The sequence below is a fragment of the Coregonus lavaretus genome (assembly GCF_964263955.1).
Source record: "Coregonus lavaretus genome assembly, chromosome: 8".
In the NCBI taxonomy this organism is placed as follows: Eukaryota; Metazoa; Chordata; class Actinopteri; order Salmoniformes; family Salmonidae; genus Coregonus; species Coregonus lavaretus.
This window is the reverse complement of record NC_139995.1, coordinates 38,919,759-39,063,937: the sequence shown is the minus strand read 5'-3', so window position 1 is coordinate 39,063,937 and position 144,179 is coordinate 38,919,759. Positions and strand designations below refer to the sequence as shown.

General features: G+C 42.7%; 5 protein-coding genes across 5 annotated transcripts; 2 read left to right on the top strand and 3 right to left on the bottom strand.

Moving 5' to 3' along the window:
• Positions 1-10,135: 10,135 nt before the first annotated feature.
• Positions 10,136-17,367, bottom strand: LOC311133150 (kelch repeat and BTB domain-containing protein 12-like; the record flags this gene model as incomplete). The annotated part of the gene is made up of 5 exons (XM_084166591.1): positions 10,136-10,305; positions 10,745-10,942; positions 11,233-11,383; positions 11,712-11,982; positions 16,289-17,367. The coding sequence occupies 5 exons, from the start codon at positions 17,365-17,367 to the stop codon at positions 10,136-10,138; spliced, it is 1,869 nt and encodes a 622-aa protein (XP_084022717.1).
• A 10,635-nt stretch (positions 17,368-28,002) lies between these two features.
• LOC311133679 (transmembrane prolyl 4-hydroxylase-like) lies at positions 28,003-36,781 on the bottom strand (the record flags this gene model as incomplete). Its single annotated transcript, XM_084167212.1, has 9 exons — positions 28,003-28,232; positions 28,539-28,662; positions 32,421-32,511; positions 32,835-33,020; positions 34,149-34,311; positions 34,669-34,765; positions 35,197-35,387; positions 35,579-35,660; positions 36,410-36,781. The coding sequence occupies 9 exons, from the start codon at positions 36,779-36,781 to the stop codon at positions 28,003-28,005; spliced, it is 1,536 nt and encodes a 511-aa protein (XP_084023338.1).
• A 9,601-nt stretch (positions 36,782-46,382) lies between these two features.
• Positions 46,383-58,124, bottom strand: LOC311134047 (myosin heavy chain, fast skeletal muscle-like; the record flags this gene model as incomplete). The annotated part of the gene is made up of 37 exons (XM_084167652.1): positions 46,383-46,403; positions 46,525-46,659; positions 46,876-46,971; positions 47,058-47,162; positions 47,279-47,449; positions 47,550-47,879; positions 47,962-48,270; positions 48,384-48,508; positions 48,669-48,834; positions 48,918-49,101; positions 49,190-49,386; positions 49,495-49,613; positions 49,703-49,829; positions 49,914-50,303; positions 50,408-50,498; positions 50,596-50,741; positions 51,048-51,224; positions 51,309-51,551; positions 51,664-51,919; positions 52,030-52,166; positions 52,564-52,687; positions 52,814-52,931; positions 53,477-53,564; positions 53,782-53,852; positions 53,982-54,294; positions 54,385-54,555; positions 54,642-54,910; positions 55,060-55,198; positions 55,704-55,807; positions 55,909-56,007; positions 56,096-56,159; positions 56,244-56,336; positions 57,053-57,173; positions 57,296-57,323; positions 57,434-57,590; positions 57,681-57,824; positions 57,924-58,124. 37 exons carry the CDS (start codon positions 58,122-58,124, stop codon positions 46,383-46,385), a joined length of 5,829 nt encoding a protein of 1,942 aa, XP_084023778.1.
• A 22,627-nt stretch (positions 58,125-80,751) lies between these two features.
• Positions 80,752-92,292, top strand: LOC311134045 (myosin heavy chain, fast skeletal muscle-like; the record flags this gene model as incomplete). Its single annotated transcript, XM_084167650.1, has 39 exons — positions 80,752-80,955; positions 81,088-81,231; positions 81,311-81,467; positions 81,562-81,589; positions 81,766-81,886; positions 81,997-82,089; positions 82,176-82,239; positions 82,327-82,425; positions 82,548-82,651; positions 82,962-83,100; positions 83,326-83,444; positions 83,531-83,680; positions 83,859-84,029; positions 84,118-84,430; positions 84,740-84,810; positions 85,091-85,178; positions 85,319-85,436; positions 85,566-85,689; positions 85,808-85,944; positions 86,235-86,490; positions 86,590-86,832; positions 86,927-87,103; positions 87,231-87,376; positions 87,467-87,557; positions 87,668-88,057; positions 88,147-88,273; positions 88,358-88,476; positions 88,583-88,779; positions 88,870-89,053; positions 89,143-89,308; positions 89,425-89,549; positions 89,657-89,965; positions 90,053-90,256; positions 90,349-90,474; positions 90,673-90,843; positions 90,938-91,042; positions 91,137-91,232; positions 92,022-92,156; positions 92,272-92,292. 39 exons carry the CDS (start codon positions 80,752-80,754, stop codon positions 92,290-92,292), a joined length of 5,832 nt encoding a protein of 1,943 aa, XP_084023776.1.
• A 13,193-nt stretch (positions 92,293-105,485) lies between these two features.
• Positions 105,486-136,372, top strand: LOC311133529 (protein hinderin-like). Its single transcript, XM_084167036.1, has 11 exons — positions 105,486-105,566; positions 107,209-107,244; positions 107,358-107,629; positions 109,640-109,740; positions 113,204-113,319; positions 124,830-124,969; positions 125,817-126,457; positions 126,555-126,641; positions 126,737-126,852; positions 126,975-127,095; positions 135,934-136,372. The coding sequence occupies exons 1-11, from the start codon at positions 105,512-105,514 to the stop codon at positions 136,136-136,138; spliced, it is 1,890 nt and encodes a 629-aa protein (XP_084023162.1). The 5' UTR covers positions 105,486-105,511; the 3' UTR covers positions 136,139-136,372.
• The last annotated feature ends 7,807 nt before the right edge of the window (positions 136,373-144,179 follow it).

The following is a 144,179-nucleotide window of genomic DNA, read 5'->3' as shown; positions in this document are numbered from 1 at the left end:
GCAGGGAAGACTGCAAACTAGCTGGATTTCGTTTGGTTTTACCTGTTTTCTATTGATATTTCTTTGTATACAGTGCATTCGGAAAGTATTCAGACCCCTTGACTTTTTCCACATTTTGTTACATTATAGACTTATTCTAAAATTGATTAAATTGTTTCCCCCCCCCTCATCAATCTACACACAATACCTCATAATGGCAAGGCAAAAACAGGTTTTAGAAAGTTTAGCAAATGTATAAAAAATGAATAAACTGAAATATCACATTTACATAAGTATTCAGACCCTTTACTCAGTACTTTTTTGAAGCAACTTTGGCAGCGATTACAGCCTCGATTCTTCTTGGGTATGACGCTACAAACTTGGCACAACTGTATTTGGGGAGTTTCTTCTCTGCAGATCCTCTCAAGCTCTGTCAGGTAGGATGGGGGCGTCGCTGCACAGCTATTTTCAGATCTCTCCAGAGATGTTCGATCGGGTTCAAGTCCGGGCTTTGGCTGGGCCACTCAAGGACATTCAGAGACTTGTCCCGAAGCCAATCCTGCGTTGTCTTGGCTGTGTGCTTAGGGTCGTTGTCCTGTTGGAAGGTGAACCTTCGCCCCAGTCTGAGGTCCTGAGCACTCTGGAGCAGGTTTTGATCAAGGATCTCTCTGTACTCTCTGTTCATATTTGCCTCGATCCTGACTAGTCTCCTAGTCTCTGCCGCTGAAAAACATCCCCACAGCATGATGCTGCCATCACTATGCTTCACCGTAGGGATGGTGCCAGGTTTCCTCCAGACGTGACTCTTGGCATTCAGGCCAAAGAGTTCAGTCTTGGTTTCATCAGACCAGAGAATCTTCTTTCTCATGGTCTGAGAGTCTTTAGGTGCCTTTTGGCAAACTCCAAGCGGGCTGTCTTGTGCCTTATACTGAGGAGTGGCTTCCGTCTGGCCACTCTACCATAAAGGCCTGATTGGTGGAGTGCTGCAGAGATGGTTGTCCTTCTCGAAGGTTCTCCCATCTACACAGAGGAACTCTGGAGCTCTGTCAGAGTGACCATCAGGTTCTTGGTCACCTCCCTGACCAAGGCCCTTCTCCCCCGATTGCTCAGTTTGGCCGGGCGGCCAGCTCTAGGAAGAGTCTTGGTGGTTCCAAACTTCTTCCACTGTGTTCTTGGGGACCTTCAATGCTGCAGACATTTTTTTGGTACCATTCCACCAGATCTGTGCCTCTGCACAATCCTGTCTCTGAGCTCTACGGACAATTCCTTTGACCTCATGGCTTGGTTTTTGCTCTGACATGCACTGTCAACTGTGGGGCCTTATATAGACAGGAGTGTGCCTTTCCAAATCATGTCCAATCAATTGAATTTACCACAGGTGGACTCCAATCAAGTTGTAGAAACATCTCAAGGATGATCAATGGAAACAGGATGCACCTGAGCTCAATTTCGAGTCTCATAGCAAAGGGTCTGAATACTTATGTAAATAAGGTATTTCTGTTTTTTGTTTTTTTTACATTTGCAAGCATTTCTAAAAACCGGTTTTCACTTTCTCATTAGGGGTATTGTGTGTAGATTGATGAGGAAAATGTTTAATGAATCAATTTTAGAAAAAGGCTGTAACGTAACAAAATGTGGAAAAGGTCAAGGGGTCTGAACACTTTCCGAATGCACTGTATATCCATACAAATGATGCTGATTCATGATTTCGACTGGCTGCGCAGTCAGATGGAACAGAATAAATATGCATTCTAACGTCATAGATCTAGCCTTGGTAATTTATGGAATAGACACCGTCTGGAATGCGGTTTTAACCAATCAGCATTCAGGATTAGACCCACCTGATTAGACCCAAACATTAGCTGGCCGGCACACACAATATTTGGTTCTGAGCGCTGAGAATACTATTTGACATACTTAAGATAATAATTTCATGTAAGTTATGTACATTTGATTCTGTTGTGTTTGCTTTGAGTTATTATGGGTACAAACAAACGTTGTTGTCCTCTATTCTGTCCTAGACTACAGCACATGCAGGGCCTGCAGCAGAAGCTGGAGGTCCTGAGACGTGAGCAGAGCCGAGATCAAAGCATGCTAGGAGAAGCCCTGTCTCTTCTAGGCACCTTGGTTTCCCAGCACTGGTCCGAACCCCACCCCACCCGTCAGGGTGACAGACAGCACGGTCCAGACATCCCCAGGACTTGTAGAGGTTCTGCCTGGTGAGTGAGGAGAAGAGGTACTTCGAAGGTGTACGTGTCTGCGGTGCGACAGTGGCCACAACGCCTTGTATAGCAGTGGCATCGTGTGGTGTAGGGGAGACGGAAAGAGGGGCGGCTGCACCCTGCAGAGAGAGGACCCAGAGAAGGACCCTCAGAGACATGTGACCAGGGCCAGGCCGTGGCCCCAGAGCCCTGTACCTTCCTCCTGTGATGATGGGGGAGGAGGATCAGCTGGAGCGGTATAGCCAGATCAAATCAAATTGTATTTGTCACATGCGCCGAATACAACAGGTGTAGACCTTACACCATGATGGTGCTGGATAAGCCGGCTAAGACCTCCTGGCAAGGGGTGTTCCCATACCGCACACGCTGTACCGCTGTGACTTACGGACCAGGGACAGGCACAGGACACGCTGCAACTACAGCCCTACAGTACCCCATGCAGGGCTTTCAGGACCCCAGCAGGGCCTATGCGCTGCTACAGGATGTGAGGAGCACCCGCACCATCATGAACCCAAACTGCGACCCAGAGCAGAGCAGCCAGCCCGACCACAGTGAGCTTGCAGCGGTACCCTCAGAGAGCCCCAAGGGCAGGAGCACCATGGCTGTATGTAGGTTCACCCAGAGAGGCCAGAGACAGAGGAAACAGCCCTTCAGGAGCAGGAGGAGGGCACTGATGCCATCACAAACCAGGAGTAATGGTGGAGTAGTGTGCAGGGGTCAGGACGAGAACCGACAGCCCCTCAAAACCAAAGGATGCAGGGAGCTGGATCGACTAGCAAAGAGCAGCATGATCCCAACAGAATGGAATGGACATTCTCAAACCAGAACCTCCGAAACGACAGCAGGACATGGAGAAAAGGTCTAACAGAGAGAAACAGAGGCTTATGGCAGCTGTTTGACATGAACTGTGATTCTGATTTATGTCTGATGGGGAATCAGGATGTCAGTGTATGGAGGGAATGAGGAGGGAGTTGTTTGACAAGCTGTTGTATTTGGTTAAACTCACTGTAAAAACAAAAGTTCACTGTAAAAAAGCACTTTGTGTTTGAGTGTTTTCAAAACCCTTGAAACTGACAGTAAAATTAAACCTTTTATAGAAAATTATGAGATACACTAATATTTGTGTTTTGTTGATTAATTGTGTGATGAATGGTCAGAGATGAATATCTGGCCACAAAGAAAAGGAGGGGATGTCAGGGCGTGTGTAGGTGTAGTGTAGGAAATCAAATGCAGGACGCCGACGGTAGGTTCCAAATGCTGTATTTCTGGCCCAACACAGGCAACAGGACAACTAAGCCCAACAGCTAAACTACGCACAAGGCGAAAAGGCAAATGCGCACAAACAGGTGCGACAAACGAAGTGGTGCACGAACAAGTGCAACTGTGCTCCAGCGCAGTGGAGAAAATATGCTCAACCGAGCAAAACACAACACTGACGAAAAACAATCATACACAACACATGACAAAAACAACGAGAAACTTATAGGACACTAATTACGTAAAACAGAAACAGGTGTGACACAAACAGACAAAAGCAAACGAACATGAAACATCTATCGGTGGCAGCTAGAATTCCGGAGACGACGAGCGCCGAAGCCTGCCCGAACAAGGAGGAGAGGCAGCCTCGGCCGAAACCGTGACAGTACCCCCCCCTTGACGCGCGGCTCCAGACGCGCGCCGACTCCGGCCTCGGGGACGGCCAGGGGGACGCGGCGCAGGGCGCGTCGGATGCCTCCGATGGAACTCCGTCAGGAGCGACGGGTCCAACACGTCTCTCCTCGGCACCCAGCACCGCTCCTCCGGACCGTACCCCTCCCACTCCACTAGATACTGGAGACCCCCCATCCGACGTCTCGAATCCAAGATGGATCTCACGGAGTACGCCGGTGCCCCCTCGATGTCCAACGGGGGCGGAGGAGTCTCCAAGATCTCATCTTCTTGGAGTGGGCCCGCTACCACCGGCCTGAGAAGGGACACATGGAACGAGGGGTTAATACACTTATACTCCACAGGAAGCTGTAATCTATAACAAACCTCGTTCAACCTCCTCAGGACTTTAAATGGCCCTACAAACCGCCGACCCAGTTTCCGACAGGGCAGGCGGAGGGGCAGGTTTCTGGTAGAGAGCCAGACTCGATCACCAGGTGCGTACACCGGTGCCTCACTGCGGTGGAGATCAGCGCTCGCCTTCTGACGTCGGAGGGCCCGCTGCAGGTGGACGTGTGCAGCGTTCCAAGTCTCCTCCGAGCGCCGCGCCCACTCATCCACCGCAGGAGCCTCGATCTGGCTCTGCTGCCAGGGTGCCAGAACCGGCTGGTAACCTAACACACATTGAAATGGGGTTAGGTTCGTGGAGGAATGGCGTAGGGAATTCTGGGCCATCTCGGCCCAGGGAACGTACCTTGACCACTCCTCCGGCCGGTCCTGGCAGTATGTTCTGAGAAACCTACCCACATCCTGGTTTACGCGTTCCACCTGCCCATTGCTCTCCGGGTGGTAGCCCGAGGTGAGGCTCACCGAGACCCCCAACCGCTCCATAAACGCTCTCCAGACCCTGGAGGTGAATTGGGGACCCCGATCAGCCACAATGTCCTCGGGCACCCCGTAGTGCCGGAACACATGGGTAAACAGTGCCTCGGCAGTTTGCAGGGCCGTAGGAAGACCCGGCATGGGGAGCAAACGACAGGCCTTAGAGAACCGGTCCACAACGACCAGGATGGTGGTATTCCCTTGGGAGAGGGGAAGGTCTGTTATAAAGTCCACTGAGAGGTGGGACCATGGCCGTTGTGGAACGGGCAGGGGTAGCAACTTACCCCTAGGTAAATGTCTAGGCGCCTTACACTGGGCGCACACCGAGCAGGAGGAAACATAAACCCTCACATCCCTAGCCAACGTGGGCCACCAGTACTTGGCACTAAGACAGTGCACTGTCCGGCCGATACCCGGATGTCCAGAGGAGGGTGACGTGTGAGCCCAATAGATCAATCGATCCCGAACCTCGAGCGGAACGTACTTCCGACCCTCCGGGCACTGTGATGGACTAGGGTCGGTGCGTAACGCCCGCTCGAGTTCAGCATCGACCTCCCACACTACCGGCGCCACCAGACACGACGCAGGCAGTATGGGAGTGGGCTCCACGGACCTCTCCTCCGCGTCATACCGCCGAGACAGCGCATCTGCCTTGCCATTCTGTGACCCAGGGATGTACGTGATCTTAAACGTAAACCTGGTCAAGAACATACTCCATCTTGCCTGGCGAGGGTTCAGCCTCCTCGCCGCCCGGATGTACTCCAGGTTACGGTGGTCCGTCAAAATGAGGAAAGGGTGTTGAGCCCCCTCAAGCCAGTGCCTCCACACCTTTAGAGCCTGTACCACGGCTAACAGCTCCCTGTCCCCTACGTCATAGTTCCGCTCCGCCGGACTGAGCTTCTTAGAGTAAAAAGCACAGGGGCGGAGTTTAGGTGGCGCGCCAGATCGTTGTGAAAGCACGGCTCCTAAACCGGCCTCCGACGCGTCCACCTCTACTTGGAACGGCAAAGAGGGATCCGGGTGCGCCAGCACCGGGGCCGAGGTAAACAGGTCCTTCAGCCTCCCAAACGCCCTGTCCGCCTCGGCCGACCACTGCAGACGCACCGGACCCCCCTTCAACAGAGACGTGATGGGAGCTGCCACCTGTCCAAAACCCCGGATAAACCTCCTGTATTAATTTGCAAACCCCAAAAACTGCTGCACCTCCTTCACAGTGGTTGGTGTTTGCCAATTACGCACGGCCGACACTCGATCTACCTCCATCCTCACCCCTGACGCAGACAACTGATAACCCAAAAAGGAGACCGACTCCTGGAAAAACAGACACTTCTCTGCCTTCACATACAGGTCGTGCTCCACCAGCCTCCGCAACACCTTGCGCACCAGGGCTACATGCTCGACACGGGTAGGTGAGTACACGAGAATGTCATCAATGTACACCACCACCCCCTGCCCCTGCATGTCCCTGAAGATCTCATCCACCAATGATTGGAAAACTGATGGAGCGTTCATCAACCCGTATGGCATGACCAGATACTCGTAATGGCCCGAGGTGGTACTAAAGGCTGTTTTCCATTCATCGTTCTCCCTGATGCGCACCAAGTTGTACGCGCTCCTGAGATCTAGTTTCGTGAAGAAACGCGCCCCATGCAACGACTCAGTCATGGTCGCAATCAGCGGGAGTGGATAACTATACTTCACCGTAATCTGATTGAGACCACGGTAATCGATGCATGGACGCAAACCACCATCCTTTTTCTTCACGAAAAAGAAACTCGAGGACGCGGGGGAAGTGGACGGCCGTATGTATCCTTGTCTCAGTGATTCGTCTATGTAAATCTCCATAGCTTTCTTCTCCTCCTGAGACAGAGGATACACATGGCTCCGTGGGAGCGCAGCTCCTGCCTGGAGGTTTATCGCACAATCCCCCTGCCTATGGGGTGGCAACCGCGTCGCCCTCGCCTTACTAAACGCAATAGCCAAATCCCCATACTCAGGTGGAATGTGCAATGCGGGCACCTGGTTTGGACTCTCCACCGAGGTAGCCCCTACGGAAACGCCCAAACATCTACCCACACACTGAGCAGACCACTCCATCAGAGCCCTCTCCTGCCACGAAATCACTGGGTTATGGGTACTCAACCAGGGCATGCCCAGCACCACCGGATACGCAGGAGAGTCAATCAGGAACAGCTGAATCATCTCCTGATGATCCCCCTGCGCACACATCCTAAGTGGCGCCGTGACCTCCCTGATCAAGCCCGTACCCAACGGACGACTATCTAGGGCGTGAACGGGAAAAGGAACATCAACAGGAATGAGGGGAATCCCTAACGCTAAACAAAACTTTTTATCAATAAAATTCCCAGCTGCGCCTGAATCTACCAGCGCCTTATGCTGGGCATGAGGTGCTACCTGTGGAAAACATACAGGCATACAAAAATGGGCAACAGAGAGCTCTGGGTGAGTGGGGCGCCTACTCACCTGGAAGGAATCCCCAGTGCGGGGCCTGTCGTCATCTCCCCTAGGAGGCCATCCCCAGCACCTAGCCGCGGTGTGTCCTCCCCGACCACAGTTGGTGCAGTGGATGGACCCCCTAGCCTGCCGACTCCTCCTCTCTCTAGCGCCAGCGCCCCCGAGCTCCATGGGACAAGGCTCGGAGGCGCTGGAGGGTGGAATGGACGGACCCTCCGCAAGACGTCCGCGGGTAGCCAGCAGGGTATCCAGCCTGATGGACATATCCACCAGCTGGTCGAAAGTGAGGCTGGTGTCCCTGCACGCCAGCTCCCGACGGACGTCCTCACGTAGGCTGCATCGGTATAGATCGATGAGGGCCCGATCATTCCACCCTGCATCTGCCGCCAGAGTACGGAATTCGAGCGCGAATTCCTGGGCACTTCTCCTCCCCTGTCGGAGGAAGACCAGACGCTCCCCCGCCGCTTTCCCCTCCGGGGGATGGTCAAACACCGCCCTGAAGCGGCGGGAGAACTCGGTGTACGTGATGGTCGTGGCGTCGATCTTCCTCCACTCCGCGTTGGCCCACTCCAACGCTTTCCCGGCCAGGCAGGAGATCAGGGCGGACACGCTCTCATGCCCTGAAGGTGCCGGGTGCACGGTGGCCAGGTATAGCTCTACCTGGAGCAGGAATCCCTGACACCCAGCCGCTGTCCCGTCGTAAGCCCTCGGGAGAGATAGTCGGACTCCTCGAGGTTCCGGCGCTGGAATGGGCGGGCTGGCCGATGGTGCTGGCAGGGCGGGCGGTGGTGGAGGCGAACCCCAGCCTCGGAGTGTGGTAATCACCTCCTGCAGGGCGTTCCCCATCTGCAGGAGTTGCTCTTGCTGGTCCCGAACCTGGGCTTCCAGTCTCGTCTGGGCTGCTTCGGCTCCTGCTGATTCCATGACTGGTGTATGATTCTGTCAGGGCGTGTGTAGGTGTAGTGTAGGAAATCAAATGCAGGACGCCGACGGTAGGTTCCAAATGCTGTATTTCTGGCCCAACACAGGCAACAGGACAACTAAGCCCAACAGCTAAACTACGCACAAGGCGAAAAGGCAAATGCGCACAAACAGGTGCGACAAACGAAGTGGTGCACGAACAAGTGCAACTGTGCTCCAGCGCAGTGGAGAAAATATGCTCAACCGAGCAAAACACAACACTGACGAAAAACAATCATACACAACACATGACAAACACAACGAGAAACTTATAGGACACTAATTACGTAAAACAGAAACAGGTGTGACACAAACAGACAAAAGCAAACGAACATGAAACATCTATCGGTGGCAGCTAGAATTCCGGAGACGACGAGCGCCGAAGCCTGCCCGAACAAGGAGGAGAGGCAGCCTCGGCCGAAACCGTGACAGGGGATCAAATGAGGGAAGCAGTGGGATGAATAGTTGAAAGGTAGTTGTTTTGTAGATCATTTTTCCAATCCTTACTCACTGAGTGAATTATTGCCAAACAAAACAGACCAGATAAATGAAAGTAAAAGTCTTATGGTGTCATAGTCAACCACGAGGGCACATGCATTACATGCTTGACAAATAGCACAAATGGATGACATGACAATATCAACTGTGATTTTGGAGCCTTTTATAGCTTTCAAGGGCCAATTCATCTCCCATCATAAAGGAGAATGGCAACGCATAACTAGGCCAACACATGGTCAGAGCCCCCTTACGTGTCACGTGTAGGACCCTCTCTTGTCACCTGTTTTTGCAATTCTACACTGTGTGTACAAAACATTAGGAACATCTTCATATTATTTTGTTGCACTCCCTTTTGCACTCAGAACAATTAGTCGGGGCATGGACTCTACAAGGTGTCGAAAACATTCCACAGGGATGCTGGCCCATGTTGACTCCAATGCTTCGCACAGTTATGTCAAGTTGTCTGGATGTCCTTTGGGTGGTGGACCATTCTTGATACACATGGGAAACTGTTGAGCGTGAAAAACCCATCAGCATTACAGTTCTTGACACACTTAAACTGGTGCGCCTGGCACCTACTACCATACCCCGTTCAAAGGCACTTAAATATTTTGTTTTACCATCAATGGCACACATACACAATCCATGTCTCAATTGTCTCAAGGCTTAAAAATCCTTCTTTAACCTGTCTCCTCCCCTTTGTCTACACTGATTGAAGTGAACTTAACAATTGACATCAATGAGGGATCATGGCTTTCATCTGGATTCACCTGGTCAGTCTGTCATGGAAAGAGCAGGTGTTCCTAATGTTTTGTATACTCAGTGTATAGTACTGTACAGGGTTGGAGAACGAGGTAGTGGCAGTGTTCCTTCCCCTTTGAAGTATTTCCACAAATACATGTTTAAGCCTGAGCAAAGACTCAATTTTATTTAAGCTTTATTTGCATGACAAAAATATAATCTTGAACACAGATGTAAAGAGTAAAAAGCGGTGGATGATTGATATACAATAACTAGATTGTGAAGGACCTGTCTATGGTTTACTTTCCATTATTCTAGAGATAGCCAGATGCATTTTACAACGACATACAAAATCGCAACAATTATATTTACAAGCTGTGCCATAAAACCCACTAAGGTATGATATTCATTGAAGATAAATACAATGTTTACTTCTAAATGTGCAACTCAGTAGGTCATATACAGTTCAAGACAAGTGCAGAGTTGTATTTTGTGTAGTGCCCCACTCAGGTCAGGGCTTCAAACACTAACTGTGTAATGTCACAAGAGATCAAATGCGTCTCAGTAAACCAACAAGCACCACCAGGATCAGCCAGCACTACTGAATTTTGACTCCTGGCCCACAGGAGGTCTTCCTCAATATTATCCGCTCTCAGTTTTCATAAAAAAATATTATTGCCCAAGCTGCTCTTAGATAAGAACAGGTCCTTAGACCTTAGGGTGGGTGGGTGTCACTGAGTTACTAGGTCTGCTGGGGGAGACATGAGCTCCCGGGGATTGAGGCTTGCCACCAAGCAGACGTCGTAGGCATCATGCATCAGAACATGGCGGGCCACCACGGTCCAGCAGTTCTCCCATGGGTCTAGTTCCAGGATGTCCTTGATTATGTCCTCATGACGATCTGAGGGAAACAAGGATCGGGATAGGCCAGGAATATAATTTTTGTCACTATTAGAATCAGGCATTTTAAAGAGTGGTGCGGCAATCAAATTAAACAGCATTCAGCTACAGTCAACTTGTTAAGTTCTTAAAAGGACAGGTCATCTTTTACTCAAACAAGTCCCACATGATGTCACAGTTTTATGAACAGTGGAAAGTCGAAAAGGCACTTGCTGCAGGTGCATGGGAATAATGCGATAACTTCAAAGAAAATAGAAACCCGCACACTGCTCTTGCTAGTATCACTTAATTTTATTGAAGCTTACGTTTTGGCCTTCAAAGCTCTGACGAAGGCCTAGAGGCCGACACGTAAGCTTCAATAAAATTAAGTGATACTAGCGAGAGCAGTGTGCGGGTTTCTATTTTTTATGAACAGTGGAAAGGAAAGTGGGTTTAGTTACCAGCTCCCTTGTAGTATCCGCACACATATAGCTTGCCCCCCACCACTCCGGCGTTGGAGGCATTGCTGCGTAGCGATAGCTGCGGAGAGGGCATAGTGGGCCCATCTCTCCAGAAGTCTCCATCAGGGTTGTAGATCTCCACAGCATCAAGGCAACGACGGGACTGCCCACGATCTACCCCCTCACAGCCGATGCCCCCTGTTAGAACACAACTGGGTTGTTTTCGTGTACTGGGACATTTACTTCCTGTGTTGTCAAGTACTACTTTCAAAAACTCTTGAAATCTAATCTGTCCAAACATACTGTTTATGTTGAGGGGGGTTGAGGGGTTTCTCTAGTAGAAATCAGACACTGAACATCAAATTATGAGGAATAATCACTGGTTGCTGACACAAAGTGACCATCATCGTCATGACCATCATGAAACGAATGAAAGCAATGTGCTAAAAACCAAACGGCGTATGTGTTATTTATCTTTTAAATCTCACCCATCACGTAGATTTCCCCATTGAGCACCACAGCATTACAGCGGTACTTGGAGTGCTTCATGGGACCCAGCTCTGTCCACTTATTTGTCTCAGGGTCATACTCCAACAGACGGTTACTCAAGCGGTCTGGCTCGTCGTCCATCCGCCAGGACTGCCAGGGGGATTGACAGGACAGGACAGGACAGGTGCAGAGTTTAGAGAAGGAGGAGGGGATAGAGAGCGGGCTCACAGTCACACACTGACACAGATAGTGTTTCTCTCTGCTCACAAGGCCTCACAGCCTCAAGCATAGTGTGTACATGAGTGAGAATGAGGGACTCTAAAAATACATGGATGTTGTGAGACTGAATTAAACAAATGTGAAATGCCTCCTGGCCACGCACGCACACACACACGCACACACACACAGCTAATACAGAGCAGCATTGACTGACTATTCATCTTATTGTATATCAAACCCCTTCTCTTTAGACCATTACCTGTGGAGTTCGACCCCCGAGCACGTAGAGGCGGTCCTTCAGACGGACCACACTATGATAAGCCAGTGGCATGGGTAGCGGGGCGGCACTACGCCAAGGCCCACCCTGCAGGGACCAGCGCTCCACACAGTTGGTGATGAGGTACTGGTTCTTCAGCTTCATCTGGCCTCCCAGTAGGTAAATAGTATCACCCAGTGCCCCCAGCGCGTATGAGTCTCGGTATTCAGCTGAGCTCAGGTGCTCCCAGGTCCCCTGGGCCTCCACCCTGTACCTGAGGAGGCCAACACAGACAAGAGTCAGGGACAGGGGTTTTAGTCCGACTCTAGCATGCTAAAATGAACACAGGAGTGCTGACCATCATTCTCACCTGGCCACACACTCTACCTGTCTACACGTAGCAGTCTGAAGTGTCGCCACTTGCGCCAGCGAATAGCTAGCTTTTCGCGTGGTGCCGATTGGTAAGACGCTTCAAGAGGGAGGTGTCATGACTTGCCCTCATGGGTTGAGGATCATTCCTGCTAGGCAAAGGTTTGAACACCCCCTTTCCTGGGGGCCAGTTTTATGACTTAACAGCCAGTCATAAATAGTTTGCAGAAAATGACTCCTTTTGGTCTCTAGTATGGGAAGAAAGAATTTCCCTGTGAGACAAAGGAAGTCTTCCCGCCAAGACTCCAACATCCAAAAGTGGATGATGAAACAATATTCCTACTTAAAAGAATGTGGAAAATGGTCAGTGGGGATCTAAAGAATAATAATGTCATATTGTTTATTATTTTGTGATGTCATTAAGGATGGTATCAAGTAATAACTGTAACTCAGAAAGTGTACATATTCTATCTATCAAGTTTACATCTAAATGTTGTATAAAATATATTATTAAGTATGAGAGTATTTTGGTGAAGATAGGAATGTGATTTTAGTCTTCTTCTAAAGATAATAGTTTTTCATATAAACTATGCACAGTGACTAGCCACGCCCCGAGTGACATCAGAGATCGTGTAAACATGATGGAACGCCCCTTTTACCCCGAGTGCATAAAAAGCCTTGAAAAACAAATCAACCTTTAGACCTGCAGACGTGAAGCGTGAAGCTACACGTTACAAAATGGTTAGACTAGAAAGACCAGCAGACGTGAAGCATGAGCCAAACGTTGCAAATGGTTGAATTTCTACAAGACCAGTAAGCCCCACGGCTTAAAATGGTTGACACTCTACAAGACCAAGAAGCGTGAAGCTGAAGCTAAACGTTACAAAATGGTTAGACTAGAAAGAACAGAAAACGTGAGACGTTAGTCCACACGTTTGAAATGGAAAAACTCTCAACCTCTCAACCTCTACACGAGGTGAAGAAGAAGACAATGCACTAGACCTTATCATTTCAGTCTGCAGCTGGCATGTACAGTTGAAGTCGGAAGTTTACATACACCTTAGCCAAACACATTTAAACTCAGTTTTTCACAATTCCTGACATTTAATCCTAATAAAAATTCCCTGTCTTAGGTCAGTTAGGATCACCACTTTATTTTAAGAATGTGAAATGTCAGAATAATAGTAGAGAGAAGGATTTATTTCAGCTTTTATTTCTTTCATCACATTCCCAGTGGGTCAGAAGTTTACATACACTCAATTAGTATTTGGTAGCATTGCCTTTAAATTGTTTAACTTGGGTCAAACGTTTCGGGTAGCCTTCCACAAGCTTCCCACAATAAATTGGGTGAATTTTGGCCCATTCTTCCTGACAGAGCTGGTGTAACTGAGTCAGGTTTGTAGGCCTCCTTGCTCGCACACGCTTTTTCAGTTCTGCCCACAAATGTTCTATAGGATTGAGGTCATGGCTTTGCGATGGCCACTTCAATACGTTTACTTAGTTGTCCTTAAGCCATTTTGCCACAACTTTGGAAGTATGCTTGGGGTCATTGTCCATTTGGAAGACCCATTTGCGACCAAGCTTTAACTTCCTGACTGATGTCTTGAGATGTTACTTCAATATATCCACATAATTTCCCTTCCTCATGATGCCATAAATTTTCTGAAGTGCACCAGTCCCTCCTGCAGCAAAGCACCCCCACAGCATGATGCTGCCACCCCCGTGCTTCACGGTTGGGATGGTGTTCTTCGGCTTGCAAGAATCCCCCTTTTTCTTCCAAACATAACGATGGTCATTATGGCCAAACAGTTCTATTTTTGTTTCAATAGACCAGAGGACATTTCTCCAAAAAGTACGATCTTTGTCCCCATGTGCAGTTGCAAACCGTAGTCTGGCTTTTTTTATGGCAGTTTTGGAGCAGTGGCTTCTTCCTTGCTGAGCGGCCTTTCAGGTGATGTCGATATAGGACTCGTTTTACTGTGGATATAGATACTTTTGTCCCTGTTTCCTCCAGCATCTTCACAAGGTCTTTTGCTGTTGTTCTGGGATTGATTTGCACTTTTCACACCAAAGTACGTTCATCTCTAGGAGACAGAATGCGTCTCCTTCCTGAGCGGTATGACGGCTGCGTGGTCCCATGGTGTTTATACTTGCGTACTATTGTTTGTACAGATGAACATGGTACCTTCAGGCGTTGGGAAATTGCTCCCAAGGATGAACCAGACTTGTGGAGGTCTACAATGTTTTTTTCTGAGGTCTTGGCTGATTTCTTTTGATTTTCCCATGATGTCAACCAAAGAGGCACAGAGTTTGAAGGTAGGCCTTGAAATACATCCACAGGTACACCTCCAATTGACTCAAATTATGTCAATTAGCCTACCAGAAGCTTCTAAAGCCATGACATAATTTTCTGGAATTTTCCAAGCTGTTTAAAGGCACAGTCAACTTAGTGTATGTAAACTTCTGACCCACTGGAATTGTGATACAGTGAATTATAAGTGAAATAATCTGTCTGTAAACAATTGTTGGAAAAATTACTTGTGTCATGCACAAAGTCGACGTCCTAACCGACTTGCCAAAACTATAGTTTGTTAACAAGAAATGTGTGTAGTGGTTGAAAAACGGGTTTTAATGACTCCAACCTAAGTGTATGTAAACTTCTGACTTCAACTGTATAGTCGTCTAGATAACTTTCACTAAAGACACGAGATAGAGGACAATCCCTCTCAGACAACCGCTGGTACATCTGAAGTATATCCATTCTAACCACCACTACGACCAGAAACTCTACCAAGGACATTGAGATCTCTGGTGGGCAAACCAGAGTCCTACATCATCAACTCAACTATCGAGGACAGCAACACGTAAATACATGTTGCATTTCTAATCCAAATGAGCGTTATTAGGGTGCATAAGTATTATGATTACTGTGAGCGTAGTCTCCAATGTAACTACGATAGTTTGAATCTCTGTCTCTCCCTTCCATTCTGACCCCTCCACTACCCAAGCATTCATGCTAATATTAGTCCAGTCCACTAGGGACCTGTTTTCATTGTATTACGTTAGTAATCAATAACCTGTGTGTGTTTGTATTGTGTTATTATTTAGTTAATTAGTAAATAAATAATTATGTCAATTTGTGTATTGCTGATTCATCAATAAGGCTAGGGTTTTTGCAGGTTCAAGGATTATGTGACGTTCAGAATGAGACTGATAAGAGGTAATTATTTAATAAGTGACTGTTATCGATATATATAACATACATATCTTCTAAGAGTTTAATTCGGGAGATGGTAACTCATTAAACAACTTCTTCCGTGGTGCCCCAAATTCCTAATGAGTTAATTGTTACAAGATTAATTTAATCGAGTGACAATTAAACATAGTTAGGTGATTCGATAAATAACAGTCATACATTAAAGTAAGTCACGTCACGACAGCGGTCACGTGTGCTAGCAAGGAAGAGGCCCTGGGTTCAAGCCTCAGTGTGAGCCAAATAAGGAGGAAGCGGTACTCGCTAAGCAAGCAGAGTTTACATACGCACTCTACCTGGCCACACACTCTACCTGGGTACGCACTCTACCTGGCCACACACTCCACCTGGGTACACACTCCACCTGGGTACACACTCCACCTGGGTACACACTCCACCTGGCCACACACTCTACCTGGCCACGCACTCCACCTGGGTACGCACTCTACCTGGCCACACACTCCACCTGGGTACGCACTCCACCTGGCCACGCACTCCACCTGGGTACGCACTCTACCTGGCCACACACTCCACCTGGCCACACACTCCACCTGGGTACACACTCCACCTGGGTACACACTCCACCTGGGTACACACTCCACCTGGCCACACACTCCACCTGGCCACACACTCCACCTGACCACACACTCCACCTGGCCACACACTCCACCTGGGTACACACTCCACCTGGGTACACACTCCACCTGGCCACACACTCCACCTGGCCACACACTCCACCTGGCCACACACTCCACCTGGCTACACACTCCACCTGGGTACACACTCCACCTGGGTACACACTCCACCTGGCCACACACTCCACCTGGCCACACACTCCACCTGGCCACACACTCCACCTGGCCACAGCACATAAACAGTATGCCACTGACTGTCACTCTCATCACTGACCAATAGGTTTATTACTGCTGATGATTTCATTCAAAACACACATTCCTACCTGAATATCTCCACATTCCTGTCCGTCTGCCTGGCCATTTTCCTCACTCCTGCCTCCCCAGCCACCACAATCTCGTTGCCCTCGGTGACGACCCCGGCACACACGAATCCCAGAACATCTCCATAGCGTGGGGACGTGATGTAGTAGGTGCGGCCCGTGGAGGGGGCATAGCAGAAGCTGCGTTCTGAATAATTTCCATACCGCGATCGGATCCCTCCGCCCTCGTTGCCGATGCAGAGCAGCAGATCTGTGGTCTCCATCCCATAGCGGAGCTTCAGTTTCCGGGGAGCAGCTGCAGGATGCATCCCAGTGGCCTCCAGAGCCTCCTCCATCATCTCCAGACACTCTGCATCTGCCAGAAGGGACATATTCCTCTTCATGGCCTCCTTCAGGTAGTCAGGGGCCACCAGGGGGAGGCGCACCTTCCTCAGGAGCTCAGCCAGGTGTCTACTCCGCCCGTCCTCCACCCAGTCTCCCAGAGTGTCCTGCCTGACCCAGCGCAGCACCACGTCCAGGATGGTCTCCTCCCGTGACACGTTGAGGTCGTCAGAGCTCAGCAGCGCCCCAAGCTGATGGGCCTCTAGTTCTAGAATCTCCTCGCTCATACACACCTGAACGAAGTGTGTCCGTAGGTATCTCTGGGCATGGTCGGCCAGCTCCTCGGCTCCCAGGTCACGGGCGTAGTAGTACACCCCGAGGCAGTTGGAAGCGTCCATGTTCTCCCTCATGTGGCTCTGGCAGCGGTTGAACACCTCGTCCATCTGTAGAAGGAAGGCAGCGACGGACACCCCCTGTACATTTGCGTTGTTGAGTGGGAGCTCAGAACAGTACATGTAGTTCAACAATAGACTCAGGCTATCGGCTGGGGTGTCACGCAGAAATACTTCCCTAGTATTGCACTCCCGCAGGCCACAGGTGAACATGACCCGGAAGTAAGGGCTGAAGGCTGAGAGGACCACGCGGTGGCAGGGGAAGCTGATGCCCTCAGCCACAAGCACCACATCTGTCAGCTTTTCTGTCTCCCTCATCTTCCTCAGCTGGTCCAGAAGACCCAGACTGTGTTTAGCTCTCAGATCCATTTGGATCTAATGTCTATTCAACAGTAATAACTTAACTCAGAATTTTTTTTGAAAAACAGAAATAGATTTAAATAAATATAAAAACAAGGAGGTTCTTTATCTGAAAAGTAGAGAAAGAAAGAAACAGAAGTTCAATGTTGATCTGATCAAGCCCCCAGTACATTGTTTACATTTATGTTGAGTAGAGTTTTGTAATCGGTCATTTTGTGAATATTTTATAGTTAAAAAGACATTCATTATCTTCAAATTTGTAGTTCTGACCTTGTCAATATAAATCAGTACGTGTGAAGAGCCTTTCTTACTGGAATTCCCATTTCCCACATTGACACTTAGACCACAGCATAACAGTACAGCAACTAAAGCATGGCCATGCCCTGCTGCCGCTGCGAAACCAGGGATCCATGTTAAACACTAATTAGTATCATCTCCCACTATGCATTGTGTTACTAAAGTCTTACGCCCTTTAGTCTTATTAGAGAGTATTTTGCCCTTTGATCAGTCAAGCCTATTTCATCCTGTCCTACCAGTCAGTGGGAATCCTCTTATTCCAGTAGACCATCAGGTTCCTCAGCCAGCCAGGCTGCAGGCGTTGTTGTTAATGTAGCTGAATGCACCTGGAAGAGGGGTCAGAGAGTGACAGGGGGCCTAGCTATCCTCTCTGAAACACTGTTTACCTACCCCTTCCCTCGCTGCCTGCCTGAATGCCCTGGCCCTCTGAGCTGAGCAACACACCTTAAAATAGACTGATATGGGCAATGGAACAGCAACTAGGTCATAGAGGCAGCAGGCATATAGCGGTGAGGGGCACACTTTGTTTTTACACAGAATAATGTCAGGAGACTCACATATGATAATGTTGTGTAATGTTGAGCAATGCTCTTGTCGAATTTCACAAGTATAATATAACCCAATTGCTATTCTTTGCTATTGCTATATTTTGGGGGGAAAGGGGGGGTGGGGGTGGGTTCTCGATCACGTGTAGGCTTATGTATCTGTGGAATGGCACATAGAACCAGCTTCTGGGTTGGATTCGAATTTCACGACATCACTCTCTTAAAGTGACTACAGTCATTTTGAATGATAATAATCACAATATTCAAAATAATCATAATAATAAACTTGCGATGATGCAGCTGATACTTTGTTCATACCACTCAACAGATTGATGTTAAAATATTAACCTGAGGTGGTGTGAACCATAGAATTAGGAATTAGTCATTTCATAGGATCTCTATGGTGTGAACATCCTGAACAAAGCAATGAATGACCCTTCTGACCCCTACAGGTATTGCAAGAAACAACAACTGTGATATCCTGTGTAGTCCGTAAATCAGAAATCAGTCAGTAATCTATAATTTTCTTGATGTTGCTTTTTCCATATCTGTCTGTCCACTGTCCTCTAAACCACAGCTGTCTGTAATAGATGACAGGACTAGTATGTCATCAGCTACTGGCTGCCTGGTGTTTTCATGGTTCATTAGCAACACTTTTGCAGTGTAAGGAATCTGGTGGTGGAACACCTCCTTCCTATGACCAGAGTGCAGTCCGGACACCCCAGATTTCCTGAAATGAGGCTCTTCAAGACTTTGAATGACCAAATATGAGGAGGAAAAATGTCTCCTAGTTAGCCATCCCTTACACGCGATGAACCCCCCCCCCCCCCCCCCCCTCCATTGTGGTGACAGTACTCTCATCTCTGATAGTGATACAGAACCTCAGTCAATGGAAATGCCCATGCGCTTTAGGTGAAAAAGTTTACTTTTTAGTAAACCTGTTTTATTCGGTGTTACCTGTCATATTGTATAAAAGAGGGACTGACAGGCACTTCAAGCGACTTACACAGGGAGGAAGAAATAGCCCAACCTGGTACCACAAGGTGGTATGGGTGCAGGCGGAGGGCTAGGGGGTACGGAGTGGAGTGTGTGAATATGTGTGTGAGTTTCTGATTTATTGCAAATAGATGTGAGTCCTGTGGCTCATGCTCATTGCTGCCTGTTGGCTGGAAGCATATACTGTACTGTAGATTAACCTGTCTTCCTAGAAAAATACTTCAAAGCACTACTTAAGTAGTTTTTTGGGGTATCTGTACTTTACTATTTATATTTTTGACAACTTTTACTTTTACTTCACTACATTCCTAAAGAAAATAATGTACTTTTTACTCCATACATTTTCCCTGACACCCAAAAGTTACATTTCGAATGCTTAGCAGGACAGGAAAATGGTCCAATTCACGCACTCATCAAGATAACATCCCTGGTCCTCCCTACTGCCTCTGATCTGGCGGACTCACTAAACACATATTCTTCGTTTGTAAATGATGTCTGAGTGTTGGAGTGTGCCCCTGGCTAAACGTAAAAATAAATAAACATACTTTACTTTTGATACTTAAGAATATTTAAAACCAAATACTTTTACTCAAGTAGTATTTTACTTGGTGACTTTCACTTTTACTTGAGTCATTTTCTATTAAGGTAGCTTTACTTTTACTCAAGTATGACAATTGGGTACTTTTTCCACCACTGACGCTAACCCTAACTCTAGGTTTATGTTCAGATCCCGTTTCAACCCTAACCCTAATTTCATGTCCACATCTCGGTTCAACCCTTACCTAGCCTGAACCCTGACCCTATCCTTGTTAAGTATGTCTGTCTTTGGTCTACTTCTTCTTCGGGACGTCCAGACATATTTCCATAGGCAAGTGGACAGAAATATGTATCGGTAGTATGTGAATGGTTGATAAGGACTAAGATTAACACTCCCAGTCAGCCCAACTCTTTTTGTTCATACAAATGTATACAAATGTACATACACAGGTGTTGTTATGTTGTGTTTGTGTGCAGGTACGATTGCAGTGCTCAGTAACATGGTTGGAAGTGTGACAGAGAAGTTGTCTCCAGACAAAAACTTCCTGGTCATGATGAATAGGACTAACCTGACTGAGGTGAACATCATTGCCAGGGACAGGCATTACTGGAACCATGTCGTCCAAAAAGTTATACTTTTGAATCATCTGTCCATAGAACGTTCTTGAACACTGCATATTTCTAACCTCATCTCTCAGGGCCTGTGTTTTGCACAAACAAATCAAAAAGCGCAGCATCAGCAGGTGCCAGGTGGCAATTCATTCTTGGCACTTTAAAACAGGTTTTTCAGGCCAAAGTCAGTGATTGATTAAAAAAGTGGGAGCCAAAAAACATTTGATTAAAAAGTCAGAACAAAAGACAGCATCTATTTAATGATTGCACAGTAGCTCTGACTGAGAACTGGAGTGCTCTGGTGGTGACCCAACTCTGCCTTCCTCTCTTTCAGCCCGAGATACTCTGTTCTGGGACACGTTCCAGGGACAGAGCTCTACTTGGACATTGAGACCCACAGAGAGGTGAAACAGCAGACCTGGGGAAGCAGCAGGAAAAGTGGTTATCTGGGGAAGCAGCAGGAAAATAGGTTACATGGGGAAGCAGCAGGAAAATAGGTTACCTGGGGAAGCAGCAGGAAAAGAGGTTACCTGGGGAAGCAGCAGGAAAAGAGGTTACCTGGGGAAGCAGCAGGAAAAGAGGTTACCTGGGGAAGCAGCAGGAAAAGAGGTTACCTGGGGAAGCAGCAGGAAAAGAGGTTACATGGGGAAGCAGCAGGAAAAGAGGTTACCTGGGGAAGCAGCAGGAAGAGAGGTAGTGGTGGCAGTCAGTAGGTGATAATGTGAAGGGGAGAGTAAACCATAATAACCTTGTTGTTTGTTTGTGTGAGAGAAGTCCCTGGCATCACTATCTTCCACTCCTCTGCCACCATGTACTTTGCCAACGCTGGTCTCTATCTTGAGGCTCTGAAAGACAAGGTGGCCTTTTTTATACAACTGACAGTGATACTAATTTGCACTTCATGTGATACTTATTTGCACTTCCCGGTTGCGTCCTAAATGGTACACTATTCCCTAGATAGTGCACTACTTTTGACCAGAGCCCTATGAAAGTTGGACACTACTTAGGGAATAGGGTGCAATTTGAGACGCATACCCTTGTGTTTCATGACTGCAGGCCTACCTTTGGAACATGTGTTTGATGTGATGACAGATTGAGTATCTGTCTTTAAAGTGGGCTTGACATCAGCAAGATGATAATCTACAAGAGAAGACAAGGCCAAGCAGAGACACAGAGAGAAGAGAGTTGAGAGGAGAGCTAGGAGGGAGGCCAGGAGACAGGTGAGACACTGTGGGAACCGCCATTCATATACATTTGAATAACATTTTCAAAACTATTCTGGAATTCATCTGGACATACACTTGTCCTGTATAAATCTATACAGTGCCTTCAGAAAGTATTCACAACCATTGACTTTTTCCACATTTTGTTGTGTTACAGCCTGAATTTAAATGGATAAAATTGAGATTCTGTGTCACTGGCCTACACACAATACCCCACAATGTCAAAGTGGAATTATGTTTTGAGAAAATTTTACAAATTAATTAAAAAGGAAAAGCTGAAATGTCTTGCGTCAATAAGTATTCAACCCTTTTGTTATGGCAAGCCTAAATAAGTTCAGGAGTACAAATTTCTCATAATAATATGCATGGACTCACTCTGTGTGCAATAATTAAGCAATAAAGCACAAGAGGCAGTGCTGTATCATGAATACAGTCACAGGTAAATGGCGTTGTGCGGCCCGACGCAATATTTTATAAAACTGTTACCAACATATAAAAATAACAATGAATTACATATTTTCATTAAAACGTTATTTTGATAAGTCAATTCATACAATTTCATTCTTCCACCAGAAGTTATAGACCAGAAACAAATCTGGTTGTTAGTTCTTTTGGTCATGTTGCTATGCAAAAGGACTGGTCGTCCATTTTAAACAAAATATAATGTTCTTGTCACTTGCTAGCTAACTTCAGCTAACTCAGTCATGCCAAACATTGAACCTGGAATGACAGTAGCTGCATTTTCGTTTGTTTGAGCATTTTTTATATTGGCATTTGCTTGGATATGTCCATTGATAATGACATTTCGACTGGCTCACAAAAAGTGGTCTCGTCTCGTCTGGGCACCATTCACTCCATGTATAGTACTGAGATCGAAATTCAAAAGTGAAACAATTATAATTATTATAATTATTTAATTACAACAATAATACCAATATTACACATCAATACAGGGACATTCGAGGTCAGACAGGCAGACAGCGAGGCTTATATTAACCCCCGCTATACTAAACAAAATGCTAGGCTGGAAGCAAGGGGAAATAATGTGCGAGTTGAGATAAATACAAGAAATGGTTCGGACAGCAACATGAACATGATATTCTTATGGAGGCGCGGAGTTCATTTTCAGATGGAACTGTCAGCACGCATAGGTGTGTCTGTGACTGCCAATACATCACGGCTTGGAACGCTGCTCGTCCAATCATCATCCAGGATCCAAACAACCAGTTTCATAATAGTGTTTAACATGATTTTTTAATGACTACCTCATCTCTGTAACCCACTCATACAATTATCTGTAAGGTCCTTAAGTCGAGCAGTGAATTTCAAACACAGATTGAACCACAAAGACCAGGGAGGTTTTCCAATGCCTTGCAAAGAAGGGCACCTATTGGTAAATCGGTTTTTAAAAAAGCAGACACTGAATATCCCTTTGAGCATGGTGAAGTAATTCATTACACTTTGGATGGTGTATCAATACACCCAGTCACTACAAAGATACAGGCTTCCTTCCTAACTCAGTTGCCGGAGAGGAAGGAAACCACTCAGGGATTTCACCATGAGGCCAATGGTGACTTTAAAACAGTTACCGAGTTTAATGGCTGTGATAGGAGAAAACTGAGGATGGATCAACAACATTGAAGTTACTCCACAATATTAACCTAATTGACAGTGTGAAAAGAAGGAAGCCTGTACAGAATTAAAATATTCTAAAACATGCATCCTCTTTTCAATAAGGCACTAAAGTAAAACTGCAAAAAAAATGTGGCGAAGAAATTAACTTTGTGTCCTGAATACAAAGCGTTACGTTTAAGGAAAATCCAATGACACATCACTGAGTACCACTCTTCATATTTTCAAGCATAGAGGTGGCTGTATCATGTTATGGGTATGCTTGTCATACATGGGAGTTTTTTTTTATATACAAATAATTGGGATGCACAGGCAAAATCCAGGTGGAAAACCTGTTTCAGTCTGCTTTCCAACAGACACTGGGAGACAAATGTACCTTTCAGCAGGACAATAACCTAAAACACAAGGACAAATATACACTGGAGTTGCTTACCAAGACGACATTGAATTTTCCTGAGTGCCCTAGTTACAGTTTTGACTTAAATTGGCTTGAAAATCTATGGCAAGACCTGAAAATGGCTGTCTAACAATGAACAACAACCAACTTGACAGAGCTTGAAGAATTTTAAAAAGAATAATGTGCAAATATTGTACAATACAGGTGTGTAAAGCTCTTAGAGACTTACCCAGAAAGACTCACAGCTGTAACCGCTGCCAAAGGTTATTCTAACAGGTATTGTCTCAGGGGTGTGAATACTTATGTAAATGCGATATTTCTCTATTTCATTTTCAATACATTTGCAAAAATCTCTAAAAACATGTTTTCACTTTGTCATTATGGGGTATTGTGTGTAGGTTGGTGATTTTGAATTCAGGCTGTAACACAACAAAATATGTAATAAGTCAAGGGGTATGAATACTTTCTGAAGGCACTGTATAACCTCGTTAAAACAAACCTGTTGTTTATGTGTGGACTGTGCAGAGGCGGGCTCTGAAAGCCGAGGAGCAGCAGAGGACAGGAGTGTTCTCTGTAGAGGAGGAGGCGGGGCAATGGAGAGAGCCGGGGGGCAGAGATGAAGACAGAGACAGGGAGGAGTCACTGGGTGACAACCAACCAGGTTGGTGCGGCTGCGAGAATGTCACCGTGTTCGTCATGCCAACAATGCCTCACACGCCCAATGACCACTAGTACCTGAAGGGCGGTTGAGACCCAGACAGTGCCACCCTGGTGACAGAGTCGGAACTGCAAGACGGGGACACCACCACTCTGGGCTTCAGTAATGAGGATACCCTGAGCCGGGAACTGGATAAGGTCTCCCTGGGATCGCTGGGCAAGTGGACCTGGGACATCCACTCCATCATCCTAGACCCGTCCACGGCTAACTTCATCGATACCGTGGCTATTAAGACCATGAGACATGTGAGCGGGTGATGATGAGGGGAGGGAAATTATGAGATAGGAGAGATGGCCTTGTATTGAAGAGAACAACATCATAAATGACGGTGCCTCAATAAAAGGTATAGGGGGAGAAAATGATTAGGATGACAATTGTTTGGTCGGTTGAGATAAGAGTTTAGGATGTTAAAAGCAGAGTGCTTAATCCTCCAGTCCAGTTTTGACAGATATTCCACGACTTTTGTGAGATTGATGTTACTGTCTACATGGCTGAGTTTCAATGTACAGTGAGGGAAAAAAAAGTATTTGATCCCCTGCTGATTTTGCATTTTAATGAGGGAAATAAGTATTTGACCCCCTCTCAATCAGAAAGATTTCTGCCTCCCAGGTGTCTTTTATACAGGTAGCGAGCTGAGATTAGGAGCACACTCTTAAAGGGAGTGCTCCTAATCTCAGCTTGTTACCTGTATAAAAGACACCTGTCCACAGAAGCAATCAATCAATCAGATTCCAAACTCTCCACCATGGCCAAGACCAAAGAGCTCTCCAAGGATGTCAGGGACAAGATTGTAGACCTACACAAGGCTGGAATGGGCTACAAGACCATCGCCAAGCAGCTTGGTGAGAAGGTGACAACTGTTGGTGCGATTATTCGCAAATGGAAGAAACACAAAATAACTGTCAATCTCCCTCGGCCTGGGGCTCCATGCAAGATCTCACCTCGTGGAGTTGCAATGATCATGAGAACGGTGAGGAATCAGCCCAGAACTACACGGGTGGATCTTGTCAATGATCTCAAGGCAGCTGGGACCATAGTCACCAAGAAAACAATTGGTAACACACTACGCCGTGAAGGACTGAAATCCTGCAGCGCCCGCAAGGTCCCCCTGCTCAAGAAAGCACATATACAGGGCCGTCTGAAGTTTGCCAATGAACATCTGGATGATTCAGAGGAGAACTGGGTGAAAGTGTTGTGGTCAGATGAGACCAAAATGGAGCTCTTTGGCATCAACTCAACTCGCCATGTTTGGAGGAGGAGGAATGCTGCCTATGACCCCAAGAACACCATCCCCACCGTCAAACATGGAGGTGGAAACATTATGCTTTGGGGGTGTTTTTCTGCTAAGGGGACAGGACAACTTCACCGCATCAAAGGGACGATGGACGGGGCCACGTACCGTCAAATCTTGGGTGAGAACCTCCTTCCCTCAGCCAGGGCATTGGAAATGGGTCGTGGATGGGTATTCCAGCATGACAATGACCCAAAACACACAGTCAAGGCAACAAAGGAGTGGCTCAAGAAGTAGCACATTAAGGTCCTGGAGTGGCCTAGCCAGTCTCCAGACCTTAATCCCATAGAAAATCTGTGGAGGGAGCTGAAGATTCGAGTTGCCAAACGTCAGCCTCGAAACCTTAATGACTTGGAGAAGATCTGCAAAGAGGAGTGGGACAAAATCCCTCCTGAGATGTGTGCAAACCTGGTGCCCAACTACAAGAAACGTCTGTCCTCTGTGATTGCCAACAAGGGTTTTGCCACCAAGTACTAAGTCATGTTTTGCAGAGGGGTCAAATACTTATTTCCCTCATTAAAAAGCTAATCAATTTATAACATTTTTTACATGCATTTTTTTTCCGATTTTTTTGTTGTTATTCTGTCTCTCACTGTTCAAATAAACCTACCATTAAAATTATAGACTGATCATTTCTTTGTTAGTGGGCAAACGTACAAAATCAGCAGGGGATCAAATACTTTTTTCCCTCACTGTAAGTGAGACCTGTATCTGTAGCTAATAAATTAATAACTCATTACTTTGAATATGACATGTAAATAACTCTTTACTTTTCCTATCCAGTGTCTGTGGTGGAGCAGTTAGAGCTGGGAGGGTTCTTCTCGGAGTCCATCACTAAAGGACGTCTGTTTGCTACTGTCCATTAAGCTGTGCTCCACTGCCTTGGCCACCAGGGAACATCAATGCCCAGCTATGAGTATTCACTGGTGAAACGTGTACATCTGCATGCAAAAACACATACAATACAATCATTCAATACAGTTAAATGGAAGATACAATATGGAAGACTCTCTGTAAATATTAACCATGTCTGTAAATATGTTATTGCAGGAGAGCACCAAACTCTGAGGAGCCTTACTGAAGTCTGATGTCGCTGCATATTTGTTATATACATAAAACCTTGAAATGTATCAAACCTTACAATGTATCAACATTTCAATAAAATGCTTAGTAATTAAATAAATGCCTACAAAAAGTGGAAGGTACAGTAAACCCCTACAACATCCAAATAATATCCTCCCCCGAACTAGAAGAGCAACAGAGCAGGGGGACTAGTTGCCAGATATGGGTCTGCGTCTGCCAGTGTTCTGTCACAGCTTTGGCAATGGTCCTTACTCCCTCCTCTGTGACTCCACTGAAATGAAAGAAATGACTCTCTATTATTCCAAATCTAAAGTCAACTTTATTTGGAGCAGAGGAAAGTGATTCAGTGCATTTGGAAACAAACGCCAAACAAGGTGAACAACACAACGTGGAACAAAGTGAACAATATGGAATAAATAAATAATACTTTTAAAATAAATATAAATCCAATACCTGAAGTAGATTGAGAAGTATTGGATGCAAGTGACATATATTTACAATTATTTTCCCCAATACATTAAAAATAGATAAATAAAGTAACAAATAAATAAAGTAACAATCTGTGCAACGTTTAAATAACAGTAAACATGCTTCATCACATCTGAAGATGGGGGGTCTTTGGGTGATGACAGACATCGTCAAGCTAGAATACTGAGGATCAGAGCAGAGACTATCTAAAGTCATCTCTCTAGTCTAGTGGCTGGAGTCTATGGCTATCTTTAACATGACACAGTAAAAGCCTGTACAAAGCCTAACGTAACAGCTCATACGAACACACGTACATGCAAATAGTAGCATGGTCGACCCCCCTCTGCAATGTATGTATCAGCGTGACAGTCTCACTCACTGAAGATCTAACATGAATGTTTTGTGACACACAGAAGGGAGGTAAAATTGTGCATACGTATATAATGTAAACGTTTGGAATTATGCATAAATTCAACGAACAGTGAAATCGGAACATTAGATTTTTCCCCCTCTCACAGTTGCATAAATCCAAAGTGACCACAGTCCCTGAATATCAAATATCTATCTTCGTACTGGCCACAGAGGTGTCGTCATGGAAGATTGTGCACAGCAGGACAGAGTCAAGTTAGGTTGGGGCATGTGGTGGGTGGTGGTAGGGTAGCTTTCTGGTAGCTTTGGGCTGAAGAAGAGGGGTGGGCGAGGTTTAGGCCCACAAACTACACTGTCTGGACAAATGTTCGAACCACCCATACCTCTTTGGGACCAGCTTTCGAAGTTGGAACTAGTGTAATTAGTGGACCTAAGGGGAGGTTATTGTTTTTGGTTTCTAGGCTACAGCAGTACAGCTACAGTTCCTGATGGGAGTCAGCAGTGTGCAGTTGTTCAGGGCTGGTCTGAGACTGCTCCCCCTCGTCCTCTGCGTCCTCCTCCCCCTGCTGTGACACCAGCTGCTGGTAGCGAGCCTGGCGCTGGTAATCCGGGTCGATGTTGATCCAGTTATTGGCCACCCACTTAGTCCCGCGGGTGACCACACAGCCGCCGTGCAGAGAGTACTCATCCTGCTCCCCCACCCAGCCTGTTGGGAACAGAGAACAGTTAGTATGTGTAATCAAAAGCAGCTCTGATAACAGCAGAACTGATAACTACCATGTGGACTAATAGGAATATTATCTTTCAATTAATTTCTACAACAGTGGACATAACTTTTATCAAAACTATACATGCTTCAGTTTTTAAATAAGGACCTGAACAGCAGTGATTGAATAAAATGGGATAAATTGCTATGTGTGTATAATAAGTTGTGTGTCCTGTCTGAGGGGCAGTAATGAAGCTGTAGTAGTGTGTATATAGAAGGGTCATGCTATGTCTGTACAGTCTGTACCTTGTCCGTCAGAGAGGTAATTGTACCAGAACACAGCTGTCCCTTTAATAGGCTTCACCCTCAGGTTGCTCTTATCACAGTTCTTCCTCGTGTCCATAAGATCCACATCGTTCTGAATCAGAGACTGAAAACAAAAACATACACACCAGGGCTTGACATTAACTTTGTCACTTGTCCCAAAATAATATATGGTCTAACACCATTTTTACATCATTGTATGATGCAAGGAACCACTTTATAAAAACAAAAGCATTACTATCTATTTTACCATAGAGAATCAGACAAAGATTTGGGCTACACTCTGCCTATTGGCTTCTTTGCATATTCAAGCCTGTCTCAAAATACAACACTACCCTTTTAAGGCTCTCCTGGAGGATGGTTGGCCACCCTTGGTAGCCTATAAAATATTGGGTAACACTTTACTTGACACCCAGTGTCATAACACGTTATGACACGTTCATAACTATGTCATAATATGTCATAACAGCTGACATAACTTGTCATAACCTGTCATAATATGGTCATAACACAATCAGGAGCCATATATTTACACCTGTTGCGTTATTTTATGGCTGGTTATAACACCTACATAAGAGTGTCAAAACCCACATTTAATCAAATGAGTTTATTCAAAAAAACATTTATTTAAATAAACATAACAACAACAAAGGATTTAAGAAACAAACTTGACAGGGAAAAAATTAATTGGAATAAATGTGGGTTTTGACACTCTTATGTACAGTCGTGGTCAAAAGTTTTGAGAATGACACAAATCCTAATTTTCACAAAGTCTGCTGCCTCAGTTTTGATGATGGCAATTTGCATATACTCCAGAATGTCATGAAGAGTGATCAGATGAATTGCAATTAATTGCAAATTCCCTCTTTGCCATGAAGCTGAACTTAATCCCCAAAAAACATTTCCACTGCATTTCAGCCCTACCACAAAAGGACCAGCTGACATCATGTCAGTGATTCTCTCGTTAACACAGGTGAGAGTGTTGACGAGGACAAGGCTGGAGATCACTCTGTCATGCTGATTGAGTTAGAATAACAGACTGGAAGCTTTAAAAGGAGGGTGGTGCTTGAAATCCTTGTTCTTCCTCTGTTATCCATGGTTACCTGCAAGGAAACACGTGCCGTCATCATTGCTTTGCACAAAAAGGGCTTCACAGGCAAGGATATTGCTGCTAGTAAGATTGCACCTAAATCAACCATTTATCGGATCATGAAGAACTTCAAGGAGAGAGGTTCAACTGTTGTGAAGAAGGCGTCAGGGCGCCCAAGAAAGTCCAGCAAGCGCCAGGACCGTCTCCTAAAGTTGATTCAGCTGCGGGATCAGGGCACCACCAGTGCAGAGCTTGCTCAGGAATGGCAGCAGGCAGGTGTGAGTGCATCTGCACACACAGTGAGGCGAATACTTTTGGAGGATGGCCTGGTGTCAAGAAGGGCAGCAAAGAAGCCACTTCTCTCCAGGAAAAACATCAGGGACAGACTGATTTTCTGCAAAAGGTACAGGGATTGGACTGCTGAGGACTGGGGTAAAGTCATTTTCTCTGATGAATTCCCTTTGCGATTGTTTGGAGCATCCGGAAAACACCTTGTCCAGAGGAGACAAGGTGAGCGCTACCATCAGTCCTGTGTCATGCCAACAGTAAAGCATCCTGAGACCATTCATGTGTGGGGTTGCTTCTCAGCCAAGGGAGTGGGCTCACTCACAATTTTGCCTAAGAACACAGCCATGAATAAAGAATGATACCAACACATCCTCCGAGAGCAACTTCTCCCAACCATCCAAGAACAGTTTGGTGACGACCAATGCCTTTTCCAGCATGATGGAGCACCTTGCCATAAGGCAAAAGTGATAACTAAGTGGCTCGGGGAACAAAACATCGACATTTTGTGTCCATGGCCAGGAAACTCCCCAGACCTTAATCCCATTGAGAACTTGTGGTCGATCCTCAAGAGGTGGGTGGACAAACAAAAACCAACAGATTCTGACGAACTCCAAGCATTGATTATGCAAGAATGGGCTGCCATCAGTCAGGATGTGGCCCAGAAGTTAATTGACAGCATGCCAGGGCGGATTGCAGAGGTCTAAAAAAAGAAGGGTCAACACTGCAAATATTGACTCTTTGCATAAACTTTATGTAATTGTTAATAAAAGCCTTTGACACTTATGGAATGCTTGTAATTATACTTCAGTATACCATAGTAACATCTGACAAAAATATCTCATAACACTGAAGCAGCGAACTTTGTGAAGACCAATACTTGTGCCATTCTCAAAACTTTTGACCACGACTGTAGTTGTCATAAGAAGCCATAAAATAATGCAATATATGTCACAACAGGTGTAAATATATGGGTCATGAAATTGTTATAACCATATTATGACAAGTTATGTCAGCAGTTACGACATATTATGACATGGTTATGACCGTGTCATAACGTATTATGACACTGGGTGTAAAGTAAAGTGTTACCAAATATTGCAACAATACAATTACAACCAAATACTTTTTATGTCTTTATAAAATAATTCCCTCCGGGGCTCGAAATTAAGGGCGTCCCATCGTCCCTGTGACAATAAAAAAAGATGTCTACAATTCAAAACAGACCACTGCACATAAAAAAATAAAAATAGCAATGAGGCTGATGCATCAGACCGTTTAGCTTAAAATGTTGATAACGTTTTATTTCTTCATATTATAAACTCAACAATGCACACATGGCTGTAAACTTTGCGTGAATGTTCCAAAATGCAATTACATTTGACATTTTAGTCATTTAGCAGACGCTCTTATCCAGAGCAACTTACAGTTAGTGAGTGCATACATTTTTCATACTGGCCCCCCGTGGGAAACGAACCCACAACCCTGGCGTTGCAAGCGAGGGAAACACCTTTCTCAAAAGCGCACCACATGCGCGAGCGGTTTAATTTGACAGAGATTAAAATATCCGTTAGAAATTAAGAAAGGGGAGATCTAAAGATGCATCAACTAGCATGGGTTACTAATATGACTAGGATTATGGTTTTGGCTGCTGGACAATAAAATAAAGTTGATTTGAAATCGAATAGAACGTGAGAAGAATGCTGGTTTCAATGGTATATTAAGTGTTAATAAAATAATTCCCTCAACATTTCTATGGTCGTAAAATGACATAAAACGTCTAGGTTTTAAACAATTAAGTTTATGGTTAAATAGTTTCAAAATGCTCTTCAGCTCAGATTCAAGATGAGTGGTGTGCGGTGCACAACAGGCACTGTCCTTCAGTCTCCGGTCTTTTTACCATTTGATCTGAACGAACCGAGCCTCGAGTTTGTCGACAGAATCAAGTCTTTAAACGTTAATGTTAATTATCCTTCATTAGCCTATATTTGTCAAACATGACTGGAGCTTAGCCTATATTTATGTAATTAAAAGTCTTATTAAAGTTTGGATACATTTTCTGGCGCCTCCCTCATGTCAGCATCGGGTTGGACATGAGGCTGTAGCCAATATGCATATCACCTACATTTTGACATGTAGAGTTTTTTATTTATGTACATGAAAAATAGATTTGAATATTATTCCAATGTTGGCCTCTCTGATCTAATTCTGATCGGAGTAATTGTTTGATATTGTGATTTGTATTACTTTCAGACTTTCAAACTTAAATCTATATTCTTCTTGTCCGACTAGTTCTTTTAATTGTCCCGGACAACAGGACAAGCGTTAATGTCAAGCCCTGCACACATAATCACTCATTAATCCCATTGACAAAAACATACAGATACACATACAGCTGTACCTATATACAGACAAATACGCAAATGGTAATATAGATTGATATAAACATACAAGAACGCACACACAGCCACACAGAGTAAATAACGCACCACTTCCTCATATGTCCTGTTGTCTGCCACAGGGAACGCGGTCTCCCCACCCCCCTCAACAGAGTTTAGGTAGAAGAGAACTGTGATGTACCTGGGTGTGCAACACACACATTTAATACACACACATACTGGAACACACCTACACACGCAGACCAACAACACTATGGATATGTAAGCCTAAGTCACAAACAAACGGATATATTTATATGCGCTAAGTTAAACAAAGCCATAAAACACATAGTTTACCACAAACACATCCACCTAACGTACACAGATGTTACAGTACATTATCACACAATAACTCAATCTAATCATCTTAATCTAAAGGACATCTAATCAGAATTATAAATATATAGTATTATTAAAACAAGGCCAAGAACAAGGCTTGGCTGACTCAACACAGCTCTCTCTCACCTGCAGGAGGTCTCGAAGGGTGTGGAGGTGTTGGCAGCGAGGCGTGTGTGTGTACAGGCTGTCTCAGGGTAGACAGGGCCGCTGTCGTGGTGGGCGTGGTAGTGACCCCCCTGCTCATAACGCACCACCTGGAGGGGCTCACTCAGATCCACCAACGTAGAGGGCAGCCGGGTCAGACGGGTCACCCTAGGGAGGAGAGAGAGAGAGAGAAGAGAGAGAGCGAGGGAGGGACAAAAATCCTTAACATCAGATTCCAATAACCTTGGCCATGGTGTTTATTCTAACCGTATTTATTCATGCATTCGAACATATACTGAACACAAATATAAACGCAACATGTAAAGTATTGGTCCCGTTTTTCATGATCTGAAATAAAAGATCCCAGAAACAAAAAGCTTATTTCTCTCAAATGTTGTGCACAAATGTGTTTATATCCCTGTTAGTGAGAATTTCTCCTTTGCCAAGATAATCCATCCATCTGACAGGTGTGGCATATCAAGAAGCTGATTAAACAGCATGATCATTACACAGGTGCACCTTGTGCTGGGGACAATAAAAGGCCACTCTTAAATGTGTAGTTTTGTCACAACACAATGCCACAGAGGTCTCAATTTTGAGGGAGCGCACAATTGGCATGCTGACTGCAGGAATGTCCACCAGAGCTGTTGCCAGAGAATTGAATGTTCATTTGTCTACCATAAGCCACCTCCAATGTTGTTTTAGGGAATTTGGCAGTACGTCCAACCGTCCTCACAACCACAGACCACGTGTAACCACGCCAGCCCAGGACCTCCACATCCGGCTTCTTCACCTGTGGGATCTTCTGAGACCAGCCACCCAGACAGCTGATGAAACTGAGGAGTATTTCTGTCTGTAATAAAGCCCTTTTGTGGGGAAAAACTCATTATGATTGGCTGGGCCAATCCCCAGTGGGTGGACCTGGGGGCTGCACCCCTGCCCAGTCATGTGAAATCCATATATTAGGGCCTAATGAATGTATTTCAATTGACTGATTTTCTTATCTGAACTGTAACTCAGTAAAATCATTTAAATTGTTGCATTTATATTTTTGTTCAGTATACTTGGCTTTAAAAAAAAAATATCCTCTATGCCAGTGTTTTTATCTATACACATGCGATTCGAACAATATCAGTAAAATCCCACCACTCTTTTCATACAAAACTAGATGTCATTAAAACATTTGGAATAGTAACGTAACAGAGGGAATAGAGGATAGAGAGGAGAGATAGAGAGGCCAGTGCAGAGGCGAGACTTCGAGGCCAGGACAACATTTGACAGTGATGCTCTCCTCACCTCTTCTTGAGGTCTCGGAGGACCTGGTGTGCCCCCTTTCCCTGGTACAGCCAGGTGTGTCTGCTGTTCCTGACCAGCTGGCTGCTCTTCACCCCGCGCTGCTGCAAGAACCGCTGGAACGCATCACTGCCCAGACTCCTGAACTCCTCCAGGCTCAGCAGGCCTAATGCAGACACACACAGACAGATTGACAGGGGTCACAGACACACAGGGGTCAGATAGATCTCACAAAGACACACAGACAGGGGTCACTTAGCTACAGGTATATCTATATGAGGAGCCTGACAAAAATAAGCTTGTGGAGATGTTGTTGCTGTGGATGATCATTGTCCCTGTGCAAAGAATACAACTTTTTATTTTCATGCTTGTTCCCTGGAACTGGCTGTCAATTTGACTTGGTGTCACAGACATATTATAGTGGTTGTGTTCTGTTGGTGTTATGGATTAGTTAGCTCTGTATGCATAGAGATAGAGGGGCCTAACTATCAGAGAGGCCTTGCTGAGAATAACAGTCTCTTACCGTTACCGTCAGGGTCAGCCTTCAGTCCAGCATAGATCTCTCTCAGATCCTCAGGTGTCAGCCAGATCCCATCCCTCACTCGTGAATGTGTCAATATCTGTAGAAGGCCCAGGAAACACATACATAAAGCACACATTACACACACATATAGAAGATAATACAATACATCTTTATTGATCCATTATAAAGGAACATAATAAATTGATATTTTGCTGCCACAGTACCCAGCCCCACCACTCAGTGGCCTTGTGGTTAGAGTGTCCGCCCTGAGATTGGAAGGACTGTAAAAATGTGAGTCTCTGCTTGGCACTCAGCATTAAGGAGATAGATTGGGGGTGAGGCCTTGTTATAGACTATTGTTCTGTCCAGTGGGTGTACTTGTACATCAAGCTGCCTCATGCTAGAGAAACAGGAGATAGGATCCTGCTACTATGATCTGTTCCGACTCGCATAAACCAAGGCTTGTGCAAGGTTACTTACTTCACTTCGCTCACAGACACACACATGCCTGTTTGCCCAGCCACCCACCTCCTGGAGTTGTAGCTGTCCATCCTGGTTGAGGTCCAGCAGGTTGAAAATCTCCTCAGGGCTGAGGTTGAGCTGCTCCGTCAGCTCCTCCTGTCCTTCAGGCACCATCACCTGGCTCTCCATCAGGCCCTTCAGCTGGGCCAGCTGGACCACCACACGACACTCCTCCTCAGACAGGAACCCTGGTATCTCTGGAGAGACAGATACACACACACAGCACACACACGCGTAGGTGTTCACACACATGCAGATGCACACACACAAACATTAGGCTTCATACACAATGTAAACACAGAACCTTGGAGAGCAATGACAGCATCAGACACTAACTCCGTGCAGAGGGCTGCAATGCAGAGCAGAAGTTTAGTAGCAGAGCTCTCACCAAACAGCAGGGGCTTCAGGCTCAGGGTCCGCATTTCATGCACTTTGTCTGGCACCAGTGACACCTTCTGGACATGGCCCACCTGAGAGACAAAACACTGTGACTATAACTTCACGCCTTCAAGATTACATGGAACCCGCCATTCATATGGAAGTAGAATAGCACAACTGACACTAGCCCAGCGCTGAGGCTTATTATACAACTACTGTCTGTAAGCTCCCTGCCTGTGCCATTAAACCCCTACAACTTATCCAGAACGCTGCAGCCCGTCTGGTGTTCAACCTTCCCAAGTTCTCTCATGTCACCCCGCTCCTCCGCACACTCCACTGGCTTCCAGTTGAAGCTCGCATCTACTACAAAACCATGGTGCTTGCGAGGGGAACGGCACCTCATTACCTTCAGGCTTTGATCAGACCCTACACCCAAAGAGGGCACTACGTTCATCCACCTCTGGCCTGCTAGACCCCCTACCTCTACGGAAGCACAGATCCCGCTCAGCCCAGTCAAAGCTATTCGCTGCTCTGGCACCCCAATGGTGGAACAAGCTCCCCCACGATGCCAGGACAGCGGAGTCACTGACCACCTTCTGGAGACACTTGAAACCCTACCTCTTTAAGGAATACCTGGAATAGTATAAGAGTAATCCTTCTACCCCTCCTCCCCTCCCCCTCATAAAAAAAAAGGGTGGTTGTCCCACTGGCTATCCTAAATTGAATGCACCAATTTGTAAGTCGCTCTGGATAAGAGCGTCTGCTAAATGACTTAAATGCACATGTAAGGTTGAGCTCTGGGCTAAACAGACACATAATTACAAGTGCATCCTTATCTCACCCGTATGCCCTCTAGGCGTAGAAGGTACATGTCCCGATGAAAGGCAGAATCTGACTGTTGCTGATGGGACTCGGGCGGTTTGTGATGATTGCTTCCCCTGCTTGCCTCATCCCTGTTCGGGGTGGCCAGTACGTCTCCTGGGCCGTTGTTGTAGTGCACATATAGGAGTAGCACAATGACATTGATGATGTATACATGGAAAAAGACCATCACCACCATGAAGTAAGAGCGGGAGCATATGCTGCTCTTCTGCAACGAGACCCGCTCTCGTGGCATAGGGGGTAGGGTCGGTAATGGCAGGGTTTCATGTTCATCACCGTCGTCGCAATCCTGTGGTTCAATCATCGTTGACCTGATATGATGATGGACCATAAGCTTATCACTGGTTTGTTGTTCTGATTACCTGTAGCTAGATGTCTTTCAGTTGACGTTGTAAATAATGTGGTCAGTTATCTATCCATACACAATCCATACTGTCCCGACTCAATCATCATATCTAGCCAGTCATAATCCCCATTCTCTGATACGGTACCTGTCAACTAGCTAGTTTATGTCATTATTTTCTCTCAAATTAATCAATATAGAGACGAAACATGTGAAGCTTGGTGGTACTTTAGGTTGAATTCACAGCAACGTTAGTTCCATATCACACTCCCAGCACTGCAGAGGACTTCATCCAGCGTCTTATTTACGTTGCAGTTTCAGCAGTCCGTGTTGCGTACCTCTAAAAATAGAGGGAAAAGAGCCATTTCAAAAGGAGCGATTTATCCATTCGAAGGTCATTCGTGCAGTGATCATCTATTATTATTGAAAAACAAACAAATATACGGCCGACCCCGACCTCTCATATCTGCCACAAATTCCTCTGTGGCGTTTGTTTTCCGGCTGATAACCCGCCACCATTGCCCTGACAACTACTGCAGCATCTCATCTCGTCGCTACTTCAAACTATCGCGCTGACAGCGAGCAGGGAGCAAAAGGACAGTAGTGCCCCTGATGGCTCGAGCCGACACTGCATGCTGATTCCCTTGCCAAAGACAGTGATTGACAGTGCATTTCCACGTAACACGTTCCCTCTAAACAGAAGAAATGCCATAACGCAGAAGAAATGCCATGCCCCATTAGTTTGCAATATATAGATCAACGTTTTTCTGTTGTCGAATCAACATTATATCAGCCCCTTTTCAATGCAACAAAACACATCAAACTTTGCAAGATTAAGTCTGTGATTTTGTGTAGGCAGAGCCAGAGCACAACGGAGTAGAATTCAATTGGGGTGGGGTGAGGTAGCCCGGTCTTTCAATCACCTACTGGTAAATACGCTTTTCAGATCAGAGCGCATATCCGCGGTTTGCACATTTGTTGATATTCTTTGCTAGTTAGAAAGTTGCACAAAACGTGTAGGTTACATTTCAAGCTGTCTTTGAAAAGCCAGTCAGGTAAAAAGCTTACGTCTTAATTAAAGGGGCAATGTTGTATTTTGAGACACGCTTAAATATGCAAATAAGCCAATAGGCAAAGCAGTAGTCTACATTGTCTAATTCTCTGTATGGTAATAATAATTAATTGTATTTTGTAAAGTGGTTTCTTGCATCATACAACACAATATAATTTACAGTTACCTATTTGGCCCATGGTGTTGCAGACCAAGTAAAACATTCATGAATTCATGTCAAGCCTTTCATAATGTAAAAACATTTTTAAACGTCTCATGCAATGTAGTCCTGCATTGAACACCACATATAGGCTACTGTAGGCTATATCATAGAATTTAAAAGCAATTTCCATGTGAAAATGTTATGGGATTTGCTCCATTGGTTTCGTTGGTAGGCATACATTATGCTCAAATAGCCACAATAGCCTATTGGCTACTGTCTAAAACTGTAAGGGTACAGCCTCAGTGTTCACTGTAAACGTGTGCCGGAAGTTGCACAACATTCTCCACTCACAAGACCAAAAATTTGCTCAGTGCCCCAAATAATTAGAGGGAACATGGTTGGGGTTGATGAAACAACGGTGCCCATTCATTTTAAAGAGAACCTGCTCCTAAAAATCAACTAATCCCTTTGAAAACGGCCTACGTGGCATCGATATGAGTCAGAAACAATTATTCTAGAATCAAGATTGACTGCGAAGTGTAAATAGGATAATTTTGGTCATAAAGTCAGTCTCGTCTAAAACGGAGTTTGGAACCTCACCCACCTAGCAAAATGTCATTGAAAATAGTTGAAAAGACGATTATGCCCGACGTTCAATCTACTTTAGGTTTTGGTTGAAAGTGAAAGTTGAAAATACTTGTTTTTCATGTTGTTGAAAATACGTATTTTTTATGTCGTTGAAACAACTTATTTTTATGTCGTTGAAAAGATGACTATACAAAGATGTCCATCTACCGTTCGGTTTTGATTGAAAGTGAAAGTTGAAAATACTTATTTTTCAGGTCGTTGTTTCAAGGACTTGAAAACAACGTAATTTCAACGTACTTACATGCACATGGGCACAGTATAACAAATTGGTCTATGAACAATTTTATTAACAATAATACATCACACATTATTTATTTACAACATTCAAGTGGTATGGTCACTGTGTACAAAATGTTATGGACACCTGCTCTTTCCAGCTATGATCCCTTATTGATGTCACTTCAATCAGTGTAGATGAAGGGGAGGAGACAGTTTAAATAAATATTTTTAAGTCTTGAGACATGGATTATGTATGTGTGCCATTCAGAGGGTGAATGGGCAAGACAAAATATTTAAGTGCCTTTGAACGGGGTATGATAGTAGGTGTCAGGTGCATCGGTTTGTGTCAAGAACTGCAACCCTGCTGGGTTTTTCACACAACAGTTTCCCGTGTGTATCAAAACTGGTCCACCACCCAAAGGACATCCAGCCAACTTGATAATTGTGGGAGAGTGCAGTGACGGCTTCGGAGCCTTAACGGTCGCCATATGATTGTGCAGGCCAAAAGGAAAGATGGCGGAAGAGGACGATAAAGTGGATTCTGAATCCAATGGCAGTAGAATCAAGGAGAATTTGAGTATTGTCCAAAAGAATGGAAAACGAAGCAAAGTAGTGTACAGAGATGAGAATGTCCCTTCGTATCTTGTAGGAGTACGGTTTGTTGATGAGGAGCAGCTGAGCAGATACCAATATTGAACAAACCATTTGAGATATCTAAACTGGTGGCGAGAGTGCTGGGTAAAGTGAAGTCTGTGAGGATTTTTTGTGCTTCTGCGGATCAGAAGGAACGTGCGTTGCATCTCACCCGATTTGATAAGTTTGAAGTGTCGTGTGTGTCTCTTCGGAGCAGGGCACCCCTCAAGGGGGTTATATCTGGTGTCTCGTGGGAAGTCGATTTTGAAGTGATTAAAAATATTCCTGGCGTGATTAATGCACGTCGGATGACGTGTGGTGAATGGTGAAAAAGTGAAGTGTCTATCTGTTCTTTTGTTTTTTGATATGGAGTCTCTCCCTACTAAAGTGCAGTTGGGTTATATAAACTACAGAGTCAGAGCATTTATCCCAAGACCAATGCAGTGTGATCATTGTAAAGCTTTTGGTCATGTTTCAAGTGTTTGCAAAAGGGAGAAGCCGAGATGTCCAAGTTGTGGAAAAGATCATATCATGTGTTATAAAAGTGAGGAGAATGTGACATGTTGCAATTGTGGTGGGAACCATGAAGCTACATCTTTCGTTTGCCCGACAAGGGTGAAAGAGAATGAGGTGGCCAAAGTCAGGGCTGTCCAGAGCATTTCATATGCAGCAGCTGTTAAAAGGGTTGAGGGTTTGAATGGTGCTCCTGAAGAGTCCATGGTGGTGGATAGGCCTTCACTGCAGGCTGCAGGGGTTGCCTTTCACCAACAGGACCCTGACATTTAAAAAGTTAAGAAGGTGGACTTTGTGGCCTTTATAGCTATGGAGATTAATGGCACTGCCAAGGTGGAGAGAAGGTCCTGGAAGATAGATATCATTGTGGATGCGGCAGAGCGGTTCCTGGGACTGAAAGATTTCTCGGCGGAGGAGTTACATTGTCACAAGCCGTACCACCCTCTCAGGCCCTAGAGCCTGAGAAGAGAGAAATTGAGATTTGAAAGAAGGCAGAAGTGTGAGTTTTGTTTTGATTTTGTCAATGTAAAATGTTTATTTAGGTGGATTAAGTTAGTTTCCCTATCACACATGGATTTTCTTTTTACATTGTTTTGGTTTTCAACCTGTCCAGTTGGTAGCGGCAATACACCTTTTTGGGTTGTAGTCCGCCATAAAACCCATAGAAGAAGAAGAAGAAGACAACTGTGGGAAGCATACCTTGTAGAGTCCATGCCCCGACAAATTGAGGCTGTTCTGAGGGCAAAAGGGGGTGCAACTCAGTGCGTCACAACGAGTAAATGAAGGTTGGGTTTGGATTACAATTATGTCAACAAATTATACCCCCTTTTGCTTAGCTCCATGTGCAAATCGCCCCTCCGCCCACTTCGCTTTCCTTCATTAAATGGGTCTTGCTTGTTTCATCGCCCCCAACACTTTCAAAGGATCACGGGCCATATTTGGATTGACCATGCCTCCACATCCAAAGTTCTATGGTTTGCATGACCTGCCGAAGGACCCTAGTATGCAGTTGGAATAGGTGCTTGGAGTTCGTTGGTCCCCAAATCTGCACCAGTAACGCTAGCATGGTGTGCAACGACCGGTGGTGGTGAGTATAACCAGAGATACTTAAGCAATAAGGCCAGAGGGAGTGTGGTATATGGCCAATATACCACGGCTTAGGGCTTTTCTTAGCACAACGCAACGCGGAGTGCCTGGATACAGCCCTTAGCCGTGGTATATTGGCCATATATCACAAACCCCCAATTTGCCTTATTTGCTATTATAAACTGGTTACCAAAGTAATTAGAGCAGTAACATTTTTTATATATACCACGGCTGTCAGCCAACCAGCATTCAGGGCTTAAACCATGCAGTTTATAATGGTATATAACGACCACTCTGGTATAACTTAGTTACTAGATAACGTTATTGCTGGTTATGTGGGTAAGCGATGCAGGCTAGCTAACGTTAGCATAGCTAGCTAGATAAATAGCTAGCTAGTTACCTCATTACAATGTACATAGCTCTTACAAGTTTATTGTGTATTGTCTAGATACTACTGGTTATGTAACGTTATCATTTGATAACACTAGCTAACATTAGCCTACAAGTTGGATTTGCAAATTAGTTCATAGCTCATACAAGTGTATTCTGTATTGTCTAGGGCAAAACTAAAAAATGGATGCAGCTATGGTGGTAACTAACTCATGGCTGAGTCTGATTTATACAGTGAACTAGGAGCAACAAACCGAAACGGCGTCACCGGCCTGAATCTAATCCAATCTGGAGCTACTAGTTTCCACTAGTTACCACATCCACAAAGTCAGAATATATCATACAAATATTGCATTTTGGTCTTAATTTAAGATAGGGTTAGGCATAAGGTTAGCAGTGTGGTTAGGTTTAAAATCACATTTTAAGAAGAGAAAAGGTAGAAATAGGCGGCCTTTATGACTGTGGCTGTGATGACCTAGAATTACTTTATGACTGTGGCTGTGATGACCTAGAATTACTTTATGACTGTGGCTGTGATGACCTAGAATTACTTTATGACTGTGGCGGTGATGACCTAGAATTACTTTATGACTGTGGCTGTGATGACCTAGAATTACTTTATGACTGTGGCTGTGATGACCTAGAATTACTTTATGACTGTGGCTGTGATGACCTAGAATTACTTTATGACTGTGGCTGTGATGACCTAGAATTACTTTATGACTGTGGCTGTGATGACCTAGAATTACTTTATGACTGTGGCTGTGATGACCTAGAATTACTTTATGACTGTGGCTGTGATGACCTAGAATTACTTTATGACTGTGGCTGTGATGACCTAGAATTACTTTATGACTGTGGCTGTGATGACCTAGAATTACTTTTACCCGAGTCACTGCCCTGATGACACAGACTGCTTCAACAACGGTAATGTGTGTTATGCGAAAAGTTATATAAAAAAAGACTTAGTTTGATAAACTAGTAGGTTAATTACCCAGCCAATCAGATATAAGTAGTAGAGTTATTTTGGTTGTGACGTGCATTATCAAAAAGCTTTGTCCTTTCTTTATAACAAAATGCAATTTACCACTTGGCTGTCTATTTTATCACCCTGTCACAGGCTCTCCCAGTCAACCTAACCTCTTAAGATTGAGCAAGTACATTGTTTGAGGATTGCCTGCTGCAGTTGTTCGAGAGATGTCCAGTTTGCAGCCGAACATGGAACATACAGAAGACCAGCAAGGGGACCCTAAGCCTCATGCAGACATGCCCTCACTGTAAGCATTCCTATAAATGGAACAGGGAGGACACTTGAAACAGGTTGGTGACATTTGACTTGGTCAAAGGTCAAAACAGTTTCAAGTTTTCTCCCAATTCACCTTCATAACCTAGCCTGGTGGAACCAGCCTGATTGCTGTGTTTACCATTCTATTTCACTTACCCATATCATGATATCTGAAGTGAAATTGAAAGGTGAATGCAGCGACACGGTTGGCTCCATCATGCTAATAATAACCACCATTGATCATGTAATCAGTGCTCTGTGTGTGTGTTTGTGTGTGACCGACCAGTATCTTTGATGAGGGGCCAGGAGTTGATCTACACTGCCATGCCTATCAATGGGGCACTGGCAAAGATCTCACATCCAGCCTCACCTCTTGGCTGCTCACCAACGGTTGTCGATGAGGATACCAGAATTAGGTAGGTTTAGTCTGACATGTTCAAACTTCAACATAGCATATGTTTGTTTGTCAGATATCACTTATCCTAACTGCCATTGGCAATAGAACAGTGACTGTGTATGTGTTCACAGATGCATCTATGTAGCCAGCACTTGGAGACTTGCAAGATTATGTGATGGAGTCCTAACAGACAGGCTTGATACTGACGTCTCTGAATGGAGAGAGACCTGGCGGCAATCAAAACATCCACAATGTTGGACTGAAGGTGATTACTAATAATACAGTTCAGCAGAAATTTCCAGTATTTGCAACACCCTTTTCATTCCATGTGTCACTGATGAACTCTGCCTCAACTCTGCCTATTTCTACAGATGGAGAGGACTGTAGATGCTTTTGCCAGACGCCAGCCTCAGTCATTTGATGGGGAGACCATAATTGGGTAGGTTTTATCTGATCAGTTCAAACTTCAACATAGTACCTGTTTGTTTATCAGATATTACCTATCCTAACTGCCATTAGTAATAGAACAGTTACTATGTGTTCACATGTATGGAGCCATCACATGGAGACTTGCAAGATGATGTGATGAAGTCCAGACTGAAAGACAGGCTTGATACTGATATCTCTAAATGGAAAGAGACCTGGCACTCAGCATAAACATTTTACTAGACACTTTTACTTGTATTGTATTTTATTATTATTGAATTGAATGGTATCAGTCAATATGGGGAGGGAAAACCCAGTGTATTCTGCACCAGGATCAGGGGAATTCCTGTTGTATACGGGACACCACACAGGAAGGTATGACCACTCTGACATGTTAGCCAAGGTAGCCTCATTACCACCAGACAAAATGCCGATAGGCACAGTATCTGTATCGGCTGGGAATGACAATGAAAGGTGAAAGGTGCAGATTGTTATATTAGCAGAACACTGCTTCTATGGTATTATGTAAAGGGTTGTTTATACTACATGGACCTGTTCAAATCAAATGTTATTTGTCACATGCACCGAATATAACAAGTGTAGACTTTACTGTGAAGTGTGTACTTGCGAGCCCTTTCCCAACAATGCAGTTAAAAAGTAAGAAAATTAACAAATAGATAAAAATATACAAATAGATAAAAATAAAAAAGCTTACTACATTTGAATCTTATTAAAACACTTAGCTTCAAATATCTACATAAATTCAGCAATTGCATTCTTCTCTTATTACTCTGTAAGCTACTGAACTATGCAAAGCTTCCTCCGGCATCTCGCCATACATCTGCCTGTAGTTATTGAACTCAACATGTTTGCTTGTTTTGATTGAGTGGGGGGAAACAGCTGTGGGCAAGGTTCTGACAGATAGGTGTGTCTTGGTGGTGGCAAGGACACACCCAAGAAACACCCATATCAAACCACACCCCCAAACCAACTCACGTTTGACTTCTGTCATGGTCACCAGCATTCTTTGAGCAGCAAGCCAAAAAACGAGGCAATATCAGCGAGTGCAGTTCCCCTAAAGGTCTAAGCTGTTGGAGGGGGGAGGTTCTACTAAGCTAACATGGAATTGTTTTAAGATGATAATTTATCTATTTCATTTTGAATTTTAGGACCCATTTAGGTATAAAAAAAATACTGAATTTGGCCTTGCCCGCTGCCACTATAGCCCATAGAAACGCATTGGATAACACTTAAATGGCAAAAAAGACACTTGTGGGGGTTGTAGAGCAAAACTGCGAACACCATCGTGTTTGTGAGAGTCTCCCCTTTCCAAAAAGTAGCGTTTGGACGCTACAGACGTTTTCGTGGTCTGACAAACACCTCTGTAGCTCTGCCACCTTCCACAGCAGATACGGAAGGCTGACATAGGTAGATGTGGTGGATTGAGACGCAGCTCATGCAAAAAAAGATATCTCAAGCTTAAACTGACAGATTTGGATGGGGATTTTTTTATTATGTTACTTAGATTGACGCATGGGTGCTTCAATATTAATGGAGGGAAGTGAAGTGGGCGGGGAACCGTTGGGCGACATGGGCGAGGGAGCGTGAACAGGGCGGGACCAAAGTTAGGGAAAGCTGAACTTTATGCAAATACTCCACAATATCGCGACGCTATTGGATTGGCTGTTGATACCTAGCACTACCTAGCCTGCTTGCTAGCACCCATATGAGAGCGAAGCTAGAGTGGGCTATCTGACTTAACGCGTTATGTGGAAATCCCCTCTGAGAATTCGAGATAGCATGCATACTTGCTCAGTTTCGCCAAGTTCTACAAAGTGCAAACCTAGATCGATTGTTCAAGTTATGATTTACTGTAACATAGTAGAAGATGAAGACCACTTTGTCAAACTTGTCAGGAGGACACGCCACCATGAGAAGATCCTTCATTCAGGCCTTGAAAAGAACTTGACTTATACCAGAGGCGTCAATTGGGTATACCCTAGCTCAACACCAACAATTGAAAATAGGCTACTAAAATCATTCCAATCCCGATTAAAAGGCAAATGTAGTTTAGCGGTATATCCAGGTGACTTTAGGACCATGCAGGGAGCGGGAGGGAAGGCTGATTGTATGGCTGGCTGGCTGTATGGAGAGTGCATTGATGCAGCTGCAGGGAACAGTGCAGAGGTAAATATGGCTGTAGCCGATGGCTTTGGCTAGGTAACTGCTGTTTGACTTGACATTAAACTAAACTAGAGTTTTAATCCCAGTGCTGAGCTAGTGCGTAGCAGCTAATTCTTGTATGACATGTTTGTAGAATGTTTAGTCCCCTATTGACTGAGGTGAATGCAACAAGATGGTAAATGTTGCTTGTTTTTGCTGTTCTCCAAATTGCATTTTGGAGTTTTTTAATTGTGTAGAAATGCAGTAAATTAGCTTTATTTTATTTTTATTTTTTTGCTGATGGGGCAGAATGTTTCTGGCTGCAGAATGTGAGGTGCATGTACAACAGTGCAAAAGCAAAATGTTTCTCTGCTAGGTTTGTGTAGTGTACTCTTAATTGGTTCCAGGTAAGTCTGATGTAGCATATGACTTGTAACTGAGAAAGAAACATACAGGAGTGATGATAACAAGCTATTTTTATTGACTGCTGTTCACAGCCTATATGTCATGGTTCACACCTACGGTAGGCCTACTAGTTAGGTAGACATTTCACAAGACATTCATATTGTATGGTTGCTTGTGATTGTCTCGTTTCCTCCATCACTCCTATGCTGATCACTCCATTGCATCCTTGGGCTACAAAAAAACATTTAGGGCACAGTAATTAGTAATTAATCACATTTCTAATCTCAGCCATATTTGTTGATCTGCAACTAAATTGCCTATTAAGAAATGATAAAGGGTGAAATTAGCATACCTTGCCGCCAATTTCACGGCTCTTGGCTCTAAGCTTGTTGACCTGGGACTCAGCGATGTCAGCACGCTCCTGAGCTTCCTCCAGCTCATGCTGCACCTTCCTGTACCTGGACAGGTGAGTGTTGGCCTGCTCTTCCTGTAAGACAAACCAGCTTGTGGTCAAATGTAATGTATATACTGTAAGCCTAATTATAAAACATCATAATGGCTCATACCTGCTTATAACAAGTTATAAAGCATTATACCTGCAGGCCGTAGGTAAAGTGTATTAAATGTTTCCAAAGTAACATCTAGAATGCATAATTGAAATTATGTATTTTTATGCCATTACTAAATCATAAATTTTACTTACAGCCTCCTCAGCTTGTCTCTTGTAGGCCTTCACTTTGAGCTGCAGCTTGTCCACCAGATCCTGGAGCCTGTTCACATTCTTCTTATCCTCCTCAGTCTATAGAAAGTAAAGGAAGATTATGGTTTATGGGTCAGGATTACTCTTTACAGAGTTCTGCTCTTCTCATCAGATGTTGAAAGTACCTGGTAAGTGAGCTCCTTGACTCTCCTCTCATATTTGCGAACACCTTTAATAGCATCAGCTGAAAGTCTCTGTTCAGCATCAACTTCACCCTCCAGTTCACGGACCTTGAATTAAATAATTTGATATAACCAAGTTACTACAGTGCATTTCCATTGTCATCGGTGGAGACATTAGTAGTCAGTGTGATAGTTTTCATTAAGATGATGTAGTTAGAGTTTACCCTAGATTCCAGTTTCTGGAGTTGTTTCTTTCCGCCCTTCATGGCCAGGTTCTCAGCCTCATCCAGACGGTGCGCCAGGTCCTTGACTGTGACCTCCAGGTTCTTCTTCATTCTCTCCAGGTGACTGCTGGTGTCCTGCTCCTTCTTCAGCTCCTCTGCCATCATGGCAGCCTGCCACCATGGCATTTCAAGTAGAAAAGGATATAGATGTTACTAATCGGCAAGTACATTTTGCTGTAAGAGTTTACACATATAGGCTATAAGGACTCACATCAGTAATAGCCTTCTTGGCCTTCTCCTCTGCATTTCTTGCTTCCTGGACCGTGTCTTCCATTTCACCTTGGATCTGTGTAAGGTCAACCTCCAGCTTCTTCTTGGTGTTTATAAGGCTGGTATTCTGAGAATGCAGCAGTCCAACACGCTCACTGGCATCAACCAGCTCCTGCTCGGCCACTTTGCGGCCTCTCTCTGTTTGCTCCAGGGCAGCTCTCAGTTCTTCAATCTCAGCCAGCATCAGGTTATTCCTGCGCTCCACCATCGCTACTTGCTCCTTCATATCATCTGCAGCACGGACAGCATCATCAAGGTGCAGTTGGGCATCCTGAGATCAAAGGAAGAAGATTCAATTATATCATATTTGTTTCACAGCCTTCCTGAGTCAAGTAGATGTTAAACATCCATACCTTGAGTGCTCCCTGGACGTTCCTTAGCTGTTTCTGGCTTTCAGCAGCCTGGCGGTTGGCATGGCTCAGCTGAATCTCCATCTCATTGAGGTCTCCCTCCATCTTCTTTTTGATTCTCAGGGCATCATTCCTGCTCCTGATCTCAGTGTCCAAAGTGCTCTGCATGGTGTCCATCACCCTCTGGCTGTTCCTCTTGATCTGCTCCATCTCCTCATCCTTCTCTGCCAGCTTCCTGTCAATTTCACTTTTAACCTGTGTTAGCTCCAGCTGAACACGGAGAATCTTGGATTCCTCATGCTCCAGTGTAGCCTTATAATAGAATAGAGTAATAGACAAGTTACAATAAAACTTGAAACATAAGGAATACAGTGGAATGTATTGTACCTACTTCAAATAGGCATTTTATCTATATTCTCTTTTACCTCTGCTTCTTCCAGGGCAGTCTGGAATTCTGACTTCTCAATCTCCACTGTCTTCTTTCCCTTCTCCAGCTCATGGATGGTCTTTCCAGACTCACCAATATGTTCAGTCAGGTCAGCGATTTCCTCTTTGAGAAACATGGCAATAGTGGTTATCACACAAGATGGTAAATTAGATTGTTTAAATAATATTCACTCTTAGGAATATTTCAAGAAACTGTTAGAAACAGCCTGTATTGGTTTATTGAATGTAGACATTAAGTTTGTTGCAGAATGTTTGGAACATACGTTGCAGGTTCTTGTTCTCCCTTTTCAGTGTCTCCAGGTGGTCCAAACATTCTTCATAGGAGTTCTTCATCTTGAACAGCTCAGTGCTGAGAGAGCGAGCCTCTTTCAGAGACCCATCTAGCTCTGCCTGGCCCTCCTCGTACTTCTGCTTCCACTCTGCCAGAACCTGGAAGTGTCATAAACAAGTTAATAAAAAAATGAGAGATGGATTTCATTCATTTTTCCTTGTTATCTTGTCTTTCATGTTACCTTGTCAAAGTTCCTTTGTTTCTTGTCAAGCTGGGCAGCCATAGCATTAGCTCTCTCTACATCAATCATGAGATCCTCCACTTCACCCAGCAGTCTCTGCTTGGTCTTCTCCAGAGAAGCACATTTGGAGTTTGTTGCCTCAATTGTCTCTTGTGCATCTTGCAGACGCTGGGCAAGCTTTTTCCTGTAAAGGTAAAGAACATTTTTCTTCTCAGATGTTTCCCATTGTAGGTATTTTGGTCGTTATGAAAATGTAGAACGTGTTTAATTACTTGGCATCCTCAAGCTCCTCAGTGCGCTGAATGGCATCAGTCTCATATTTGGTTCTCCACTGAGCGACCTCGCTGTTGGCCTTGGACAAGGCACGCTGCAGCTCAGCCTTGGCCTCCTGCTCTTCCTCAAACTGCTCCCGGAGCAGATCACAGTCATGGCGGGCTGACTGCACACCATGGGCTAGGGCATTTTTGGCCTTTCAGTAGATTTGTAGAGAAAGAATCCTTTCTTTAGAATTTGTTCAAAAACTATTTGTACACATTTTATCTATTTCTTTGCAAACCTAACAAGTGATTTATCCTACTTTCACTTCTTCCTCGATGTGCCTCTTGAGTTCCTCAACCTGCTGTGTGAAAGCTTGCTTGCCCCTAGTCAGCTGGGAAACCAGAGCTTCTTTTTCCTCCAGCTGACGCCCGTATTCACCTGATTAAAGATGCAATGTATGAAATATGTTTCTAGCAGATATATTGATGATGTTTGTGTGGGTAAGTAGTGTTTATTTGCACACTCACCATTCTCTGTCTGCAGTCTTGCCCTTAGCACACCTATGTCATTCAATTGGCACACATGTTCATCGTTCTTGCATTTGAGCTCACTCATTTGATCCTCAAGAGAGCGGCACATTTTCTCATAGTTTCCCTGAAACAAGTACAGTTTTAGATGTCTTGAAGTTATTTGATCATGACTTGTTTTTAGACTTCAATATAAATATTTTATTTTTACCTTTGATTTGGAAACAGACTCCAGGTTGCTGGAGAGGTCATCAATCTCCATTTTGAATTCACTCTTTTCCTTCTCCAACTTCTGCTTGACACGCTGGAGGTTGTCTATTTGCTCTCCCAGTTCTGCCACAGTGTCGGCCTGCTTCTTACGGAGAGCAGCAGCGGTGGCCTCATGCTGCAGGGTGGACTCTTCAAGATCACGACGCAGCTTCTGGAACTCAGCCTCACGCTTCTTGTTCATCTCAATCTGGGCAGATGTTGCACCTCCAGCTTCTTCAAGCCTCTCACTGATCTCCTCAAGTTCCCTGGAGAGATCAGACCTCTGCTTCTCAACCTTTGCCCGAGCAGCACGTTCAGCCTCAATCTCCTCCTCCAGCTCTTCAACCCGAGCCTGAAATACGTGGTCGTATACATTTAGCTGTTGCAAAGCCAACTTGAAAATATTTTTTCGTATAGAATTCAATCAGTTTTGTTAAGTGCTTTGTCTGAATCAACCTGGAGTTCCTTGATCTTCTTCTGGAGCTGAAGCCCAAGTGCCTGTTCATCCTCAACCTTGTTAAGAAACTGGCTTATCTCAAAGTCCTTCCTATGTACCGTTGAACACAAGAACAGGGAATGGAGATGAAATGGAAGTACTTTTGGTAAAATATAATAACTTGCTTTATTATTGACCAGCAACTTACTTCTTAATCTTCTCCTCTGACTGCTGCCTGTCATTTTCCAGATCCATAATGGATTCCTGGGACAGTTTCAGATCTCCTTCAAGCTTTCTCTTGGCTCTCTCAAGGTCCATGCGGAGTTTCTTCTCTTGCTCCAGAGATCCTTCTAGCTGTTGTAACAGAGAGCAGGCATTATTGTACTCTGTGTGGTTCCACCTAAATGTGTATACACTCTTAGAAAAAAGGGTTCCAAAAGGTTTTTTTCTGCTGTCGCCACAGGAGAACCCTTTTGAGTTCCATGTAGAACCCTCTGTGGAAAGGACCAAAAAGGGTTGTTCAAAGGGTTCTCCTATGGGGACAGCTGAAGAACCCTTTTAGATTCTAGATTGCACCTATTTTTCTAAGAGTGTACAGATAATGCACTTCTAGTTATGACCTATTTTCACTCCCTCAATTCAGTTAGTTTTTTTGCTCACATCATCCACTTGCTGTTCAAGCTTGGTCTTGGCTTTGGTCAGAGTGTTGACTTTGTCTTCCTCTGCCTGGAGATCATCAAGGGTCTGCTGATGCGCCTCTTGGAGGGCTTTCTTTTCCTTGGTCAACTTGGCAATTATTTCATCTTGGGAGGCCATCTCCTCTACCAGGTTTTTAACCTAAGTAGAATCACGTAATGTTTAATTAACATGGTTGCCTGTATCTATAGAAATGCACAATGGTTGTATTGAAAAATACATAACCTTGTTTTCGGTGGCATGTTTCTCCTTCTCCACTTTGGCCAAGGTGAGCTCCAAGTCATCAATGTCTTTCTTCAGCTCAGAGCATTCATCCTCCAGCTTCCTCTTCTTGGCAGTCAGTTCAGCATTAATCTCCTCCTCATCCTCCAGCCTCTCAGTTATCTCTTTGAGTTTGGCTTCAAGCTGGATCTTACTCTTAATGAGCCCTTCACACCTTTCCTCAGCATCAGTGAGGTTCTCACTTTCCTAGAGTTATGATGAAATTATATTTAATTAATTGTTTCACAATTATACTCTTAAATATAAACAAGGATATACACTTTACATTTTACTAATCCACTCCTTCAGCTCTACTTACGGATGCTACTTGTAATGCCAGGGCATTTTTTTCATTCAATAGAGCAACCATCTTCTCCTCAAGCTCTTTCTTCTTGGACAATGCCTTTGACAGATCCTCCTTTGTTTTTTCAAAGGTCTCCTTCATTTGGGCCATCTCCTTCTCAGTTTCAGCACTCTTTAGAAGAGGCTTGATCTTGAAGTACAGCTTCATCCATGGCCAGGTTTTGACGTTCATGAATGAGCGGATGTTGTATTGGATGGCGAAAGTAGACTCTCTGTCAAAAGCAAGCAAAGAAAACAATAGTTGGATCAAGTACATTTTAAATGTAACAACTGTGAAAACCTATCACGATAGATAGACAATTCCTTCCAGCAAAGCCTTTACCTCCTCTCGATCATCTTCATATACTCCCTCCTCATGAGGAAGCCTCTGCAGAGAGCCTGAGTCATGGTCACCAGAGAAGCCAGTTTCTCATCTCGCATCTCCTCCAGCGTACCCAGAAGACCAGCTTTGAAGAACACCTGCAATTCAGGTTTTATTAGAAAAATATTCTAATAGAGGTTCAAAGTGCGGTTTAGCACCCTTAAATGAGTAATCTAAGAAACCCAGAACTAAGATATTGCGAAACAGTGTCAGATGCTCGATTAGGTTCTGGGGGGAGATGTATCTGAAAAGATACTAATGAGACTAGCGAAGTGTCCCCCCACCCTTTCTGAAAACGTTCCGCTTCATTGCTTGAAAACCCCGCCTCCAGTTTAAGCACCACCTTCACCCAATCCTGATACGTCCAGACAACCAGTGATGTAAAACAACTGTTGTTTGTTAGTTGTCGCATCCCAGTCTTTTGACAGACGTAACAATACCATTTTTTGTTTACATAGTCTGTCCACGAGAGATTATTAAGGAGTAATGTTTTACCTTGGTGTGCCCAAACTTGTACTGAGTGTGGTCCACATCAATGGACCCCAAGAGCTTCTCTGAAGCCTTCTTGTTGTCCATGAATGTTCCTTCTGGGATGACCTTGGCATTCAATACTTTGTATCTGAAAGAAAAGATAGTTCAACTTCATCAATCAATCCTTCGCAGTATCCACAAACAGCTGTGTTTGATTTCACAATGTCTGTGACCACTGACGATGGCTGACCTTTCAAGCATATTGTGTATTTACCTCTGCTTAAAGTCACCATATTGGATTCTGCTAGGGAAGCCCTTTCTGCAGATTCTGATACCTTCCAGCACACCATTACATCTCAGCTGGTGGATGACCAGGAAGTTCTCCATCAGACCTTGGAGACAAATGTAATGTTTTACTCATTAAGTTCCATAAAAATTAAAACAAGGTTCTGCTTCACAGGGTTTAAAACAATTTCACCCAAATTACAAAATGACACGTTGGTTTCCTTACCCTGTAAGCAGTCTATCGAGAAGGTATGACAGCAATCCATGCTTTGGTTTAGTTTCCCTGGCACTATTTCCACATGCTAACATTTGAGCATTTGTCGCACAAATCCCATTCAAGTCATGGGACTGATATTAGCATTCTTTGCGCATCATGTCCAAATAATCCGAAAGTATCTAAAAATTGATTGTGAAGCTCAACAAAGTCACTTATAGATGATTTTAACATGATGAGTGAAAAATGCATATATCGGTTGCATGACTTGAATGGGATTTGTGCACAAATTCTAAAACGTTAGCATGTGGAAAAAGTGCCAGGAAAACTAAACCAAAGCATGGATTGCTGTTATACCTATTCGATAGACTACGTACAGGGTAAGGAAACCAATGTGTCATTATGTAATTTGGGTGAACTATCCCTTTAAGCACTTACCTGGTGTCTTTGATTCGTTGGGAATCAAACAGCGCACAAAGTGTGGATGAGTGCTCCTCAAATTGGTCATCAGCTTGCCCAAGTTTTCCTGAGAGTTTGTAGGTTTAAACACACTTAAATCGACAATAAGCATTTTCCTTGCAAACTCCAAACTCAATTGTAGAATATCAAATGTTCCAGGGTTTAGAACAAAAGCAATTTCAGATCCATGCACACATTAAACATATTATAATAGGAATACAATTATAATATTTAAACTCTTCAATTATAATGTAATATCCTCTCCATTTTTTATGAACACATACCCTGAATAGAGCAGACACTGTCTGGAAGGAGCCACCCTTCTTCTTGGCGCCACCTTTCTTGCTTGCAGCCTCTTCGTATATTCAAAAGATAGATTGTACTATTACAGGTATGCAAAATGTGTTAGTATTTACAGAATGTACTAATGCCATAACTAGGTTTTATGTAAATGTACAAAATCTGTGTGAACAGTGAACACTACCATCAGCTGCAGGTGCTACATAGAGATAAGCCAACAGTTTGACTGAGGACTTCTGGTAGAGCTGCACAACAGAGTCGTTCAGGGGGTCCTTGTTCTTGTCCAGCCAGCCTGTGATACTGTATTCCACAGTGCCAGCATAGTGCACCAGGGCAAAGTGGGCCTCCTTTCCTGCCTCCTTTCCTTTGGCAGGCTTTGGCTTTTGGAAGGCGGCAGTTTTGCCAAGATGCTGTTCATTCAGCTTGGTCTTGAAGGTAGTGTCTGAAGCCTTCGGGAACATGCACTCCTCTTCAAGGATGGAGAAGATGCCCATTGGCTGTTGAGAACAGAATAATTTTAATAGATACCAGGCTTTTTTTAAATAGTAAAATATTGGTCTGATTAAAGGAATTGTTATTATACGTACCTTCTCAATAAGCTCAATGCAGGCAGCCAAGTCCATACCAAAGTCAATGAACTCCCATTCAATTCCCTCTTTCTTGTACTCCTCTTGCTCCAGTACAAACATGTGGTGGTTGAAAAACTGTTGCAGTTTCTCATTGGTGAAGTTGATACAAAGCTGCTCCAAGCTGTTGTACTGAAGTAAATAAAAAAAATTCAGTAGTGCATTAAGTCATGCAGTTAGTGTAAATTGGAAGAAAAATAAATGTGTTTTCCACTCACATCAAAGATTTCAAATCCAGCTATGTCCAGCACACCAATGAAGAATTGTCTGGCCTGCTTTGTGTCCAACATCTCATTGATACGGACAACCATCCACAAGAACATTTTCTCATAGACAGATTTACAGAGGGCCATGACCGAGTTGCCGACCTGTGGCACAGTCTGCCCCTTGGTCACCATCTCATTCCCGACCTTCACTCTGGGGTAGCACAGAGCTTTGAGCAAGTCAGCGGAGTTCAGGCCCATGAGGTAGGATATTTTATCAGCCACTAAGATGGAAGGTAAAATGGTCAGACAATTTCAATCACCATCTTCAGTAAATAGTACTGCTTGATTCTGATTCCATGCATGTAATGTATACCAGTTTGACAACGCCAGAGATTCCCGGTCGCTGTGTATTAATTGTTTTTCTATTTACCCTCAGTGCCATCAGGCTCTGCCTGCTCCTCGCGCTGCTTCTGCTTGAACTTCATTGCCCCATGATGCATCACAGAACCAGTCAGCTTGAAGATGCCTATCTTCTCATCAGCAGTGAAGCCCAAAATGTCAATAGCCTCCTGTGATTTAAAGCAGAGGTGAGCTAAGATTACACAAAATGGACTTCCTTGGAAAGCAATCTACTTTCCATCTTATCCTGGAAGAACATTATACATCACTTTTTTAAAGTATGCTTCCAGAAAGAAAGGGATGATTGTATGCAACAAATACACTGAACAAAAATATAAACGCAACATGTAAAGTGTTGGTCCCATGTTTCATGAGCTGAAATAAAAGATCCCAGAAATGTTCCGTACACACAAAAAACTTTTTTTTTTTTAAGGAAGGTATCTTTGACCAACAGATGCATATCTGTATTCCCATTCATGTGAAATCCATCGATTAGGGCCTAATGAATTTATTTCAATTCACTGATTTCCTTATATGAACTGTAACTCAGTAAAATGTTTGAAATTGTTGCATGTTGCGTTTATATTTTTGTTCAGTATATATGACATAGATATGATTCATAATGGTAAGCACAAACAATTATGACATTAAATAAAATATGTAAATGTGGCTTACGTCAGTTGCAATGAACTCGTCCACATCACAGATACTCTTGACGGTGACTTCACCTTGACTGAGCATGGGATAGTCATAGGGGTTGGTGGTGATCAGAAGTGCATCTGGAATATGAACACATGTTTAGCAGTGACATTATTAAGGTCTTTTTGTAGCCCTGTTGGCCCTATGCATTCCATGTCAGATTTCTATATTTGTCTCTCACCCAGCAATTGTGGCTGGTGTCCAGTCATGAGCTGATAGAAGATGTGGTAGCTTCTCTCAGCAGACAGCTGGAATGTCACTCTGGACTTCTCCAGCAGATCTGCAATTCAAGTATAGCATGGTTGAGAGTGTGTTGTATAACAACATTTTTAGACATAAATAAAAAGTAAGTAAAAAACTATACTTACAAGTTTCAATATCGGCTGAAGCCAGCTTTCCGGTAGTTCCAAAATGGATTCTGATGAATTTACCCTGAAGAGTCGCGACATTGTTAGTATCTCTTCAAGATTTTAACTAGCAGCAAGTAATGTGAAGCTGCATTTTAACATTACTTACAAAACGGGAGGAGTTGTCATTCCTCACGGTCTTGGCATTACCATAGGCCTCCAGTAGAGGGTTAGCTGCAATGATTTGATCCTCCAGCGACCCCTAGAGATGACATGATATAGCAAACTTTATACATCTACTTACATAGACTTCCTTAACAGGGGTGTCATGGGCCCAATCCCAAATGGAACCTTAGATCCTGTGCCCTATGCACTTATGTATATCTGAGATGATTTGATTGGTATAAGTGATATGGTGAAACTTCCACCTAGCCTATCAGAGGGCAAGATGGAGCTATTACCATATTGATTGCACCTGTCAAATCCTCTCAGATCTGAACAAGTGCATAGGGCGTAGAGTCTAGGGGTCCATTTGGGATTGGATCATACCATTGAAACTGAGGGGCATTGTGTACAGCTGTGATTGAGTGGTAACACTCCCAGACAAATGTCACATGTACAAAGACCAGGGTTCAATCCCTGCATCCATCCTTCCCACTATTTTTCCCACATGCCTGTATCCCCTTTTCGATTCATAATTGCCTAAAACATCAAAATACCCTTAACATATACTGTATATATAAAATATATACTTTTTTTACATTTTATTTTTTTCAATAAAGAACTACTTTCAGTTTTATGCATTTGTACAAAACAAATATAGGCCTAAACAATTAAATTTATTTTATGCATAATTAATTTAAAGATATTAAATTTGGTCATCAGTACGCCCACAAAAAAATAAGCAATGGCATGATGCCTTGGCCTAAAATCAACATACTTTAATCTCAACATAAATGTATATACAAAATGTCTCACCTTGATTTTGCCAGCAGTAGCTGCTGCTGCTTGTTCTTTCTTGCCTCCAGCCACTGCGATTGTCGCAAAGTACTGGATGACACGCTTGGTGTTCACAGTCTTTCCTGCACCGGATTCTCCGCTGGGGAAAGGAAACTCTCAAAATTAACACATTACACAGTTGTTTTCTGTTAAAAATGATTGAAGACTAAAGACTTAATGAAGTTGATGCATTTAATATGGTACACAGACACAGGTGCTTACGTAATGAGGATTGACTGGTTTTCACGATCTGCAGTAGGGAAAAATATAAAAGATTAGCCTGTGTTGATGAGGTAATAATAAAGAGGCCATCTCTTTTCAGTTAATTTAACCTGTCCCACTACCAAAAAGTGAGCATACCAGTGAGCATGAACTGATAGGCATTATCAGAGATTGAGAAGATGTGGGGTGGGGCCTCAATTCTCTTTTTCCCTCTGTATGCGTTCACAACCGACTGGTCGTACACTGGGAGCCACTTGTAGGGGTTCACCGTGACGCAGAACAGCCCAGAGTAGGTCTGTAGTAGAGGAGAATAATGTTTGTTAACATTTCAACTCTCCAATAATTTGTGTATTGACTGATAGATAATATTTGACTTTAAACTCACGTAGATCATCCATGCTGCATAACGCTCTTTGAGGTTATACAGAACAGTGGCCTCATTGAGGTGGGTCATCATGGCCATGTCCTCGATTTTATCATACTTTGGAGGGTTCATGGGGTGGATATCATCTTCTTTTACAGTGATAGTCTGTGCAAAAAAAAGAAACATAAAATAATTGTACTTACCTTGTATGTACTAATAACTTTTTATCAGAGTGATGTGACAGAGATAAATTATATAACTTACTTGCCCACATAGAGTTTTGACAGTGGCTTTGCCACCCTCTCTACCCTGGAGAACCCCTTTAAGGTACATCTCTTTGGGCTCAACCACAAAGAAAGCTGATTTTGCATCAAAGGGAGCGGTCTGGGCCATAATCCTCTCCTTTTCCGGCTTGCGGAGGAAAATGGCCGCCTCGCCAAAGCACTGCATGTCTGAATCCCCCATGGTGGCTCTTTACTGCTAGAACGTAATGTATTGTTGTTTACAAAGACTCAGATACCAACAAAATATAAACAATGGAGAAATAATGTACGACCTTAGATTTTGCCTTATGATAGGGTAAGTCAGTTGTACTAAGCTCATGAGTTATAGGTTATAGGCCATTCATCGAGAATCAGTGGGTACATTAGTTGAAATGATAATTGAACAATATGTTACAGATGGGGCCTTTAAGAGTTGGAATCTTTCACATCATTAACGTCTGAAAAGGACAAGGTAACCCCACTGTAAAGTATTGACTTCACTCAAACTAACGGGAATCATTGAACAGAACTTTAGTGGTGGTCGGACACATTGACAGCATACACCATTGTATCTCATGTATGTATTCTCCTCAGCTGGTATTCCACCACTAGGTGCCCGTAATAGGCTACACTACAACACCGTACATTAAGTTGCCCTTATGGTATGTACTATGGTAACTGCAGATACACAAACTGAAGGTAACTAAAGGTACACAAGACAATTATTGAATTGTAATGGAAGGACCTTAGCAAAATTAGTTACTATTAATTAACAGGCTTAGTATATGTGATAACACAAAAATATAACATTTTATAACTACATGTTATATTCACAAAGTAAAGTGTTTTTACCTTAATGGACACCTACAGTGCAGGAATGTCTCTGGCAGCCTACTTAAAAAGAAAGTCTCTGGCAGAATACTTCAAAAGAAAAAGCATTTACTTAGTATTTCGTAGGTTCCTCTATATGTTTAAATGTATAATATTAGATCACATAATGCAATATAGAGTAACTATCAATGAAGATAGTGGTTACGAATTTAGTTAAAAAAGTTATAATCAAAGTAATAAAAAAAAACGAATTTAAATGTGCTTGTTATCTATGAGCAAGGCAAGATTAAACTGAAGTAGCATCTTAGTTGGTGCATGACTCACCTTAGCTGGGTCCCTGTCTGTCCTTGGAGGAGAAGTGTCGCTTCTTATATAGAGGGACAAGTGCTCTCAGGAGATTACTACTTGATCTCGATTTGGTCATGTATTTTTGCTTTGTTTGGCAGTAACCTCTAGACCTTTAGTTGATGTGTGACTGCATGATGACATATCCCATGATTTATCTCACGTATAATCATGTGCATTTGTGGCTATTGTTTTGAATTATTCATTTAATTGATGTTGACCTTAAATATTATAATATAGATATTATTATATATTATATAGATATTATTTTGTATGTGTTCTCTTTTTTTTAGTGGTGTGCAGTAAAAACACTGACTCGACCCATGGTGAAATTTCTACAAAATCTCAAGTGAAGTGTGAGAGGTTTTTGTCACTCAACAGGGGAGAATAGAACTGGAGGAGAACCTGATTCAAGGTCAGGTCAATCTATGGTTCTAAATTGTGTGTAATACATCTTTTTTTAATGCTTATTGGCACAAAATAATATCCTAATTTAGCTGTGACATCTTGAAATGTCATTGGTATACTGTTGCAGTAGCCTTGCATGTCTTAAATTGTTATAAACAAAGGAAATGGGTATAGTAATGCCAATGAGCTTGAAGGAAAGGGGGGTGAAGGGTGCCAAGAGATTATTGTTCCACACCACAGGGCCAACAGCTGTTGCTCATCACATGAAGGAGGATGAGACAACCTCCCAATGTGGGCCCATCTTAAGTCATTGAGTGTTTAAAATCGTTGCGTTTCTGCTCCCTCGAGATTTACAGGTTTTCCCTTTGCATGTAAAGTCACATTACACATTGCGTGTTTGTTTTATTTTTGTATGTGTTAAATCTTTCACCAAATAGCATTACTTTGAGACAGGGCCAGCTGTTTTGTAGTAGAAAATTGACCCTGTAAAATTGATCCTGTATCTTGAATAGGTATTACAATAAATATTAAACTATTAGTAGGGTTAACATTCAAGTTACATGCATGTTTGTGTTGAGAACCATTATTATGCTAAGAACACACAGCTCAGATTGTAGGTCCCGTATAGCTCAGTTGGTAGAGCATGGCGCTTGCAACGCCAGGGTTGTGGGTTCGATTCCCACGGGGGGCCAGTATAAAAAAAACATGTATGCACTCACTAACTGTAAGTTGCTCTGGATAAGAGCGTCTGCTAAATGACTAAAAATGCAAAAATTGAGAACATTTAACTAAAATTAGATCTGAATCTGAAGATGTACTGTAGAGATTGACAGTTGTTTAAGAAAGCATCAGGGTGACCTTTCTCCCACTGTTTTGCCAAGAATGTGCCATGCAGTCGCCAAGGAATCTAATAGTGCGATTTAAAACCAAGAGAAGGTTGCCAGAAGAATACTTTTGATTTCCATTGGAAAGGTGATCTGATCTGAGCAGTGGATAGGAGGGTTAAGAAATTCTCAAGTGGTTACCCACGGGGTATAATGGTCTCCTGTATTCAATAAAAATGTGATACTTGATATCTCCTTTGAAACACTTGCTTTCTTATTAGAACATATTTCAAATATTGCAAGCGGCTTGGTTGTGTTCTGCAAATGTCAACATGCTTAGAAGGCTTATTGTGTTTTCAGCACAGGAGGTTGGTGGCACCTTAATTGAGGAGGACTGGCTCGGCATGGTTTCCATGTGTTTGATGCCATTCCATTTGCTCCGTTCCAGCCATTATTATGAGCCGTCCTCCCCTCAGCAGCCTCCACTGGTTTTCAGGGACCTTGATGTCCTACTGTGAAATTCGACAACTTGAGCTTCCACATTTGTCAAGCAGCAGCAACTGTGCACAGGGTAGTAGACCGTGAGTGTCAAGTAAGTAACAACAGTAGTATTTTGTACTATTATTTAGGGTTTGTTTTATTAATTTATTGTTTTGAATGATTTTATTATACCTGCTTATTAACATGTGCAATTTGAAAGTTTGAAAAGGATGTATATGACTGAGTCCAGGGATGAGAAATACTCACAAACAAATCAACATACACCGAAGAAAAATGTATACATTTTTTTAAATAATCAGTTTAATTATTAACAGTTTATATTGAATTATATTTGTTTGTTTTTCATATTGGAGATGTTGGAAAATTAAGTTTCTCTTTCATCCCCTCCTTTTAAATATTTGCTTTTCATGGTAAAGAACTAGACTGAACAAAAATATAAACACAACATGTAAAGTGTTGGTCCCATGCTTCATGAGTTGAAATAAAAGATCCCAGAAATGTTCCATACACACAAAAAAAAAAAAAAAAAAAACCTATGCAGGATGCTACAAGACTACCTTCTTTAGGTCAAGATATCTGTCTAGTCTCCTCCACTGTAACACTGCCTTTATTGTGCAACTGCTTCCTTACAACTGTTTGATGTTGATTAGGTGAGGCAGATGAAGAGATGTGGCGCAATGGCAAAAGGAGTCGATCCCTGACTGTCTTGGGTGCACAGTGAGTCTTGCCGACAGGCCAGTCCACATGGACATTTCGTTGAGCTGGTGATATCCCCTTGATTTTGAATGGTTTCCCTGTTAGTGGATGGTTGAAGTTGTGGCATTTTATGTTTAATTTACATATTGCTCTCCATCCAGAGACCTGTTTATTAATGTTCCACTTAAAGTGGCAATCTTCAAATGCTATATACATTTTTTGACTTTTAAATGAATTATATATATCCATTGATTCTTGAAGAATATAACTTATTAATGCTTCATGAGCTTAGGTCAAATGTCTAACCCTAAAATATGAGCTTGTTTTACTACATTTTTTGTAAACAATGTAATTGTAAACAAACACGTTATAGCTTTGTCGTTGAAATTCTTACACAGGGACACTCAAGGTCAATCTTAAATGAATCATTGTTTATTGTCAGCGCGCTGGAGAGGTTCCAACAAACTTAATGCACCATAGTGAACGTCTGTCAGAAGCTCTAACGGGGCAGTTGCATGATTAAGTTGCATGATTTAGCTTATTCATAATTAATCATTGCTTCATTCATGTGACCGACCATTACTGGGTCATGCATGTGACAGACCAATACCTCACAAGGCTTCTTCTCTCTAAGCTGAGACCTTGAAACTGAGATATCCTTTCTCTAAACAAGGTTCTGGGCATACTGCCAAATTGCAGATACTGATAGTGAGGATTTGTTCAATCAGTCACTTGCATGAACACAGAAAATGGTTTATAGAAAAGCACAAACATAGAACATAGAAATTGGTAAATAGAAAAGCACAAATATAAACATGTCCATCACAGCTTCAAAACATGGTTAAAACTATCATTTTGATCTCATGGATAGTCAGTCCTTGCATCCATAGCCCCGTATATGAATTTGAAAGTGCTTACATTTCTCCAGCTCCATCCCTTAGTTCAGTGTTTCCCAACCCTGGTCCTCGAGTACCCCCAACAGTAAACATTTTTATTGTAACCCGGGACAAGCACACCTGATTCAACTTGTCAACTAATCATCAAGCCCTCAATGAGTTGAATGAGGTGTGTTTGTCCAGGGCTACAGCGAAAATGTGTACTGTTGGGAGTACTCGAGGACTGGAGTTGGGAAACCCTGCCTTAGGCTGTGTTTACACAGGCAGCCCAATTCTGATCTTTTGACCAATTATTGGCAAAATATCAGAATTGGGCTGCCTGTGTAAACACAGCCTTAGCTGTTTACACAAAGAGGTGGTGGGGTGACTGTTTTGTTAATGTTTGAACTGCAGATTGCCCCTTTAAAGAAGTTCTAAATTGATTTGTATGACCGAGTCCAGGGACAACTTGATATATAAATATGCGGTGTGTATTGTATTGTAAGTCCACAAATCAACCACTGGATGGTGTTCCAGATCTACCTACAGTGCATTCGGAAAGTATTCAGACCCCTTCTCGTAACATTTTGTTACTTTACAGCCTTATTCTAAAATTGATTAAATAAATGTTTTCCCTCATCAATCTACACACAATACCACATAATGACAAAGCAAAAACATGTTTTTTGAAATGTTTGCACATTCATTAAAATGAAAATCAGAAATACCTTATTTACAGAAGTATTCAGACCCTTTGCTATGAGACTCAAAATTGAGCTCAGGTGCATCCTGTTTCCATTGATCATCCTTGAGATGTTTCTACAACTTGATTGGAGAAACAAGATTCTCTGGTCTGATGAAACCAAGATTAAACTCTTTGGCCTGAATGCCAAGCGTCACGTCTGGAGGAAACCTGGCACCATCCCTACGGTGAAGCATGGTGTTGGCAGCATCATGCTGTGGGGATGTTTTTCAGTGGCAGGGACTGGGAGACTAGTCAGGATCGAGAGAAAGATGAACGGCGCAAAGTACAGAGAGATCCTTGATGAAAACCTGCTCCAGAGTGCTCAGGACCTCAGACTGGGGTCGAAGGTTCACCTTCGAACAGGACAATGACCCGAAGCACACAGCCAAGACAATGCAGGAGTGACTTCGGGACAATTCTCTGAATGTCCTTGAGTGGCTCAGCCAGAGCCTGGACTTGAACCCGATTGAGAGACCTCAAAATAGCTGTGCAGCAACGCCCCCCATTCAACCTGACAGAGCTTGAGAGGATCTGCAGAGAAGAATGGGAGAAGCTCCCCAAATACAGTTGTGCCAAGCTTGTAGCGTCATACCCAAGAAGACCTGATTAAAGGTTCTGAATTCTTAATGTGATATTTCCGTTTTTTATTTTTAATACATTTGTTTTTTGCTTAGTCATTATGGGGTATTGTGTGTAAATTGATGAGGGGAAAAAAACAATTTAATCCATTTTAGAATAAGGCTGAAACGTAACTGTCACGATCGTCGAAGGAGGAGGACCAAGGCGCAGCGTTGAACGCAAACATACTTCTTTATTAGTGAATAACCGAACAAAACAACAAACGATAACGTGACGTCCACGGTCTAACACAAACCACACTGGAACAAGATCCCACAACCACTGTGGGAAAACAGCCTGTCTAAATATGGTTCCCAATCAGAGACAACCAGCAACAGCTGACACTCGTTGCCTCTGATTGGGAACCACTCTGGCCAACATAGAAATACAACTACTAGAAAACCAAATGGAAACTCACACCCTGGCTCAACATACAAGTGTCCCCAGAGCCAGGGCGTGACAGTAACAAAATGTGGAAAAAGTAAAGGAGCTTTAGTCTCTACCGACTGGGCACAAATTGGTTAAATCATCTTTGTTTCAAAGTAATTTGTCAACATATTATGACGTGGAATCTACGTGGAAAATACATTGGATTTGAAAAAAGTAATCAAATCTGTTGTTTTGAGGGTAAAATTTCAGCAACAGGATTTATGTCATCATGGTAACCAATTTTCAACATAGACAAACCTTATATAAAACATGTTGAATTTGTACCTTTGAAACACAGTCAGATCTTCAACGTAATATCCACTATAAGAAAAAAACTATAGGTTGGACAACACTTCCTACGGTAGAGTTGTCCTTTGCTCTCCCATCCAGAGTTTAAAAAATCCTTAAGAGCACGCGTGTGTCAATCTAAGTAACATAATAAAAAATGTCCCATTAAAATCTGTCAGTTTAAGCTACATATATCTGTATGGGCTGCATCTCAATCCACTGCATCCGCCTATGTTTTTTCCTCACCCATCTACGCACAATACCCCATAATGACAAAGTGAAAACATGTTTTTAGAGATTTTTGCAAATGTATTGAAAATGAAATACAGAAGTATCTCCTTTACAGAAGTATTCACACCCCTGAGTCAATACATGTTAGAATCACCTTTGGCAGCGGTTACAGCTGTGAGTATTTCTGGGTAAGTCTCTAAGAGCTTTACACACCTGTATTGTGCAATATTAGCCCATTATTATTTTCATAATTCTTCAAGCTCTGTCAAGCTGTTCGGGATCATGGCTAGACAGCCATTTTCAAGTCTTGCCATAGATTAACTTGGCCTACAGTGGGGGAAAAAAGTATTTAGTCAGCCACCAATTGTGCAAGTTCTCCCACTTAAAAAGATGAGAGAGGCCTGTAATTTTCATCATAGGTACACGTCAACTATGACAGACAAAATGAGAAAAATAATCCAGAAAATCACATTGTAGGATTTTTTATGAATTTATTTGCAAATTATGGTGGAAAATAAGTATTTGGTCAATAACAAAAGTTTCTCAATACTTTGTTATATACCCTTTGTTGGCAATGACACAGGTCAAACGTTTTCTGTAAGTCTTCAGAAGGTTTTCACACACTGTTGCTGGTATTTTGGCCCATTCCTCCATGCAGATCTCCTCTAGAGCAGTGATGTTTTGGGGCTGTCGCTGGGCAACACGGACTTTCAACTCCCTCCAAAGATTTTCTATGGGGTTGAGATCTGGAGACTGGCTAGGCCACTCAAGGACCTTGAAATGCTTCAAACCAAGCTGCTTACCTATTGCATATTCAGTCTTCCCAGCCTGGTGCAGGTCTACAATTTTGTTTCTGGTGTCCTTTGACAGCTCTTTGGTCTTGGCCATAGTGGAGTTTGGAGTGTGACTGTTTGAGGTTGTGGACAGGTGTCTTTTATACTGATAACAAGTTCAAACAGGTGCCATTAATACAGGTAACGAGTGGAGGACAGAGGAGCCTCTTAAAGAATAAGTTACAGGTCTGTGAGAGCCAGAAATCTTGCTTGTTTGTAGGTGACCAAATACTTATTTTCCACCATAATTTGCAAATAAATTCATTAAAAATCCTACAATGTGATTTTCTGGATTTTTTTTCTCAATTTGTCTGTCATAGTTGACGTGTACCTATGATGAAAATTACAGGCCTCTCTCATCTTTTTAAGTGGGAGAACTTGCACAATTGGTGGCTGACTACATACTTTTTTTCCCCACTGTAACTCGGCCACTCAGGAACATTCACCGTCTTCTTCGTAAGCAACTCCAGTGTAGCCTTGTGTTTTAGGTTATTGTCCTGCTGAAAGGTGATTTCCTCTCCCAGTGTCTGGTGTAAAGCAGACTGAAGCAGGTTTTCATCTAGGATTTGGCCTGTGATTAGCTCCTTCCCTTTTCTTTTTATCCTGAATAACTCCCCAGTATTTGCCGATGTCAAGCATACCCTACCATGATGCAGCCACCACCATGCTTAAAAATAAGGAGGCAGTTACTCAGTGATGTGTTGTGTTGGACATAAGGCTTTGCATTTGGGCCAAAAAATCTATTCCTTTGCTGTGTTTTTTTTTCTTCAGTATTACTGATGCATGCGTACAAGATGCATGTTTTGGAATATTTGTATTCTGTATATTTGTATTCTTCTTTTCACTCTGTCATTTAAGTCATTATTGTGGAGTCACTACAATGTTGCTGATCCATCCTCAGTTTTCTCCCATCAGTCATTTTAAAATCACCAATGGCCTCATGGTAACATTCCTGAGCAGTTTCATTCCTGTCCTGCAGCTCGGTTTAGAAGGATGACTGTATATTTGATGTGTCTGGGTGGTTTAATACATAATCCACAGCATAATTATGAACTTGATCATGCTTAAAGAGATATTCAATGTCTGATTTGTTATTGTTACCCATCCACCAATCACTGCCCTTCTTTATGAGGCTTTCGAAAAACTCCCTGGTCTTTGTAGTTGAATCTGTGCTTGAAATTCAATACTTGACTGAGCATATGTTGTATGGACAGAGGAAGATATGTAATTTTTATTAATCAATTTTTTTTTACATGAATTTATCTTAAGAGTATTTTGAGTAGATTGTTGACAAAAAGTTAGAATTAAATCAATTTTAATCCCACTTTGTAACACAATAAAATGTGATGAAATCCAAGGGGAATGAATACTTTTGCAAGGCACTGTATAACACATTTCTATTTTCATTCCATCTTAAAGGGCAACTCCGCCACTTTTTACATTTGGTTTGTTATTATGACATGTATATTGATGTCCTACACAGTTTTAGTGTAATTGTATGATTTAATGTATACTGACTGATTAATGATGAGCAAAACCAGAAATTGCTTCTCTGTGACGTTTTCAAGTAGGATCCCTGAGAAGACTAATAAAATAAATTATGGACAGTCATTTTCCGCTATCTATATGACTCGCCTCTAGTTTTCTGATCATATTGGAACTCCCTGCTATATGTTGCTCTGGTTTTCTTAGTCTAATGACATCTGTAAATATTTTAAATAGATGCTGAAAAACCTATAGAATATTTTTCTATTGTTCAAGGCTCAAACTCCCATGATTGAATTGGGCAAAACCCAGTGTTGCCAATTTAATGCTATATTTAGAGAGTTTTCAGACCCCTCCAGCGACTTTTGATGGTAAAAGAGGCTAGCGACAAATTCAGCTACTTTTCAGGCTGCCTTTGGGGAATTTGACCACAGAGAGCTTCTATGGTTTTGATAGCATTTAGCGACTTTTCCCACTAAATCCTGTCCCAAACAAGAGTGGGAGAAGCTGTCTGTGCAATAGAAGTCACAGCAATGGTGCACACACAGGCAGAGAAACACAAGGGGAGGGGGTGTGAGGCGGGAGAGGGGGCGAAAATGCTATGTCAGGGACTGCAGCTGTGCCTGCAACTGTGATGCAGGCAAATTGGGGCTGCGACGGTGTCGCGGCAATGGCAAAACGTCATCTATTGACAAATCAAGGAGCCAATAGCCATTCTCACTGAAAAATAGTTGGCAACACTGGCAAAACCACTACCACAATCACCAATGAAATTGCAGCTCCGGCGGCCATTGCACACTTTCCAAATAGCCTATATTTTCGTAGTGAATTACTTGTAAACTTCATACTTTTTATTAGTTCCAATAGGCCTACAGGGTTGTTGGATGGTTTCTTGCACAGTCGCTAAGGCTGTATTTGGCTTTTATTGTTGAAACACACTATTTCAGATGCAGCATGGCTAATGTTACCACTAAAGATACAGGCTTCAATCATGAGACAGGATTCCGTAGTGATTTGCTTGTACATTTCATAATACATGTTGTGTTCTAACAGGCCTACATGTTGTTTGGACTGTTGTTAAACGCTGTTATTGTTGCAAACATTATTTCAGATGTAGTAGTCGGGCTAGCTAGCATGCTAGCTAACCATCAGATACAGTAACTTATGGTTAGCATTCGTTAGCATCTAAATTCAAATTATTTTTGAGTGTAATGCAGTTGATTGGTGACAATGAAATGAACATATATTCAGCATGATATTCATGCAAGCATTATAATATGATAACAACCCAAAACTAATGTGAAATGCACTCATAACTTATGACATACACTTCGCCTGGGCTTGCTAGCCAGCGAAACTAACTGCAGACTGGGTGGAGCATTGCATCCTGGGAGGTGAAATGCACCCTGGGAATTGTAGTATACTGTAGACAAGGGCAATGCTTCAAACATGACTAAAACAAGGAATCGTGCAGTATGATTAACAAAAAAGATAAAACATCAAAATGTGTATCAAATCTAATAGTAGTGCATATATGCTAACAGCATAATAACTGATTACAAAGTGGTTGAATTGTCCTTTAAGCTCTAATAAGTTATTTGTGGAAAGGAGCTGTGACTTTTCAGAGGAAGATAATCATTCTCAAGTGCAGAGCTGAAGCGTAATCTAAGATGCCATTGTCGGCTGCTTTGTGTGTTTGATGACAAGCACTACTGTAGGTATTTCTTGATAAGGTGCTAAATACCTGAAAATGTCAGCTTCATCCATCACTGGCATACTTTAGGCATCTGTCCTGTACTGTCCTTATGACTTACCAATCCCTGGCATGAACATTATTTTAATGTTAGGTGACAATTCCTGTCTGCCGTGCATTATGGGACATGTTATGATTGTTTCTGGTTATGAAAAGTGATGGTCATTACGGTTGTTTCTCAGTGATTTTAAACACTGTATGGGCTGTTTATCAGATTTAAAAAATCACCTGCTATAAGACAAAGTCCACCCATGCAAAACCTGCTGAAAATAAGGTCCCGTAGATTGTATTTCCAGCCAGCAACTATCATGAAATTGTGACGCTGATCACACTTTCACACTTTTAGTTTCATCAGCTAATGTACAAAAACAATATAAAAAACAGGAAAAATATGATTTTTATTTAATTTTATTATATATATTTTTTGTACTTTTAACCCTTTTTTCTCCCCAATTTCGTGATATCCATTTGGTAGTTACAGTCTTGTCCCATCGCTGCAACTCCCCTACGAACTCGGGAGAGGCGAAGGTCGAGGGCCATGCGTCCTCCGAAACAGGACCCTGCCAAACTGCACTGCTTCTTGACACACTGCTCGCTTAACCCGAAAGCCAGCCGCACCAATGTGTCGGATGAAACACCGTCTAGGCACCTGCCCCCCCCCCCCCCGGCCTTTGATGTAGCCCATTGATTAAATAATCTGTTTCTGGATTCCCCCTCACCTCCCTCCTTCCTCTTTTAGGATCCTCTGTCCCACACCATTGGATCCAAACAGGCTATTTACAGGCTACTCTGGAGACTATTATGACAGATCTAAGGCAGTCATAGGGATTGAATGACACACAGGGTTTAGATGATAGATAGATATGGGATCCTGACACTTCACATACAACACAGACTGGATTCCACTTTAAATACACTCCTTGTCTTCACATGTAGCTAAAATAATAGATTATTCTCTGTGGAATTCTCAAAGATGGATTAGATCAGCTGTTGTGTACAGTATTACGTCAAGATAAATGTAACAGTTTCTATTCATAAAAATGGATGCAGGATCATCTTGGATCTTTTCTTGAAGTCAACTTGGAATTCTTTGCCACCAGTGATTACTCAGGCAAACAGCAAGATAACTTATTTATTTATTTATTTATTGAAAATGTCACACCGGCTCTCCTCTAAATATGTATGTATGAATAGTCTGTAAACCACCAATAGTAACAGCAATCCTCTGAGGGGGAGTGACTATATTTATAGTAAAACAAGATTCAAGGAACATCATGCGTTACATTTTTATTGACTATCATCCAAACATATCACATGATGTAACCATTGCAAAACCATCCCTGTGATTCTAGTGGAGAAAGACTGCTTGAATATGATCCTTCGTTGGCATCATATCAAAATACTTGGACAGTCCATGCTAAGACCAGTGGAAGATGGAAGAAATGTCCAAACTCACTATTGCCACACTTACTGTGCAGCTAGCCAGTCCTTTTCTGCATTCAACAATGCACTCATCATTGTCCTGTCAAACAATGCAACACATTGGTTAAAGCAAAAACAGACTGGCATTCATGCTCCTGGAACAGAAGAGTGGACTGTATCAACAATAAACAAACAAACAATAAGACATTCATCAAAATGTGTGTTTATTTATTGACAAGCATCACAGCATGACATCACAACATACACTTTAAAACATTTATAATATATCCTTCCAATTGTAACGTTCGATCTAAATTGCTTTTTTTCATCAGTGAACTTACAGTTACTGTAAGACCCTTACAACCAATACACTGGATTCATGTATTAGTAGCTCATAGTTTACTCTTGGACAGTAGAAAGTTGAAATTTGTGAGATCCTATTAATGCAACCATACACTCTATACCATGCATGCAATTGAGGAGTGACTACAGTCTGTTCATCATTGGGTATACTCTAGGGGTGTAAAGGTTCACCAAACTGAAGGTTCGGTATGTATTGCGGTTTTGGGGTCAAAGTTCGGTTCGGTTTCGGTACAGCGGAAAATGAAATGTCAACAGTTACAGTAGTTAATTTTTGTTTTGGCAATTTTTTTTAAACTAACCCAGAAATAGATCATGAACCATATAATATACGGCCCTATAAAATCGGTTTAATTTTTTTGCCTAATTCCGCTTTATCCATTAGTTTTTCCAGGTTTCCGATTTGTCCCTGTTTTTTTATGTTTTAATTCTCAAAATCACACTTTTTTCAATAAAAAACAACAAAATTGGAGGTTATAAGTCCACAACAATGCTTGAACCACATCAGGAGACCATTTTTGAGGTCTGGGAAAAATACCCTTTAAAATTCCCTTTAATTTAGGTGCACACCAGCAAGAGCCTGGTTTGGTTAGCAGTGTTTCTGTAGCACACATGTGATTGCAGAGTTTGCTGAACAAATCACTACTGGATTGATGCAAATAATCATTATATCATTCTGCCAGGTATGCATAGACAACTTTGTAGTTAACATTTAATTGAGAAGGTTTTTTGGAAAGCCTTTCCATCTACCAGAAGACTGTTGTCATTAGCATCATCGTTAACGGCTACATACTGACAGACAAACGCACGCACACACAGATAGGGTCATTCCCGCACCGTTGCCTCTTCAGAAAGTTTAAGGAAAATATGAATCACTTATGCATTTTGTTCATGTCTTATCATCTTGGGAAAATGCATTAATGTTCTAATAAATTCAATACATTTAGTTGATTTCCTACTAAGTTCAATACATTTTGGCTTCTACTGTGAAGCCGAAATGTTCCCAAAGTGTGCCTCACAAAAGGATAGTGTGAAATGCACCAATTAAGATTTGAATTTTGATTACAATGTGCGCATAGACTATAGTTGTTTTAACGGAATATCCGACAAAAAAAAATTCAATGCTGTGTAGGCATAGCCTATAGGCCTAGTGTTAAAAAGAAAAGAAAATAACATGAAATGTATTAATTCAGGTTCACAGTGCGGACCGAACCGAGTTCTCCATACCGAACGGTTTAGTACGAATATTGTACATTACACCCCTAGTATACTGTATACTCACCAATGGTCATACTGCAAACTTGAATGTACACTATCTGGACTCTGGACAACTGTCATCATGCTATATTTAGACATGATGGTAACAGACATGTCTGACTAAGGTTATTATGCAACTCACCGTCACCGGGTCCTGATGCTGACAGTCTTCCACACCACAAATGTATTCCTCATCTTAACACCTGTGGTAGTCTGTGTCATGCTCTCCCACTCACTACCACATCAGCTCCAGCTCCAAATGCACATAGGCCTACAAAGACACTTGCTTGCACAGAGATGCTTAAATTCTCTCTCTCTCTCTCTCTCTCTCTCTCTCTCTCTCTCTCTCTCTCTCTCTCTCTCTCTCTCTCTCTCTCTCTCTCTCTCTCTCTCTCTCTCTCTCTCTCTCTCTCTCTCTCTCTCTCTCTCTCTCTCTCTCATTACAGGGAAGATCAGCTGTTTAAGTTAGCTGTTAAGTTGGAACAGAGCTATTAAGGTCAATATAATAAAACAAAAAATGATATGATTCTAGTACAAAAATATTACAACTACAGTATATGTCAATGAAAGAACTGCTCTTTTAGCATTGCTGTTTTTCTTAGCATGTCAAACCCCGTAAAACAGCTAATCGGATATACATGTAGTTACTGTTTATGTACAGATTCAACTGCACACTTCTAAAAACAAAATTACCAATAGAAACATCAATTCACATACATTCCAACCCAAAATGTGAAGGTAACTGTGCAGCCATCAGGGAGTTTGAGTCTAGGGTGTTCTACAACTGGATGCTGAAAGGTACCTCGCACTTACCTTACAGTGAGGCTCAATGCATTAGGCAATCGTGGGGGAGCATGAAAGAGCAAGATGCTTTATTTGTCCTAATAAGAACATAAGGTGAAGTAAAAAGTATATAATATTTTCATGTTTATTATTGCTACTTTATGCCAAGTGGGATGAGTGCAGAATACTTTTTAACACACAAAATAAATAAAAGTGCAACAGAGTAATAAATCCTAGCTTAAATTTCCATCAGTTGTTCTCTTTTTCAAATGCTTGGACTGGAGTTAAAGAGGTATCTATGTGTGTGGAAAAGTTTCAGGCTTGGTTAAACATGGGAAAATAAATTATTTATTGAGATAATATTGTATCAATATTCCAGGTGCATGAGCTTGAGAGTGAGGTTGAAGCTGAACAAAGACGTGGAGGAGATGCTATTAAAGTTTTCCGCAAATATGAGGGAAGAGTCAAGGAGCTCACCTACCAGGTATCTAATCTTTATATTCACGATATCCATCACTGTAGATACAGTATATAGGGCTTTGAATATTGTGTCTCGAGAAGCATTATTGAGATTGTCTATAATGCCTACAGACTGAGGAGGATAAGAAGAATGTGAACAGGCTCCAGGTTCTGGTGGACAGGCTGCAGCTCAAAGTGAAGGCCTACAAGAGACAAGCTGAGGAGGCTTCCTCACCTGTCCAGGTACAGGAAGGTGCAGCATGAGCTGGAGGAAGCTCAGGAGTGTGCTGACATCGTTGAGTCCCAGATCAACAAGCTGTGAGCCAACAGCCGTGATGCTGGAAAGTTAAAGTACAAAAAAAAAGACATACTTCTGTGGAGGGTAAAAAACATATTCCTATAACTGATTCACTCAATAGAACTTAATTTCTATTATTTTATAAATATATAAGATATTCATGAATACTGTATCTATGACTTTACTGGAAATCATCATAGGTAAATCACGTTAGAAGCAAGCTGAATTTTATTAGTAAATAGATGGGATATTTTCTATTCTTTTACAGGGCAAGGCAGCAACTGAATAGGATATGTGCCACAGATGAAACACACTTCCAAGCAGTCATACAATATGATCTTCTTGTGAAATGTCAACAGTGATCAAGTAAAGTCCGGACTTTCTCATATGCCTTTGTCTTTGTGGTTTATTCCATCAAAACAACACGTTTTGTTGTTATATATTATTGGCATGAGAGAGGTGTCTTAAATGACCAATGACCACTGGAACATCACCTTCACATTTATGTTTTGAACATCACGTCATGAAATAATGTATATGCTGTTAATACTATCACATATTAAGTATTTGAAATTGCTAAACAAAAATAGCACTCCTTGGGGCTCGCAAGGATCTATTAAATATTTTGCGCATAAACAAGTCTTAATCATAATCTTTATAATTAATGCCACACCTAATATTTCTCAGGAGATAACTTTAGCTCGCCATGAGTCCATCGGATTCCCTGTTGGGTACATATTAAACAATTTGCTCAAAACAATAAATAAACAATTTGCTCAAAATAATAATTTGACCTGCTAACAGTCCTTGATCTAAATCCACAGAAGTCTCTAAGGCTTATAATGCTGTATGTAATATTCAAGTTGAATTTGTAAACCCCACACCAAATTGACAACGCCCCATGTTAACTCCTGAGAGCCATTTTTTCATCTGGCTCAATAAGGTGTAATTATGTAATGATAGCTACAATTTTGATCAATATGGTTATGTTTGATTTATTAACTCACCAGTTCCTGATGTCTTCAGCACCACAAACACTTCTCCCCACATGTCAGCATTAATTTATAGAAAGAGAAGCAAATAGCATAAACTACCAGACCTCGTAGTCTGTACCGTGCTTTCGCTCTCACTGCCACAACAACTCCCCCTAGTTCAGCCCCCTCCCCCCAACCACATATACACACACACACACACTGGTGGTTGCAGCTGTGGGCTAAGGCTGCTTTGAGCTGACATATTTAAATACTAAGGAATATCAGCTTTTGGCTTTAGCGGCCATATGACCTCTGAAACGTTTGAATAGTTTTGTCATAGTCAATATAGCAATGGACACATTGTTAACATACTGTTAGCTAATACTGTATATTCTTCTTCTGGTCAGTTATGTGTTTGGAGTAGAAAATGTACAGAGCTTACAAATCAATGCAAATACTATATTATATTTACCATGTTAATAATACATCATATGGAAATAGGTGGGATGGGCTGAGAATAGCAGAGGGGTGGGATTAAAAATCTCATGATCGGTAATAGTTATTACTGAAAACACTATGTAGATGTCTGAGTACTATCTATCCAAAATGTAATGTGTGTGTGTATATGTATATATACAGTTGAAGTCGGAAGTTTACATACACTTAGGTTGGAGTCATTAAAACTCGTTTTTCAACCACTCCACAAATGTCTTGTTAACAAACTATAGTTTTGGCAAGTCGGTTAGGACATCTACTTTGTGCATGACACAAGTAATGTTTCCAACAATTGTTTTCAGACAGATTATTTCACATATAATTCATTGTATCACAATTCCAGTTGGTCAGAAGTTGACACTAAGTTGACTGTGACTTTAAACAGCTTGAAAAATTCCAGAAAATGACGTCAAGGCTTTAGAAGCTTCTGATAGGCTAATTGACATAATTTGACTCAATTGGAGGTGTACCTGTGGATGTATTTCAAGGCCTACCTTCAAACTCGGTGCCTCTTTGCTTGACATCATGGGAAAATCAAAAGAAATCAGTCAAGACCTCAGAAATTTTTTTGTAGACCTCCACAAGTCTGGTTCATCCTTGGGAGCCATTTCCAAACACCTGAAGGTACCACGTTCATCTGTACAAACAATAGTACGCAAGTATAAACACCATGGGACCACGCAGCCATCACACTGCTCAGGAAGGAGACGCGTTCTGTCTCCTAGAGATGAACGTACTTTGTTGCGAAAAGTGCAAATCAATCCCAGAACAACAACAAAGGACCTTGTGAAGATGCTGGAGGAAACAGGTACAAAAGTATCTATGTCCACAGTAAAACGAGTCCTATATCGACATAACCTGAAAGGCCACTCAGCAAGGAAGAAGCCACTGCTCCAAAACTGCCATAAAAAAAGCCAGACTACGGTTTGCAACTGCACATGGGGACAAAGATCGTACTTTTTGGAGAAATGTCCTCTGGTCTGATTAAACAAAAATAGAACTGTTTGGCCATAATGACCATTGTTATGTTTGGAGGAAAAAAGGGGGTTGCTTGCAAGCCGAAGAACACCATCCTAACCGTGAAGCACGGGGGTGACAGCATCATGCTGTGGGGGTGCTTTGCTGCAGGAGGGACTGGTGCACTTCACAAAATAGATGGCATCATGAGGAAGGAAAATTATCTGGATATATTGAAGCAACATCTCAAGACATCAGTCAGGAAGTTAAAGCTTAGTCGCAAATGGGTCTTCAAATGGACAATGACCCCAAGCATACTTCCAAAGTTGTGGCAAAATGGCTTAAGGACAACAAAGTCAAGGTGTTGGAGTGGCCATCACAAAGCCCTGACCTCAATCCTATAGAAAATTTTGGGCAGAACTGAAAAAGCGTGTGCGAGCAAGGAGGTCTACAAACCTGACTCAGTTACACCAGCTCTGTCAGGAGGAATGGGCCAAAATTCACCCAACTTATTGTGGGAAGCTTGTGGAAGGCTACCCGAAACGTTTGACCCAAGTTAAACAATTTAAAGGTAATGCTGCCAAATACTAATTGAGTGTATGGAAACTGCTGACCCACTGGGAATGTGATGAAAGAAATAAAAGCTGAAATAAATCATTCTCTCTACTATTATTCTGACATTTCACATTCTTAAAATAAAGTGGTGATCCTAACTGACCTAAGACAGGGAATTTTTACCAGGATTAAATGTCAGGAATTGTGAAAAACTGAGTTTAAATGTATTTGGCTAAGGTGTATGTAAACTTCCAACTTCAACCGTATACTACATGGCCAAAAGTATGTGGACACCTGCTTGTTGAACATCTCATTCCAAAATCATGGGCATTAATATGGAGTTGGTCCCCCCTTTGCTGCTATAACAGCTTCCACTCTTATGGGAAGGCTTTCCAGTAGATGTTGGAACATTGCTGCTGGTACTTGCTTCCATTCAACCACAAGAGCATTGATGAGGTCGGGCACTGATGCTGGGCGATTAGGCCTGGCTTGCAGGCAGCGTTCTAATTCATCCCAAAGGTGTTCGATGGGGTTGAGGTCAGGGCTCTGTGCAGGCCAGTCAAGTTCTTCGACACCGATATCGACAAACCGTTTCCGTATGGACCTCGCTTTGTGCACGGGGGCAATGTCATGCTGAAACAGGAAAGGGTCTTCCCCAAACTGTTGCCACAAAGTTGGAAGCACAGAATTGTCTAGAATGTAATTGTATGCTGTAGCATTAAGATTTCCCTTCACTGGAACCAAGGGGCCTAGCCCGAACCATGAAAAACAGCCTCAGACCATTATTCCTCATCCACCAAACTGTACAGTTGGCACTATGCATTGGGCCAGGTAGCCTTCTCCTGGCATCCACCAAACCCAGATTCGTCCATCGGAGTGCCAGATGGTGAAGCGTGATTCATCACTCCAGAGAACGCGTTTCCACTGCTCCAGAGTCCAATGGCGGCAAGCTTTACACCACTCCAGCCGACGCTTGGCATTGCGCATGGTGATCTTAGGCTTATGTGCGGCTGCTCGGCCATGGAAACCCATTTCATTAAGCTCCCGACTAACAGTTATTGTGCTGACATTGCTTCCAGAGGCAGTTTGGAACTCGGTAGTGAGTGTTGCAACCGAGGACAGACGATTTTTACGTAGTACGCACTTCAGTACTCGGCGGTCCCGTTCTGTGAGCTTGTGCGGCCTACCACTTGTTGCTCGTAGGCGTTTCCACTTCACAATAACAGCGCTTACAGTTGACCGGGGCAACTCTAGCAGGACAGAAATCTGACGAACTGACTTGTTGGAAAGGTGGCATCCTATGACGGTGCCACGTTGAAAGTCACTGAGCTCTTCAGTACGGGCCATTCTACTGCCCATGTTATTCTACAGAGATTCCATGGTTGTGTGCTCAATTTTATACACCTGTCAGCAACAGGTGTGGCTGAAATAGTCGAATCCACTAATTTGAAGGGGTGTCCACATACTTTTGGTATATAGTATATATACACTCAAACTGGTGCACCTGGCACCTACTACCATACCCTGTTCAAAGGCACTTAAATATTTTGTCTTGGCCATTCACCCTCTGAATGGCACGCATACACAATCCATGTTTCAATTGTCTCACAGCTTTAAAATCCTTCTTTAACCTGTCTCCTCCCCTTCATCTACACTGATTGAAGTGGATTTAACAAGGGACATCAAGAAGGGATCATAGCTTTCACCTGGATTCACCTGGTCAGTCAATGTCATGGAAAGATCAGGTGTTCCTAATGTTTTGTACACTCAGTGTATATAAAAATATATACTTGTTTGTTATGTAACTACTGTGTATAAAAGTACTATTTATGTAAAATTTGTGTAAAATGTACAGTATATCTAATAAAAAATCTGTAAAAACTAAAATGTAAAACAAAGTTACTTTTGTCCTCCAAAGAGGGGATGGGCCAATAAAAATGATATAATAATACAAATAATAATAATACATCATTTATTTAATTAATGTTACGCCTATATTAATAAGTTCATCAATAATAAATGTTAAATTATTAAATGATTAAGACACTACATTATTATCATAATCATTGTTATGCAGTACCAGTATATAAACTATAAACTATATGTAAACTGTCCCTTAAAAACTCTTCCCTACATTTTCAAAAGGCATGCGCTTTGATTTATATTTTTATACTGCAAATAACATTTAATTTAAATATATTATAGAAATGACCAATTCAATAATTACAAATACTGGTTCAACTGCACACTGCTATGAACATAAATAAACCAATCAAAAACAATAATGGAAATACTTGCCTTCTTCCTAACTTCAAGGTAATTCTTTAAAATAATATATCGTAATAAAAAAAACGATTAATTTGTTTGAATGACAATATCTATAAAAAAAAAAAAGTAGATATTCTTATGATCCTGAAGTGGCTGCAGAACCATCTGAGAGCGTGAGCCTACATTAGGGTTCTTTACAGCTGGATGCTGAAAGGTTAAAAGGTATCTGCCACTTAAATTACAGTGAGGCTCAATGCATTTGTCAACAATCTCAATAGTGTCTGCATGAATGAGCAAGAGGCTATATTTGTTTTATGTCCTAATAAGAACCTACGGGGAAGCCAAAGATATTGTGTATCACATTTGTATTGCAACTTTATCACATGTGGGACCACTAAAGAATACTTAAGACACTGTCCCCATTTGGATGTATCGTATGGTATGAGAGCATAATGAATATTGTCTTAAATTAGCATCAGTTGATCTCTCTCAAATACTCAGGAGACATTTGGAACAATTTCTTCCATAAAGGTCAGTTTGTGATGATCCTTTGGGTATTACATTTATACCCAGTGAAAACTACTACTTATTGGAGTTGCATATTTGATTCAAGGTACTGTATACACAATAAACTGGAAAAACAATGCATCTTCTAATTTTGTAATCAAATATGTACGATCCCATCTTTTCACAGAATGTCTACTTTTCACAGAAAGTAGCCTTCAGCTCTTACAGCACTTGACTTGTGGCACTATTCTTAGCACCATTCTTAGCACCATTCTTAGCACCATTCTTACTCCGGTGAGAGACAAAACAACCACAGCTGAGGTGACAGACCTTTTTCTATCTATCCTAATCCTAACCATTGTGATGCTTATCAAACATCTAAACATTATTACAATTCAATACTGTCACATATCACTACATATTAAACAATGTCAGGGTCACAAAAATGACCGTCTGCACCAATTTGCCAGGTTATGAAAAAATGTAAGACATTCAAATATCCTCTATGAAATCCTCTTAGAAAATTCATCATAATGATGCAAATGTTTTTATGTGCATAATTAGGAAATAGGCTTACAATTGTTTCCTGGGATAAATTGCTAAAATTGACAATTTTTTAAAATGTTACTTAATTGTTTGGTTTAACCAAAAATCCTTTGGGAATATTATAAACTATGTTACACAGGTTCTAGACAATGCTGGTAACACTATTAGTTCCTATATAAACAGTGACACAAGTAACGATGCTGAAGTGAGAAGGGGTAGACGTACATGACCAAATAAAGAAAAAGTACATGTCCCAAAAGGGAGGGCTGCCTCTGCTGAGTGAACACACATCTCTCTATAAAAGAAGCCATCGAAGACCCCTCTTAGACTGAAGGCCCCCCAGCAAAGGTGAGTAAGTGCCACAGCTCTCACAATGATTTAACAGTGGCCAAATATATGCTTATTTGTTCATTTAGAGGTACATTTATGTCTGGTTTACTTATTGAAAAAACATACTCCTACAATCACAGATGATTCATTTTGTACTAGTTTCAGTTGTGTATATATAATATGTGTGTATTGAAAACTCTTTCTTTTCAAGTATCAACATCTTTCCAACTTGGTCACAACAACATCCTACGAACTTGGGCATAAAAATAGGTAAATTGTGTTAACTGTATCTGGCACGTACAATGTTAGTATGGGGAAACATTGAGTGGGGAGCACTTACATTGTTTAACACAAACTATAGCCTTTACCAAGATAAGTTAAAGGAATATGCTTAACTGGATCTTGATGATGGAAATGAAAATGAAAATGGTATAAAATTAATTCATGACTCCAAGCTATGTTAGGGAAACAGTTTCTCCCCTGAAAATGGAAGGAAAGTTGGACAGCATCACTATGTATCTCCATTTCATGATTTCTATATTCAGCTGAAAATCATAATGAACCCTAAAGATCAGGGTTCATTACAGTAAAGATTTTCAGATACATTTTGTGTAAGTAAGAACATGTGGCTTCATCACCAGGATCTAAACATCATTCAGATTCTTACTGATCAAATGTTTGTGGAAGATAATGATTAGCATTGGTATTTGTCATTGTAGATAAAATAGCCCTGTCTTTTCTTGGCACAGGGCAATCATGAGCACAGATGCAGAGATGGCGGCATTTGGCCCGGCGGCCATCTACCTCCGAAAGCCGGAAAGGGAGAGGCTTGAAGCCCAGACCGCTCCCTTTGATGCCAAAACAGCTTTCTTTGTGGTTGAGCCCAAAGAGATGTACCTTAAAGGGGTTCTCCAGAGTAAAGAGGGTGGCAAAGCCACTGTCAAAACTCTGTGTAACAAAGTAAGTAAATATTTTATTGATATACTGTAATGCAAATCAAATCAAATTGTATTGCAGTGATGGCTATGCTGTTTTCTAAGCTAAAAACTGTGATATGAGTTAAAACCTTAATCTAATTTATTCCTGTCACAGGTCCTCACTGTAAAGGAGGACGATATCCACCCCATGAACCCTCCAAAGTACGATAAAATCGAGGACATGGCCATGATGACCCACCTCAACGAGCCCACTGTTCTGTATAACCTCAAAGAGCGTTACGCAGCATGGATGATCTATGTGAGTTTAAAGTAAAAGATTATCTAGCAGTAAATACATGAATCAATGAAGAGTTGATAAATATTCTCCTCTGTTACAGACCTACTCTGGGCTGTTCTGCGTCACGGTGAACCCCTACAAGTGGCTCCCAGTGTACGACTCTGTGGTTGTGAATGCTTATAGAGGAAAAAAGAGAATTGAGGCCCCACCCCACATCTTCTCCATCTCTGATAATGCATATCAATTCATGCTCACTGGTACACAAATACCCATGCTACTACAACAACAATTTACTGTACAGAATTATAGAATAACTCTGAAACTGATTTGCACTTACCTTTCCATTTTCAGACCATGAGAACCAGTCAATTCTGATCACGTAAGTCCAAATCAATGACTAAATGTGGGTAAGAATATTGTTGAATAACTAACTTTACAACTAGCTCCCTGATGGATGTTCAGTAGCATTGCAGTTTAGTAGATAAAGTGCTCTTACTGAGATTATTGAAACAAAGATGACCGATAAGAGTAAAACTAATCTGTGTATACTCCCAGTGGAGAATCCGGTGCAGGAAAGACTGTGAATACCAAGCGTGTCATCCAGTACTTTGCGACAATCGCAGTGGCTGGAGGCAAGAAAGAACAAGCAACAGCAGCTGCTTCTGGCAAAATTAAGGTCAGAAATATTACTGTAGCCTTACAGATCTAGTATAAGGGGGTTGTATGCATCGAAGATCCAGTATGTATGCATCATCAAAACACTAACAAATGTGATGACATCTATAGGGTTCGCTGGAGGATCAAATCATTGCAGCCAACCCGCTACTGGAGGCCTATGGTAATGCGAAGACCGTGAGAAATGACAACTCCTCCCGCTTTGTAAGTTTAAAACCCCCTCTTTGTATTTGTGAGCTTTCTTGGTTTTGAAGGGTAATATACTGATGGCCATCTAATGAACCTTTCAGGGTAAGTTCATCAGAATCCATTTTGGATCAACTGGAAAGTTGGCCTCTGCTGATATTGAAACATGTAAGTGCCTCCTGATCAGTGTATCTTTATCCAATTGTGATTCACACATGAAAAAGACTCCTGCTCATACAAAAACCTACTCTACAGATCTACTGGAGAAGTCCAGAGTGACATTCCAGCTGTCTGCTGAGAGAAGCTACCACATCTTCTATCAGCTCATGACTGGACACCAGCCACAATTGCTGGGTGAGAGACAAATATAGAAATCTGACATGGAATGCATAGGGCCAACAGTACATACATTATACATACAGTAATTGTAACTGTGCTAAATACTGTATGTTTTCAAACTTTTGTATGTATTTCAGAGGCACTTCTGATCACCACCAACCCCTATGACTATCCTATGATAAGTCAGGGTGAAATCGCTGTCAAGAGTATTGATGATACAGAGGAGTTCATCGCCACTGATGTAAGTAAAACAAATTACAACAATGTAGGAAAAATATAATTGTATGATCTTGAAAGCCAAGGTTTCTCTACAGAATGTGAAAACGTCTAAAAAGCTATTCAAAAGCAACTTGTATCGTGTTGGTATGCCTTCGAAAACATGTTAACTGATATTGTAGCTTATATCTTAACAAAGCAATATTCCCTAAAACATTTCCAGAGAACATTTTAACAATCTCTGTCATTGTGTTACTGAAAACTGGGTAAATAATCCACACAAAAAAACAACATTTAAAGAAAGCATAAATCAAACATGCTTTAATTCTCCATAGATGGCCATAGACATTTTGGGCTTCACTGCTGAGGAGAAGATAGGCATCTACAAGCTGACTGGTTCTGTGATGCATCATGGGGCAATGAAGTTCAAGCAGAAGCAGCGCGAGGAGCAGGCAGAGCCTGATGGCACTGAGGGTAACTATCAGAATGCAACCTTTTTTATTTATATAATTTCTCAATGGGCAACTAGCCTACCTTGTCTCTTGCAATATCAACTGTACTGTACTTTGAAATGGTCAAGGTTAATTATCAAGTTTCTTCCAGCCTACTTTATACAGCTTAATTTACAGGTTTAAGCAATGTACCAACAAAATATAGCCTAATGTTTAACGTGCATGTTACATTTTCTCTCCCAACCAGAGGCTGATAAAATCTCCTACCTCATGGGCCTGAACTCTGCTGACTTGCTCAAAGCTCTGTGCTACCCCAGAGTGAAGGTCGGGAATGAGATGGTGACCAAGGGGCAGACTGTGCCACAGGTAGAATCTTTTAGACTATTTTCAATTGTAGTAGATTTGCAAAAGGTAAAATGAATGTGAATATTATTATTACCTTTTTTCTATAGGTGAACAATTCAACTATGGCCCTCTGTAAATCTGTCTATGAGAAAATGTTCTTGTGGATGGTCGTCCGTATCAATGAGATGTTGGACACAAAGCAGGCTAGACAATTCTTCATTGGTGTTTTGGACATTGCTGGATTTGAGATCTTTGATGTGAGTATTTGTATATCTTAAATTCAGCACGTTGCTGTTCAGCTCATCCTTCTGCTTAAACAAATTACAATAACCAAGAGTAGACATTATGCTTGTACAATATATGCTGATGAAAATATGAACTAGCAGTCATGTTGGGTAACTCTTGACTTTCAATGTTTCTGTATTTGAACATTAGTACAACAGCTTGGAGCAACTTTGTATCAACTTCACCAATGAGAAACTGCAACAGTTTTTCAACCACCACATGTTTGTACTGGAGCAAGAGGAGTACAAGAAAGAGGGAATTGAATGGGAGTTCATTGACTTTGGTATGGACTTGGCTGCCTGCATTGAGCTTATTGAGAAGGTAGGTGAGATCTTAAAAAAGCAGACAATACAATAACAGACATGTCTGCTTATCAGTTTAATATTTCACATCGTCTTGTCACCAACAGCCAATGGGCATCTTCTCCATCCTTGAAGAGGAGTGCATGTTCCCCAAGGCTTCAGACACTACCTTCAAGAACAAGCTGTATGACCAGCATCTTGGTAAAACCAAAGCTTTTGAGAAGCCTAAACCTGGAAAAGGCAAGGCTGAGGCCCACTTTGCCCTGGTGCACTATGCTGGCACTGTGGAATACAGTGTCACAGGCTGGCTGGACAAGAACAAGGACCCCCTGAACGACTCTGTTGTGCAGCTCTACCAGAAGTCCTCAGTCAAACTGTTGGCTTTGCTGTATGTAGGAGCAGCAGCTTCACAAGCAGACGGTACATCCCATAGTATCCTGAATTTCTCATACTACAGGAGGAGACTATATCTACCCCTTCCCTTGTTATATAGTTTATGGTTATAAAGCATTGCGTTTGAAGTGGTCATTTGAGTTAAATAGCATTAGTATTACTGGAAATGTCAGTATACTAGATTTATATATGATTATATACATATTCAATACAGTATTCTTTAGATTGACCCACTGTATATAATGTACATGAGTCAATATTCGTTTTCAGGCAGTGACAATATGTACAAATGTAATTGGGATGAGAAAATAACTGGCCTAACACATTTGTAAACAGATGCTGCAAAAGGAGGCGGAGGCAAGAAGAAGAAGGGTGGTTCCTTCCAGACTGTGTCGGCTCTGTTCAGGGTATCTACATTCGTATTATCCTTTATTATGATGTAATAAGGTGTAACGTGGGGGGCTAATAGGTAGCTATCATTGGTATTTCGTTTTTTGGGTTATGATAAGGTAAAACAGTTGTATATCATCTCTATTCATAATTAATATTCTTCCAAATCCATGGGTATATTTTATTAATTGAAATGACTGGACATCTTACAGAATGTGGCTTTAATCAAAGGTGTCAAACACAACTTTGTTTATTACAGAATCTCATTCCCAATTTACACATTTTCCAATCCCACAGGAGAATTTGGGCAAGCTGATGACCAACTTGAGGAGCACCCATCCTCACTTTGTGCGATGTTTGATTCCGAATGAATCAAAGACACCAGGTGTGTACTGTGAGATTAACAATACAACAGACATCTTTAATGCCAAGCATAAATAATCTTCTTTAAAATAAGCATGTAAAATCCCTAGATGTTTTAGTATATGTCAAGGAGTTTAATACAATGTTTTCCCTATGGTTAAGGTCTGATGGAGAACTTCCTGGTCATCCACCAGCTGAGGTGTAATGGTGTACTGGAAGGCATCAGAATCTGCAGAAAGGGCTTCCCCAGCAGAATCCAATATGGTGACTTCAAGCAGAGGTAATTAATGTTCAGTGAGGGAAAATGCCAAAAAGATTTTAAAGTACTTCTTTCACAGGCATGATCACATCACATACTAATGTATTTTGTATTGTATATATATTTTATCCCCCTTAATCATCATGTCAGATACAAAGTATTGAATGCAAGTGTCATCCCTGATGGACAATTTATTGACAACAAGAAGGCTTCAGAGAAGCTCCTGGGATCAATAGATGTGGACAAGAGTCAGTACAAGTTTGGGCACACCAAGGTAGAGCAATAGACTGCAGCATCACTTTTCCCACAAAAACCACAAACATTGAGCTTAATTGAAAATAATTGTAGCTCTGTATCTTCTATAAATATAATGAAGATCAATATTCCTGTAGGTGTTCTTCAAAGCTGGTCTGTTGGGTACTCTGGAGGAGATGCGAGATGAGAAACTGGTTACTCTGGTGACCATGACTCAGGCTCTCTGCAGAGGCTACGTCATGAGGAAAGAGTTTGTCAAGATGATGGCGAGACGGTAGCTACACTATTTTACAGAACAGTGTTTTTTAACCCTGGTCCTGGGGACTCAAAGGGGTGCACATTTTAGTTTTTGCCCTAGTACTACACACCTGATTCCACTTATCAAATGTTTGATGATGAGTTAATTAATGCAATCAGGTGTGAAGTGCTAGGGTAAAAAACAAAATGTGCACCCCTTGGGGTCCCCAGGACCAGGATTCAGAAACACTGTTATAGTGTACGTTATATTGAGCCAGTGAAGAGAATCCCCCCAAAACTATTTGTTTTAATGTTTATTATTAACAGAGAAGCAATTTACTCCATCCAATACAACATCCGCTCTTTTATGAATGTCAAACACTGGCCATGGATGAAGCTGTACTTCAAGATCAAGCCTCTTTTAAAATCAGCAGAAACTGAAAAAGAGATGGCCGCAATGAAGGAAAACTTTGAGAAAATGAAGGAGGATCTGGCAAAGGCCTTGGCCAAGATAAAAGGGCTTGAGGAGAAAATGGTTTCTCTGCAGCAGGAAAATAATGACCTGCAGCTACAGATAGCATCTGTAAGTTAAGAAATTGCTTGTTTAATACAATTATTTTTTATGTCATTTTATTGGCCTTTGATTTCCAGTGTTGTTTCATTTATATTTTATCTGCTGTAGGAAGAGAATACTCTCTCTGATGCTGAGGAAAGATGTGAGGGACTCATCAAGAGTAAGATCCAGATGGAAGCCAAACTCAAAGAGACAACTGAGAGGTTGGAGGATGAGGAGGAGTTCAATGCTGAGCTGACTGCCAAAAAGAGAAAACTGGAGGATGAATGCTCTGAGCTAAAGAAAGACATTGATGACTTGGAGCTCACCTTGGCCAAAGTGGAGAAAGAGAAACATGCCACTGAAAATAAGGTTTACCATTTGTTACAAGGTTGTGAAGTTGTGTATTCATTTTAAATGTAAAAGACAAAGCATTGATGATTTTATACTAAATAATTCAATTTAGGTTAAAAACCTGACAGAGGAGATGTCTTCTCAAGATGAGAGCATTATCAAGTTGACCAAGGAGAAGAAAGCCCTCCAAGAGGTGCACCAACAGGTCCTTGATGATCTCCAGGCAGAGGAAGACAAAGTCAACACTCTGACCAAAGCCAAGACCAAGCTTGAACAGCAAGTGGATGATGTGAGTAAGAGATGTGACAACCAAAGGCATACATAGCCCTCTTAAAACAGCTTAATGTTATCATCCAAGGAAATAAAATAAATGTACTGTTTACCTAATATTGTGAAACTGTTTTTGTGTGGTCTAGTTGGATGGTTCCCTGGAGCAAGAAAAGAAGGTCCGCATGGACCTTGAGAGAGCCAAGAGGAAGCTTGAAGGAGATCTGAAACTGGCCCTGGAGTCCTTGATGGACCTGGAGAATGACAAGCAGCAGTCAGATGAGAAGATCAAGAAGTACATTTAAAATCTAAGCTGTTGTTGAACCATTCTCTCAGAAGGGATCACCTGATATATATTTTAATATATACTTTTTATCCAAAACAGGAAAGATTTTGAGACAAGCCAACTTCTCAGCAAAATTGAAGATGAGCAGGCATTTGGTGCTCAGCTTCAGAAAAAAATCAAAGAACTCCAGGTGATCTGTCAGTTCAAAATAAGATTAATAACATAACTACATTCTGGAGCACTATCTTCCAAATTGCATGTTCTAAGCAAATAAACATTTAAATCCATTGTATAATTCAGGCCCGTATTGAGGAGCTGGAGGAGGAGATTGAAGCTGAACGTGCTGCTCGTGCCAAGGTTGAGAAGCAGAGGTCTGATCTTTCCAGGGAACTTGAGGAGATCAGTGAGAGGCTTGAAGAGGCTGGTGGTGCAACATCTGTTCAGATTGAGATGAGCAAGAAGCGTGAGGCTGAGTTCCAGAAGCTGCGTCGTGATCTTGAAGAGTCCACCCTGCAGCATGAGGCCACCGCTGCTGCTCTCCGTAAGAAGCAGGCCGACACTGTGGCAGAACTGGGAGAGCAAATAGACAACCTCCAGCGTGTCAAGCAGAAGTTGGAGAAGGAGAAGAGTGAATACAAAATGGAGATTGATGACCTCTCCAGCAACATGGAAGCTATCGCCAAAGCAAAGGTGGGAGATGATGTGGTTGCCAGAATATTTAAAAAACTCATAAATACACATGAAAAATGGCTCAATAACCTGTTAAACATTCTTGATAGGGTAATCTAGAAAAAATGTGCCGAACCCTTGAAGATCAACTGAGTGAATTGAAGACAAAGAATGATGAGCATGTCCGCCAACTTAATGACATAAATATTCAGAGAGCAAGGCTTCTGACTGAGAATGGTGAGTTTAAAATGGAAGGTTAGTATTTCTGTTTGTTTTTCATAATACCAATAAACCTAACTTCCAACTTTCTGTCTCAATCAGGTGAACTTGGTCGTCAGATGGAGGAGAAAGAATCTCTTGTTTCCCAGCTGACCAGGACCAAGCAGGCTTACACACAGCAGATTGAGGAACTCAAGAGGCAGATTGAAGAGGAAGTGAAGGTCAACTGCCATCTTCTACAATACTGCCTCTTTGTGATTCATATAAATGTTCCATTTGGCTTAAGTGTTTAATTTAAACTTTTGTTTTGTTACTGCTGACCATTAGGCCAAAAATGCCCTAGCCCATGGTTTGCAGTCAGCCCGCCATGACTGTGATCTGCTCCGGGAGCAGTTTGAGGAAGAGCAGGAGGCCAAGGCTGAACTGCAGCGGGCCTTATCCAAAGCCAACAGTGAGGTCGCTCAGTGGAGAACCAAATACGAGACCGATGCCATTCAGCGCACTGAGGAGCTGGAGGATGCCAAGTAATTAAAAAACATTCTACTACTCTATCTTCATAATCACCAAAGTACCTACAATGGCTAAAATGAGAGTTTTTTTCTGTCTTTTTACAGGAAAAAGCTTACCCAGCGTCTGCAAGATGCGCAGGATGCTGTTGAAGCAACAAACTCCAAGTGTGCTTCTCTGGAGAAGACCAAGCAGAGACTGCTGGGTGAAGTGGAGGATCTCATGATTGATGTAGAGAGAGCTAATGCTTTGGCTGCCCAGCTTGACAAGAAGCAAAGGAACTTTGACAGGGTAACGTTTTGACAAAGACATCAATGAAATACAGTAAAATCTATACATTATTAATTATTGCATATTAATTTACTAAACTGTGCTCCCAGGTTCTGGCAGAGTGGAAGCAGAAGTACGAGGAGGGCCAGGCAGAGCTAGATGGGTCTCTGAAAGAGGCTCGCTCTCTCAGCACTGAGCTGTTCAAGATGAAGAACTCCTATGAAGAAGCATTGGACCACCTGGAGACACTGAAGAGAGAGAACAAGAACTTGCAACGTATGGGGAATTTAAAATAAATCACTCACTTTTTTACAGTGCACCGTCTATGCTCTTGTATGTGTGGATACAAATCCACAATGTTGTTAATTTCTCTCCCTTTTTCATTTCAATAGAGGAGATCTCTGACCTGACTGAACTGGTTGGTGAGTCTGGAAAGAGCATCCATGAGCTGGATAAGGCAAAGAAGACGGTGGAAAATGAGAAGGCAGAAATCCAGGCTGCACTAGAGGAAGCAGAGGTATACACCACAATAGTTTTTATGTCAACAAAGTGATCATGATAATATACATGTCATACCTACATCACTATATTATTTAATGGTTTGGTCATTGTTCAATTCTATAGGGCACACTGGAACATGAGGAATCCAAAATTCTTCGTATACAGCTGGAGCTCAACCAGATCAAAGGGGAAGTTGACAGGAAGCTGGCAGAGAAGGATGAGGAGATGGAGCAGATCAAGAGAAACAGCCAGAGGGTGATTGACTCCATGCAGAGCACTCTGGACTCTGAGATCAGGAGCAGGAATGATGCAATGAGAGTCAAGAAAAAGATGGAGGGAGACCTCAATGAGATGGAGATTCAGCTGAGCCATGCCAACCGTCAGGCTGCTGAAGCCCAGAAACAGCTGAGGAATGTCCAGGGAGCACTCAAGGTATAAACTTTATTTTTGTATTGAGTCCCAAATGAATTGTTCTTTCTCTTTAGATGTTGTTAGAATACATTTTCAAATAATCCTCAGGATACCCAACTGCAACTTGACGATGCCCTCCGCGTCGCAGATGACATGAAGGAGCAGATATCCATGGTGGAGCGCAGGAATAACCTAATGATGGCTGAAATTGAAGAACTGAGGGCTGCCCTGGAGCAGACAGAGAGAGGCCGCAAAGTGGCGGAGCAGGAGCTGGTTGATACCAGTGAGCGTGTTGGACTACTGCACTCTCAGGTACATATAAAATATTAACTTTCTCTCGGTTACAAATGGGGTAAGGTACAATCATTTTTTGCCATGTGATTAAATGCCCCCAATTCATTCAGAATACCAGCCTCATCAACACTAAGAAGAAGCTGGAGGTTGACCTTACTCAGGTCCAAGGTGAAATGGAAGACACCGTCCAGGAGGCAAGAAATGCAGAAGAGAAGGCCAAGAAGGCAATCACTGATGTGAGTTTCATGTTCTGCCTTTTGTATCTATTGTGTTCAGATCATTTTTTATTTTCTTGAGTAATAATGCCAATATCTTAAGCAAAAATAGTTAGGACATTTAATTGACATACATCATCAGTAACTATCATATAATTATCATTTTACAATTACTGCAGAAGTGTTTATATAATCAATGTACACAACATATTATTCCAGGCTGCTATGATGGCAGAGGAGCTGAAGAAGGAGCAGGACACCAGCAGTCACCTGGAGAGAATGAAGAAGAACCTGGAGGTCACAGTCAAGGACCTGGCGCACCGTCTGGATGAGGCTGAGAACCTGGCCATGAAGGGCGGAAAGAAACAACTCCAGAAACTGGAGGCTAGGGTATGTACTATACATTACAGCATATACAGGTATAGAGCAAGCTACATTATATATGAGACCTTAACTGAGAATAACATGTACTCTTATCTGTAAGGTCCGTGAACTGGAGGGTGAAGTTGATGCTGAACAGAGACGTGGAGCTGAAGCCATTAAAGGTGTTCGCAAATATGAGAGAAGAGTCAAGGAGCTCACCTACCAGGTATAACCATGATTAATTGATGATAAAAAACAAGATATTGTATACTGCAGTGGACTATTTGACAGGACATTTCAATCTCTTGTAAACTCTACAGACTGAGGAGGATAAGAAGAATGTGAGCAGGCTGCAGGATCTGGTGGACAGGCTTCAGTTGAAAATGAAGGCCTACAAGAGAGCAGCTGAGGAAGCTGTGAGTATCATACTCCATGACAGATTTTTTTCTGAAGTAATGGGGACATAATTAAAACAATTTTTACAATCAAATCAATCAGTACATTTTGGTACTTATTTCAAATTATTACTATTACTTACAATGTGTTAGGTACTTGCACCTACTTGTTTCAAAGAATCATCAATAAATCAAGTTTGTTATTAGGTAATAAAAATGTAACAGAGAAAGTTGTTACAATTACTAAGTCATAAAGCAGACTAAAATAAAGTAAAGTACTTGTCCTGTGTGGCTCAGTTGGTAGAGCATGGCGCTTGCAACGCGAAGGGTATTTGAACCTGCTGGGGCCACTCATATGGAAAATGTATGCACACATGACTGTAAACTGCTTTGGATTACAGCGTCTGCTCAATACAGTATATAGGCCTAGTAAATAATGATGGTTATGGGAAAATATGTTTTACATAATCGTATCTAATGTGCAACCTGAAGTAAAAAATAAGTAGAATACAAAATGGGATAGGTAACACATAAACCAAATTCATGACTGTAAGTCGCTTTGGATAAAAGCGTCTGCTAAATGGCATATTATTATTATTATTATTATTATTATAAGAAACCTGAATAAAGGCAAACATACAGTACCATAATCAAGTTTACTGAGACTCTCTACCTTGTAGTTTGTTTCTGTTGTCTTTATTTATAAGATGTTCATGATGATAACATAAACAAATTATTTGACATTTGAACTTCTGCATTTTCCCAAACATGCAGTATAATTGTTGAATGTTGTATTTGCAATCCAAACAGGAGGAGCAGGCCAACACTCACCTGTCCAGGTACAGGAAGGTGCAGCATGAGCTGGAGGAAGCTCAGGAGCGTGCTGACATCTCTGAGTCCCAGGTCAACAAGATGAGAGCCAAGAGCCGTGAAATTGGCAGCAAGGTACAATTAAATTGAATGCCATTTTTATTTTTTAAACCGTGACTAAAAAATAGCAAATGGTTAATATAAAAGCTATAAAAATCCCATTATGGTAAAGGGTAAGATTCTTTTCCAGGGGAATGCGGCTGAAGAGTGAGAGACGAAGTCCAGATGAGACAAAGTATCAAAAGGTCATACAATATGATTTTTGTGAAATGTTCTCATGAAGTAAAAATAAATCTGCAAACTCTATCAATTGTTTTCATAATTTACCTGTGAAATGAATTGTGTCATCACTGATTGAACCACTATCAAATGTCAGATGATGTAGTGTTTTAGTCATTTAGCAGACACTGTTATTTTTTTTATTTTGTTTTGAGCAGATAGTGGATTTAATTTATTGATCAATTGAATACATGAATACACACTTAGTATTGTTGAAACATTACTCTTCAGTGTACAATTATTTAATGGATAATAGTTGTTAATGAAATAAGATACAGCTCTTAACACCCCCCCCCCCTCCACACACACAGAGCACTCCTACTCCAAGATGCTTGATACATATGGATTCAGAGCTTCATATTATGCTACACAGGTTACCATGTTAATCCGATTTAGTAAACTCTTAGAGAATGGGAGCTAGATTACTCTTTACAAGACGTTTTCTATTGAAACTTTATTTAGGGATCTGGATCCGGTGCCGGAGAGGAGGGAGATGAAATAATATGTTTGTGCTTTATGGTGTTTTTTCAGTGACCCTGAATGAGCAAAGCTCTTTCCACATAGACAGGAGTAAGATTTCTCTCCAGTGTGTGTTCGCTAGTGTGTAGTCAGGGTGAAATCTCGAGCAAAACTCTCCCACACTGATCACAGCTATAAGGCTTCTCTACTGTGTGTATGCGTTGGTGATTGCTCAGGGCTCCTGATGCATTGAAGCTCTTCCCACACTGATTACAGCTATAAGGCTTCTCTCCTCCTCCTAGCAGACACTGTTTATCCAGAGCGATTTACAGGAGCAATTAGGGTTAAGTGCCTTGCTCAAAGGCACAGCGGCAGATTTTTTCACCTAGCTGGCTCAGGGGTTTGAACCAGCGACCTTTCGGTTACTGGCCCAACGCTCTCAACCGCTAGGCTACCTGCCGCCATAAACAGCTACATTAGTCAGGGCATTATCACTGTTTCAGCTGCTGTATTCAGATGTAATGGATAAAACTGTAGCTATTATTGTTTTGCTGCAGAGTATTTGGCTTCTTGTAATTTAGCTCCACTTGCATTTGACAATATGCTCAAATGAAGTTAATTGAAGTGGCTATTGCACCTATCTGATGGTGAAAACTACATGAAAGATAAATGTTCATGCATTTAGAATAAAGCTGTGAAAACGCAACTTAAAACTGGGATGGGGATATTATGATGATGTTGTTCACACAGCAGTACTACATCCAGATAAAAGTGAAATAAAAGTCTAAAATGCAGCTGATTTATGGTTCTGCAAGTCAATAAATGGCAACCAATATATGACAACCAGATTGCTGTTAGCAATCTTATTAAATTTCTGTTAGTATTTCATGAGACTCCACCCCTCTTCAATGTTTTAAGCAGTTGCTTTGTGGTTAAGAAAGACACAGTGATAGAGCCTCATACCACAAATGACATTACAGCCTCATCTTCCACTCCACACTCTTAGCCTTGTACTGTATGCATGTCTGTATGAAGGTAAGAGCAGATATGTAAAAAATATATTTAAAATATAAAAGAAGGAAAGTCTTTCTGAAAAGAACAAATTTAGCTAACTTGGTCCTATTGTTCTATGAAGTGTCATGTCAAATTCTCGGCCATGTAAAAAAGAAAGAAAGAGGTGTTTTACCAATTAGTCATGCAAGCATTTGACCAAATGTCAGTCCTACTGTACTAAGTGAGCAAGGACATGCTCTGTTCTTCTAATTTGTCATTTAATTCATTGCAGAAAATTGGTCCAACACGTAAATCCATTTACCATTTACTTACCACAAACCATTATTGTAAAAGAGTGTAAGCTACCTGCAAAACTTAAGCTGATGGTTATCATATGCATCTACTTGACACAAAATGTTAAAATGAAAGAGGTACAACATAAAAACTAACATGGGTTTGATAAAAAAAAATTGTAGAAAAATGGCAGCAAAACTGTGACTTACAGTTCCGTTGCCAATGAGGGGCTAAATCAAAACTGAAGAGAACAAGACAGTTTTATATCAAAGGTTGACGCAAAATATGTCTTGAAACACTTGGTGACAAATAACTAGGCTGTGAGAGCATTGCTGAGCAGGCAGCTATATTTATAGCCCATCCTAATAAGAACACAGGAGGGTAAGAGATTAAGTATCAGATTTATATTGAATATATTACCTATTTTATGACGTGTGAACTTCTCAGAAATGTCTTACTGCCCTCTTACTTAGCCTGTTCAATATCATCTTTATACATATAATACACACCATATCAATCAAGTCACTCCTTACTTCATATAGGAAACAAACACTTGAGGGAAGGTCAGCCTGCAAGGTTATTCTTGTTTCCCGTTTCAGTTCAGAACCCAGGGCCAAATCTGTGGAGTGGTTGATTGATTTACAGATGCAAAGTAGAACAAAGTAGGTAATTAAAACCTAAATCTGCACTTCTTTTGATGCTGGTTTACTACCAGGAAACATCATTATGGTGAGGCTGATTTCACATCTTGCCAAGTATTGTACAGATGAAGAACACAGGGCCAAATCTGTGGAGTGGTTGATTGACTTACAGAGACATAAATCAGCGGCATGTTATGCATTACTTGATTTTTTTTACATGTGTCAAAGATCTTAATTTGACCCGTATTGTCGTAGCAAAATAATCCTTCAGCAACAGGATTTGAATGTTGCTTGATCGGTGGTTAGGCTATTACACTACATGAAAAGTGCAATACTGTTAATATAACCATGTGTTAGTGCGGGTTTTCAGTGAATTCATGTAAATCACAAAGCTCAGCTGCATTTCCTGCGGCGCAGGAAAATTCTCAGCAACAACAGAGTGATCAAATTAAGATCCTACAGTTTCCCTCGAACATACAGTGTTTAGTAACCTACGGTCTTTATTCAGGGTTGCATATTGCCTATGACTACAACACTGATCTACTTAATTATTGTCACATTAACTGAAGTATAGGCCTTTCCCCAATTTTTCCATCCTAGATGGTTCTAATTAGTTAATTGGGGATCCCAGCAGGTATTATCACGATTTAAAATAGGGCAAGAATGCAGGGAGCTTTTACATTGACTGTGCAGTGTCATTCAATTTACCTGCAGTAGCCTATATATGTCAGAACGCTGAGTGTGGATGTGGTGCAGGGAATCAAGCGCAGGAACAAGGGTGTTCGTCAACAGACTTTAGTAATCCAAAATAGTAACTTCAAACAGGTGAATAGCCAACCCAACCGGGAGGCATGAACAAATTACGCACACACACAACAGTGCGTAAAACAAGAAAAGGCGCACGCAGTGCGGACTCTCGACACAAACAACACGAGAGAGAAAAACCATCAACAGCAACAGCTGACATAACAATCACACATAACACCTGCCCCAACACACGATAACTAAATAGGAAACAAAATCAAACACTAACAAGGGACAGGTGTACAAACAGACAAAACCAAACAAACATGAAACATCGAACGGTGGCAGCTAGTACTCCGGGGACGACGACCGCCGAAGCCTGCCCGAACAAGGAGGAGGAGCAGCCTCGGCCGAAACCGTGACAGTACCCCCCCCTTGACGCGCGGCTCCAGCCGTGCGCCGATCCCGGCCTCGGGGACGACCAGGACGACGCGGAGCAGGGCGCATAGGATGACCCCGATGGAACTCGGTCAGCAGGGACTGGTCTAATATGTCCCTCCTCGGCACCCAGCACCGCTCCTCCGGGCCGTACCCCTCCCACTCCACGAGATATTGGAGACCCCCCATCCGGCGTCTCGAATCAAGGATGGACCTCACAGTGTACGCCGGAGCCCCCTCGATGTCCAACGGGGGCGGAGGAGTCTCTTCTATCTCATAGTCCTGGAGTGGACCAGCTACCACCGGCCTGAGGAGAGACACATGGAACGAGGGGTTAATATTCCTGTAATCAATAGGCAGTTCTAACCTGTAACACACCTCGTTCAACCTCCTCAGGACTTTGAATGGCCCCACAAACCGCCGACCCAGCTTCCGGCAGGGCAGGCGGAGGGGCAGGTTTCTGGTCGAGAGCCAGACTCGATCTCCAGGTGCGTACACAGGCCCCTCACTGCGGTGGAGATCGGCGCTCGTCTTATGCCGACGGATGGCCCGCTGCAGATGAACGTGGGCAGCGTTCCATGTCCCCTCCGAGCGCCGCACCCACTCATCCACCGCAGGGGCCTCGATCTGGCTCTCGTGCCAAGGTGCCAGAACCGGCTGGTACCCTAACACACACTGGAAAGGGGTTAGTTGGGTGGAGGAGTGGCGGAGAGAGTTCTGTGCCATCTCGGCCCAAGGAACGTATCTCGCCCACTCCTCCGGCCGGCCCTGGCAATAAGACCTCAGAAACCTACCCACATCCTGGTTAACACGTTCAACCTGCCCATTACTCTCCGGGTGGTAACCCGAGGTAAGGCTCACCGAAACCCCCAACCGTTCCATAAACGCTCTCCACACTCTGGAGGTGAACTGGGGGCCTCGATCAGAAACTATATCCTCGGGTACCCCGTAATGCCGGAAGACATGGGTAAACAGAGCCTCAGCGGTCTGTAGGGCAGTAGGTAGACCCGGCATGGGAAGGAGACGACAGGCCTTCGAGAACCGATCCACAACGACCAGGATGGTAGTATTCCCCTGTGAGGGGGGAAGGTCTGTAACAAAATCCACCGAGAGGTGGGACCAGGGTCGTTGTGGAACGGGCAGGGGTTGTAGCTTACCCCTGGGCAAATGTCTGGGCGCCTTACACTGGGCACACACCGAACAGGAGGAGACATAAATCCTCACATCCCTGGCTAACGTTGGCCACCAGTACTTAGTGCTAAGGCAGTGAACTGTCCGGCCGATACCTGGATGTCCAGAGGAGGGGGACGTATGAGCCCAATAAATGAGGCGATCGCGTACCTCGAGCGGAACGTATGTCCGACCCACTGGACACTGTGGAGGACTTGGGTCGGTGCGTAACGCCCGCTCGATCTCGGCATCGACCTCCCATACCACCGGTGCAACCAGACAAGACTTTGGTAGTATGGGAGTGGGCTCAACGGACCTCTCCTCCGTGTCATACCGCCGAGACAGGACATCTGCCTTCCCATTCTGGGACCCAGGGATGTAAGTGATTTTAAACACAAACCGGGCTAGAAACATAGTCCAGCGGGCCTGGCGAGGATTCAGTCTCCTAGCTGCCCGGATGTATTCCAGGTTACGGTGGTCAGTTAGAATGAGGAAAGGGTGTTGAGCCCCCTCAAGCTAATGCCTCCACACCTTTAGGGCCTGTACAACGGCTAACAGCTCCCTGTCCCCTACGTCATAATTCCGCTCCGCCGGACTGAGCTTCTTAGAATAAAAAGCACAGGGGCGGAGTTTAGGTGGTGTGCCAGACCGTTGTGAGAGAACGGCCCCAATACCGGCCTCGGACGAGTCTACCTCTACCTGGAAAGGTAAAGCGGGATCCGGATGCGCCAACACCGGCGCTGAGGTAAACAGGTCCTTCAGTTTCCCAAAAGCCCTGTCCGCCTCAGCTGACCACCGCAAGCGCACCGGACCCCCCTTCAACAGAGACGTTATGGGAGCTGCCACCTGTCCAAAACCCCGGATAAACCTCCGGTAATAATTCGCAAAACCCAAGAACTGTTGCACCTCTTTCACAGTGGTTGGGGTTTGCCAATTACGCACAGCTGACACCCGGTCAACCTCCATCTTCACCCCTGACGCAGACAACTGATAACCCAAAAAGGAGACCGACTTCTGAAAGAACAGACATTTCTCTGCCTTGACATATAGGTCATGCTCCAACAGCCTCCTCAACACTCGGCGCACCAGGGCTACATGCTCTGCTCGGGTAGAACTGTACACCAGAATATCGTCTATGTACACGACTACTCCCTGTCCCTGCATGTCCCGGAAAATCTCATCGACGAAGGATTGGAAGACTGAGGGAGCATTCATTAACCCATATGGCATGACGAGATACTCGTAATGTCCGGAGGTCGTGCTAAACGCTGTCTTCCATTCATCGCCCTCTCTAATGCGCACCAAGTTATATGCGCTCCTGAGATCCAATTTTGTGAAGAACTGAGCACCGTGTAATGACTCCGTCATAGTCGCAATCAGAGGGAGTGGATAGCTGTACTTCACCGTAATCTGATTGAGACCGCGGTAATCAATACACGGGCGCAGACCTCCATCTTTTTTCTTCACAAAAAAGAAGCTCGAGGAAGCGGGTGAAGTGGAGGCCCGTATGTATCCCTGTCTCAGAGACTCGGCGATGTAAGTTTCCATTGCCTTCCTCTCCTCTTGAGACAAGGGATACACATGGCTCCGCGGGAGGGCTGCTCCTGACTGGAGATCTATCGCACAATCCCCCTGTCTATGAGGCGGCAGCTGCGCCGCCCTAGTCTTACTAAACACCAGTTTCAAATCCTCATACTCGGGGGGAATATGCAGTGCTGGCATTAGATTCTGACTTTCCACCGAGGTCGCCCCTATGGAAACACCCAGACACAGCCCCTCACACTGAGCAGACCACCCTTTAAGAGCTTTCTCTCGCCACGAAATAGTAGGGTCATGGGTAATCAACCAGGGAAGCCCCAGCACCACCGGATACGCAGGAGAGTCAATCAGATAGAGCTGAATCGTCTCCTCAACCCCCCTGCGCCACCATCTTAAGGGGCGCTGTGACCTCCCTAATCAACCCAGATCCTAACGGACGGCTATCTAGGGCATGTACAGGGAAAGGCTTATCAACGGGAAGGAGAGGAATCCCTAACTCTACACAGAACTGGCGATCTACAAAATCCCCAGCTGCGCCTGAATCTACTAGCGCCTTATGCTGGGAACGAGGTGCAACCTGTGGAAAACAAACAGGCAAGGTTATGTGAACGACAGAAAGCTCTGGGTAAGTAGGGCGCCTACTCACCTGGGGGGACTCCCCAATGCGTGGCCTGCCTTCACCTCCACCGGGGGACCTTCCCCAACACCTAGCCGCGGTGTGCCCTCCACGGCCACAGTTAGTGCAGGGAACGGCCCCCCTCGGGTTCCTACTCCTCCGTTCTCTAGCGCCAGCACCCCCGAGCTCCATAGGGCTCGGCTCGGAGGTGCTGGAGGGTGAAATGGGCGACCCCCACCCGGGACGTCCACGGGTGGCGAGCAGGGTGTCCAGCCGAATAGCCATGTCGACCAGTTGGTCAAACGACAACGTGGTATCCCTGCACGCCAACTCTCTCTGGACGTCCTCCCGGAGGCTGCAGCGGAAGTGGTCTATGAGGGCCCGCTCATTCCACCCTGCATCTGCCGCCAGAGTCCGGAACTCCAGAGCAAAATCCTGGGCGCTCCTCATCCCCTGTCGGAGGTAGAACAGACGCTCCCCCGCCGCCTTCCCTTCTGGTGGATGGTCAAACACGGCACGGAAGCGGCGGGAGAACTCCGCATAGGTAATGGTAGCGGCGTCCATTCTCCTCCATTCGGCGTTGGCCCACTCCAACGCCTTGCCGGTGAGACAGGAGATGAGGGCGGAGACGCTCTCGTGTCCCGAGGGCGCCGGGTGTACGGTGGCGAGGTAGAGCTCCACTTGCAGCAGGAACCCTTGACACCCGGCAGCGGAGCCGTCGTACGCCCTCGGGAGCGAGAGCCGAATCCCACTGGTTTCCGGAAGGTGGACAGGAGGACTGACCGATGGGGATGGTCCAGTAGGTGGGGGCGTGGGTACCCCGCTGCTTTCCCATCGGTGGAGAGTGTTCATCACCCGATCCAGGGCGTGACCGATCTGGTTGATCCTGTCCTCCTGCCCACGAAGACGGTCCTCCATGATCTCTGTTGGCGCGGTTGCTCCTGCTGATTCCATGGTGTGATGTGTGATTCTGTCAGAACGCTGAGTGTGGATGTGGTGCAGGGAATCAAGCGCAGGAACAAGGGTGTTCGTCAACAGACTTTAGTAATCCAAAATAGTAACTCCAAACAGGTGAATAGCCAACCCAACCGGGAGGCATGAACAAATTACGCACACACACAACAGTGCGTAAAACAAGAAAAGGCGCACGCAGTGCGGACTCTCGACACAAACAACACGAGAGAGAAAAACCATCAACAGCAACAGCTGACATAACAATCACACATAACACCTGCCCCAACACACGATAACTAAATAGGAAACAAAATCAAACACTAACAAGGGACAGGTGTACAAACAGACAAAACCAAACAAACATGAAACATCGAACGGTGGCAGCTAGTACTCCGGGGACGACGACCGCCGAAGCCTGCCCGAACAAGGAGGAGGAGCAGCCTCGGCCGAAACCGTGACAATATATACATTATAAGCAAAATAAATGTTTCTTATGAGAAGTTATTTTGTAGAAATTTGAAAACAAAACTGAACAATTCAAACACTACATTGTACCAACTACCTGTCTCACGTGTATGTCCAGTTGCAATATTGTCACTTTTGAAAGGCATGAAAGCCAAGATAAACACAATAATGAATGTTATCCAACACCTCTTTCACAATGAAGATGAAAGCTTCCCAAGGAAAATAGAATGCGTATTTATCTTTAATCCAAATAAGAACGCACTATTAAGAACCAGACATTTCCCTTATGCCTGCAATGTGGCATTTCAAATGTCACAATGTGAAGAACAAAATCAAATCAAATTTTATTTGTCACATGCTTGGTAAACAACAGGTGTAGACTAACAGTGAAATACTTCCTTCCGGGACCTTCCCAACAATGCAGAGAGAGAAAATGAAAAAATAACAGAAAAGTAGTAAGACGTAATAATAAAAGTAATAATAAATACACAATGAGTAACAGTCAGGCACTTAAACTGCCCATATGATAATTTGTTGACAACTTAAATACTTTCTGGGAAAAAGGTTATGGCTCAAGGTTAGCTCAAAGCTACATCACCTCCTATTAGGTTGTGTAACTTTGCCCCCACCCCCCCTTAAGTTTGGTTTCCCAACTAAATAATATTTAGTTTCTTTGAGCAATGGCCATTTTTCAAAGAAAAAGTTAGCTACAGAAAAGTAGGTTTTCAACTAGAGTACGCTACACTATTTTGAATATACAACTAGGCAATACCATTAGTAAATTCCCAAAGATGTATACTGCCTGCACAAACTATGACTATAAATCTCATATAACAATAAATCCCATTTTTAAATAAATACTGCATATGTATATATATTTAAATTCTGCAGTCCTTTAAATTCCCTTTTCAAGGAGGTAAGCCTGTTTCCACTGTCATGTGTTATCATCATTCTAACAAGTCCACAGATTGACAACTGTTAGGCCCAACTTTACTTGTTTGCCACATGAAAGACTTGCAAGTATTCTGGAACAGTATGCCAGTGACATTTGAGAGCTTCTCCACAGCTAAACTGGGACCCTCTACAGTGCCAAGGTGCATTAGGGGAGATTAGTGTCAACATATGACCAAAACAATGTCTGAACTCCAGTAACTGATATCCTTCACAGAACAGCATTTACACAACATTAAGAAACGGTTCATCACAAGTGACCTATTCTATAAATACCCCATGAAATTCAACCCACAGTTTTGGAAGGCTTAATTTCCATTGTGACTAGGTTGCCATTCATACTTCCAATACTGCATTCAATTAGAGAACAGAGGTCTTAATCAATAATGAAATATTTATGTAAATTATAAAATAATACTAGGCATAGTTACATTTATTAGATTATCCCCTTTATGTTCAACAATGGCCACAATCACTTGACTAAATTGATAAGTATTTTAAAAAATCATTCATTTCAGTGAAACCACAGAAATATCAGTGGCATCTACACAAGTTCAGTATATTTGTGTGTTAATGACACAGACACAAGATATCAAATCAGAGGTAAAAATACATGGCCAAACAGTCTAAAACTAGATGACCAAATAGAGCAAGTCATTGCTGACTGGACACTTATCTCTCTCTATATAAGAAGCCTTGCAGAACTCCAAGGGCTGACAGGAAACCAGTCAAGGTGAGTTCTCATATTAGAATTCTTATATACAGTGCATTCGGAAAGTATTCAGACCCCTTGACTTTTTCCACATTTTTTTTAACGTTACAGCCTTATTCTAAAATGGATTAAATAGTTTTCCCCCCTCAATCTACACACAATATCCCATAATGACAAAGCAAAAACAGGTTTTTAGAGTCTTTGCTAATTTATTTTAAAAAATAAAACTGAAATATTACATTTACATAAGTATTCAGACCCTTTACTCAGTACTTTGTTGAAGCACCTTTGGCAGCGATTACAGCCTTGAGTCTTCTTATGTATGACACTACAAGCTTGGCACACCTGTATTTGGGGAGTTTCTCCCATTCTTCTCTGCAGATCCTCTCAAGCTCTGTTGGATGGGGTGCGTCGCTGCACAGCTATTTTCAGGTCTCTCCAAAGATGTTTGATCGGGTTCAAGTCCGGGCTCTGGCTGGGCCACTCAAGGACATTCAGAGACTTGTCCCGAAGCCACTTCTGTGTTGTGTTGGTTGTATGCTTAGGGTCATTGTCCTGTTGGAAAGTGAACCTTCGCCCCAGTCTGAGGTCATGAGCGCTGTGGAGCAGGTTTTCATCAAGGATCTCTCTGTACTTTGCTCTGTTCATCTTTCCCTCGATGCTGACTAGTACCTGCCACTGAAAAACATCCCCACAGCATGATGCTGCCACCACCATGCTTCACCGGTGGGATGGTGCCAAGTTTCCTCCAGACATGATGCTTCGCATTCAGGCCAAAGAGTTTAAGCTTGGTTTCATCAGACCAGAGAATCTTGTTTCTCATGGTCTGAGAGTCCTTTAGGTGCCTTTTGGCAAACTCCAAGCGGGCTGTCATGTGCCTTTTACAGAGGAGTGGCTTCCGTCTGGCCACTCTACCATAAAGGCCTGATTGGTGGAGTGCTGCAGAGATGGTTGTCCTTCTGGAAGGTTTTCCCATCTCCACAGAGGAACTCTGGAGCTCTGTCAGAGTGACCATCGGGTTCTTGGTCAGCTCCCTGACCAAGGCCCTTCTCCCCCAATTGCTCAGTTTGGCCGGGCGGCCAGCTCTAGGAAGAGTCTTGGTGGTTCCAACCTTCTTCTATTTAAGAATGATGGAGGCCACTGTGTTCTTGGGGACCTTCAATGCTGCAGAATTTTTTTGGTACACTTCCCCAGATCTCTGCCTCTACACAATCCTGTCTCAGCGCTCTACGGACAATTCCTTCGACCTCATGGCTTGGTTTTTGCTCTGACATGCATTGCCAACTGTGTGACCTTATATAGACAGGTGTGTGCCTTTCCAAATCATGTCCAATCAATTGAATTTACCACAGGTGGACTCAATCAAGTTATAGAAACATCTCAAGGATGATCAATGGAAACAAGATGCACCTGAGCTCAATTTCGGGTCTGAATACTTATGTAATAAATTAGCAAATATTTCTAAAAAACGTTTTTTGCTTTGTCATTATGGGGTATTGTGTGTAGATTGATGAGGGAAAATTTTTAGAATAAGGCTGTAAAGTAACAACATGTGGAAAAAGGGAAGGGGTCTGAATACTTTCCGAATGCACTGTAGCTTTGGAAGAGCCAACAGCTCAATGAGTGATGTTAAGTATATGTTAAGTATATGTTAAGTATAGGTGTTTATAACAAATACTTCCATAGATGGCAGAATAGGTGGCATGATGTAAGGATGATTAGTATGTTTTTTATTTACTTTTTGGTATAACATGACTTGAAAGTGCTTGAGGCGTCACTACAGACCCCCTGGTTCGATTCCAGGCTGTATCACAACCGGCCTTGATTGGGAGTCCCATAGGGTGGCGCACAATTGGCCCAGCGTCATCCGGGTTTGGCCGGTGTAGGCCGTCATTGTAAATAAGAATTTGTTCTTAACTGACTTGCCTAGTTAAATAAAGGTAAAATAAATAAATAAAAATATAAATATCAAACTTGAACAATATCCACTTGGTTTTCCTTCTTAGTATTTTCAAATCACATTTACATCATTTAGCAGACGCTCTTATCCAGAGCGACTTACAGTTAGTGAGTGCATACATTTTCATACTGGTCCCCCGTGGGAATCGAACCCACAACCCTGGCGTTGCAAGCGCCATGCTCTACCAACTGAGCTACATGGGATCACCTTCTCAGTACAAGTACTTTTCTCTTGGAGAAGGAAAGCAGGTAGATTAAATAATATTTGCTTATTGATCCATCTTGTGTAGTGTTTATTGCTTTGAAAATGCATTTGTCTAATTCATTGCAATGAAACTAACATAATTTATTTGCATGTATGTATATGGTCTCCCGAGTGGCGCAGTGGTCTAAGGCACTGCATCGCAGTGCTAGCTGTGCCACTAGAGATCCTGGTTCGAATCCAGGCTCTGTCGTAGCCGGCCGCAACCGGGAGACCAATGGGGCGGCGCACAATTGGCCCAGCGTCGTCTAGGGTAGGGGAGGGAATGGCCGGCAGGGAGGTAGCTCAGTTGGTAGAGCATGGCGTTTGCAACGCCAGGGTTGTGGGTTCGTTTCCCACGGGGGGCCAGTATAAAAAATGTATGCACTAACTGTAAGTCGCTCTGGATAAGAGCGTCTGCTAAATGATGTAATGTAAATGTATATACAGTGGGGTCAAAATTATTGACACCCTTGATAAAGATGAGCAATAATGACTGTATAAAGTAAATAATTCAAATACTGAGCTATACTGTATGCTCAAAATCTTTTGTAAATTATATTTCCGCCGAAATGGAACGTAAAATCACAGAAAATATATGTTGTAGTGGCAGCTGCAAAGATGTATTTGGGTATACGAGATTTAACTTCAGAAGAGTTACAGGGTGTGTTGAGAGGTGGTGTCCCATCCTACCAGGCCGTTGGCATGGTGCAGGAGCAGATAAGGTCAAAGTAGTGGAATGGGGTAGTGGGTTTTTAATGAGTGTAGGTGGTGGTGTCTAGGGCTATATTTCACTTCTTAAAGGAACAGAACTAATGAAGAGAATTTAATGTCGGTAGGCCGTGCCTGGCTTCACACTCCAGTACAGTAGGTGACGATGTATACACCTAAAAGTTGAATGCGCTCCACCAATCAAATCCCAAAGAAGACGAACCTGGCAACGCTTGGCATCCTGGGAGTGGCGGTTGATTCAATATGGCTGCGGCAGAAACGGGAAAGAAGAACTCAGGAATCTTTTGGATTAATGACAGTATCCTTTTACTTGGTCTCTATCAAATACAGCCCCCGTATTTTGTAGTCAATATTGTCAATATGTTGATGAAGGTTGGATATATTTAACTAACAAGTCGGGTGTTGTGAACTTGGTAACTAGCTACTGTAGCTAGTAAACTAGCTAAATTATGTAGCTAGCTATAAGCACTAACGTTACGCTAGCCAGCTAGCAAGGGGTTTATCACCTGGCTGGAAAACTGATCGGGAGCTAGTTTGTTAGTCAAGGGATGTGATATACTTTGCCAGAAGATACCGACCCTACCGTTACGCTTGTTTACGAGCTGCATTGAGGTAGTAACGCAATCATGTCGATTACATTAAGAAAGACACCATGGTGCCGGTGGGAGATATGGGTAGAAAATGTACCACAATTCATGGATTGGATTTGCCTGGAAACTTGACATTGAATTGCATTGAATTCTACTTCCGGCAGAAATTAGCGTTTGAATCAGGAAACTTTCCTCTCACGACCTCTACAAGCCAGAATGTTGAATAAAATTATATTTTAACATACTTTACCAGTTGTCCAGGTGGTTGGTCCTTTTGGCGGTAGGAATGTGAGACGATATATCCACAAGAAAGTATAATTACATAAACTTACATGCACAAGAAGCATGCATACTTGCGGAGCTCGTGCAGTTATTTGCATGGTTCTGAGCATGCACCAAGTGGTAGAATATGAAAGGACTTCCAGCGCATTGAAAAGTTGATGTAATTATACTTTCCTGTGGATCTATTGCAGATTCAAATGCTAATTTCTGCCTGATAGAATTAAATGTAAGGATGGGATATGCCACAGTACTCCATATTGTATCTACACTGCTCCATTGAGAAGATTGAAATATTGCTAGTTTTTACCAGAATACTGCAATTTTCGTCCTCATGCTAATTAGCAGTAGCCACTGCAGACAATTTGGAATGGCAGTGTCAGCCAATCAGCTCCTTTGTTGTTCAACGCGATGTGCCATTCCATAGTGGCTACTGGTAGATAGCATGAAGACAAAAAGGGCAGTTTTTCCTGGGAAAACGAGCAGTATTTATATATTCTCCATGGAGTAGTGTAGATAAAGATACAATTTGGAGTACAGTGGCACATCCCATACCTGCATTGAGGTACAATTTCCGACCCATATCGCGCGGTGGCTCCAATGTCTTAATGTAACCATGATTGTGTTCCGACCTCAGTGCAGCTCAGTGTAAAGAAGCGTAACGGTAGGGTCCGTTTCTTCTGGCAATGAATGAAATACCTTGTCAAATGTTTGTAGTCCAGTGTGGCTCAGTTGGTAGAGCATGACGCTTGCAACGCCAGGGTTGTGGGTTCGATTTCCACGGGGGACCAGTGCGAAAATGTATGCACTCACTACTGTAAGTCGCTCTGGAGAAGAGTGTCTGCTAAATGACTAACATTTAAAAATGTAGCAAATTTTAGCTAGTTAACTAGTTAGGTGTCCGCTTTCTTTTATTGGGAAGTTGGCTAACGTCGGCTACTAAACAAATGCCAGCGACTTGTTGAACACAGTTCAGTGGCTTGCCTAAGCCATTTACAACATGCTGATTTTTATTGAAGTGAGGGTCTTGTTAGAGACCATCAAATATATTTCCTAATTCAATTCACACAGCGTCAGATGAAGACCAACCTGTGGTGTTCATTCCAGGTGATGGCATTAGCTCTTGTTGTCAAAACCATGTGTGAGATTGTTCTGACCACTTTTCCTATTGCTGGCTGCTAACGTTACTGCATTTTTCCATGTCTCTCTCTTTCTCTCAGGAGTGAGCAAAGAAGGACACTTGCGGACAGCTTTTAAGTTGGGCTCAGGCACCAACAGCAGTGAAACAACGGTGAAGATGAGGGCCAAATATGGCTGTCAGATCCGAGGAGAGGCCCCTCTGAGACGGGGCAATAAAAAGCGAGGCCAGCCGTTTTCCCTGTCCTCTGTCTCTGAGTCCTCCATGGGTAGAGGGCAGCTCCAGTCCGCACCTGCTGCCACAGTCCCATCCCCCAGCCCAGCCACTCAGCAGCACCTCCTCACCACCTCGCAGGTAGGTCTGCCAAGAGGGACCACTGCCTTGACCCTAACTGGTTACTAGCTAATAACCTCTCCAGTCGGAACAGGGGCCCATGCAAACATAAAGCCTGGGTACACAGCTATTTTTTCATTCAACAGGGATGTGACTTTATCTGATGAATCAAACATTTCTGATTGACTTCTGATTGAAATTGACCTTGGCCTACACCCAAGCCCACCCTCTTTTCTCAGATTTTCTATGTTGTTCTGATGCTGATCACATCACATGCCTGATTAAACAATGCTACCTAATTTGTCCAAACCAGGTAAGATAAAAAAAGCAGAAACAGGCTGATATACAGTGGGGGAAAAAAGTATTTAGTCAGCCACCAATTGTGCAAGTTCTCCCACTTAAAAAGATGAGAGGCCTGTAATTTTCATCATAGGTACACGTCAACTATGACAGACAAATAGAGAAAAAAAAATCAAGAAAATCAAATTGTAGGATTTTTAATGAATTTATTTGCAAATTATGGTGGAAAATAAGTATTTGGTCACCTACAAACAAGCAAGATTTCTGGCTCTCACAGACCTGTAACTTCTTCTTTAAGAGGCTCCTCTGTCCTCCACTCGTTACCTGTATTAATGGCACCTGTTTGAACTTGTTATCAGTATAAAAGACACCTGTCCACAACCTCAAACAGTCACACTCCAAACTCCACTATGGCCAAGACCAAAGAGCTGTCAAAGGACACCAGAAACAAAATTGTAGACCTGCACCAGGCTGGGAAGACTGAACCTGCAATAGGTAAGCAGCTTGGTTTGAAGAAATCAACTGTGGGAGCAATTATTAGGAAATGGAAGACATACAAGACCACTGATAATCTCCCTCGATCTGGGGCTCCACGCAAGATCTCACCCCGTGGGGTCAAAATGATCACAAGAACGGTGAGCAAAAATCCCAGAACCACACGGGGGGACCTAGTGAATGACCTGCAGAGAGCTGGGACCAAAGTAACAAAGCCTACCATCAGTAACACACTACGCCGCCAGGGACTCAAATCCTGCAGTGCCAGACGTGTCCCCCTGCTTAAGCCAGTACATGTCCAGGCCCGTCTGAAGTTTGCTAGAGTGCATTTGGATGATCCAGAAGAGGATTGGGAGAATGTCATATGGTCAGATGAAACCAAAATAGAACTTTTTGGTAAAAACTCAACTCGTCGTGTTTGGAGGACAAAGAATGCTAAGTTGCATCCAAAGAACACCATACCTACTGTGAAGCATGGGGGTGGAAACATCATGCTTTGGGGCTGTTTTTCTGCAAAGGGACCAGGACGACTGATCCGTGTAAAGGAAAGAATGAATGGGGCCATGTATCGTGAGATTTTGAGTGAAAACCGCCTTCCATCAGCAAGGGCATTGAAAATGAAACGTGGCTGGGTCTTTCAGCATGACAATGATCACAAACACACCGCCCGGGCAACGAAGGAGTGGCTTCGTAAGAAGCATTTCAAGGTCCTGGAGTGGCCTAGCCAGTCTCCAGATCTCAACCCCATAGAAAATCTTTGGAGGGAGTTGAAAGTCTGTGTTGCCCAGCGACAGCCCCAAAACATCACTGCTCTAGAGGAGATCTGCATGGAGGAATGGGCCAAAATACCAGCAACAGTGTGTGAAAACCTTGTGAAGACTTACAGAAAACGTTTGACCTGTGTCATTGCCAACAAAGGGTATATAACAAAGTATTGAGAAACTTTTGTTATTGACCAAATACTTTTTTTCCACCATTTTTTTTTCTCATTTTGTCTGTCATAGTTGATGTGTACCTATGATGAAAATTACAGGCCTCTCTCATCTTTTTAAGTGGGAGAACTTGCACAATTGGTGGCTGACTAAATACTTTCCCCCCCCACTGTACAATAGGGTAGTATCACTCAATATACTGCACTGTTGCTCGATGCTTGCCAAATGAGTGATTGCGATCTTTTTTTCCTAATCTAAGGCTTTCTATTTCATGTGATTCATAAAAAAACTGTATTTTGCTCAGGCACTCTCTGAGGTGACCCAGGCTAAGAGCAGGGCCTCTCTGAAGGACCTCTGTCCCGAGGATAAACGGCGCATCGCCAACCTCATCCAGGAGCTGGCCAGGTAACTGCTCATTCAACATGAGGGATTGTGTGTGTGTGTTTGGCAGGGAGTGGGGGTGTAGATATTTTAGGGCTGTCCTCGACTAAAATAAATCTTGGTCGACCCATAGTCGTCCTGTTCTTTCGACCAATCGATTGGTTGAAATGTTTAAACTTATTTTTCCATATAGAAACAGATACACCCTATGTGTTTGAATAAAATCAACTACATATGTAAATCAAATCAAATTGTATTTGCCACATGCGCCGAATACAACAGGTGTAGACCTTAGTGAAATGCTTACTTACAAGCCCTTAACCAACAATGTCGTTTTTTAATAAAAAAATAAAAAAGTGTTAAGTAAAAAATTGCAAATAATTAAAGAGCAGCAGTCAAATAAAATAACAGTAGGGAGGCTATATACAGGGTGTACCGGTACAGAGTCAATGTGCTGGGGCACCTCTTTGTACTGACCTTGTCTGATGATTTAAGCACACTGTTTGATAAAATAATTAAGACACACAAATGGCTCAAGAAATAGCCCGATGGTCACACTGTTAAAAAAAAATGACAGTAAGTGCCTGTGTGACTGGAGCACGTTGTCTCCCTCTCCTCCCTACTGCAGAGAAAAGGCACCACAGCAAGTGCTGTCCGTGCTGAAGCTACAACATCATTTCAGCCATTTAGTTTCTTACTTGTTTCTGACTGAAAAGTTCTGTTACCGAAATCCCTCATTTGTTTATGAAAACAATGGCCCATTCCCTCAATCCTTGCTCTCTTTATGTGAAACATGTAAGCATCGCATGCATGTGACCAAATACACCTGACCTATAGCCTATCATAATCACATCAATAAATTGGTTATAACAAACTCCGAACATGAAAAATAAACTCGGAACGGGCGAACATTTTACTGGTTGCTCAGGAGGGAAATCAAATCATATCAATCTTTATTTATACAGCACATTTCAGACATGGAATGCAACGCAATGTGCTGTACAGGAAAATAAACTAAAAAACAATGAAAATAAAAGCTGAAATATTTACTACACAAACATAAGATAAAAAACAAAAGAATGACACAAACTGAACAACTAAAACGCACCTTAAAGAAAAGAAAAGCTAAAAGGATGTGTTTTAAGATCTCTTTTAAATATGCCCACAGTTTCGGCCCCCTTCAGGGTCTCTGCAGGCTATTCCAGAGGCTGGGGGCATAATAACTAAAGGTTGCCCCTCCATGCCTCTTGGTTCTAGGCTTTGGGATAGTTAAAAGGCCAGAGGACCTGAGGGAACTACTGGGTACATCATTTAAAAGCATGTCTGACATGTATTGGGGTGCACAATCGTGGATTGATTTAAAAACCAATAGAATAATCTTAAAATGAATTCTAAAACTCACAGGCAGCCAGTGCAAAGACCTTAAAACCGGTGTAATGTGTACTCTCCGTCTGGTCTTAGTCAGTACCCGTGCTGCAGCATTCTGTATGTTTTGCAGTTGACCAATGGATTTATTGGGGTAGACCAGACAGGGGAGAGCATTACAGTAGTCAAGCCTACTTGTAATAAAAGCATGGATGAGTCTCTGCATCAGCCTGAGAGAGAAATGGCCGTACCTTGGCAATGTTCCTCAGGTGGTAAAAAGCTATTTAGGTCACAGGGGAAGTCAGATCTGTGGAAGACATTTGACTTAGTTGTGGAAACTACTGGAGATCAAGAAAAAGGAGGGTATAGGAGCAAGCGTTGCATGAGGATTATGTGTGCCAAACAGTTGCTGTTAGATTACAATATTCTTATTTTTTCGGACCATTTGGAACAGTGTAAACAACACTAAATAAATAAGTGCACCAGAGAGTCTGTTCTAATGAAGAAGAAAAAAATATATCAAGTCTTTGTTACAGCAGACTAAAATCATTTGCATGCATTCGTGAATTGCGGTTTATTTATTGTTTAGGCTAATTATTCAAAGCTACCGTTGTTATTTAATTTTATAACAAAAATGCTTAATTGCATTTCAAAGCATGAATGTCTCGTATGCTTTGTGATGGCATGAACGAATGAATGAATGAATGAATGAATGATTGATTGATTGATTGATTGATTGATTGATGCATTAGCCTATACAGTATATTGAAATATAGGCCTCAGTAAGTTACGGTATTAAGAATAAACAGGACGCCCTCTTAGGCCTACAGCTCGAATGTGGTTATACAAGGCTACTATACAAGGCCTATTAATGATAACGACATTACTTATTATAATAATGACGATCATAATAATTGTAATAATAACAATAAGGAGATCAAGATAAAGGAGGCTATAGGAGCGAGAGCTGCGTGCATATTATGTGTGACAAACCGGTGCTGTTAGATTACAATATAATTTTTCAGCCTGTTTGGAACAGTGTAAACAACACTAAATAAATTATAAGTAATAACAGTCTGTTCTAACGAAAAACAATTGTAAAGCCTTTATAGCAAAGATTAAAAACAGCCGAATCTGTGAAATTGCTTTATCTGACATTTTGCCATTGCATAAGGCTTGGTGCTCACGGAATCAGTAGGCGATTAAACAAACACTCAAACAGGCAACAGAAGCAAGATCTGTCTTATTTCTGTAGATATATATGGAGGATTTATAAAGCCAGGCACATTTAACAGTTAAGCTATTGATTATAGACCTAATTAAGTTGGGGTTTCCTCTCTACAATTAGGTTAAGGGAAGGGCGGTTTCCTCGTCTCTGCTGCTGCTGCCTCCGCCGCATTGTTCTCAATCCCACCCAATATGCTGATTAACTTTGCTATTATGCACAACATAGGGAAAGGCGGGGGAGGGGTGTATTTTCTCCCCTTTTCTCCCCAATTTCGTGGTATCCAATTGGTAGTTACAGTCTTGTCACATCGCTGCAACTCCCCTACGGACACGGCAGAGGCGAAGGTCGAGAGTCCCTAGTGTGCGATGGGACAAGAACATCCCTGCCGGCCAAACCGTCCCCTACCCTGGACGACACTGGGCCAATTGTGCGCCGCCCCATGGGTCTCCCGGTTGCGGCCGGCTGCGAAAGGCGCCAATTCTACGGCGCACTGAAGATTATGTTTCAGAACTGCGGACAGCGACCGTATCCACCGCGGGAAAAAGCGCATTTGTTATAAAATAGTATTAGATTTATTAGTGTTGCACCATTATTTTTACATAATATAACCATATACAATTTCAGTATCACATGTCTTAGAGTGATGGATTGTGCCATCCCCGTTGCCTCCACAATGGATCAGTCCGCTGAGACAGGCGTGAATCAGACAGGTGTCTTTTGCACCATGCAAAAAAATATATAATTGCGACTGCTCGACTAAAGAAATCTCGGTCGACCAACAGCCTATCAACCAGTCGACTAAATGGGATCAACCCTAAGAGATTTTCTCAAGAATTAAGTTTATTCAGGGCGAACACTGCTATAATCACTGACCCTCCACCTCTTCTTTCCCAGAGTGAGTGAGGAGAAGGAGGAGTCGGTACAGAGGCTGAGGGATGAACAGGAGGCCTTTGAGTGCAAGATTCTACAGCTGGAGCAGCAGAACCAGCTCATTGTACAGGAGAGAGAGAGTATCCTTTTCTCCATTGATGCACACAGACATACAAAGGGCCTATCCCACTGGCATTGTCTGTGTGAAGTATCCTCAACTCCAGTCTTTGAGGGCCACAGTGCCTGCTGGTGTTCTCTTGCCTTCCCAGGCCTGTATCAGTCACTGATTTTAAAAGACAGCCATGAGTACTTGCAGACACTGCAGCCCCAGTCTGCCACTAAAGAATTAAAGCTCTTCCTATCTGACAGCAGGGGGCAGCATTGCCTAGAGCTTGATATCTCCACCGCAAACCTCAGTGGTCTGGCAGGTACTCCATGAGCGTAATTACATGCCCACGTACCTCCATTCCCCCCTGCTTTTTCATGATTTTGCATGTTGGCCACATCTTGACATTACAATATGAAATTTGCCCTATGTCTGAGTTCACTGTGGATTACATTCAGTATTTGAAACCGTTTCCTTCTCTGACGTTTTATCTTGTGGGACTGTGTCATTTGCTTTTGTCTCATGTCTTGGTAATCTTGTTCTTCATGATGCACTGAATTCTGTCATACACTACATGACCAAAGGTATGTGGACACCTGCTCGTCGAACATCTCATTTCAAAAGCAGGGGCATTAATATGTAGTTGGTCCCCCCTTTGCTGCTATAACAGCCTCCACTCTTCTGGGAAGGCTTCCCACTAGATGTTGGAACATTGCTGCGGGTACTTGCTTCCATTAAGTGAAGTCGGGTACTGATGTTGGGTGATTAGGCCTGGCTCGCAGTCGGCTTTCCAATTCATCCCAAAGGTGTTCGATGGGGTTGAGGTCAGGGCTCTGTGCAGGCCAGTCAAGTTCTTCTACACCGATCTCGACAAACCATTTGTATGGACCTCGCTTTGTGCACGGGGGCATTGTCATGCTGAAACAGGAAAGGGCCTTCCCCAAATTGTTGCCACAAAGTTGGAAGCACAGAATCGTCTAGAATGCCATTGTATGCTGTAGCGTTAAGATTTCCCTTCACTGGAACTAAAGGGCCTAGCCCGAACCATGAAAAACAGCCCTAGACCATTATTCCTCCTCCACCAAACTTTACAGTTGGCACTATGCATTGGGGCAGGTAGCATCCGCCAAACCCAGATTTGTCCGTCGGACTGCCAGATGGTGAAGCGTGATTCATCACTCCAGAGAACGCGTTTCCACTGCTCCGGAGTCCAATGGCGGCGAGCTTTACACCACTCCAGCCGACGCTTGGCATTGCACATGGTGATCTTAGGCTTGTGTGCAGCTACTCGGCCTTGGAAACCCATTTCCTGACAAACAGTTATTGTGCTGACGTTGCTTCCAGAGGCAGTTCGGTAGTGAGTGTTGCAACTGAGGACAGACGTTTTCTACGCGCTTCAGCACTCGGCGATCACGTTCTGTGAGCTTTTGTGGCCTACCACTTCGCGGCTGAGCAGTTGTTGCTCCTAGACGTTTCCACTTCACAATAACAGCACTTACAGTTGACCGGGGCAACTCTAGCAGGGCAGAAATTTGACGAACTGACTTGTTTAGAAAGGTGGCATCCTATGACGGTACCACATTGAAAGTCACTGAGCTCTTTATTAAGGCCATTCTACTGCCAATGTTTGTTTATGGAGATTGCATGGCTGTGTGCCCGATTTTATACAGCTGTCAGCAACGGGTGTGGCTGAAATGGATGAATCCACTAATTTGAAAGGGTGTCCACATACTTTTGCATTTATAATGTGTCTTACCTTTTTCTGACCAGTTACAGCACCACCAGTTGATTCTAAGCAAGCTAACACTGTCAGGCTCAATCTCTTGGCCTGACCTGGCAACTTTCCTATAATTCCAACAGCATCCCATAATTACCCTGTTTCCTCTACTTTTCCACCCCCCACCCTTCCTGACGTCCTATTTAATGATTCCCACTCAGGCCAAACCGACGTGGTGAGAGCCGCCAATTTAGGGGAAAAACACGGCGAAAAATGAAAAGTAATCACCGTTGGCAGCGGAGCTGGGAAATTAGGAAAGCACAACTCAATTAAAGGCACTTTGACTGGGAGACCTGGCATTTACACTAAACTTCTAAACTCCATTAAAAAGGAATTTGAGGGGGAAAAACCCCTTTGATTAATGCACCCCGAGGGGATAACCAGTCTTTAACGCACACACAGAGTCGTAAAGAGAGTTCTGAGACGTAGGGTTCCAGATGGATCTTTTAAAGGTTAAGGAGACACCAAAGGCAAACAGACTAGGGGGAGACTTGTAAAGACTAATTCCATTACAGTCTTATCTACCAAGAGCCAGGTTATCAAGGGGAGGATGTGTATATCTCTCCTATCTAAAGACCCACAATGAGTGAAAAGCGTTCTTGTTGAAATGTTGTTTGTCAGGACCATTTTGGAGCTCAAGTGCTGAATAAAATGTAAGATTTGAATAAGCTTGTCATTGGTTATTTCTCCTTGGCATGATGTCTTGGAGAGGTAAAAAGGATAGATATCATTGCTGAGTTGGTGCTTCACAAATCACATAGATTTTTGAATCAATAACCTTACTCTTCTGTCAGTGACTTATACCACTGCTGTGGTTGAAATAAGTGTCTCTACCTTCCTCACTTAGGCAATGGATAAAGGGCTAAACTTTGAGTTTGCTTTATCACTTATGTTAGACCTTTTAATACCATCAAGAGACAGAGTAAACCTTGAGCTATAGTGTTTGTTAGCAAGTCTATTTACTGGTATTTGGTTGGGTTGATTGTAAACTGATTTATTTGTTCTCTCCATGAGCTTAAAGTATGGTTAAGGCAGTTATGCTAACTGTACACTTCGTTCAATTACCTATCACCGTGCCCTAACACACACACTCATTCACACGCCCAGTCAATTTGGCACAGTGAGCAAAAGGCAGGATTTGAAAATATTCCTCTCCTGTGCAAATTTATTCCACCTTGAGGTGGATTTCATTTGGGCACGGCCTGACAGGGCGAGTGAATAATTTTGACAGGCCCCGTCTGAAGCCCTCGAAGCAAAGTCTTGATTTTGTATATTTTTGGATTGAGGGGCAGAAGAAGCCGTTGCTACCGCTTTGATTGAAGAGGGTGGGCATTTGGATTGGCTCATGGCCAAGACTCAGAGAACAGTTTTCACAGATTTCGGCATGGGAATAGAACCTTATCAATTGCGTTCCAGTTGCCCCAGATTACAAGGCCTTGAGAGGCGGGTCTGCGTCTGCCCATCAATGTTTTTAACGTAGGTGTGTTAACGCTCCCGCAATCTGTCTGTCTCTCAGAACATCCACATCCTATAATCGGCGTAGGTATTATTTGTGGTTGCGATGACTGTTGGTTGGAGCATAATGCTTCCAATACCAGATTTGTGTGGGTTGACTCTGACGTGTACTAGATTCCTTTGAATAAAAGTGTTAACCCAGAGGACATTATATTACCAACATAAATCCATTGACATGGGAATTGACACAAATGTTTGGTCGGTTCTGTCGAGTTTTGATAGCCATTTGTCATAACATAACTTCAGTTGTCATGGCTGCCTGTGATTGCTATGACGTAATGTCAGTAGAATAACAGCCTTATGCAGAGATACGGTTCAGGTGTTACTTACCGGTAGAGTGTATGAAAGACGCCTTGGAGCATTTGTCGACGGGGCATTCACTTTCATTCCACTTGATCTGAAGTCTTTCTCTTCCCCTTCTCCATTTCATCTCCCAAGCTTGATTGAACTCCTCCGACACCAAAGTATTTTCTCCTAGCGTATCCTTCCACAGACTGTTACTTCAATATGGCTTCACTTTGAAACTTTCATTTGCTGTTAAATCGGGGACTTTTAAAGGTGATGTGTTGAGAAACTCATCAGCCAGGGGCGATGGCCCACCCATAAAAAGATATGGCCTGGAGCAGGGAGGTTTATGGGTAGTAGTTGGTTGGTAGGAGTGTGTTCGAGACTGTGTACCCATGTTTGTGGGTGACTACAGGTGAAGATGTGGTAATGTGTTATTCTGGGTTCATTGCAAATTCTCTATGTTGGGGTTTGCATATATATGTATGTGTGTGTGTATACAGTTGAAGTCGGAAGTTTACATACATCTTAGCCAAATACATTTAAACTCAGTTTTTCACAATTCCTGACATTTAATCCTAGTAAAAATTCCCTGTCTTAGGTCAGTTAGGATCACCACTTTATTTTAAGAATGTGAAATGTCAGAATAATAGTAGAGAGTGATTTATTTCAGCTTTTATTTCTTTCATCACATTCCCAGTGGGTCAGAAGTTTACATACACTCAATTAGTATTTGGTAGCTTTGCCTTTAAATTGTTTTACTTGTGTCAAATGTTTCGGTAGCCTTCCACAAGCTTCCCATAATAAGTTGGGTGAATTTTGGCCCATTCCTCCTGACAGAGCTGGTGTAACTGAGTCAGGTTTGTATGCCTCCTTGCTCGCACACGCTTTTTGAGTTCTGCCCACAAATGTTCTATAGGATTGAGGTCAGGGCTTTGTGGTGGCCACTCCAATACCTTGACTTTGTTGCCCTTAAGCCATTTTGCCACAACTTTGGAAGTATGCTTGGGGTCATTGTCCATTTGAAGACCCATTTGCGACCAAGCTTTAACATCCTGACTCATGTCTTGAGATGTTGCTTCAATATATCCAGATCATTTTCCTTCCTCATGATGCCATCTATTTTGTGAAGTGCACCAGTCCTTCCTGCAGCAAAGCACCCCCACAGCATGATGCTGCCACCCCCGTGCTTCACGGTTGGGATTGTGTTCTCCGGCTTGCAAGTATCCCCTTTTTCCTCCTAACATAACGATGGTCATTATGGCCAAACAGTTCTATTTTTGTTTCATCAGACTTTGTCCCCATGTGCAGTTGCAAACTGTAGTCTGCCTTTTTTATGGCGGTTTTGGAGCAGTTGCTTCTTCCTTGCTGAGCGGCCTTTCAGGTTATGTCGATATAGGACTCGTTTTACTGTGGATATATATACTTTGTACCTGTTTCCTCCAGCATCTTCACAAGGTCCTTTGCTGTTTTTCTGGGATTGATTTGTACTTTTCGCACCAAAGTACGTTCATCTCTAGGAGACAGAACGCGTCTCCTTCCTGAGCGGTATGACGGCTGCGTGGTCCCATGGTGTTTATACTTGCGTACTATTGTTTGTACAGAAAATCACATTGTATGATTTTTAAGTAATTAATTTGCATTTTATTGCATGACATAAGTATTTGATACATCAGAAAAGCAGAACTTAATATTTGGTACAGAAACCTTTGTTTGCAATTACAGAGATCATACGTTTCCTGTAGGTCTTGACCAGGTTTGCACACACTGCAGCAGGGATTTTAGCCCACTCCTCCATACAGACCTTCTCCAGATCCTTCAGGTTTCGGGGCTGTCGCTGGGCAATACGGACTTTCAGCTCCCTCCAAAGATTTTCTATTAGGTTCAGGTCTGGAGACTGGCTAGGCCACTCCAGGACCTTGAGATGCTTCTTACGGAGCCACTCCTTAGTTGCCCTGGCTGTGTGTTTCGGGTCGTTGTCATGCTGGAAGACCCAGCCACGACCTATCTTCAATGCTCTTACTGAGGGAAGGAGGTTGTTGACCAAGATCTCGCGATACATGGCCCCATCCATCCTCCCCTCAATACGGTGCAGTCGTCCTGTCCCCTTTGCAGAAAAGCATCCCCAAAGAATGATGTTTCCACCTCCATGCTTCACGGTTGGGATGGTGTTCTTGGGGTTGTACTCATCCTTCTTCTTCCTCCAAACACGGCGAGTGGAGTTTAGACCAAAAAGCTCTATTTTTGTCTCATCAGACCACATGACCTTCTCCCATTCCTCCTCTGGATCATCCAGATGGTCATTGGCAAACTTCAGACAGGCCTGGACATGCGCTGGCTTGAGCAGGGGGACCTTGCGTGCGCTGCAGGATTTTAATCCATGATGGCGTAGTGTGTTACTAATGGTTTTCTTTGAGACTGTGGTCCCAGCTCTCTTCAGGTCATTGACCAGATCCTGCCGTGTAGTTCTGGGCTGATCCCTTACCTTCCTCATGATCATTGATGCCCCACGAGGTGAGATCTTGCATGGAGCCCCAGACCGAGGGTGATTGACCGTCATCTTGAACTACTTCCATTTTCTAATAATTGCGCCAACAGTTGTTGCCTTCTCACCAAGCTGCTTGCCTATTGTCCTGTAGCCCATCCCAGCCTTGTGCAGGTCTACAATTTGATCCCTTATGTCCTTACACAGCTCTCTGGTCTTGGCCATTGTGGAGAGGTTGGAGTCTGTTTGATTGAGTGTGTGGACAGGTGTCTTTTATACAGGTAACAAGTTCAAACAGGTGCAGTTAATACAGGTAATGAGTGGAGAACAGGAGAGCTTCTTAAAGAAAAACTAGCAGGTCTGTGAGAGACGGAATTCTTACTGGTTGGTAGGTGATCAAATACTAATGTCATGCAATAAAATGCAAATTAATTACTTAAAAATCATAGAATGTGATTTTCTGGATTTTTGTTTTAGATTCCGTCTCTCACAATCGGCAATGTATCAAATACTTGTTCTCCCCACTGTATGTATGTGTATATATATATATATATATATATATATATATATATATATATATATATATATATATATATATACAGTGGGGGAAAAAAGTATTTAGTCAGCCACCAATTGTGCAAGTTCTCCAACTTAAAAAGATGAGAGAGGCCTGTAATTTTCATCAAAGGTACACGTCAACTATGACAGACAAAATGAGAAAAGAAAATCCAGACAATCACATTGTAGGATTTTTAATGAATTTATTGGCAAATGATGGTGGAAAATAAGTATTTGGTCAAAAACAAAAGTTTCTCAATACTTTGTTATATACCCTTTGTTGGCAATGACACAGGTCAAACGTTTTCTGTAAGTCTTCACATTCCTCCATGCAGATCTCCTCTAGAGCAGTGATGTTTTGGGGCTGTCGCTGGGCAACACGGACTTTCAACTCCCTCCAAAGATTTTCTATGGGGTTGAGATCTGGAGACTGGCTAGGCCACTCCAGGACCTTGAAATGCTTCTTACGAAGCCACTCCTTCGTTGCCCGGGCGGTGTGTTTGGGATCATTGTCATGCTGAAAGACCCAGCCACGTTTCATCTTCAATGCCCTTGCTGATGGAAGGAGGTTTTCACTCAAAATCTCACGATACATGGCCCCATTCATTCTTTCCTTTACACGGATCAGTCGTCCTGGTCCCTTTGCAGAAAAACAGCCCCAAAGCATGATGTTTCCACCCCCATGCTTCACAGTAGGTATGGTGTTCTTTGGATGCAACTCAGCATTCTTTGTCCTCCAAACACGACGAGTTGAGTTTTTACCAAAAAGTTCTATTTTGGTTTCATCTGACCATATGACATTCTCCCAATCCTCTTCTGGATCATCCAAATGCACTTCAGACGGGCCTGGACATATACTGGCTTAAGCAGGGGGACACGTCTTGTACTGCAGGATTTGAGTCCCTGGCGGCGTAGTGTGTTACTGATGGTAGGCTTTGTTACTTTGGTCCCAGCTCTCTGCAGGTCATTCACTAGGTCCCCCCGTGTGGTTCTGGGATTTTTGCTCACCGTTCTTGTGATCATTTTGACCCCACGGGGTGAGATCTTGCGTGGAGCCCCAGATCGAGGGAGATTATCAGTGGTCTTGTATGTCTTCCATTTCCTAATAATTGCTCCCACAGTTGATTTCTTCAAACCAAGCTGCTTACCTATTGCAGATTCAGTCTTCCCAGCCTGGTGCAGGTCTAAAATTTTGTTTCTGGTGTCCTTTGACAGCTCTTTGGTCTTGGCCATTGTGGAGTTTGGAGTGTGACTGTTTGAGGTTGTGGACAGGTGTCTTTTATACTGATAACAAGTTCAAACAGGTGCCATTAATACAGGTAACGAGTGGAGGACAGAGGAGCCTCTTAAAGAAGAAGTTACAGGTCTGTGAGAGCCAGAAATCTTGCTTGTTTGTAGGTGACCAAATACATATTTTCCACCATGATTTGCAAATAAATTCATAAAAAATCCTACGATGTGATTTTCTGGATTTTTTTTCTCTCAATTTGTCTGTCATAGTTGACGTGTACCTATGATGAAAATTACAGGCCTCTCTCATCTTTTTAAGTGGGAGAACTTGCACAATTGGTGGCTGACTAAATACTTTTTTCCCCACTGTGTATATATATATATTATACATTTACATTTTAGTCATTTAGCAGACGCTCTTATCCAGAGCGACTTACAGTTAGTGAATACATATTAATTTTTTTATACTGGCCCCCCGTGGGAATCAAACCCACAACCCTGGCGTTGCAAACGCCATGCTCTATCAACTGAGCTACATCCCTGCCGGCCATTCCCTCCCCTACCCTGGACGACGCTGGGCCAATTGTGCGCCGCCCATGAGTATCCCGGTCGCGGCCGGCTGCGACAGAGCCTGGATTCGAACCAGGATCTCTAGTGGCACAGTTAGCACTGCGATGCAGTGCCTTAGACCACTGCGCCACTCAGGAGTTCATACATGTGTATATAAACTCAGCAACAACAAAGAAACGTCCTCTCACTGTCAACTGTGTAAATATTTGTATGAACATAACCAGATTCAACAACTGAGACATAAACTGAACAACTTCCACAGACGTGTGACTCGCAGAAATTGAATAATGTGTCCCTGAGCAAAGGGGGGCGGGTGGTCAAAATCAAAAGTAACAGGCAGTATCTGGTGTGGCCACCAGCTGCATTAAGTACTGCAGTGCATCTCCTCCTCATGGACTGCACCAGATTTGCCAGTTTTTGCTCTGAGATGTTACCCCACTCTTCCACCAAGGCACCTGCAAGTTTCCGGACATTTCTGGGGGGAATGGCCCTAGCCCTCACCCTCCGATCCAACAGGTCTCAGACGTGCTCAATGTGATTGAGATCCGGGCTCTTCGCTGGCCATGGCAGAACACTGACATTCCTGTCTTGCAGGAAATCACGCCCAGAACGAGCAGTATGGCTGGTGGCATTGTCATGCTGGAGGGTCATGTCAGGATAAGCCTGCAGGAATGGTACCACATGAGTGAGGAGGATGTCTTCCCTGTAACGCACAGCGTTGAGATTGCCTGCGATGACAACAAGCTCAGTCCGATGATGCTGTGACACACCGCCCCAGACCATGACAGACCCTCCACCTCCAAATCGATCTCGTACATGCCTCGGTGTAACGCTCATTCCTTCGACAATAAACGCAAATCCGACCATCACCCCTGGTGAGACAAAACCGCGACTCGTCAGTGAAGAGCACTTTTTGCCAGTCCTGTCTGGTCCAGCGATGATGAATTTGTGCCCATAGGCGACGTTGTCAGTGTCACCAGCAAAGCACCATCACACCTCCTCCTCCATGCTTCACGATGGGAACAACACATGCGGAGATCAACCGTTCACCTACTCTGCGTCTCACAAAGACACGGCGGTTGGAACCAAAAATCTCAAATTTGGACTCATCAGACCAAAGGACAGATTTCTACTGGTCTAATGTCCATTGCTTGTGTTTCTTGGCCCAAGCAAGTCTCTTCTTCTTATTGGTGTCCTTTAGTAGTGGTTTCTTTGCAGCAAATCGACCTTGAAGGCTGATTCACACAGCTCCTCTGAACAGTTAATGTTGAGATGTGTCTGTTACTTGAACTCTGTGAAGCATTTTTTTGGGCTGCAATTTCTGAGGCTGGTAACTCTAATGAACTTATCCTCTGCAGCAGAGGTAACTCTGGGTCTTCCTTTCCTGTGGCGGTCCTCATGAGAGCCAGTTTCATCATAGCGCTTGATGGTTTTTGCGACTGCACTTGAAGAAACTTTCAAAGTTCTTGAAATGTTTCGTATTGACTGACCTTCATGTCTTAAAGTAATGATGGACTGTCGTTGCTTATTTGAGCTGTTCTTGCCGTAATATGGACTTGGTCTTTTACCAAATAGGGCTATCTTCTGTATACCACTCCTACCTTGTCACAACACAACTGATTGGCTCAAACGCGCTAAGAAGGAAAGAAAATCCACAAATTAACTTTTAACAAAGCACACCTGTTAATTGAAATGCATTCCAGGTGACTACCTCATTAAGCTGGTTGAGAGAATGCCAAGAGTGTGCAAAGCTGTCATATAGGCAAAGGGTGGCTACTTTGAAGAATCTAAAATCTAAAATATATTTTTTGGTTACTACTTGATTCTATATGTGTTATTTCATATTTTTTATGTCTTCACTATTATTCTACAATGTAGAAAATCATAAAAATAAGGAAAAATCCTTGAATGAGTAGGTGTGTCCAAACTTTTGACTAGTACTGTATGTAAATAAGGTATTTCTGTATTATTTTCTTCAATAAATGTTCACAATTCTTTATAAAACCTGTTTTCACTTTGTCATTATGGGGTATTGTGTGTAGATTGATCATATTTTATATTTATTGAATCCATTTTAGAATAAGGCTATAACGTAACAAAATGTGGAGAAGGGGTCTGAATACTTTCCGAATACACTGTATATGGATGATTTATAAATTCAGGCACATTAACAGTTAGGCATTTGGTTATAGACCTAATTAAGTTGGGGTTTGCTCTCTCCTCACTTTTCTTAGAAAATTAAGGCAAGGTCTGTTTTCTCGTCTCCTAACTCCGCTGCTGCCTCCGCCGCATTGTTCTCAACACCAATATGCTGGTTAACTTAGCTATTATACACATAGCAACGTGGTCTCGACCATTATCCAACGCGGGAGAAAGCACATTTTATATTATTATTTTTATTTGTACTTACATAATGTAACCATATACAATTTCAGTAGCAAATGTCTTAGACTGATGGACTGTGCCATCCCCACGGCCTCCACAATGGATCAGTCCACTCAGCCAGGCACGAATCAGGCAGGTGTCGTGTACACCATGACCAACAGCCTATCGACCAAACAGTGGACCAGTCGACTAGATGGGGTCAGCCCTAGTATACAGTATGAGATCCTATGCTTTCTTACTAATTCAATGGTTGCAATGGTGGTATGTATCCATGTATGTGTACCTACCTTACTCACTCAGCCCGGTTGTGTGTGTATGCGAGCGGTGCAGCCACCGCCATTAGCGGGACCCTCATGCACAGCAGTGGTTCTGCGCCAGATGAATTCTGTTCTGCCTTCTGCAGCGTGGCACCAGGCAGGTGCCAGCTCTCTGTCTGGCATTCAGATATGGCATCACGGCCCAGCTCTGCTTAGCTCAGCCTGGGCCGACCCAGATGGAAAAGTCTATAAAGCTCTACCCCCTCAACTTTTTATCATGCTCTCTTTCTTTTCAGTTTGTCCTTTTCAACTTTCTGAGGTAACTCACTGTTCTCTTTACTTTCCTGGCCTTATGAAGGGGTGGTGGATGGGGATATTATTTTGGGGTTATATGTTGTCTTCAAAATGTCAATAAAAATGTATCCCAAAAAAGGGAATAAAGACAGAAGTATGACCCTTAACCCCAGCCCCCTGTGGCCCAGGCCTACAGCAGCAGTACCGGGAGTGTCAGGAGCTGCTGGGGCTCTACCAGCAGTACCTCTCTCAACAGCAAGAGAAACTCAACCAGTCCATCGCCCAGCTCAGCCATGCCCGCAGCTCCCACTCTAACTCCCACAAAAAGGTACTCACTCTTTGTGTGTGTGTGCGTAATAAGAGTGTGTGTCTGAGAGAGATGACGAGTGGTGCGTGTCAGTGTGTGTGTGTACAATCTTCCCCGGGGAGCTATCTCCAAACTACCACGCAGTTCACCATCAATCACAATGCTGCCAACTGGGAGAGAGACACTCGCACACACATTTTCTTTTTAAATGATATTTACTTAGACCTAGACAGCACATCAGATATCACGATAGCAAAAAAATTCGCTATCAATTATGACCACATACAGTAAGTAGCAGAACCGGTTGCTTTTCTCAAGGTAACCATTTAGAGACAACTTCCTGGGTCCCCCTACTCTGAGGATAGATCACTTTGTCGTCCTCAGTGTCCGACAGTGGGTCTGAGTAATGTGTTTGCATGCTCTGTGACCTCACACTGAATTAGTCACTCTCTTGTCTTGCTGAAGGTGGGCTTTTCTTTACTTTACTTTGTGTTTATCTCTCTCGCTTCAGTGACCTTGGTTTCCCTGTGCTCAGCACTTTAATGAGAATCTCAGTCTTGCCGAAACCCAAATCTTAGTTCTGCATTGTATCGGTGTTAAGTCCATCTTGGCTTACCCACTGCTCTCTCACAGAAAAGTATTAAAGGGTGAAGGGAAGGAGTGAATATCGGAGAGAGGTAACTAACCGCAAAAATGACCCATTGCCCTTACCACTTATACACTTGTGGAGATTGGAGATGAACACATGACACGTTTCAGATTTTATTGATGCCCACATTGCGCTTAATACAGTAACATTGAATAATATATTTACAATAGATAAAAAAAGAAGGGTATATTTAACTTGGTGGCTTTCTTGTCTCCACAGGCCCCCAGCAGTGAGGTAGGCTCCACCAAGACTAGCAGGGCAGAGATGGCCACAGCCTGGGATGGCTCCTACCTGGGCCTGCCAACTCCTGGAGGAACAGGGACAAACGGAGGAGGAAGAGAGAGAAGTGGCAGAGGAAGAGTCCCGTCCCTCAGTCCCACCTCTCTCTCAGACGACCTCCACGCAGTCACCTCCCCTAACTACTCCTCCTCTAGCGACCAATCCCAGGGACCAATCAAATGCCAGGGCTGCCGAGGAGTAGGGGCCCGTAGCAGACGGGAACATCTGGTCAATGGGGCGTTTACCCATAGGGGGGCCAGAGAAGACCCTCGACTGGGCAACACCAGCCCACGGCTCCACAACGGCCCTGGTGAACCACCCGAAGACAGCAGACGTCTACCTGGACCCCAGGGGTTGCTACTCGGAGGGGACCCAGTGGGGCAGGGAGCAGGGGCAGAGGGGGACCTAACGGCACCCCTCCTGGGACGGGAGGACTGGGAGGAGAGGAGGCACCAGCTGCTCCTGCAGAAGCTGCAGCTGGAGGTGGAGAGGGAGCGGCTGCAAGCGCGGCTGGCCCAGCAGGAGGAGAGGCTGATCAGACAGAACCAGCAGCTCCTCCACACACGCCTCGACTACAGCAGGTATTGAATGTAATTATATTTTATTTTAGAAAAATTATACATCTAACAAGATGCGCACAATAATTTGGGCATGTACTTCATTTTGTCTCTCTTGCAGGTTCCAGCAAGCCACTGCAGCCGAACTCAGCCACTCCATGTCCAGAAACGGGACTGATCCTTTACCCAATGGCCATGCACTACTCAGGTAAAGCCATGGAACTCACTCACTCGCTGTATCTAGTAATCAAACCTTTAGCTTACCAAGCAGTTGAATGTAAACTTGACTGTGTGTGTCTGCAGTGAGATGAGAGGGTGTGACGATGTAGAGGACTTGGGCGAAGCAGCAGAACAAGACGTTCCTCCACACAAAGACCATGCTGCACACATCCCCCTGCAAAACTCCATACATTTACCTGGTAGGTTGTGTGTGTATGTGTGTGACACCCTTGTATACATGGGCCGCCAGTTCTCTATCCCTGTCTTATCGTCTCCGTCATTAGGGTTCTGAAGTCCATTTGTTGTTGGCCTCCATCTGCAGAGCCCTGTCATAACAATTCCAGGAGGGATATAGCCACCTCTCTTGTGGTGTCTCAGAGCAGTCTCAAAGCCACCCCAGCACCAATGATGCTCCCCACGCTACCTAGGACCCCCGACGCAAGGTAAGCCACAGTGGATCTCGGTGTTCCAACCACAACACTGTTGCATCCCATATGCTGTTTCCACTGTACTGCACCGCAACATCACATCATTATCAGCACTTTCAATGTCAAAATAAAGTGTGTTGTACAAAAAGTCGTTTATGATGACATTAATACATTATTGTCAAATGTAGTGTACGCACATCCAGTAAGTTGCAGGTGCTGGGTACAAAAAGTAAACACAAAATAGAGAATAGATCCCTGATGGAATAGTGAATAGATCCCTGTCCACCGATGAATGCTCCTGGTGTTCTGTTGTGCAAGGTCAGCCTGACGAAGACCTTTGGGTTGAAACGCTGCATAATAAAACAGGAGGAGCATTCAACAGTGTGCAGGTTGCTATTCTTTATATCATATGGGTACATTATTACAATCTATTATTAACACATACCATGAGCAATAAATAAACAGAGCGTCTTTAAAAGCTGTTCTATATTTTCAACAGCATCTCATGGTGCATTTTGACCCACTTATCTGGAAACATTTAGATTAGAAATACACAAACCAGACTATTTTCATGAACAGAGCAGGGGGGAAATGCAATTCAACATGTCGGTGCACGGGTAACGAAACAAAATAAAGGTCAGAAAACGGGAAGGAAGGAAGGAAAGGGGAGCTGAGGCAGGCCGGCACTGGGCCTTAGCGTTTGATGTGCTAAATTAAGCTTTCTCCCGGGCTAGCGGCGAGGCTGACAGGAGCCAAGCTGCGTTCCATTAGTCGGTCTAGCTGGGACCCAGCAGCAGGTGTAATTGAACAGACTTCTGTGGGGATGCACAGTCTCTCTCTCTCTGTCTCTCGCGCTCTCTCAATAATGAGAGGGGGAGAGACGAGAGGGAGAGACAGAGAGCGCAGAGAGGAATGAATCACTGCTAGCGTGAGACACACTCCAAGAAAAGGGAAGGAAATGCATTATTACACCCCCTCCCCACCCTTTTTGTGGAAAGGTAATTAATGTGACAGTGTGTCGTCTTCCCGTGTGTGTCTGAGTGTGCACTTCTAGTTAGCATAGAATGCTGTGGACAAATGTTTGTTAGCATGTCATTTTTAAGGAAAGGGATTATGTTTCTTTCTTTTTCCTTTTTTACTTCTGGCAAATTTATTTTTGTTTTTGCATATGAAATGTTCTTCAAGTGTGAACTCCAAATGTTATTCTACTGGCAACATGGACATCCATAGCCTAGCCAACATGAAACAGAAAGACAGCTTGTCTCTGACTCAGCCAGAAGGAAAGCTCTTCACAATGTTCTGAATCATAAACAATGCAATATGGTCCAAGTAACCACCACCATGCCAATCGAACAAACTCAAGCAGTGTAAACTCAAGCAGATGGCCATTAAAACCAAGGAAAATAATGGATACGATCATAATAACAGTGAATTTTTGAAAGCATTTCAATTGGGCCCTTCTGAGAGGTTTGCTCTTAATGACCACGTTTGTCGTGGTTAAAGCGCTGTATTCACCATTCAATACTTTAATTATTATGCGATTGGTCCAACGTTAAACTGTCAAATTTAAACAAACAAAACAAGTTTTGCTGAGGTCAGTGCAAGACATCCAAGATTGTCTTGCGCTTTTCACACTCTGTATGTTCAAAAACCAACAGAAGTCTTTCTTGGATAATTGATCGAAACAAACTAAATGGGAGCAACAGGCAGTTCTGGTCTCCTGAACCCCTCTCCAACCAGCATAGTAGCCAAGAGTTGAATTTGTAGTCAATATTCACTGGATTTAGGAGTCTCCTTTATTCAGAAGCAGAATGCCGTTTTGGACAAGTTTAGTAGCCAAGAGTTACCCCAAAACCCTGGTCAGAACTTCCTCTTTAATTAGGAAATGTGGAGTAAAAACACCCTTTCCTCTCTTCACCTTTCCCCTTCCAACAGACCGACTGCAATCAGTCAGATTAGACAAGCGCATCGCCTCTGCCTGCTCTTCGCTTACCTGCCCTTTAATCCATCAACGCCAAACCCCAGCGATGCAGAGCTGCTTAGGCTAACAAGCACCGGAGAATGCTAGCTTATGTATGGACAGATAAATATTTTATTGTAGTCCGCAGTCTGGAAGCAGCTTCCTGCATTATTCAGACACCCAATCTGATTTTGTGTGTGTGGAGGGAATCAATGAAGCGTGTCATTTTAAGGGTTTTTGTTTTGCAGGGAGGGGAGGTTGGCGAGGGTCGTCCTGGCACTATGTAGACTTTTGCGGATGTTATGAGAGTGAGGGGTAAGCCCTACCATGCCCATGTGTCCCCCTTAATGTATGCCAGCCAACAACCAAAGCAACTCAGGAATTCCACACTAACATTGAATGAGTGCCATTGTTTTGCAAAATCTGACTCACACTGTACCTTGGTCCTTACCCTAGTGATAAACTGCCTATTTTCATTCAGCAACAAACCCTAACAACCATTAAGTCTTAACCAGTTGAATCTTAAAGGTGCAAATTGCAAAATGGGACCGGGGGTTACTCCCCGGCCTCCCGTGCTAGTTAGTAAAGAGTTCCATTGCACCCTACTGCTCTTCCTGCCTCCCCCTTCGCCTCCCCCTGCCTGCTTGCTATTGAATGGCTAGGAATTGACATGCGGGATGTACCCGCCTGCCGTTATAGGATTAGTGTATTACTGTTTGGACTGAAAATGAAAGGGGGCGCTGGGCAAGATGGCCATCTTTAATGAGAGAAGAGCGGAACAACCCAAAAAAGTTACGAGGGGAGGGAGGGAGAAGTGGATAGACTAACTGCAGTTCTGCGAGAGCCAAGTTAAAACTTTCATAGTAACCCAAGAAAGTATAGATATGTCTGGTGAATTTAGCCACCAGTCTGATGTTGAACTGTTAAACTCTTCCTGTTGAACACAGAACAAGGGAGATCTTGGTTTGTTGTTTTGAAAGTGTATTGGAAAGTTTCTTAGTAGCTAGCTAACTTTTTAGTTTGGATCCAGCGACACATTTGGCATCAGTATCTCGAGGGACAATCAAGGCGAAACAACATGGTTGTGGACGGAATTGCAGAATCCCCACATGAGACCTGGACGGAGTCTGAGGACAAAGTGAGGGAAATGATCTCTAAGAAATTGAAGATGGACCCACCGGAAGATTGAGGTGGAGCGCACCCACAGGACTGGAAAACCCACCACCGGCCCTGAATATTGATTGGTATTCATCAAGCTGTCCGCTCAAGAGGAAGCTTCTCACTGTAACCAGTGCCTGTAATCTGGTTCAGGTTATTAATCAACCTACCAGGATGTTTACAAACACTACAGGGACAAGATGATCCACATTTATCGATCACATTTTTACTAATACTGTAGAACTTTGTTCTAAAGCTGTATCCGTACTCATTGGATGCAGTGATCCCAATATTGTGGCTATATCCAGGAAATCCAAAGTTCCAAAAGCTGGGCCTAAAATAGTGTATAAGAGATCATACAAAATATTTTGCTGTGACTCTTTTGTGGATGATGTTAAAAATATTTGTTGGTCCGATGTGATTAATAAGGAGCATCCAGATGCTGCGCTTGATGAATTTATGAAATTGCTTCTTCCAATTATTGATAAACATGCACCTGTTAAGAAACTGACTGTTAGAACTGTTAAGGCTCCATGGATTGATGAGGAATTGAAAAACTGTATGGCTGAAAGCGATGGGGCAAAAGGAGTGGCTAATAAGTCTTGCTGCACATCTGACTTACTGCAAATTGAGAAATGATGTGACTAAACTCAACAACAAAAAAAGAAGAAACTGTATTATGAAGCCAAGATCAATGATATAAAGAATGATGGAAAAAAAACTTTGGAGTACTTTAAATGAAATTATGTGCAGAAAGACACATTATTTTATCGAATCAGATTGCTTATTCATCACAAAACCATTTGAAGTTGCAAATAATTTTAATGATTACTTAATTGGCAAAGTGGGCAAACTTAGGCAGGAAATGCCAACAACGAACAGTGAGCCATCGTATTCATGCATAAGAAAACAAATAATGAAAGAAAAGCTTTGCAAGTTTGAATTTTGTAAAGCTAGTGTGGGAGAGGTGGAAAGATTATTGTTAAAGATCAATAATCTTTAACAAACCTGGCATTGACAACTTAGATGGAAAGCTACTGAGGATGGTAGCTGACTCTATAGCCACTCCTATCTGTCATATCTTTACTCTGAGCCTAGAGGAAAGTATTTGTCCTCAGGCCTGGAGGGAAGCCAAAGTAATTCCGCTACCCAAGAGTGGTAAAGCAGCCTTTACTGGTTCTAACAGCAGACCTATAAGCTTGCTGCCAGCTCTTAGCAAACTGTTGGAAAGAATTGTGTTTGACCAAATACAATGCAATTTCTCTGTAAACAAATTAACAACAGAGTTTCAGCATGCTTATAGAGAAAGGCACTCAACATGTACTGCACTGACACAAATGACTGATGATTGGTTGAAAGAAATTGATAATAAGAAGATTGTGGGAGCTGTACTGTTAGATTTCAGTGCAGCCTTTGATATTATTGACCATAACCTGTTGTTGAAAAAAAGCGTATGTGTTATGGCTTTTCAACCTCTGCCATATCGTGGATTCAGAGCTATTTAATAGAACTCAAGGGGTTTTCTTTAATGGAAGCTTCTCTAATGTCAAACATGTAAAGTGTGGTGTACCGCAGGGCAGCTCTCTAGGCCCTCTACTATTTTCTATTTTTACCAATGACCTGCCACTGGCATTAAACAAAGCATGTGTGCCCATGTATGCTGATGATTCAACCATATACGCATCAGCAACCACAGCTAATGAAGTCACTGAAACCCTTAACAAAGAGTTGCAGTCTGTTCTGGAATGGGTGGCCAGTAGTAAACTGGTCCGGAACATCTCTAAAACTAAGAGCATTGTATTTGGTACAAACCATTCCCTAAGTTCTAGACCTCAGCTGAATCTGGTAATGAATGGTGAGGCTGTTGAACAAGTTGAGGAGACTAAATTACTTGGCGTTACCTTAGATTGTAAACTGTAATGGTCAAAACATATAGATTCAATGGTTGTAAAGCTGGGGAGCGGTCTGTCCGTAATAAAGAGATGCTCTGCTTTTTTGACACCACATTCCAAAAAGCAAGTCCTGCAGGCTCTAGTTTGTCTTATCTTGATTATTGTCAAGTCGTGTGGTTGAGTGCTACAAGGAAAGTCCCAGTTAAGCTGCAGCTGGCCCAGAACAGAGCTGCACGTCTTGCTCTTCATTGAAATCAGAGGGCTGATATAAATACAGTGAGGGAAAAAAGTATTTGGTCCCCTGCTGATTTTGTACGTTTGCCCACTGACAAAGACATGATCAGTCTATAATTTTAATGGTATGTTTATTTGAACAGTGAGAGACAGAAAAACAACAAAAAAATCCAGAAAAACGCATTTCAAAAATGTTATCAATTGATTTGTATTTTAATGAGGGAAATAAGTATTTGACCCCTCTGCAAAACATGACTTAGTACTTGGTGGCAAAACCCTTGTTGGCAATCACAGAGGTCAGACGTTTCTTGTAGTTGGCCACCAGGTTTGCACACATCTCAGGAGGGATTTTGTCCCACTCCTCTTTGTAGATCTTCTCCAAGTCATTAAGGTTTCGAGCCTGACGTTTGGCAACTCGAACCTTCAGCTCCCTCCACAGATTTTCTATGGGATTAAGGTCTGGAGACTGGCTAGGCCACTCCAGGACCTTAATGTGCTTCTTCTTGAGCCACTCCTTTGTTGCCTTGGCCGTGTGTTTTGGGTCATTGTCATGCTGGAATACACATCCACGACCCATTTTCAATTCCCTGGCTGAGGGAAGGAGGTTCTCACCCAAGATTTGACGGTACATGGCCCCGTCCATCATCCCTTTGATGCGGTGAAGTTGTCCTGTCCCCTTAGCAGAAAAACACCCCCAAAGCATAATGTTTCCACCTCCATGTTTGACGGTGGGGATGGTGTTCTTGGGGTCATAGGCAGCATTCCTCCTCCTCCTCCAAACACGGCGAGTTGAGTTGATGCCAAAGAGCTCCATTTTGGTCTCATCTGACCACAACACTTTCACCCAGTTCTCCTCTGAATCATTCAGATGTTCATTGGCAAACTTCAGACGGGCATGTATATGTGCTTTCTTGAGCAGGGGGACCTTGCGGGCGCTGCAGGATCTCAGTCCTTCACGGCGTAGTGTGTTACCAATTGTTTTCTTGGTGACTATGGTCCCAGCTGCCTTGAGATCATTGACAAGATCCTCCCGTGCAGTTCTGTGCTGATTCCTCACCGTTCTCATGATCATTGCAACTCCACGAGGTGAGATCTTGCATGGAGCCCCAGGCCGAGGGAGATTAACAGATATTTTGTGTTTCTTCCATTTGCGAATAATCGCACCAACTGTTGTCACCTTCTCACCAAGCTGCTTGCCGATGGTCTTGTAGCCCATTCCAGCCTTGTGTAGGTCTACAATCTTGTCCCTGACATCCTTGGAGAGCTCTTTGGTCTTGGTCATGGTGGAGAGTTTGGAATCTGATTGATTGATTGCTTCTGTGGACAGGTGTCTTTTATACAGGTAAAAAGCTGAAATTAGGAGCACTCCCTTTAAGAGTGTGCTCCTAATCTCAGCTCGTTACCTGTATAAAAGACACCTGGGAGTCAGAAATCTTTCTGATTGAGAGGGGGTCAAATACTTATTTCCCTCATTAAAATGCAAATCAATATATAACATTTTTGACATGCTTTTTTCTGGATTTTTTTGTTGTTCTTTCTCTCACTGTTCAAATAAACCTACCATTAAAATTATAGACTGATAATTTCTTTGTCAGTGGGCAAACGTACAAAATCAGCAGGGGATCAAATACTTTTTTCCTTCACTGTACTGTGCATGCCAGTCTCTCTTGGCTAAGAGTTGAGGAGAGACTGACTGCATCACTTCTTCTTTTTATAAGAAACATTAATGTGTTGAAAATCCCAAATTGTTTGCATAGTCAATTCACACACAGCTCTGACACACACACTTACCCCACCAGATATGCCACAAGGGGTCTTTTCACAGTCCCCAAATCCAGAACAAATTCAAGAAAGTGTACAGTATTATATAGAGCCATTATTGCGTGGAACTCCGTTCCATCTCATATTGCTCAAATGAACAGCAAACCTGGTTTCAAAAAACAGATAAAGCAACACCTCACAGCACAACACCTTTCCCCTATTTGAGCTAGATAGTTTGTGTGTATGAATTGGTATTGATATGTAGGTTACGTGTGCCTTTTATTTAATTTAAATGTTTTGATGTAGTTCTGTCCTTGAGCTGTTCTTGTCTATTAAGGTTCTGTATTATGTCATGTTTCATGTTTGTGTGGACCCCAGGAAGAGTAGCTGCTGCTTTTGCAACATCTAATGGGGATCCTAATAAAATACCAAATGTGGAGGGTAGCAACATTTCTGAGTTGTCATTGTCTAATGCAATTATTATTTTTGTCTGTGTGACTTCTCTGTGTGAATACGCAGAGAGTAGTGTACATGGCCCCTCCAAACCATTCGAATTCTCACCATTCGGCCCATTCCCTTGCCAAACTGTACACCCCCCCCATCCCCTTGTTAAAGATTGTGACCACCGGTAAGTTATGCATTATTCATTACAGCGATGTCGTCCGTTGATGGATTGCTGTTTGAGAGCCCTGTCCGTTAAATAAATCTACAAATAAAAATGCAAATTCTCACATTTCAAGAGGGAGCCCGGCCAAAGTTTCACTCCCTCCCTCTATCTTCCCAAAGCTGCACTCTTTAATTCTCGCTCTCTCACTTTCTCACTCTCTCTCCCATTCTCTATCTCTCTCTCTCTCTCGCACACACTGTCATTCCTCTCCCCACTAACTGCTATTGACAGGTAGAAGGAGACCAAATGAAGAAGACAGATTTACTTACTTTAGCTTCAATCACGTTTATTTCCCAGCGGGCCTTATCCCCTATAGGTGTCCCCTCTGTTTTCTCTCTTCAATCTCACAGATTCATTCAATGTACTGTACATAGATTTTCAAAAGAACTTGATGGAAAACTACAGTGATCATTCTTTCTACACCAATTAAAGCCATGAAGTTAAAACACAGAAAATAAAACTATAAATATTATGTTAACAAACACAAGACTCTGACCGCACATGCCAACTGTTGGCCCTCAGAACCTCGGAAGCACGCAGATGCAAATCAATGCTGCTTAAAACGAGCATAGAATTATGTTAGCAACATCGGTGGAGCATGCTTTAAGAATTCATGTTTTCTATCAGGAATGCACTCGTCCAACTGTGTACACACTGAATAATTTATCAAGCAGCCAGACTGAAGGATTGAATCTCTATTAGCTTAATCTCTCGCTTTGGTTTATTTCTTCCCTCATTCGTATTCTGGTAGAGAATGGCCCTGTGCGCCCTCACTCGCTCTCTTTCTGTTGCACCTGTAACATCTAATGCCCTTCTGCTTGTCGACCCCAGGCCTTTAGACTTTTAACGCTGGTTGTGTTAGGCATCAATGGACACTACAGAACAGAAACATTTTATTAGCAGTTCATCCGTATAGGGATATCCTTTCATATCTTCTGTATGTTAACAAATACGAGTTGTACTACACATTTGCACTACAAGCTTTGTGCCACAGACATGCTTTGGCCTTGTGCCTTGTCTAGTTCCTGTTAAGCAATAGCATAACATGAATGCTGGAGAGTTTTAAGAAAGGACAATATTACAAAGGCAATATTGCGATTATGTTAGCAAGAAGACTTATCATAGTTATCAAATGCGTTTTCATTCATTGATTCCTCTCTTCATCTTTGTTTTTGCTCCAGGTTGGACTCCTCCTTGATTGAGTTGTTGGAGGTCTTCAGTCCCATCTCTTTGCCCAAGCAAGGCAACCCTCCCCGACGCCCGCCTCTCCTCAGTGCCCCCAAACCAGCCCACCAAGCTCTACTCTCCCACCCTGGCCCCTACCGGACCCCCCAGCAGGACCTGGAGGAGAGCCAGATACTGGAAGAAATCTTCTTCATTTGCTGAGGCGGGGGTCCAGGGGTAGGTACCCTGAGAAAAATATGAAAATTGAAATCATTCTTAATAATTTAATTGATATTCACCGTTGGCTCTTAAATCAAGGTCAGTGCCTTCTGTTTGTCTTGCAGTTGGAAGTTCCAAAACAATCATGATTTTGTTGATTATACTATTGTATCTTTGTAATGCAATATTTTTTTATATTGATTGTTTTTTTATATTGAAAATAAATAAACTGTAATGTATTTAAGATCTTTGTGTAGTGGTCCCCACATGTAGTGAAATGGTCACCCACAAAGTAGGTAAATCATTAGGGCAAAACATTTTGACAGTTTTTTTTAAAGAAAACATTTATTAAGTTTGGTGCCTAATGAATACGACCCTGGTCAAGGCCCTGTTAGAATATGTAGTAAGTTTGAGTCACGACACAGGTGTATTCTAGACTGTGCTTTATTATTGAGCTAAGCTGAGACGCATCATTCATTAAAATTACAAAAGAGTCCAGGGACCAGAGAAGAGATGAGGGCGGGAGCCTAAAGCGCATTAATCAATGAGAAGCCTACCTCATCAGACATGGCAAAGCTCTACACATAACATTCAATTCCCCATCCCCTTCATGTGCTGAAATTGTCTTCAGAATACTTTTGAATCCATTGAAGAAGTATAATGTAATTATCCTAAGAACACTAGCTTGTAGGAATAAACCCTTGATAACAGCATTGAAGGTAGACTAAATGATCAGAAATGTAGTAACTGAATATTTGATGAAATAGTGCAGTTTTTGATGGGTGTTTTACCCTTGATAGAACTGAACACTTGTACAACACCAGAGCTCTATAAGACATTGAAAAGAAAGACAACATATCTGATTAATACAGAACTCCTAACACTTCAAAATAAGGGACACACTGTATGTGGGATTTATAATTATTTTTTATTTTACCAGGTATTATAATTACTAATTGGCACTAATCAGCTAATTACGGTTTCAAGTCCTACATAAGCAGCAACGAGAGGCAATTCCTCTGTCATGGATAGACATCAATTTTAGCAACCTTAGCCTACTAAGGACAAGTGGTAAACTATGTAATAACCTAATGTTTATCCCATATTTTGAAGTGTGACAAGAGCTTAGATGGTCAACAACAGAGCAGTGTTGAAACGGAATGATAAAACAGCAAAGGTGCATTCAAATTGTTGAACACATTCACAGCTAACAAGGTTTTGATGTTTTTCTGGAAAGGTTTAATTGTAATTATTTTAATTTTGAAACTGTAAATTGTCATGTTATTGTCATTGCAACCTATAGGCTGCCATATTTAGCTGAATTCTCAATTTGAATGTGAACATTTACAAATATACCGCAATTGAATCATCTAGAAAGATTGAACAGTTGAGATACATTTAAAGAAGTTAGGGTAATGTGTGGCATGATAAAGTAGGGGGAAGGGAAATGTAAAACAGTTAAGCAAATAGCAATATAAAGCTTTAAAAGAACAGTAGAGCTCTGATATTGAATAAAACAGCATCACAAATGGAAAAAGAACAGCAGAAAAACCTCTGAGATTACTTAACAAAACACTTGGCAAATATGAGCATAATCTCCTTTTCTCAATGAACTGTTGGAGTCGTGATCCTGTGGACAATAACAGTAGTCAACAATGTAGGCCTATACGTGAATATAAAAAACTATTTGGTCACATACCAACTCATAAAAAAATTATGCCATGAAATCATGCATATCGTATCGTTTGTAAACAGAAGTAATAAATAAATACATAAATAAATAAATAAATTAAAGAAACCCCCAAATACTTGTATAAAAAGGTCAATGCATGTCTATGCTCTAATTGAGTTCAATGCTCTCCCTGACTTTTCTGGTTAAATGCCTAGGTCAGGTCCTACAGTTGTACCATATCCCTATGGACTCTTTTTTTTAAGAACCTGGTTTCATTTATTGTATGTTTTCGTTCATATTTTTTAAGTATTTAAAGTTTCATTTTTATTCAGTCCTTGTAGATAGAAGTAAAAGTCCTATAAAATATGCAAACCTATGTACAGAGGAAAACAGAGCAACAAAAACATTTACAGTATATTCATCGGTTTATGTATATATTTCTATATTTTTATATTCAAACTTCTGCTTTGTTTCTCATTGTTTTTTAACCACTTTTCTCTCAATTTATATATAAACAGTTGCAGCTGAAAGTTAGAGCTTGTGAAAGAGGTGCTCAATTCCAGTCATTCCCCTCCCTCTGCCTTCATTCGCTCAATTAGAAAGCATTGGGATAGGTGTAAGAAACGCACTAATAGCTCTATAGCCTATTTGAAAGGCTAAAGGAGTTTCCCCCATATTGCTGACACCTATCCAGTACTCACAGGTCTTGGAGTGCGGGTGAAACTAAGCAGAGAGAGGGGAGCAAGCAGGGAAATAAGACAAAACAAAATGGTGAGTAAGGGATGAATTTCAAGGGGAAAGTGTACATGAAAGCAGAGCGAGAGAGTGAGCTGAGTAAAAGTTGGTATGGAGAGAAGTGAAGGCCTCTTTTTTTTTAAGGAGAGGAGAAGACACATTGAAGTGACTTAGGAGCCAAATCCTAACTTGAGATACTCATAAAACTTCGAATTTCAAGTAAATCATAAATTGATTAATGTTAATAAGAAAATCTCAAGAGGGTTGACCCTTTATAAAAATGGGGAGAGGCGTTTTGGAAACACTTGACTTGACAAACCCAGCTAAATATGGATGTGTCAAGAAGAGTTTTAATGACATCTTTAGGCCTGTTTGCATTGGAGGAGATATGGACCTTGTTGCAGGGATGTAGTAGAGGCTAATTGCTGGTAAACACAGTTTTGATATGATGTATAGCAGTTATGCACCTAATGGGTTAAATTAGCACTGTTAGCATTGGCGTTGGGATCTGCCTGGCGGTCTCGACCGGCGTTCAGTGTTTACCCACCTTTTATTCACCACTACATCCCTGTCTGTTAGGAAAGTTAGACGCAGGCACGGGAATGGTGTGGCGAGAAACAGTTGCAGAGCTCCATACAACAATGGCTGAATTGGTGCTGGCTGTTGACATTAAAAAACACTTCCTGGTTCCTTTGTGTACAGTAGAAAAACCACTTCTCTAAGTCTGCAATTTGTTTTAACATCATAAAACTTCACCAATAAGTTATAACCATACAATTCGCAATGTCAGGCGTTTAACCTCTGTTATCATCAATTTATTTTAGATCAAACCCAATGGAACCCAGCCTCAAGGTTTCTTATACTTGCACAACATTTCCAAGCACTCCCTTTAGGTAGTACCTGTTCTAGCGGAGAGTACATAATGCCCACTTTGATGGAAAGTGTAAAGACAAATAAACATGAGACTGTGTCTGTCCGAGTACTTAATGCTAATCCAGGTAGTTCATGGTAGTTTATGGATGTGTGAGAGGACAATGATGGTCTTAACATCTGAACGATTTGTTAGCTTTGACATGCTTTACTGCTAAAGCTCTCTATGGAGATGTGAAATGACATGACTGATGTGACTGCAGTATTGACATCATCGTAGCGCGTTGGCTGCTTGCAGTAGTTTTTTGAGTAGGATTGCAAAATTCCTGGAACGTTCAATAAATTCCCTTGTTTTCCAGAAAATCCTGTTTGGAGGATTCCGGATTTCCTGCTTATTCCCTCCTGATTCCGGGAACCTCCAACCGGGATTTCTGGAAAACTAGGGAATTTGTTGAAAGTTCCAGGAATTTTGCAACCCTAGTTTTGAGAGCACAGTTCTTGATGGCAGATTCTGCAGGTGACAAGGCACACCTGTGGTGACAGCCCATACGCTACATGCACTTACTTACTGAATGCAATTGAGAGAAAAGGTCATGGTATTCATTCATTTTGGTTCAAGTTTCAAAGATCACACTTAGTTTGTACGTGCTAAGTCTGTGTAGTGTACCGTGAAGCTAAAAAGATAGGTTTGGAATCGAGTCGAAGATGTTTGTTCTTTACCTCTAATATTAATTTAGCCCGATTTCTCTTCAAGCCTGCTACTGAGAAGTGGCTTTTTTGCATTTTCAGATAGTAGGTACACCTACATATGTGAAGCTTCACACCAATGAAGGCTGCTGAGGGGAGGACGGCTCATAATAATGGCTGGGACGGAGGAATGAAATGGTATTTGGTACCATTCCACCTACTCCACTCCAGCCATTACCACGAGCCCGTCCTCCCCAATTAAGGTGCCACCAACCTCCTGTGCTTCACACATATATTTAGGAATACCTGTGCATCAGCATATATAGTTTAACAGAGAGCGGAATGCCTGCAGTTTTGGGAGCCGCCAGATTTGCGCTTCTTCCCAAGTAGAGCAGAGTTTCAAACTCCAGCTAAAATCTACAAAGAAATGACAGCTCAACATAGTCAATAGCCGTTCTATATACAGACACACATACATAAACTATGTGCATATAAATACATATATTAGTTTAATTAATATCTTTATCCAGATATACTGTATATATATATATATATATGAATACATTAGCTTCAATGTGTGTAATACATATATATATACATATACCCTACCGGTCAAAAGTTTTAGAACACCTACTCATTCAAGGGTTTTTCTTTATTTTTTACAATTTTCTACATTGTAGAATAATAGTGAAGACATCAAAACTATGAAATAACACATATGGAATCATGTAGTAACCAAAAAAGTGTTAAACAAATCAAAATATATTTTATATTTGAGATTCTTCAAATAGCCACCCTTTGCCTTGATGACAGCTTTGCACACTCTTGGCATTCTCTCAACCAGCTTCATGAGGTAGTCACCTGGAATGTTTTTCAATTAACAGGTGTGTCTTCTTAAAAGTTAATTTTTTGAATTTAATGCGGTTGAGCCAATCAGTTGTATTGTGACACGGTAAGGGGGGTATACAGAAGATCACACTATTTGGTAAAAGACCAAATAGGTCAGTCAATACGGAACATTTCAAGAACTTTGAAAGTTTCTTCAAGTGCAGTCGCAAAAACCATCAAGCACTATGATGAAACTGGCTCTCATGAGGACCGCCACAGGAATGAAAGACCCAGAGTTACCGCTGCTGCAGAGGATAAGTTCATTAGAATTACCAGCTCAGAAATTGCAGCCCAAATAAATGCTTCACTGAGTTCAAGTAACAGACACATCTCAACATCAACTGTTCAGAGGAGACTGTGTGAATCAGGCCTTCATGGTCAAATTGCTGCAAAGAAACCATTACTAAAGGACACTAATAAGAAGAAGAGACTTGCTTGGGCCAGGAAACACGAGCAATGGACATTAGACCGGTGGAAATGTGTCCTGGTCTGGAGTCCAAATTGGAGATATTTGGTTCCAACTGCTGTGTCTTTGTGAGACGCGGTGTGGGTGAATGGATGATCTCTGCATGTGTATTTCCCACCGTGAAGCATGGAGGAGGAGGTGTTATGGTGTGGGGGGTGCTTTGCTGGTGACACTGTCTGTGATTTATTTAGAATTCAAGGCACACTTAACCAGCATGGCTACCACAGCATTCTACAGCGATACACCATCCCATCTGGTCTGGGCTTAGTGGGACTATCATTTGTTTTTCAACAGGACAATGACCCAACACACCTCCAGGCTGTGTAAGGGCTATTTGACCAAGAAGGAGAGTAATGGAGTGCTGCATCAGATGACCTGGCCTCCACAATTCCCCGACCTCAACCAAATTGAGATGGTTTGGGATAAATCGGACCGCAGAGTGAAGGAAAAGCAGCCAACAAGTGCTCAGCATATGTGGGAACTCCTTCAAGACTGTTGGAAAAGCATTCCAGGTGAAGCTGGTTGAGAGAATGCCAAGAGTGTGCAAAGCTGTCATCAATGCAAAGGGTGGCTATTTGAAGAATCTAAAATATATTTTGATTTGTTTAACACTTTTTTGGTTACTACATGATTCCATATGTGTTATTTTATAGTTTTGATGTCTTCACTATTATTCTACAATCTAGAAAATAGTTAAAAAAAGAAAAACCCTTGAATGAGTAGGTGTTCTAAAACCTTTGACCGGTAATGTATATGTACTGCAAATATAAACAAGTTCATATATTTCAAACATTTGTTATGTTGTTTTAACTATGAGGTTAGGATGTCAAGTTAGAAAAGGTAAGGCTGCAATATGGAACAACCCTTCCCATGCACTTTCTATCCCATCCCCCAAGAGAAAATGAAAAGAGAAAAAAAATAAACATTTTGAATAGTTAATTGTAAACTAGCGAAGTGAGCGACCCATTCGTCATCGGAAATTGTTTTTGCTGTATTCAAAAAGCATATCAGCAATATATATGTATGTGTGTATATATACATATATTGTGTGTGTGTGTTTTCTATGTATGTATGTGTGTGTGTGTGTGTATATACATATATACTACAAGTCAAAAGTTTGGACACACCTACTCATTCAAGGGTTTTTCTTTATTTTTACTAGTTTTTACATTGCAGAATAATAGTGAAGACATCACAACTATGAAATAACACATATAGAATCATGTACTAACCAAAAAAGTGTTAAACAAATCAGAATATATTTGAGATTTGAGATTCTTCAAATAGCCACCCTTTGCCTTGATGACAGCTTTGCACACTCTTGGCATTCTCTCAACCAGCTTCATGAGGTAGTCACCTGGAATGTATTTCAATTAACAGGTGTGCTTTCTTAAAAGTTAATTTGTGGAATTTCTTTACTTCTTAATGCGTTTGAGCCAATCAGCTGTGTTGTGACAAGGTGGGGGGGTATACAGAAGATAGCTCTATTTGGTAAAAGACCAAGTCCATATTATGTCAAGAACAGCTCAAATAAGCAAAGAGAAATGACAGTCCATCATTACTTTAAGACATGGTCAGTCAATACGGAAAATTCCAAGAACTTTGAAAGTTTCTTCAAGTGCAGTCGCAAAAACCATCAAGCGCTATGATGAAACTGGCTCTCATGAGGACCGCCACAAGAATGGAAGACCCAGAGTTACCGCTGCTGCAGAGGATAAGTTCATTAGAGTTACCAGCCTCAGAAATTGCAGCCCAAATAAATGCTTCACAGAGTTCAAGTAACAGACACATCTCAACATCAACTGTTCAGAGGAGAGGCCTTCATGGTCGTATTGCTGCAAAGAAACCACTAGTAAAGGACACCAATAATAAGAAGAGACTTGATTATGCCAAGAAACAAGAGCAATGGACATTAGACCGGTGGAAATGTGTCCTTTGGTCTGGAGTCCAAATTGGAGATTTTTGGTTCCAACCGCCGTGTCTTTGTGAGATGCTTTGTGGGTGAACAGATGATCTCCGCATGTGTATTTCCCACTGTAAAGCATGGAGGAGGAGGTGTGATGGTGCTTTGCTGGTGACACTGTCTGTGATTTATTTAGAATTCAAGGCACACTTAACCAGCATGGCTACCACAGCATTCTACAGCGATACGCCATCACATCTGGTTTGGGCTTAGTGGGACTATCATTTGTTTTTCAACAGGACAATGACCCAACACACTTCCAGGCTGTGTAAGGGCTATTTGACCAAGAAGGAGAGTGATGGAGGGCTGCATCAGATGACCTGGCCTCCACAATCCTCCGACCTTAACCAAATTGAGATGGTTTGGGATGAGTCGGACCGCAGAGTGAAGGAAAAGCAGCCAACAAGTGCTCAGCATATGTGGGAACTCCTTCAAGACTGTTGGAAAAGCATTCCAGGTGAAGCTGGTTGAGAGAATGCTAAGAGTGTGCAAAGCTGTCATCAAGGCAAATGGTGGCTATTTGAAGAATCTAAAATATAAAATATATTTTGATTTGTTTAACACTTTTTTGGTTACAACATGATTCCATGTGTTATTTCATAGTTTTGATGTCTTCACTATTATTCTAAATGCATAAAATAGCACAAATAAAGAAAAATCCTTGAATGAGTAGGTGTGTCCAAACTTTTTACTGGTACTGTGTGTGTGTGTGTGTGTGTGTGTGTGTATGTATGTATGTATGTGTATATATATATATATATAT

Coding starts and splice junctions, on each gene's coding strand:
- LOC311133529 (XM_084167036.1), top strand. CDS start 105,512: ATGGCTGCGGCAGAAACGGGAAAGAAGAACTCAGGAATCTTTTGGATT. Junction 107,245..107,357: donor ACCTGTGGTGTTCATTCCAG/GTGATGGCATTA, acceptor TCTTTCTCTCAG/GAGTGAGCAAAGAAGGACAC. Junction 124,970..125,816: donor ACTCTAACTCCCACAAAAAG/GTACTCACTCTT, acceptor TTGTCTCCACAG/GCCCCCAGCAGTGAGGTAGG.